At 32.0% G+C, this 144,179-nt stretch overlaps 6 protein-coding genes and 1 long non-coding RNA gene across 8 annotated transcripts; 3 read left to right on the top strand and 4 right to left on the bottom strand.

Annotated features, from left to right (window-relative positions):
- Positions 1-18,402: 18,402 nt before the first annotated feature.
- On the bottom strand, positions 18,403-58,758 carry LOC126833605 (zinc transporter ZIP11). The gene is made up of 7 exons (XM_050565034.1): positions 58,403-58,758; positions 58,096-58,333; positions 57,065-57,163; positions 56,200-56,413; positions 23,576-23,674; positions 21,008-21,166; positions 18,403-18,678 (listed from the first exon to the last, which is right to left on the bottom strand). The coding sequence occupies exons 1-7, from the start codon at positions 58,508-58,510 to the stop codon at positions 18,600-18,602; spliced, it is 996 nt and encodes a 331-aa protein (XP_050420991.1). The 5' UTR covers positions 58,511-58,758; the 3' UTR covers positions 18,403-18,599.
- Positions 58,759-59,264: 506 nt separating this feature from the next.
- Positions 59,265-61,534, top strand: LOC126833658 (uncharacterized). 2 transcript variants are annotated; one of them, XM_050565106.1, is made up of 7 exons: positions 59,265-59,469; positions 59,558-59,709; positions 59,799-59,942; positions 60,604-60,796; positions 60,871-60,972; positions 61,050-61,172; positions 61,232-61,534. In XM_050565106.1, exons 1-7 carry the CDS (start codon positions 59,407-59,409, stop codon positions 61,319-61,321), a joined length of 867 nt encoding a protein of 288 aa, XP_050421063.1. In that variant the 5' UTR covers positions 59,265-59,406; the 3' UTR covers positions 61,322-61,534. The 2 variants fall into 2 exon arrangements, with proteins under 2 accessions (XP_050421063.1, XP_050421062.1); XM_050565105.1 differs by having other exon boundaries at positions 59,266-59,469; positions 59,555-59,709.
- LOC126833838 (dynein axonemal assembly factor 3 homolog) lies at positions 61,518-63,877 on the bottom strand. The gene is made up of 2 exons (XM_050565400.1): positions 63,590-63,877; positions 61,518-62,612 (listed from the first exon to the last, which is right to left on the bottom strand). Exons 1-2 carry the CDS (start codon positions 63,836-63,838, stop codon positions 61,518-61,520), a joined length of 1,344 nt encoding a protein of 447 aa, XP_050421357.1. The 5' UTR covers positions 63,839-63,877.
- Positions 63,878-66,203: 2,326 nt separating this feature from the next.
- Positions 66,204-68,587, top strand: LOC126833515 (myeloid differentiation primary response protein MyD88). Its single transcript, XM_050564906.1, has 7 exons — positions 66,204-66,514; positions 66,804-66,982; positions 67,053-67,151; positions 67,226-67,353; positions 67,416-67,584; positions 67,842-68,010; positions 68,083-68,587. Exons 1-7 carry the CDS (start codon positions 66,390-66,392, stop codon positions 68,333-68,335), a joined length of 1,122 nt encoding a protein of 373 aa, XP_050420863.1. The 5' UTR covers positions 66,204-66,389; the 3' UTR covers positions 68,336-68,587.
- An 8,079-nt stretch (positions 68,588-76,666) lies between these two features.
- On the top strand, positions 76,667-94,994 carry LOC126833469 (ATP-binding cassette subfamily G member 4-like). The gene is made up of 11 exons (XM_050564830.1): positions 76,667-76,796; positions 76,866-76,964; positions 85,932-86,052; positions 86,216-86,405; positions 86,970-87,115; positions 87,689-88,059; positions 88,717-88,913; positions 92,073-92,241; positions 92,311-92,411; positions 92,528-92,683; positions 94,046-94,994. Exons 2-11 carry the CDS (start codon positions 76,904-76,906, stop codon positions 94,385-94,387), a joined length of 1,854 nt encoding a protein of 617 aa, XP_050420787.1. The 5' UTR covers positions 76,667-76,796; positions 76,866-76,903; the 3' UTR covers positions 94,388-94,994.
- A 3,075-nt stretch (positions 94,995-98,069) lies between these two features.
- Positions 98,070-99,111, bottom strand: LOC126833926 (uncharacterized). Its single transcript, XR_007685022.1, has 3 exons — positions 99,081-99,111; positions 98,908-98,934; positions 98,070-98,214 (listed from the first exon to the last, which is right to left on the bottom strand). It is a non-coding gene; the product is annotated as an uncharacterized LOC126833926 (long non-coding RNA).
- A 4,639-nt stretch (positions 99,112-103,750) lies between these two features.
- LOC126833839 (uncharacterized) lies at positions 103,751-106,204 on the bottom strand. The gene is made up of 2 exons (XM_050565401.1): positions 104,770-106,204; positions 103,751-104,421 (listed from the first exon to the last, which is right to left on the bottom strand). Exons 1-2 carry the CDS (start codon positions 106,202-106,204, stop codon positions 103,751-103,753), a joined length of 2,106 nt encoding a protein of 701 aa, XP_050421358.1.
- Between the last annotated feature and the right edge of the window lie 37,975 nt (positions 106,205-144,179).

The following is a 144,179-nucleotide window of genomic DNA, read 5'->3' on the forward strand; positions in this document are numbered from 1 at the left end:
GATTTCGAAGGCCATTTTAGGATTACAAGCTTAAGTTTACTGTTTAATACATGGTAATTTCTATAAATTCTAACAATACTATCCGAGTACACCGAATATCAATAGAATTTGACTAATCAGTGAATTTGCAACTTGGTGCTGTGTGCTGGATTCTTGTACACTATTTCGACAATCGATTGACAAATCACTTTCAGATTAAAATTAACAGCCGCTCAGCTAAATTCTGCAATTATTGGGGTTATACCGTGCTGATTTTTTTCCTCTTAGGGACTTTTATTTTTTGAAATTTGTTATTTTATAGTTTTGTTCAAAGGTCGCCCTTGCCCTTTACTCCTCCCCCGGGACTGACCGGCGGGCCCTCTTTTTTTTTTAGCGTACAGATAAATTACTGGCGGCGCTCGTTCAGCGAGTACACGCACATTACAGTAGATTATTTTTTATTATTAATGAACGATGTGTGTATTTCCCGGAACCGTAAAAATCACGGGCAAGGCGTTATCGCGAAAAGACGGAAATGACGTCATACGATCGACGGTTATGATGAAAAGGCCTCACACATTGTGTGTGGTATACTGCAATGGTCATCGGCGTACATTTGGAACGTGCGTGCTCCATTTTTTAATAGTAATAATATTAAAACTCATTACTCGTGTATAAAATGTATGCAACGAGAAATTTGGATTCCGGTGGTTGTCGGATGTTATTCAACTTTGTTCTGGTCCTTTAGTAGGGGCGGTTAAAGTAGATCAACCGCCTATAGATATATTATACATGTATATTTTGTCGTTGGTTAGACGCAGAGGGTCGCAGCAATGTGACCGTAATTGAAACAATTACAATTCTCTGATATATATTTTTCAAATGTTTCACTATTGATGCGCTATACTCGATCAAATCGGCTAAGATGTCGTAAGTTTGGTATTAGAAAAAAAACACTCGACTGTAAAACTAGCTTAGTATTGAATAATATGAAAGTTGTTAAAAACTAGAGTAATTTGATAAAAAAAAAAAATACTCAAGAAGCTTAACAAGAAATTTGACGTTTCCACAAAAAAAAAACTTGATATTTTTCAATATTTAGATTTAAAAAAATACATGGCAAAAGATGTACCGAGACTGTATGTTAGAAAGGACTTAAGTAAAATTCTCGCAAAAATTGTTTAGGCAATTAATTTAGAATTTTGGAGTATAGTTGAGAATGTATTTGAGTTCAAATTTTAACTATATTGAGGTTCGGGTAGGTATAAAAAATTTGCCTGAAATTAAAAACAAGGCATTGCTTTTGAGCTTGATAACAGCTCTTTGTAATGGATTTTCAAAATCACCTTTATTTTTATATGAACATTTCACTTTTTAATTATCACCAGACTATATTAAAACATTTGTTCAATTTTGCCTTTTTCGTCAACACCACTTGGTGATATCGTTTAAGTTGTTTATAACAATGTCCAATGTATTTTTGTACAGAGAAATCGCTGGTTTCATTGCACCACCCTTTATTTTAATTTAACCATTCTCTTTTTATTTTAGATTGAATCAAACTGTTTGCCTCTAAATTATCACAATCCAATAATATTGTACAATAATTGTTTACCCACCACCACCACGTTTTCGGATATCGCCACGTGGTCACCGTTTTTGTTTGTCGATAAACACCTGACCGGGGGGCGGTGGCGGACGTTGTAAATACGGACGTTTGGTTAAGTACAAACGCGCGTTTGGTCGTTTACAAAATACGAGGGCTAGATGCACAACAGAAGAGAAGAGACACGAGCCAAACCGTCGTGTCTTTGGCGGCGACAGATGGTGGTTGCCGTCGCTCACTTACACCTCAGGCCCAAATCGTCTTAGCCTGTACACACAATCATCTGTACACACGCACACAGTCAGTTGCACCTTTAACGTTATTGCAAGACTAGTCTCGTCAAAGGAAGAAAGAACCTTCCCCCCCTCCTCCTCGGATAACGTGTACCGGAGTATGAGTATGAAATAATAATAATAATGAAAGCAGCTGGACTAGAAGAAGCGCGCGCGAGAACCCCGCCGTCTTAAGGGGGCGCGCGTTGCAGCTGTCTTCGGTCTCCAAAAACACCAAACGCTATTTTACACTATATAATATAACTACTGCTACTACTTACTACAACTAATACTACTACCACCACAACTACTACTATAATACGGTTGTTAGATTGTTGTGCGTGCCCGACGTAGGGGAGCAAACGCGTCAAACGTCTATCCGTTTCTTCTTTCATTGCCGTACCCTCGCCCCTTTTCTCGGGGACGTCTCGCAGATGTTTCTCGAGTAAAAAGAGAAGAAAACGTGCGATGAAAAGACTTGAGCGCGTGCCGAGAAACAAACCGGAACCGGTTGCCAGGTGGTCTGCCACTTTTTGGAAAAAAATATATACAAAAATATCCTTCCCCCGTCGTTTGGCCCTCTATGCGACGACCGAGAAGCAAACCAATCCCTATTAAACACCACCACAACGCGTACATACCCCTTGTTTTTTAAGGAGTCGGTATAGGCAATTTTTTACAAATAAAGTTAAAACAAATCCGTCTGTTTTTAATGCTCGTCTCATTTCGACATTATTCACTCGTGTGGTTTAGCAATCAGCGATTTAATTCTATTTATTTGGGTATTATCTATATTTACTATACTGATACATTAGCGTAGACAAACGAGATTCGTGCCTAGAATTAAATTAAAGTAAAACGTAACGTGGTTCTCTTAAATGGTTGCCTAAGTAGGTACGTAAGGGTATACACTATACTTACAATTTAAAGGTCAACCCTTTAAAAATGTACGTTTCTCAATACTGTAAAATTTGTCGAGAAAATTTCCATATATTTTTGTTTCATGCATACATTTTGTTTTGCTAATTTTTAAGTAAATATTTAAGTCGTTTTAGAGGGATAAATATGATAAGTAAAGATTTCGGATTGCCGAAGATTAATTTGAGAACAATAACAATACACTTTGAATGAGACGAGAAAAAACGTTGAAATTATTTGCAACTCGTGAACAAAATCTTTAAAAACAAAGTAACAATACTGTAATTTGTTCAATTATGTATTGATACTTTGTCTCTTTGTGGGTTCTTGTGGGGTGTGTTTATTTTCAATATTTCCATTGTGTGTGTCTATTCATTAAACCCTTAAGTCTCTTTCTGAGCGCGCCTTACTTGATGCTTCTTCTTTTGAAAAAAATCCAATAAATACTAATCACCGTTTTTCCAAATGTATATAACTTAATATTTTTTTTTTTGGAACATACCACGTGGTTAAATTGTTGTCGACGACTATGAGGTTATACCTGTGATGTTTACTTGTTTTTTTTTTACCTCGTGTTGCGGTTCTTTCGTTTTTATGTATAAAAAATAAAACATCTGCTTTTCGAAAACCGACACGTCATCTTTGGAGCAGCCAAGGCAAAATGTAGACTTCTTTCTCAAAACATAATGTCAAATCCATCGAACGTTCTCATAAACGGTACAGCGGATTCCGTTAACTGAATATATATATGAGGCGTACGACCAGCTAAGAGACATTTTGAAAACGTGTTTTGTTTTTAAGTGGTCACACTGTAGTGGTTACTCGGTATGTACAATTATCACTATTGAATATCAAATAAAAACATAGTGTAACTAACTAAAATATTCGAAAATATCTTTTAGTTGGTTTTGAAACTCGACGGCCAGAAAATCTTGTACATTTATTCAGCAACACATGCTCATAATATTGTCAATTAAGCAACACAGAGGTGTTCGGGTCGCTTCAATAGTAGGTAGGTACATCTAATGTAATATGTTGAACACAAATCGTACAGGGCCACCGACGAGCCGGTCTTGGTATAGATTATATATATAGTGGATTTTTTTTTGTAATGGATTAAACTACGGTTTAATTATTCGTTTTTTAATCATTTATTCTGGTGAATGATTTCATCGAGTGTTTAACAGCCGATCATCATAGAGATGTATATAGGTATGCTTTTCATTATAATGTATTAATAATGGCCGACCGGATATGAATAATTTGGAGCTCGGTGAGAAAATTATGTGTTTTTTTAATTTATTAACAGAAATCACAGGGAAAAACATACTAAGTTAATTAAATTACACGTGTAGGTACCAATTAAATATACTAGTTTCCTACGCGGTCGTAACGGTATCATTTTTAATTATTAAATATGAATAATATGATGATCGTAAGCGTATTGAATCAATGCAGATGTTATTGTTATTTTTTCTTTTTAAGTAATCAGTATTTTGTTTAATGCGCGATCAAACGCGAGTATTTTTCCTATTCTTTATAGACTATATAGTAGTTATTTATAAAACGATAAAAATATGTTTGTAAAATAATATAGGTATTTGAAATAACTACAACTATTGGTAAATGTTTATAACAGCCAAAAATCGGGCACAGAGAGCGCCTTTGACGTTTAAAATGGTCATTACAGTTTTTTTGTAACAAATCTTCGAATAACAGATTTAGCTAATGGATGTTCAATACGTTTTTGATTATGAATCAAAACCTAGGGGAGAAGCATTTTGGGGATGCCCCTGATTACTTAGGTACCTACCTGTCCGGTGTTCCTGTATGCGTTATTCGTGAGAAATAATAACAAGCCGTGTACTATTCCAAGCAAGATAAGTCGTGGTGCTTGAAGAAAGGTTACACACAATCCGGTCACATGGTAAAGGCGAATAACGTAAGGTAATAGCTCGTGTGCACCGCCAACCGTCACAAATTACACGTATATCCGACACAACGTGACAGTGTGATAGTGTCTTAGTATTTTTATTATTATTTTTAAAACATTTTTTTACTTCTCAACTATTATTGTGCCAATTATGTTTTCGGTAATAACGTAAATGACATAATTTTACCTTACGACATGTAAATTAAGGACAGGAAACAATTTAGGCGGCGCGATTAAGATCTAAGACGTAGAGGCCAGCTCATTGTGTTTTTTTTTTTTTAATAGTAAACAAGATTTCGATTATAATAGTTTTTGTGTTACAAGACAACGATAGTAATTATATTACGCAGTCCGTTAAATTTCAATTTAGAATAAAAAAAAACCCAGTATAGGAATTACCATAGCCGAGAGTGATAAAATCATTCTAAAAAAAAAACGCTCGATAGCAGACATAATACAACAATATTGTATTGACGGAAACCATTGTAATAGCAATTAAGTTCCTAAAATTGTATGTTTAGTTTTAGGGTGAATACGATTAGGGTTGATCGTCTGTCTTTAATAATTTGTTGTCGCTTACCTTTAGTCTAATTTTTAGACTTCAAGTAAAGAAAAAACTTCCAACCCTATTCTAGGGGAAAGGGTTTTTGATATTATTTTTGTTAACATACGGTTAGACTATACCAACAGAATATACTACATAATACACCACACAATTTTCTAAGTAATTCGTTTATTTTTTCAAAAAATTGAAAAATGGCATATACATTTTTTTTTTTTGGTGTTTTTCTCGACCTCGGAGGGATGGAGTAAACTTTTTGTCTTTTAAAAGTACACTTCAAATGCGATTTCTGATCTACACTTGAATAATAAAAAAAAAAAGTTCTGTTTCAGTTGCAGTATTGTCATTCAACTCGAGTTGAAACCGTTTAAAAGAAAAATGTACAAACGATGAGAGTTGGCCAGTCAGAAGTTCAGGATTTACAAAAACCTAATTTACATACTTGTTAAGAGCATAACGATGTATTCTAATTAAAATGTCAATTATGATTTTAGCATTTTATGAAACCTAGTTATAACCCCAATTATGTCTTGATTTGACAAACAAACACCTCTTCGTGGCTCTTAATTAAACTGTTTAACAAAACGGAGGGGCTTTCCATTAATATATATATGGCACCTTTAATTGATTACATTAGTATAATTCTACCAACAACCAATTCTATATAGCTCGTGGGTTGTTCAACAACTGTGCGGATACTGTAAAAGTATGTATTATGTTTTCAAGACTTCAGCCGACCGAGAGTCAATTAAATGAAAAATCTTAACTTGTGTGTACAACTTGGATTTTTTTTTTCCACCGACACCGTTAATGTCTGCATCACTCGTATCCGGACTAAAAAAAAACTATACTAACGCTATAAACGTCCAAAGCATGTAGTAAGTAATGCGCGTTCTTATTGATCCGACCGCCGTTTTTGCCCGTTAAATATTAAAATATAATTTTCGGTTTTTTTACACGATACACTACAGCAGTGAGTAGGGTTCCCTTAACTTCTTTTTGTTAGTAGCGATGATGTATTAGAAGTGTAGCTCGTCCCGACACCGCAGAGACGTCGTAAACCAGAAGTGTCTAAACGAGACGGCAGTCTGCACAGCTTTCGTATAAATCATAACCGTAATTAATATTAATATGTAAGTACGCTGTCTAATGAACACCGGTAGTACACCGGCTCGGTACTAAAAATATAGTCCATGTCCGCATAAATCCTATAACACTGTTTTGAAACCAAGTCTAGTGCATTTGCACGACACACATGTCGACTAACTAAATTTTGGTCGTATCTGACCGTTAAATTTAACTTAATAATTAAGAGGACATCATACCCTCCATTGGGGTTAAGAAGGAGTTAGGTATAGGCAATTTTTTCAAAATCTTTATTTCAAAGGTTAAACTATAATGAGTAATAATTATTAGTAGGGCTCTTTTTTGGTACTTAATTATTTATTCTTCGGGCTGTTGCTGCAGCATCCTTGACAGTGATCAAAAATTGTTTTTTTCATCTAGACCTTAGCTAAGCACTATATTGTCTATTATTGATTAAATAATAATCGTAGACGACTTTCGTTCTCTTGGCGGTGTTTTTAAATATTATTAATCCAATATTCACAATTTATACTTGTATTCTTACCTTATTTTTACTTTTCTGAGTGCTCGTATTTAAGGTAAATTTAAGTTTTCTAAAAAAAAAAATTAACGAGACAACCTAGTTAAAGTTCTTCTCTTTTTAACGGTATCAACGTTTTTTTTTTCTATGATCATTCGCTTTGACATACACGCTTTTCCATAGACACGTTTTTACGATTACTTGTAAAGGGTATGACGTTCTCTTAACGGTACATTTAAAAACCTAGTTGGCAAACGATAACTGTTTACTGTTGACTATACAGAAAACTGCAAATCCGTGGATCGGAAAATCGTTTATCGAACGCAATAATCGAGGTTGAATTGATAAATCATCTTGGATTTGCATGGGTCCAAAGAATCCAAAGGATGGACAAGAAGGTACGGAAAGACAACATCTTAGAATGATCACATTTTAGGAAGAGGTACCAATTTTTTTTCAATAAAAGAAAGCCTACCACGAGTGATAAAATATTATGAGTTTGAGAAGGCTGTTAACTGAAACAAGCATATTATTACATTTAATAAATAGAGAGGAGTTATGGAAGGCAAATTAATGGCAATGTAGCATACATATTTTTTATAACATCAAAACAATTTTCAAAGTTAGCTCTACCTCTGTAAAGTGGCATTTTGAAGTGATTTCAGGTGTACTATAACGACAAAAAGACAATATCCGCCGAACTTTTCCCCCCCAAATAATCAAATTTGGCACCCAATCGTTTTCGTTTTCTCCATTTTTTCTTTTTCATATACATAACTGATCTTCAATACTTAAATTTCTCTGCTATACCCAAACCACGTGCCCTACAAACAAATCTACAAAGCAGATCCAAGCAGATCCCAGAATTTTGGGATCTTAATTTATGAATTCTAAGTTGAATAATACAATTATTATTTTTTTTTAAATAAGCTCTACAGACGTGGTGAGAGGTGTCTACACGCGTTTGGTAACAATAGTTTTATAATTTGGATAAATAACATTATTTTCAATTAAATTCTAGAATCTTAAGAAATTCGTATTTCCATTTCTAATGATGGTTATTTTAATTGCATCCGTCTTGGCCGAAACTCTTCGGAAAGTTCTGCCAGACCGTATCGATAGTCTAGACCGAGATGGACAAAATATAAGAGTATAACGAGTTATAGAAATGCGACAAACTAGTTGATATTCAGCAGAATTAACCCGTTTAATTAATAACTTAAGTACCTATTACGTAACAGACGTTGACAATGTATAAATTCACTATATAAATTATAATTAGATTAGAGCAAAACGACATTTTTTTTGCGTCCCTGACACTTGGGTTTTGAGACTGAATCCAAGAAAGTCTTAGAACTGCCCCCCCCCCCACCGATAAGCCGGCTATACAAATTGTATTTTTTTTTTGTTCATTTCATCAAAATACTAGTCGGCTTAGCATAAAAAGTACATTATACATAATATATGTGAATCATTTTTGCAGAATTTCGATAACGTTTAATTGCCATAATTAAATCACACGGTGAAACACAATTCTTTCCGACAGCGGCCCGTCTGGTCGTAGGACATTTTTTTTTTTTTTAATATTGATAATATTATTATATATTATTTTTTATCGGTAGACGTACATTAACGACACGACATAGGTGGTAGAGGTATACCGAGCAGCACTTGATGTCGGCTATCTATGGAACAACTTGTAAGGGGGGGGGGGCGGGGGGGCAAACCAAAAATGCAGTCAAGTCTGGTACGAGTAACGACACACATAAACTGAATGCGCACATTTTTTTTTACTAGAGGAGAACACGCGCGCGCTCGCGAGTCAAACGTTAAGAATTCATTTACAACCGGAAACGAGTCAAAGATTTTCACATGTTGCCGCCGCCTCGTTCTGTGAAATAGTATAAAAATAATAATACATGTTATTGGAATGATATATCAAAAGACGCCATACCAGACGACGGCGGCGGTATGTGCGTTGTTGTTTGTGTACAGCTGATTTATTTGATATTTCGGTAACGAATAAATAAAATATCTCAAACGACAAATTTTTACCGTCGCTTCCTTTTAATAATAAAAAAAGCCCGTACAGTGGGGTCGGGGCATAGTGGGGACGGAGAGGTCACAGGCCTACAGATTTGATTATAACTGAAAGTGATAAAATCACTTTTAAATAAACGCTTCGATGCCAATCTGTGGATAGTATGTTCAAATCAGTTATAGCGGTTTAGAAGATATCGTGGGACCAGCAATAATGTACTTAAAATTTAATACTTAGTCTTGTGCATGATGGACACGATAAGGGTTGATCGTCTGTCTATAAAAATGTACTGTCATGGTTACCCATACATCGTAATTAACAATATAATGAAAATATTTTCATTACCTGTTGACTGTTGATTCACACACAAATAGCAACCTAGAAACTGACTACGCTAAAAACTTACCCTATTTTTGGGGTTTTTCCTTAATAAAAAAAAAATTTGACTACAGATTTTTGAGAAAATTGTATATTATGTTATAGTTTCATTTTAGATCTATCTTTGATTTAATTTTCAGATCTAAATCTCCAAAACTGCTTGAAAAAGTGAAAAAAATTCTATCCCTTCTAAGGGAAAGGGTTTATGATATTTTTTTGGTTTGTTAATTTTTATCGATAGTACTATGTTTGAAGAACAATTCATATCAATTTGGAACATTTTCGACTATTTTTAAAAAAGTTATTGAGCATCGTAATTTTAAGTTGAAAAATTTGTAAATTTTTTGGGTGTTTTTCTCGATTTTCATGGGGAAGGGGTGACTTTTTTTTAATTTTTGGCCTAATAGTATACCTTCCAGGTATGATTTTTGATCAATAGAGATGCTACTCGAAGAAATCGGTTCAGCGGTTTACGAGATATCGTGGGTCCAGACAAAAAAAAAATATTTTTTTTATTTTTTTATTTTACAAAAGAAATATACAATCTGTACAATGGGCACAATAAGTATATATGATAAAAGTAGAGATAAATTGAATACATTTTGATGGAAGAAACCACTCATTAGTGACACTTCCAATGATTTTTTTTATTTTAAACTTATATTTTACATTGATCTAATTATGTATTAATATTAATTGATATTATTAGATAGAAGATCACGGCACCACTTACGTTTTAAACGTCTGGGTGGGTCTCCAGGTATGGACAAGGTTGAGAGGTTTTTTATAAGGGGATTAGAGTGGGAGAGTAGTTTAATGTGGAATCTTTTATAGTAGGAGATAGCTTCTTCATGGACTGTTTTTAAGTTAAGGTCGTTATGGAGTGTGTAATTAGAGATATAAGGAGGTGCATTTATTAATTTTCTTAAGACAATATTTTGAAAGCATTGAAAAAAAAAATATATATAATAAAAACACATCATTGTAAAAACATACCTCCTCAGCTCCGCATCGAAGCTAAAAAAAAAAAATAATAATAAGCGCGCCGCCGGCTTGATGTCGTACCGGAAGTGGTCCCACATAGCTCACACGCGCGCGCTTGTGGTGTTGCAGTCGAGAAAACTTTAAAATCTAATAAAATTTGAGGAGGGGGCGTAGGTAAACGGAAACCAAAGCACATCCCCCCTCCCGCCCCGCATTATTTGATTCGCAATTTTTAAAGAATTTCTGTACTGAACGGTAGTCTGAAAATTAATAATATTATTACACCTAGTTAAAAATTATTAGGTCTTTTTTGAAAAATAATTTAGGCCATGGTATTAAAAAATGATTTTTATTGTGTGACTAGTACCTGGTGTCTCTCCTGGGTTATCTAGATGATGTATGAGAAAGAGTGTAATAGAATATTTGACGAGTAGAATCTATGGTGGAAAGCATTGCATATTATGCAGTATTAAAATAGCTGAAATGTGCGGAGCGACTAGGTTGGATATAATTAAAAATAAGTACATATTAATAATATATAATAAGCGGGGTTGATTTATTAACAAAAAAATCTCACACATTTTGCCAATGCGCTATAAAACGGTGACTCTCGTAGTAAAATTGACGACTGACCAGTTGAGATTAGTTTAAACGTTATGACATACTACAGTTTTTTTTTTTATTATTCGTCAAAAGAGTCACCAATGCACTTATAGAAGAAGTCGTTTATCGCGGGTTCAAACGGAAACGGGTAATTCGGACCACGTGTGAACCGTTTAATTATTAAAGCGGACAAAAACCGCGTGTTGGTTCGTTTTGATACTGGTCCAAAAAATCGGTTTTGGAGCTAACAAAGTAATAAAAAATTATAACGCCCTTATCGGCGGCGGTTCGGTGTGTTTTTTTTTTGCGTTACAACCGTTAAACGTGTGACCGGTGTCAGTAAAAACACCGGAAATGAGAAATCCAAGCGTTATGTACAATTGAGTAAAAAGTAATAACACAGTTTTTATCTGTGTGCGTGTGTGTTTGCTCAGATATGCGTTTTTCTCTTGACACGATCCTTTTAGGCCCGACAAACGCTGATAACCTTAGAGACCATAACAAAAGCATAAGTGATCAAAATATGTATTCCTTCAATCGCAACTCGAAGAATAATCCTTGAAAACAATTTAACGTATCCCCTCCTCCTTATTGTTGTTGCATCCAATCGGTCCGATTGAGTTTGAGAGGACCGGTCAGGGAAGTGTTGGACTGTGGCCAATTCGATTAGGTCGATAATCTGATTCTAAGTCGTTAAGAGACTCGTTAGTGATGTCTAGTAATTAATAAAATTCATTATGTCTGGCCTGAAACTCTGTCGATACTCTGGCCAGTGATGTACGATGAACCGACTATTATGTTACAAGCATAATGTCTTATATTATGATGGTCTATGCAAGGTCAACGGTCCTGGCACAAACACCGGTCGTTGTTAGCCTAACGCCAGTAATAATAAGCAGGATAAGTTAGCGCCTTTATTTATTATTCCTACCCCGAAAACGGTGCCTTGGATTTTACACGAATTCAGTCAACCCTCTACCCAGCCACTATATAGTACACCCAGCCTTTGGTCTCGATGCTTTCCTATTAAACACTGAGCGGAATCTAATTGGGCCCGATTCGAATATTGTGTTTAATTAACTCGTCAAGACCAATTGCAAAGTTTAACGACCGAATTAACGTTAACGTGCTAGTGCAAGAAACGCTTAATAAAAATCGTAGAATAACTAATCTGTCCTATGATAGGATTTGACGGTTGTGCAGCCGAAAACATTCCAAGTCTGAAGACTGTAATAAATCCTAAACTATTCTGATAAGTTTTATGGAAAGTTGAGCACAAACTTCATATCAAGAAAGGTAGTAACAGCATTAATTTAATTTGTTTTCACAATATGAATGGATATTTAAGTCAAGGATTCTCGTTGAGTTATTGCAGCTCAAAAATAACCCAATCGATAACAGGAATTATCGTTATGTCTATCTGATCCATCTATCTATTTTGTTCTGTTTGTAAAACTAATTCGGGAAAAGAAACAAATCAAATACGATTCGATGTCATCTTATAAACGTCGTTCGACCCCATTTTCATAATAATTGAACCCGAGAGAATATAATTCATAAACATTCATGACAAGGCCATAATTAAGCGGCAAGGAAAAGCGAAATTTAAATAAAGTCGGCATATTATTGTACAAAATTGCCCAAATTCTTAGATAAGTGCATCTTCTGTAAATGTAAAACAGACTCACACAACAGCACTGCCATCGCTACATGACCTTTACACCTCTCCCACACTAGTACACAGAGCTGATGCAATTATTAGGTAAAGGAAAAAAAGCCTAAACCTTATCGACAGACCGTGTAATGAATAAGAGATAAGTGCGCATTTTTCTTCTTTGTACATTCATTTATATAATATTATGTAATATATATATATATATATATATATATATATATATAATTTATATCTAAGAGTGATAAATCCCATTCATGCGAAGAGTGTTCCCGATTAGACACACAATCATATCGCATTCGTCGTAATACACCGGGTGTACCATTTAATTCATACAGCACAATACAATAATAATTATTATTTCTGAAAGTAATTACAGTTCTAATTTCACCTCTCACCACAAACGTCCACATCATTCTCTTCGGTCTGCCTTAACCGCCTTCTTTCATTTTTCATACTATTGGCACAGCTATCCTAAGCTACCTTCTTATACATTTTAAATACTCTTGAAATTATTTGTTTTCATTATTGAATTTAGTTTTTCAGATTTTTTTTTAAGCTAATAACTATATATTGAACATTTGGCTGGTTAGGCTAGGAAACGTTAGGTGAGGTTTGTCCTAGTTTGGTACTGTTTAGTTAATACCCATTTATGAACAGGGTTAGGTTAAAAATTTAAAAATAACACTACATTTACCAACCCTGGTTGGTTATGTAAATTAGATTATGATGGTGGTTTAAAAGGCTTAACAACTTTTATAAAACAAATACTTTTATTGTTTAAACGTTTACACAACTATTGTAACACACATTTTACTAACGTACTTTTTGAGCAGACTTGTTAATTGCACCTCTCCTCTCGCCCATAATACCAAACGCTGGTACCTTTGGGAAGTAACCAATTCAAAAATCTAGTCGTTTTTTCTTTTAGTAAGCACGAGTATAAAAATAAACGCGGCAGGCGGGTTTTCAATTAAACTTTTAAAAATTCCTAAAGCATTCCAAAACGAAAAAGTCGTGCCAGATAAGAATAATGCACCATCCTGTATATATTTTATTGGGTTTCTTGGTAATTAAAATAATCTGGGTTATCAATTCAATTAGGTGTTGCATTAATAACATGTGTGTATTAATAAAACAGCAGCACAACGATCGATACGACACCAACGCACAACATACATACGGGTTTTTTCGGACACTTAATAATTGATGCAAAATCATCATCATTGTATTACTATATTATACTTAAAATATTGTACGGATCAACAACTGATTTTTATGTACGCAGTTCATTCAATAAAATGTTACAAGTAAACACGAACGAATCAAAATAAGAGTGTAACATGTAATGTAATTTTCAGGGGCCGAATGTTATCGGCCGAGGCAAAGGTTAAGGTAAAAGGTACAAAATAGAGAAAAAAAAATAATAAGAAAAACTATTCGAATGGACTTTTTCCTCTAATATAATTCATATTATTTAAATAAATATATATATATTTTTTTTCGTTTCTACCTACATAATTATAACGATGCCATAATACAGTTAAATACGGCATATGTAAACTATTTATCAATTTTTTTTTTGCTATAGGGTTTCTTATCATGGTTGATTTTGGAGTGCGCTCGTGACTCATCTGAAATTATGCAAAACGACAACGCCCACACTCTAGAAGAAAGCGTAAGAAAATTGGCAAAATGAATGTACACAAAATCCAACTCTTGGCTTAACCATATTACATGTTAATTCGAAACCGTATCCATTTATCTTTCAATCCCAAAAAGGCGGAGGATCATCGTCGAGCACTAGGGGTGGGCTTTACAAAACCTATTGAATTAAAAAAATATACTTATATATTTGTATATAGGGTTGATGAGGGTTATTTGTAAGCGAACGGAGCAAACGTTATTGCAGGGTTTTGTTTTTATAGGAAAAAAAACCAACAAATGTTGGTAAATAACATGTATTACACTGGATTATATTTTTAAATATTTACAAGGTGTTTTAGAAGCCGCCGAGTAAAAGGTTAAACGCGAACAGCGTTTGGAAAGAGTGCATTTCTAAGAATGTAACATATTAAACTCAAGCGAACGGTGAATGTGGATCCATTCACATTGTGAGTGAAATATGAATACATTCATTCACATTATGAGTGAAATGTGAATGTGAATATTTTAATAACGAATGTCATTTCATAATGCACAATCAAGCTATTAAAAAAAAAAAAATATATATGTTTAAAAAAATTATAATCACTTTGTTGCGCCAAAGTTAAAAGATAATAATGGTGTATTTTAAACGTGGTTTTTATAAACATGTACAATTTATATAATATGTATGCGTGGAAACATTTTATTGTAATAAAATAATATTACAACTAACATTTAAAAAAAATCTAAAAACAGTGTTTTTGATTGAATGCATTTTGTTTTGAAATTTTTAATATGAACGTGAATGCTTTTGGAATGGTAAATGCGAACGTGTTCAATTTTTCACTTGAGGAATGTGAATGGCATTGCGTTTTTTAAAAATAAAATTAATGCTTCAAATAATAGATACAAAATAAAATACTATCAGGTGTGGTTTTAAACTTTAAACACAGCCATTTGTAGTCACAATATGTCTCTTTATTTTAGTTGTCCTAGAACACATCCGCCCCCATGTAAGATATTATTCCACTCCTTTGCCTATACCCTTGCCCTAAATCTTCACCCTATGTAATACATTATTATTTGTGAAAATCCTATTCCATAATTATTGCTACGGCACTTTTAATCTTCAACACTCATCTTATCTCAGAGTTATTTATATGTTACGCCCGTATTCACTCTCATTATCCTTCGGTAGAGTATACAGTATTATTATCATTATGAATACATTTAAATGATAAAAAGAATCCCACTCAGGCGCCAGAGCAATTGAACGAATGCCGAGACGATTTTTTTTTGTGCAGTAGGTCAAAAAAGAAACCGCGTTGTATGTAACGGCGGGCCATCGCGGGGGCGTTTACGATGCAAACGTTTTTTTTAACAAAAACTATCTAAAAATGGCTTGCAAAAATGATCTTTAATGAACGGTTTCATGAAAGGAATCTTGTGTAGAGATTGTACAAATATGACATACTGTCAACAAAAAATCAAAGGCTATACAAATTAATCACTATGATCTATAGAAAAAAAGATTGACTAGAGATGCTATGTTATTTTTTATGGTAACTAAATTCTAAGTATACCGTTAGTCTAATTTTTAGACTTTTAAAAATACTTTAGAGAAGAAAACTTATATTTTAATTTTTTTTATTGTACATCGAAAGTATTACCAAAGAAGAACCCAAACGAACGTTCAACAATTTTCAGGAGTCTTATACGTACACATTTTTATGTTAAACAAATTATACCCATTTTTAGGACGATATCATCCACATAAGAGTAGAACTCCTTCAACATCTATTGGATGATATTTATTTGAAAAGAAAAATATTGCAGAAATCGAATAATACACTTTCAATTGCTTTACTTATGTAATGCCAAGGGATTCGGATAACACATAGCTGTTGTACTGGATAAGCCGAAAGAGAAGAAGACTATTAATTTTTTAGAGTGTGGTAAATGTATATGAAGGTAAACTTTACTCCTGCTTAAGTTCCCAAAAGATAGTGTTGTGTGTTAGTAGTAGTACCTTTCTCGTTTTGCATCGTTGTTCTTGTTATAATATTTTCCTTATTTTTAAAAAAATATAATTCCCAACAAAAACCTAAGCGCCAAGTTCCAGGCCACCTCCCGAAAAAGTCAGCCTATCAAAGTAGTAATGCCTAGATTGTGATCAGATCTGCTCTTAATATATCTGTCGATTAGATGAATATTCATACGCTTAACTTCACGCATTTAGCACTTTCTTAAAACGGCACTAATTTTGAAAAAATTGCAATTTTCACATTTTTTCCTTTACTTACACTACAATAAATACTTTTATGACAATTTTCACGTTTCTACCTAAACAGTAAGTGCCTTATAATTTTAATGATAAGTGAGTGAGCAAGTGAATCAGTAACAAAAATGCTAACTTTGAAATTCTCCCCATTTGAAAATGCTTAACATTAAGGACATCCGGGTTACTATCGTTACTGTGTAATGTATTAAACAACTCTTTAGACATTGTTATGACGAGCAGTTCGCCCACCCCCTCTTCTGTCCAGTTTAATCTACACATCCTATCCGTCTACGTCCACTGTCCATTCGAATTGGAATATACTTCCGTTTTTTTTTAGTTTTTCGTGCACACTGGATACCAGTTAAAAAATACCGTACACCGCCAATGTGTACTATAAACTTATAATATTATACTAATATGTTCGGTCGAGGGGACACGACGTCATCGTCGTGCGAGCAGTCAAGACGACCGGGATCGTATAATAATTATTGTATATGTATATATATATATATAATACTAGTACTATACGTATACAGTAATCTTAGACGAAGGCAAAAAAAAAAGCAAAAAGAAAACTGGCGGCGACTAGTAATTTTTTTCTTCGCCATTTAAAAAAACAACAGCTGCTGTTGCTGCTGCTGCTGCCGCCGCCGCCGACGTCGGTTTGAGCGGTGGCGGCAGCAAAGTCGTCACCGGAAACGCGGGTTCGTTCACCCGGTCGAGCCGCCTTCCTGTGTTCTATATAGCACACACACACACACACACACACACACACACACACACACACATCTCATCCACATAATATAATAATATTCCTCCTTTTTCTTTGGCCGCTCAACCGGATACACACACACATACACAATAATAATGATAATATATAATATTTGTACATTTCTTATAATATGTAAGCGCCAACGTGTGTTCCCAATACTACGGCTGCGTACTATATTACATAATTCAATGTGTTAACAGGGTTGGTTAGGGTAAGCGCCCGCGGTCCGTAATTTAGTCCCTTGCTAGGATTTTCAAAATAAAACTAATGACCTTGCGGTAGGTATGGTACACTTGGTAGGTTAAAACCGGCTTCGCGATTGAGACGGAAAACTTATCAGCTCGACTTAAGTCCAATTTTAACGACGTTGTCTCCGATTTGATGATACACCGCAACACCACAATGTTTGAATATTCCAAAAGGATGTAAGTATATGAAGAGCACAGGGGAAAAACGGTAGTTGTCACATTATGAAAATTTTAGAGTATAGCAAAAACAAAGTTCGTGAATTCCTCTACTTCTTACATAAGAACAAAAAAAAATCACATTAAATGCTACTCTAACAATAAATGTATTTATTTAAACAATCTATTGACATAAACAAAAAATATTATTGGCATAAATTGAAAAAAAAAATTTCATAATGTGACAACTACCGTTTTTCCCCTGTGCCCTTCATATACTATCGGGATCATTTTCGTCTAGTTTACTACTACCCTCCCTCTTCAAAAAAAGTTCAAGGATATTTTTTTTTCTTTTGCTGGCATACAACTGTCTCCTCGTTCGCAAACCATACCGGAAATACAATTAAAAATGTCGCTTACAGCTGAACACTAAAACGATCACGTGCTTTCATCAATGACTCGTTATCGCTCTCCAACACAGTACACACACAAGCCGAGTATTATTACAATAATAATAAATTATCAATGGAAAATTCATGAATCAATAACATCGGTCGACTTAATCGTAATGTTACCAATATTTTTATACATACACGCGAGTATGACGTGTGAGAGAGTTCGGTCGGTGCAGTAGTCCGAAACAAAATAACTATAAAATATAATTGTTTTTTCTTTGAATACATTTTAAATGTACGCGTTCGTGTTAAAACGTTAAAAAAAAATCAATTAAATAACGCAGTGTTTAATCGACGTATTCATACATAAATTATTATCGTCAATAATAATACACTTGGTACGATAAATAAATCATGAGTTAAATCATTTTAGGTGGGTGATATTTAATATTACAAAAAAAAAAAAACAAACTAAAATTTCAAAATTTGGGTCAACTCTGTAGGAAAAAATGCAAAGGAAAGTTTACACGGTAATACCTAATCGAGTCAACCGAGTCCCACGTCCAATGACATCATCACAACGAAACCCACGATACAACACCAACTGGCCAGCTTCCCGTTGCCGCTGTAACAAAAAAAAAACACACACACATTGAAAAAAAAAATTAAATTATAATATTTTTTATTATTATTATTATTATCACCGTGTACAACGACGACTCTGTGTCGCGACGTTATGGAACCGTTTAAGCGTCGAGTACAAAACGCCTGTTGTCGTTTATTGTAATAATATACAAAAATACGAATAAACAACAAAAAGAAAATATGTGTTTATTTTTTATTTTCATTATTATTATTATTTTGTAGCGTTTGTAAAAGCCTCGAATACCAATGACTGTATCACGACGTCATAGTACTATAACAAACACCGTGCGAATACCCGAGGAAGCGCCGCCGGCTTGTACGTTTTTTTTTACACATACTAAATAATTTTGCCGAGCAAAATCTACAAATATAATACAGAGCATATATTATTATAAAAGGCACCATATCGAGTCCACAATGCACATTGTAGTAACACACAAGGCCTATCGTCTCACTATCCGAATGGAATGTCGCACTAGACGAGAGAGAGGTGGTCACACACGCTTGAAAGGCGGGCAAAATATATATTTTCTCGAAAAACAAACCCGAATCATAACACCACCGAGTTACCCGAGTTACCATAACATTACGAGTGTTATCAGTGATATCAGTATTATCAGTGTTCTTGTGAAAACCGACTTGTTAAAAAAGTCACATCACATCACAGTACTTTAAAATTTTATCCAAAATGTACACAACAATAAGGCAGTAGATCCGTATCGTTAAAATTCCATTTTTACATTCCCGAAACCACCAAGTTACCAATACAGTTTTCATAGCAAATGATCACACACCTCTTCACTCTTCTGAAATTGGCTTTAAGAGGGCATCGCACCGCCCATTTTTAAGGAGTAAAGTATAGGCAATTTTTTACAAAATCTTAATTTAAAGGTTAAACTGTAATGTGTAATTATTAGTTCAATAACTAAGACTCTATTTTGGTAGTTAATTTATTTTTTAGACGATCACAGCATCCTTGAAAGCGATTTAAACATGTGTTTTCATCTCTACTTGTTTAAGCAGACTGAAAATAACTCGCTTAATTTCGATTTAGAGTAAAATCATCCATTATAAAATTAAAAGAGAACAATATTTCGGAAAGCAAGACGGTGGGTTTTTTCATTATTCTAAGTATAGCGCTCAATACATAGTTTAGAAATAACGACTATTTTAACATTTTTAAATGACTGTAATTTTTCAAAAAATGAATTTTTTTTAAAAAACGCACCGTCTTGTTCTTTTTTAATTTTATAATGGGTGCTTTTACTCTAAACCTAAAATTAAGCGAGTTATTTTCAGTCTGCTCAAACATGTTTTTACCACTGAAAATCACCAGTGCGATGTCCTCTTAAGTGTGTTTATTGGAACGTTTTTACGGCGACCATCGGTTTTTCTGGGGGATTTGAAGCGATAAGGAACAGGATGATTGAAACGATATTTTTTTTGTTGTACAATTTCAATACCGAAAGGGACCGCTTTCGCGAGTGGACCTTACCGCAAACACCAACGGGATATTATTATTTTTTTTTTACCCTGCGTTCGGATAGGGTAAAACGAAGATGGATGGGGGGGGGGGGCTAGAGGTCCCTGCCGCAAACGCGGCCTCGACTTTGTCGCCGTGTTTCGGTTACAAGGCCACACGGTTGAATAAGCGTCCGAACCCGATAATCTGGTTGTGACGGCGGCGGTCCATTCATGAAGCACAGACAGGTCTTCGTGCGCGAAAAACAACCGTAGTAGCCAGCAGAGGTCGCGGCTGCCACACGCGTGGAAACCCGCTCGCCCCCGTTTGTCGAGTGCGTGCACTGCTAACGACGAAAGGAATTATGAGTATGTGTGTGTGTGTGTGTGTGTATACACTGCATTCCTGGCGTCAACGGCGGAGATTGCATACCAAGAGTTTTACAGTTATATGACCCCCAGAGAGCGAGAAACCGTCAGAGACGTACAATAAATAATAATATTATTATGCGTGTACGTACATAATATAATATATGATATTCAATGCAACGGCGAATAGTCGGGCAGCGGCATCGGGGTAGCGAAAAACGTACCTACGTGTCCGGGGGTTAAAACAGAAGAGTATAAAATATATTATACACATAAATAATGATAATATGATTGATCATAACGTGATAACTATTTCGTTTAGAATACGAACGATATTTTCTAGTTTTGTAACTGCTGTACACTATCACTCGCTTTTTGCATGGAGAGGGTGTGTCGACTCGCATACGGTGCAAACCCGCCCGCCAGACGACGGTCGAGAGGTGCCGAGGAGATGGTAAAAAAAGAAAAAGCCGACTTACCTGGAATTCGACTCCGGTATGATGTCGTTGACGACCACGTAGATCATAGCGCCCGCGGCGAATGCCAGGGCGTAAGGCAACAACGGTTGGACCGTGGACACGGCCAATATGCCCAGCATACCGGCTATGGGTTCCACCATGCCGCTTAGCTGGCCGTACCTGTGTAAAAAATAAAAAAAAAACGGTTTACCTTAAGTGAATAAATAAAATAAAAACAGTACAGTGGGATCGGGGCATAGCGGAGACACGAAGCATAATATTGGGACGCGTGAAATCACAGGTCTACGGAAATCATCATAACGATAACTGAAAGTGATAATAAATGCGATCGATGCGAATCTGTAGATGGTAGAAATAAAATATCGGTAAAAGCATTGTAATAACAATAACATGCTTAAAATTGTATTTTATACAAAATATACCTACAGGGTAGGTTGATCATCGTCCGTCTTAAATAGTTTGTTTCTCATATTGTATCGTAATTAACAACATATTGAAACTATTTCGCACATACCTGTTGATTCACTCACACATAGCAACTAAGAAATTTACAACGACAATTTTCCTTTTTTTTTGGGGGGGGGGCGGGGTGGAGGGGTTTGCGGTTTTTAAAAAAAGTATGTCTACAGATTTTTGAAAAACCCATATACGCTCTAGATTTACATTCAATCTAATTTTCAGACATTGAGTTCTTTAACTTCGTTCGAAAAAGAAAAACAAAGGAAAACTTTCAACCCCTTCTAAGAGAAAGACTTTAGGATATTTTTTTGGTTTGTCAACGTTTATCGACAGAACTTTATCTAAAGAACATTCTATAGAAATTTGGAACTAATTTGATTAATTAAAAAAAGTTATAATCTTATTTGAAACGAAAATGGACAAATATACAGCATTTTAAATACAAAAAAAAAAAAGGATCCGTTTTTTAAATCCTACACAGTCGTTGGATAATAATACTTTATTATCTATCTCTTAGTATTTTTTTCGTTAACGACTTAAAACATGCGAATTAGTGTTATCTCTTTGGGTTTTTGTATTCTGAATAATATCATCGTATACTAACTGTATTAGAAATTAACGAGTCCCCCAATCTTTAACCCATTTAAATTATTCAATTAAAATAGTACCTGCTGACCGTATTTATTTATTGTATTTGTTGAAAGTAAACTAATCAGAAACATTAGTACTCAAACATGGTTAAATTTGAATATATTATAATTTTTTATATACATTGTGATTATCGAGTGCGCACATAATACTTCTATACAAATGTTAACAGTCAAAACTAATTTTTAGACTAAATGTAATTGCACAACATGACGATACACGCTGATAACGTTTACCGGGCCACAATGTCAATAGTGATAGCGTCAATTAATTTACACTTGTGCGAATCATTTTTTTTTTCCCAATCGATCAAAATGGTAAATTAAGCCAATAACAACCAGAAACCAGTGTTCTCAATGTCCATTGTCTGCCCCCTCATCATCCCATTTCGTATAAAACCGAAATATATACATTTAAGAGTATTTTTTACTTACTGTCTTCAGATTTATTCCGGTACACATAATACTCGACTTATCATTAAAGTTGATTTGGCATTATCAACGACCAAATGTTCTGACAACTGCGTATTCGTAATATTCCCAAAACTTTGCCCCATACCTACTTGGACCCACGGACAGTTGTTGTTCACTGGCCTGGGTAGCCCCTCGAGTTTAACATAACCGAGGGCGAACGATTGTCGCCCGTCTTTGGTTGTTTTTCGATTTAAAATATAACAAATAATAATTATATAAACACAAATGGCGACGACAGGATTTCATTTGACGTTGCGGCCGATGTCAATCGAGACTTACGTTCGGTGTAGGTTTCGTTTTTTGTTTTGCCCATGGGGAACGAACGTGTCGCGTTCATACATATATTATTTTTGTATACCGTCTAATAATAACCGTACCTAATGATTTTCTCTTTACGTTTATTGGCGTACCCGTGTGATTTAATCGTACATACCGATAAATGTAACTATAGATATGTAGTCAATATATTGTGTGTATTTTTTTTTGCAACGTTCGACTTTTTGATTTATGGCATTGTCGTCGGCATATTATATCGTTTGAAAGTAGAAACCCACCGCGGGACGGAAATCCGGATTTCCATAAAAGCGACCTGTAGAATGTTTATTTTCCAATATAGGTATAACGTGTGTATACGACGACACAGGCCGACCCGGTGTGTGTGTGTGTGTATAAGGTACAATGCGATTTTTGTCAATGCATAATGACGGGTGTACGACGCTTGTTGTTGTTGTTTTAAACCGGAGAAAACAAAAATGGGTTTTTTTTTACCGGTCCACCGTTTTAACACACGGACTGTATACTTGCCGTGCCTGTCGAAATGGTCTGCGCATGTGAACATGACGTTAAAAACAAAAACGGTTATCGTACCCTTAGCCGCTTTCAGAATGTCACAAGAGACGACGACCAAATGTACAAAAAAGAACCGCTTTTGAACACTCGAGGGGAGCGTTTACTAGTGTAAGAATAAGGCTAGGGCTGTAGTATTTACCAAAAGCTTTTCCATTTGGAACATCCGGCAGCTTGCAGCGGTAGACTGACGGCCAGCCCTTCCGGAAAGTTTTGTATGCCGATTCCCATGGCAAGGTTCCTAAAACAACAAGAACAATAATAATAATAATAATAATAATAGTAATAATAGTAATAGTAATAATAAATAATTATTTAGACAGACAAAGTAGTAATAATACACTTAATATAGTACACAAGTAGTAATAACAGAAAAAACAGCTGGCATGTGCGAAAAACGGCGGTCAAAGCTTTTAAAGAAGTACGGTTGAACACTATCTACCGATTCACCTACATTAACTAGGTCCTCTAAGTACGTTATGTTTAGAGCACTTTATCAAAAATCGTCCTTAGAGTGTTACAAAATACAAGCGCGAATATCCTAAATGGCCTAGGCCATCTAAGACAATCTTTTAGAGAAAGAGATTGGATATTCAAATCCTTCAAAACTCCTTAAAGCTTCTGAAAAATGTCAGTTAAACCAAATTCAAATAACCCCCCAAGTAAGCAAGTCTTCTTTACTTAAATGCTGTAGAGGATTGAAGCGTTTAGAAGGGTTCTCCAAGATGCTCCCTCGGTGGCGCCAATTGACCGGTTAAGGTGGTATTGGCAATATTAAACACAGTGTAGTAAGAACAAAGTATGGAAAGATGCTCTATGTTGTTCACTGACTATATTATTGTTTAAATAGTCAATTTGAATTAAGACAAGCATTAGTTGGGAGGAAGGGGGGAGGGTGAGTAGTTGAAGTGGTAGATGTCGAGAACTTTACGTGTTTACACATTATTTCTTATTATCAGCCAATAATGTATAACGGGTGTCATAGTTGTTTACAATTTACAAGAACGACGTTTGTAAATGTATAATGTACATTTATTCTATGTATTTACTAAGCTTGGCATGGCGTTTCAGAGACGAAAATTCGAATATTTAGCTGACAACGTGTAGAAGACTATTTAAGGCGTCTAATACGTTGCATAACTGGATTTCTTAAAAAAATTGCACTCATTACACCTGTGCACTGTGCCATCGATGTACAAGTATTTTCTCGTGTATGCCTCTTGTGGTAATGACAATTTGAAACAAGTGGTAAGTGTGGTAATCATCCACTCATGTGTAGTGTATCGGTTAAAAATAATATGACTATAATAATATAATTTGGCATCGTCGAGCGGTCCTTTGGGAACAGCAGCCGCAGGATCCCGCGTTCCAGAATGTGTGTGTTTTGTGTGCACAGCGGAATGGAAACAAGTGAACAGATATTCTGGGAATGCGAGGAATGCGGCGGATAAAAATCTCGTTGCCCCGGTTCAACGTGCCCACCGTCGCCGACGACGATCGACCCATAATAATATAATATTATTATTATGAGCACTGGGTAATTTTTCTCCGAACAGTCTCCGTTACGATAGGCCGGTCGTGGGGGTGACCGTCTGCGCACAATACCACCACCATGTACGTGTAAACCCTTTTTGCTGGATAGCAACAGGAATAACATACACGGTCGTGTTATGGATAAAGCGGAGAGCAAAAATAACATGAGCGTACTGTCAGTGGAGACATCCAAAATGTATCACCACCGTTGGTGGGACCCCTATAGGCACTTCCACCATATTCTGAAAACGAACATTGACTTTTTCATTTAATTGCCACAGACTCGAGGCGATAGTATCGTTATGTATTTGTCGGTACAACGATATTGTATTAAAAGACATGAGTTCAAACCACAAGCACTACGGCGCGACAATGTATTTTCAAAGTCTACTACTTATGAAATGATGTTGGTAAAATAAATATGAGAGTTTTGTTCAGTAAAAAAAAACACGCAAGGAGACGTTAATCCTATCACACCTCTTTGAGCCGAGTACAGTCAAAACCACATTTAATCTTTCACGTTCTTTAGAACAATTAGGTGTACAACGTTTTAACTCACGCATTTTAAGCCACGCGAAGTTTATTTAACTTTAATTCCTAAAAATCCGTCCCTTCGAATGACTTTAAAATCCGACTATCACTTTATGGTCTGATCGATGGTGTTTTTGCCCTTATCTAGACTGCAATTTAAATTATAGAAAATAAAATAAAAACAGTTTTCTTTTATAAATAACCGTTGGCGGTGCAAAAAAAAGGTAACGTGAAACGACCGAACGTTACCTGGGGCGGATGGAGGGACGGGCACGGTGTTTTTAGACAACGAGTTCAATGCCTAGAGCGCATTTTTTTTTTTTTAGGTTCGACGCTAAGCCGGCACATTACTCGGATCTGATCGATTGTGTTTCGACTGAAATCGTTATAGCCCCGAAGGGTAGTGTAGTGTAGGTAGCGTACTTCGGTCGTTTGCGTCTACGGTTGATTCGAGATGGTCACCACCGAAAGAAGACAAGATAGACTTTATTATGATAACAACGGTTTGAATGTAATGATCATCCCCCGGGCAATGGGTTCGACCAGCAAACATGGACCAACACGAAGGGGGTGGACTAACGGGTAATAAAAAAAAATATATATATAGTCATGAGACACCGTTAACGTGATACGTTGCCCGTCGTGTAACGGGTCGCCCATACGGTCGGTCGGCGTCAGAGGCGGTGGTCCATGTGAATGAACCGCATGTGTGTGTGTATGCCACGGTCGAGGCAATTGATAAGTCTGTGTGTGTGTGTGTGTCTATGTATATTTTAACCAGTTAAACACCGGAATGCCGAGAAAAGAATGAATAAAGAAGAGAAGAAAAACATACATATATTTTATACACAAAGATGAGGTCGATGATGATGACGATGACGATAACCCTTCACCTACATATAATATAATAATAAAAAAAATATATTATATTATAATATATATATATGCACACATAAGCACAGCCTGGCGATCAGCGACGGACGATTATTGATAACATAATAATAATAATAAAAAAAAAAAACGCACGCGTGGTTGCATAACTTCACACGGGTTGGAAATGCTACGGAGCTCGCATGAATGGACCTCTCCGACGCTGCAGTAGGTACATTATAAATAATTATCAATAATTCGATTTTTGTAGATAATTAAAAAAAAAATGTAATGTCTAATGTCTTTTTTTTAACAACAAAGTAATAACAGACATATTTTGAATCGGCTATTAAACGTAAATTATAAATAACTTTTTATAATCTAAATATAAGTGTTGGTATAAACTATAATGGTGAGTAAATATTGTTGTTTAATGCAAGGGCGTCTCCAGAGCTTACCAAAGAAGGACCACCGATATGTAAACAAAACAGAATAACATATTTTTTTTAAACACTCGCCTCGTAAATATATTTGAACGACTATTTATAATTTGATTATTATACTTAATTTTGATCTTTTAAACGTTAAACTATTGAGTATTGACAAGTTAAAGTATTTATTTACATGAATGTCGTCATTTTTAGGCAATAAACACACGGACGAGTACAGCAAACTTTCCATGCTTCCACCACTGCCACGAAGAAAGTCTTTGTTATTATTCTGAGTTACAATACCATTTCGAACACAAGCCACTGCTTATAATGCCAAGGGTCCATTACATAATAAGTCAAGATAAACGTTTGGGAGGTGTGTAAACGCAGTAGCAGAAATGATCTACCCTCTGCAGTTTTGCTCCTGCATGGCTTTAAAATGTCCAAATCCAGTACTGGCGTTAGGCTTGATCAATCTCTAGACATTCTTCAAGCAGATTTATTACACAAAAGTCACGCTATAGAGTAATTATATTTGACTGAGTAAAATCCATCATTTGGATTTCAAACCAAAAATAATATCATATTAAACGCGCGTTTTAATCGTTTAAAAGATACCGGTTGAGGATCCAATGATCTAAGTGGTACATCTTTTGATCGTATTTGACGCTTGATATTGTCGTTGAAGCGCTATTTTTGTGCCAGTCATTAGCAGCTTCCTTCGATTTCTGATAACTCGATCATTTGCTATATTATGTCATAATAAGAACAGACACGCCTAGTCCTTTACCCAACACCTTGCCTTCTAAAATGAAGTTAAAGAGTTCGTCGTGTATTATTAAATAATTTTGTTTTCCTAGATTTTAGACTCCATGTTGGTTTAAATACATCAACAACCGCCGTTAATCGCTTTTGTTCGCTTTCGTGCCACAACGAAATATAATCCTTAGGTCAACGTGGTTTTTTTTTTGTTATTTTCATAAAAAGCCCTCAACTGTTGTTAATGTAAGACACACACGATCAAGGAATAGGACACTCGATCCAAGACCGATATTTGATTATTATTAATACCATTATGTATTGCCACAGATTGTAATATATATATATATATATATATAATATCAGATAATGCTTGATTCGACGTTGGTTGTTTTGAATTTCAGATTCAAGAACTATGCATTGGTAAACTGGCATTGTCAATTGATACATTAGTTTTGCCTGTGACAAATTATTATTGAGAATCAACGTCATTATTATATATTGATATACAATGTTTTGTTTTCAACCGCGGCCGAACGGTTTTCTATCATTTGCTGTTGCCGGAAATAATCATTCCGATCACGTCCCACGCCCAATCTTTTGCTTATAGTTTTTGTTTTGCGCTCGACTTAGGTAATTCGTGATCGAAATGGTAATGAAACGATATGATATTATTATAAGTCACGGCGTAAACAAATAACGTTTTGAATCGTCACGTGCAGCAGCGGCGGTGCCTATCCGACGATTCTTGGCCAAAAATACAATTCAGTAAGGCATTGGGTGTAGGTGTTTAACATTGCTCGATAACACACTAACGTAAACAAATTCCGAGGAGGTGCCCTCACACATGGGAAAATTCCAAATAGCAGAACGAAGACGGAAAATAGATATCTTGGACTAGAAGATTACCGCGCGGCATACGCACAAAACAAGGTTCTTATAATGCAACGGTTCGAACTCTTACATAATAAAACCGTTGAAATATTTCGTCGTTCGTCATCGTCTCGTCATTCTTCGACACAATAATAATAATAATAATGATAATAGTAATAATAATAAGTCGTCTCTCTACTCGTCCATTCACCGTGCACTAAACACCTTTCACGGCAAACGCCTATAACTCGCATACCTCTGCTCGTGGGCAGCACATTCTATACCCCGCCTAGGTATGTAGATTTGTTATTTCAATTCTGTTTTGTAATTAGTAAAACAACTGGCAATTTAAAAAAAAAAGTACATAAAGGTACAAGACTTCAATTCTTGCACGGTGGTGGACGACTGTGGCGTTCCGCAAAAATAATCATAACATAATAATAATCGTTGGAACAAAATTAATCTTGCAACACATTATTATAATACAGTTTCTCCCCGACTTCAGGCTTACAATGATAATAATTTGCTGCACTACACGTGAAGTGTGGATTTAGAGATAGCCGGGAAAAGGCACGGCCGGGAAGTCCCAATTATCTCGCTATAATGTGAACGTTTAATAATGTACATAGGTATATATCGTTAAGAAAACGCATGCTATAAGTACCTCTGGTATTAAATATTTTAATAGCGGTTTCGTACGGGCAATTACGACCGAAGAAATTAATTTAAAGCTGATACGTTGTACAGATACGAAGAGTATATTATACTGTTATTTGTTGCTTGATGTCACCTTACTTAAAAACGCGTTAAAAAAAAAATCTAGTGCCAAAAGTTTAGTGTCTAGTGCGAATCCATGAGAACTCAAAACATGCATCCATTTTTTATCAAAAATTGTTTTTTCATGGACAAAGTATTAATGCATTTTAGTGCAACAAACAGTAAAATCGGCCACAACTTAAAAATATATTACAAAATGCATTTCCTCCCGCCAATTGTAGTATGTATAAGGAAAAATTAATTTTCAAAAAAATGAAGCTGTCTTGTTTTTTTAAAGAGCACTTCATTTGGTAAATTCGATACATAAACCATAGTATTTTCGTGCAACTCTAACATAGCTACTGAATGTAAAAGCTTCAGTTCGTCCAATCAAACGTATAACGGTTATTGTCTTAGGTCTGATGAGTACAGTCCAACTGACACAGTTTTAGTGACTTTTTCTAAACATATGAATGAAACCCGATTATTTCAGTGACCGCTTCCGTCAATGAGCATAAACGTCGTACCAGAGAATTTTAATAATGTCAAGTTTCTTCATGTTATCAGTATACACTGTACAGACTGACGATGGATGGGCATTAAAAAACATATCGCCCATGTGTTTCAAACGTGATAAAAGTAAAAAAAATAGTTATTTTTTAGTTATCACCATCGTAAGACTTGGGTAAAAAAAACCGGGAGTATGTAATAATTATAATTTATATTAAATCATTTTTTCCTGGCGCCTATACACAATTTGGTGAAATTACTAGACAGAAATGCTTTTTCACTTGATTTGTGTCACTTTTCAGACACATGTGCTGTATTATGTTGTTAGCTTTATAATAGTCCTATTGATCCGTTATGATTGATCCTTGCAATTTTTCCCTACAAAAAAAAAAAAAAAAGAAACCGGTGGCCAGGAATTTGACCAAGGAGGAGAAAGGAGATCCAACGGTTTAGTACTGTTTGTATATTTTATTATTTTTTTATTTCAATTGCAGGCGTCGAATCGCCACACATACAATGCACGCGTACGCCGCTTGTGGACATAACGCGTGTATAAAAAAAAAAAAATAATAATAATAATAATAATATACTTATAATAATGAAGAGACGGCGGCGACAGCGGTGTACGATTTAGATAATGTTAAATTTCGGCATAATACACGGTTCATTGAACTGTCTAGCAGCCGGTCTACACAATGTCAGCAGGCGCAAACCACTGATAAACTGCCAAATTACAAATACACGGAGCGAGCGAGCGAGACAGTAAACCTATCACGGTGGCATGCATAAAATAGCCCGTGTGCGTTTGATAACGGGTACGACGAAAAAAAAAAAATGTTACAATTTTCACCCCACAAAAAACCCCCAAAATCGGTCTTCTTTTGACGGTGCATTAACGGCATATTCTTTATTTTTTGGCCAGCAAACAAACGACGATTGATGTGCCGCCGTACACGCCGCCTTTAGGGAAATCCGCATATTATCATTATTACAACAAGGCTAAACGAGGGGACAAATACATCTGTGTACAACTGCTTGATCCGGATTATGGGTAGACACGTGGGTTGTAATTTTCCTATCGTAAAGCTATAGTGCGGGATTAATTGGTTTGGATAATTTAAAAAAAATAAAAATATTTAACGACTATATGAAAAAAAAAAGAGCTACGATAGTTTTATTATTTTTATACCTTTCTCTCGTTGCGTCTTTAGTTTATTAAAACAAAAAAATCCAATATAGACACGATGTTTACTTATGCTTAGCAAGTGTGGTTTCAGGTTCAGGTCAACTCCACGATATATACCTGTGGCTTGGAGCAAGAAGGGCCAATGTCACTTTTTGCAACTTTCGGAAAATGAGTTTTGAAGTTTTTATTTTCCATTAGGCTCTATGTTAATTTTTTCACAGTATGTAAAGAATGATTCAATTTTTGCAATTAGAGGACTAACTCGTTTATGCACAAAATTGACATTAGCCCTTCTTGCTCCAAGCCACAGATATATATATATATATATATATATATATATAATTCTATCATAATACTCTAGGTACAGGTTTTATGATGTATCAAAAAATGACAAAACCATTACAAATGGAATAGAAAACTTACAAAATATTGTAGAAGAGTTTCAATGACGTCGTATTATTCCAAATTTTTGTTTAAATATTTCCAAAATAATCCACCAAAGTTAATTTTTAAACATAATTTATCTAAAATATCACACAAATATTTTGTTAAAAATATAACAATTTAAATATATTTAAAATTTAATAGTAAAATTAAATATTATTCTTGAGTAAAACATTTTGAAAATATCAATGTTCCGATTTTGCTTTTTGGATAAATATTATTAGATATTAGAAATGTACATTTTGTACATTTATATTTTATACTCATTTATTATTATTTAAATAGATTAAAATCAATCAAAATAAACAACCTGAGCCGTAGGGCTATCGGTGTAAGCTGTTGACTGGGACTCTGATTTCCTTAGTAACAATTCTGACCACGAGATCGGATCCGCTATGACCAACAGGTTAATTTTTGCATTTTTTTACAATTTTTTTTACGTTTTTTTTTTTAATAGTAAACAATAAAAAGCCAGCACAGTGGGGTCGGGGCATAGTTATGACGAAGCATATAGGATTTAGCATATAGTAGAGTTTTCAATAAAAAATGAATTCAAGAGAAATGGTTGTAATCGTTCACCCCTTGGATCCGCTCTTAATATTGTGCGTCTACTTCGTAGACACGGCCGTTTGGGGTAGGGTGTGTAGTTTTAAACGTCAACTCACCTCTCTCCCTCAATATACTCAAAAAAAGTAGGAAGTATGGCAAATGGTAAGTAACTGTTATCGCATTTTGTGCGATGAAAAATACTAACGGCTGTCATTTTGTCTGGAAGAGTTCTCTTTCATATTCGATATATTGTATTGAATCTGTGACGGTTTATTAGATTAGGTGAAAAGTGAGCTCAAAAATCACTCCAAGGGGGCTGTAGTAAAATCGCACACATTTGTATTTCTACAATGAGATAGTAATTGTAGTTCTTATATTTAAATACAAAGCGCACCAAACGAACATTTTCACTCCACTTTACAAAGAAGATAATGTTGTTATTTTTTTTAATAAAAAGTTGGTATCATTAAATTGTGAGTAAACTATAAACAGAAGTAATCCTGTGACTGACCACCTACAACGCAGTTCAAACTACACACCAATGCGGTTCTTCTTCAGAGGACTTTTAGAAAGTCTAATCGCAATTTATCGATTATTTCTAGGTAACGTGACAAGCGCGATTCGTCTTAAAAAATAACGATAAGTGCCGCTCTATAAATAACTCGCAGAAGAGACAACCTGAGATACTATTTTTTTCACAACACATCATTTAGTGTTAAAAAGTGTCTTTGAAATGATCATGACGTTTTCTCAGTATTTTACATTTGTTGAGTTTATGATCAGATCACACCCCCCCCCCCCTAGCGTTTAGATCAATTGACTTGGCATAGAAGCTGAATAATAAATAAGCTCAACATTGTAGAGTCCATGTCATCGCGAGATGAGACTTTTATCTGAAATGTAGGAGTTGACTGAAGATACCATAAAACTTATGGACGGCGCTTTTCTCGCCCGGTGAAGGGTGGACAACAAAGTGATAGTTTTTAATGAAAGAACAACGACCTTACCTAAGCAATAATTCGAGTTCCGTAAAAAACCTAATTTTCGTTACTTTCTCTCTGCGTGCCGTGATTTAGTCATGAATTGGTCGAGTCAGCCGGGCACGATACACGGTAATACTTGTAAGTTCCTATGGAAAACGCATAGTGGGACAATAACACGAACGCCTCTCCCGGTGCGACTTACACGGTCCTTGGTCGGCGGCCACAGGGTATTATGAAACGCGTTAACAATATAATATAAATATATATATTAATAATAAAACGATAACAGGCGGTATCGTCGCAAGAGGTGTACACGAGAATAATAATAGCTGCCTGATAATAATAAAGTGCTCGGCGCCGCCGTGGCGTTTATTGTATAATATAATATATTTAAACGCACAAACACCGTCGGAAGAGGAGATCCGGGACAAAAGGTGAAGAAAACGTTGGAACGTTGTGGGAGCGAAATAATGCAAAATAAAATTAAATAAAAATGACAAAAAATCGAAGGCAGCAGCGGCGGATATGCTCTCTTAAGTGTGCGATACTCAGCGTTAAACAATTTTTTTTCTTGTTTAAAGAAGAGTAAAACGAGGCTAAGACGACGGTGGTGGTTGTGATGCCAGTAGCAGATGAATCGGCGATGAGTTCGGACAACGAATCGAAATACGATATAAGGATACACACACACACATACATAGAAATGCATATTTTATATAAGAGAGTATAAGTTTATGTATGTGTGAGAGTAAGTACGTGAACGGGGCTATGCTGTGCGTCTGGTACCAAGGTCAGTGGCCGAAGGAATGTCGTCGTTATGTGTATGTATATAAAATATATGTATAAGTATAAGATGTATATGTATAAGATATATATACTTACATATGTATGTGTGTGTGATTGAGTGAGTGTTATAGGCCGTCGCCGCGGCTATTTTGTGACCACAGCCCGCCGTTGGCTTTGTTCACGACACGCTTTTATTTTTGTTACTTTACTGGGTTTTGCAGTGCGCGATTATATTGGATTGATAAATTATTATACATAAATAAAAATTAAAGCCTCCATTATTTATTTAAAAATTTAAAGGAATTAGGTGGAGTTTGGGGGTGTCTTAGTCTGCCCAAAAGAGTTTGTAGTAAAAACAATTATACAACATCTAAAAAGCTCGATTTAAGTATTAAAATAAAAATAACACGTGGTTTATGATAAAACGACAACTTTTTTAAATCATTTTAATGAAAGTTCACATAAAAACGGACATTTTGGCCTATATGTTTTTTTTCATCAGTAAATTATTTTGATCAAAAGCCGTTTGATAGTAAAAAAAATCTACATTTCTATTTTATTTTGACACCATTATTTATAATGTAATTTAAGACAAAAAAAATAATGCAAATTGTCAACAAGTATCACGATGAAAACCCTTAATAAAATTAAGTGTTTTTTTTTTACTTAAGACAAATTTGATTTTGTTTTACGAAATTTTAATGATCAAGTTATATTTCACTTGTTTTAGAATGTTTTGCATCCAATTGTTTTTTTTTGTGCTTATAAAATATTAATTAAGTTAAAAAACATGTAGTAGGTAATAATGTGATTTTTAACAACTAAACACTAATTGACAAAAAAAAGTGTTTGTTACTCGTTATGTTTATTTGGAAGCAAAAATATCGCTAGGGGTACAGCAGCCCGGAACTTTGCGCTAATGGTTCTATAAGTGCTAACACACATTTGAAGCCCAGGGTTCTAACTATAGAAATAATATAAACCTGGAGACATCGAACCTCTGAGTCGAAAAACACCCCTTCTTTAAAACGGTAACGTCCGCCGACATACGAGCCAGCCATTTATATTCAGATTTACGTTAATTATTCAATAGCAATTAAAACAGACGATTTGCGGATGCACCACAGCGTTATGACGATGAACGTGGTGGCATAAACTAATAATAATAGTGTCGTCAGAGTCGTAATAGGAGAGTTAAAAAAAAAAAAAACTACATCCATATTTCTTAAATAACACGAGCGACTGTAAAAATGAAAATTGCACTCTTACACGTGTGCGGCGCTCTTTACCGTCGATAAAATATTTTTTTTTATACACACATATATTATATTATTTTAAACCCTTGCCTTGTCCCGGATGCCATATTTTATCACGCGTCCGGTGTGTGTGCATATTATGATGGACGCGTATTGGCGTTGGGTCTACTATAGAAGTCAGAACGGACAATTTGGCAATACAACGGTTATATTTATTTTCGCTCTTTCCGTACACGACGAACCGCTATTTTAGATATTATTATTACTATATATTAATATGCAAATAATACTACATTTCCCTCAGTTTCTAATTATTACGCCCGAGGTTCGCGCTCAGTCAGTTTTCAGATATCGTGGGATAGTTTCCATTGAGGAATCTCGACGACTCAACAAAAATATCATTCATAATATTAATCCAAAAAGGATCTAGGAACGTGGCGCACTCTTTTAGATCAAACGCACTCGCTAAAGCGGATCATCCTGCACAGAGTGCGTTGGCGCCCGAACAGATGCATCGTCGTAGACACTTATTATCGCGCCACACGTTTGCGCCATCTTTGTTGTACATTTTTTGTAATGTACACTTGCGAATAATTACCAATTACTAATTTGTCATTCTGTGCGAGAACCGCATTATTGGTCTAAACGCAAGCAAAATGTATTCAAAGGAGTGTGCACTAGCTATGATACCTAACTCAAGTGCATAAAGCCCCCAAAACTTTGGCGCCAATCAGGTCCAGCAATTATTGTACTTTACAACATATTTTATACTAGAAACCCATTGTTGATCAAATAAAGATAATATAATAAAAAGTCGCTTCATTTCCTCCAATTAATAGTGTATTATTGAAGTGACGAAAACCAAAAGGATGCAACAACTGACATTTTTGTTTGAAAACAAGTTCATATAACAATTTGAAAAAATACTGATAGAAACTAGCAAACATCATTGGGACGCATAGAAAAAATTATTTTAATTTTATTCTCTTGTAAAATTGTATGAATGTCACATACTTTATTGATCCTCATAACATCACTTTTTTAGAGTGATATTCCGCGACAAATCGTAATTGAATTTGAAGATTTTAATTGTGCTTTTTACGATGTAATATTTCATTTTCATTAAATTATTTAAAAGTGTTTAAAGATAAAGTTGTTCAAGTGTCTTGATTCATTCTTTCTCGAAATCTAGCAACTCGCCTAAAAAGTTAAAGTAGCAATAAAAAAAAATGGCTAAGCAACTAGGTAGATATAGCTTATATACCGTTCGAATGTTTTATGGAACTTATTACTTAAAATGTACATTGCCATGCGATTTTCATGAATCCAATTTTGTGTACAACATGATTACTGTACGGCAGAACCGAGATTCAGGTTTGTTTTGAAAACAAATTGAAGCTTTTACATAAAAAGCATACACCGTAATTATTATTATTATTTAATTTATTAACATCTATGGTACAGTGGTATACATACAGAGTGCTGGCATTTAGGTACAGATTAAGTATATCAGTACTAACAAGAATGAGCACTGGTAAAACAAATAAGCATAATAATAATTGGTAAATCGTAATTACCAACACGAGTAGAATAAAAACAAATAAGAATGATAGATCCAACAAGTTATGAATGTGTCTTACAAACAATATTACTAAGAATGTGCATACTAGATCATTAGTGCGAATTATAATATTCTACAAAACGCTTATCCGGCAACCATAAACGAACACTGGATAGTCATGAATTCTTAGTACTAACATTTTGTAATCACATACTGTAAGTTTTATTATTATTATTATTTTTTTTTTTTTCAAATGAATTATTCTCAAAAGTAAAGTATCCAAGAAATGCATTGTAAACATTGTGCGCCATTTTATCTCTACGGCCTAAAATAAAATAAAATCCACTATTTAATACGCATAAAAATATGGTCAATTTTATTTTTAAGGCAATTTATTTTTGTGCTTGTTTTAGAGTCGGGTAACAGTAATAGTATTTTTCTAGGCACATTAAGTATGTATCGTAAATCGTAATAGTCATATGCCCATAAGGCATGAATATGATGTGTAATAGGTTGTTTTGGGCGACACAACACTATAAATAATTATTAATCAGTTCGGAAATGTACACATTTTTGTATTACCGGACTACTATCGCTATTATAACCTCCGAACTTTGTCCAGTCACAACAATATCAGTCAAAAATAGTACATACAAATACCTATAGAACTGATGAGTTGATTAATTGAGCAATATTTATATTTAATTTACATTAAAATGATCAGTTCTCATAAGTGGAGTTCGGATAACGAAAAATTAATTAATATCCGCATGTGTTTAGGCAATTAATTTCCAAAATCGTTAAAAAATACAAGCCTCTCAGCTAAGTTCTTACAACGCATTACTGTCGAATTGGAACAGCGATTCCTTGCACATTGATCCTTTAACGCTGTTTTAGCGGATTTAAAACATCTGTTGTCAACGGAAACATACTAGTATTTATATATATTTTTTTTATTAAGAATTAATGCGATGTCTTAACTGTTAAGTCTCCACATGGGGAGGGATACAAAGTATTCATGGAGACTTCATTTTGCCTAGATTGACTAGACATGTTTAAAATTGATCCGGACATATTAGTGTTCCATCCGGAACAAATGTGTTTAAGTATCATGAAACTAGACGGCATACAAGTAAGAGTTCTATGATCCTTTATAAATTTCCAACAAAGTAAAACATTTTCTACTTTTTAACTATTACAACAAGAAAATATAACGAGTTATAAAAACCACCTGTGAGAGCATCCAGTATTTATTTTACTTTGGTAACAACATACAAAATTTAAATGAACACCAAGTGTTATATTTAATCTTCGAAAAAATTCAATTATACGGACGTCGATTAATAACATTGATAAACTCATTGATGAATAAATATAATCACAGGAAATAAAACTGCGATTGCTACCTACTGCCAAGAATAAAAAAAAATATTAACTTCTACCGAGTGTTATACGGAGCAAATACCAATAAAGACCAACCGTTAATTCGAACTTAACGCAACCGCCGACATCAGTCTTATACTGTTATTTTTCTGTATAAATCGAAAGCTAATTTCAGTTCAGAAATGATGAGATTTAAAAAAAAAAGAGGAAAAGCAACTGTTATAATAGTAGAGTAAATGGTAAGTAGTTGAGACATTTTGGATTTGTGATCAATCGTGTAAACAAACGGTGGATTCGAATAAGTGAGGTTAAACGATGATGGAAAGAAATAAAAGGAACCTTGCGGAAAGGCGATAAAACTCAAAACGTTATGTATAAGACTGAAGGGAAAATGGAAACTAAAATCAGACAATTTTTTAGATAGAAGTGTTGATAGAACTAAGTTTGATAGTTTGCGAGTTGCTCTAGTAGTCGAAAAAATGGCAGATAATAGATTGAATTGATTTTGACAAAAAAAAAGGCTAAAAATGACCTAATAGTGAGAAGAGGAAAGGGGCGGAATCGATCGGAATCTGATGTAAAATTAATGTATTATTCAATTTTATTCAATCACGCTGCAATTGAGTCGATTATATATTGCATGACCGTTATTTTTGTATGCATTATTCCATACATGCCAAAAGATTTACACAGGTATGGCTGTCGTAAAAAATTATTATTGGATTTAAGTACTGTCCAATAGTTAATGTAATCGCTGTTCGTATCTGCTATTCATTATCAAACGCAAACAGTGAAAACCGAAAAATTCCAATAATAAAGAGAATTTTGTTTGGAAACTAACATATTATAATCATATCTTATTGGTGCACTTGGTATTGACTGCGGTAAAATTCTATTTGGAAAATGTTTATCCGCCGTACCTAAATGATTTATTCCAAGTGATGTTTGCGTCTTAATTGGTTTGTATTTCCCAAGCGCAGATACAACAGCTTGGGAAATGTCATAGAAAAAAAAACATTACGTTTATTTGACATGCCGAGAAATGCTTACGAGAAATATGCGATGGGTAAATAATAACCACATAAACAAAAAAAAAACGAGTCACACAGATATGAATATTGGAACTATGCGTGATCGTTAAGTATACACAGTTAACATTTTTCGAATTTTTTGTACATATCCCAATACACAATCTCATTATGCGGAGACGCCGAAGCAGTTATTACTATATTATAATTATTATAAATACCTAATGGGCAATGATCAGATCTCACCGTTCATGACGCGTTTTTTATGTGTGTGTGTTCGATATTTTAAGTGACACACATCGAAGTGTAAAAATGTTATACGACAAACCTAATACCATTTAGTAGAAAACGGATTCATTAAGATAGTCATGTTTTAAGACTATAAAGACACTTATTATAAGCAGGTAATAGGAAGTTTATGCAAGTGTACCTAGTAAAACGTAAATTGAATGGCGTTATGCAGAAAACAACCAACCCACAAAAAAAAAAATCGAAATTTTAGTTTAACTAGTGTACTTAATTTTGAGTAAGTACTCATTAAGGTATCATAACCAATTCCTCAAAATAAAAATAAAAAAATACTAGTAACTCGCAGAAAAAGTTACTTATAACACAATGGTTAATATAAATTATGACAAAACTAAAGTTAGTAATCGAGAACATATAAAATAATTAATTGACCCAACTAAAAAAAAACTAATAGTCTAATATTTTCATAGAATTCTATTAATTTTCCATAAGAAGGTTAAGCTTACACCATATACACATGAGATTGATTTTGAGTCATAATATTAATAATTCTGATCAAATTTGTTTGTACTTTAAACGCAAGCCAATAATAAATAAATGCGTGAACAAACTGTTGCAAAACTATAAAGACTATGTTGTATGACAGTTTGTACAGAAGTGGTATTTCGGTCGTTTCAATCAATATGAATAAGGTGTTTATTTTAAAAAAAATCTCACGTTACCGATAGTAAATATATAAATTAATTGCACCTTTTTTGAGGGGGGAGTAGTAATTTGTAATTTGGAGTAGTAATTTGTTTTATTGTCGAGTGATTTGTAAAATACAACTCTTCTTCATGTAGTAAAACGTAATAATATTCCAAAAAAAAAAAACATATTGTTAAAATTTGTATTGTGTACTAAAGTTATTAGCGTTTGTTAAAATACCAATAGCCGATAAATGACTCATTGAAATACCAAAGAGCACAAATTCCGGCATCATTTGGTCATCGACATTTTCGCGGCCCGTAAACCACATAATTAGTTTCACTTAAGTGATGTGTAATGATTATATTCGTAACTGCCACGAGGAGAAGTTTTGAAGTCTTTTAAACAATTGATTTTATCACAATTTTATACAACGCACAATGTTTGACCAATTTGTGTAATTAATTAGACATATATCAAGAAACGGTTGTGATAAAAAAAACCATGTATAATGTATATATCATTTTGTAAAAAAAAAATCCTAAATAATAATAATAATTATTAATTATTGTCTGGTATAATTAAAAGCATACACTAATTACGGTAGTCGTTGGTTTGTTTTACGGCACTTTCTCAATTAAAAATAATGAGGTTTTAGTAGTTTCGCGTGGCACATTATTACAACGACGACGGTCTTGAGTATATAATGATATACACGCGAGTAGTATGCGTTTAATTTACTAATTAACAATAAATACTAGGTGGAATTGTATTATTATTTAAAAACTGGTAATTCGTACTGTTAGCCTACAACTTTAATTTTAATTAATCGAAAACAAATTGTTTTTCCCACGTTTGAAATACCGTGTAACCAAAGATATGACCAGTCAAATAAAATGTGGTTGGTCAAGGTGAACAGAGCCAAAAAGGTTGTTGCGTAACGCTGTAGTGAGGCCAGCGATAGTGTTTTGAAGTGAGTGCTAGCCATTAAACAAGAGTCATAAAGGATTGTGATAGAAGTGGCTAAAATGAGAATGGTGTCGAGATGCATTATTTCTGGAACATTTAGGTTGGATATTAGAATTTCTTGTAAGTGTACGGGAGGTGTTTGGAAGTCGCGCCAATAGTAGGGAAAATTACGAAATGATAAACCCTGTCATAGGTCAAGGCACATGGATGTGTGAAAAGTGAATAGACATTTGAAAAGAGAAGATTTTGGTTGACCAGCATTTATATGGTAAAAGCGAGGAAAAGGTATGCGATTTATTTAGTAAATATTAATTGAAATTTGTAATTATTAAAATTACATTTAAGCCTATAACAATTATAAAATGGTCATGACTTGACTGGGTGCATTTTAATATCATGCCCCAATAGATGTGAACGACCAAACCGTCGCTGAACCGTCATCAATCTTGTGACGTTTGACAAAGTTCTGGTTTTAAAAGGTATTTTTTTTTAATCTCTAATCTTTATGTAGGTAATGACTAATGAACATATTATACATACTTTAATACATATTGGAAATAAAATTGTGTTTTTAATTTTTATTAAAATAGTGAAATCATTGAAACAGTAGAAGAGTGGTGCGACCATTGATAATTTGTAGTGGCTTTAAAACATTTAAGTAAGTTTGATAATAACTGAAGAGTTCTGCAAACGATTGTTGGATGTAACGTTAGATACATTGGTTTAACATTTATGTTTTCTTATGGACAAGATCCTTTTTAAACTAAACTTATTTTTCGTTACCATTATATCAACATTTTGTTTATAGACTTCACATTTAAATACGCCTAAATTATGTTGAGAGAAAGAGTAGAGGAATACAGTTAATACTCGTCAAGCCGTCGTTAACATTTCTTTGGGTTTTGAGTTTTGGAATGTAAGCAAACGAAACAATTTGTCTCCTAGTCGCATTCTCGAAACCATTGCATTTTCGAGCAGTCGCTTTGCATTTTAATTTGAGATACAGTCTTTTGTAGTGTCGTTCAAATGACTTTTTAAATTAGTCTTTGAGTAGCCTTTCACTCCCTACGATGCGGTCATTGACTCCAAGCAGTGCAGTGTGTCGCAATTTGTTTATAAATGATGCTCTCGGATTAAACAGAACAGACATCAAACAACATTAATCAAATTTCCAGTATAAATGTATGGGCAATGCACATAATGTAGGCTTTATGCATGCGTTTTCAAAAACTCACTTTTTTTAGTACGAAGTATCTTTTTTCATCATTATTGTATTATGTTCATCTGTTGACTGTTATTCTCTTCGATAGTCACCGAATATATGAATATATTCTATATACCGAACTTAAATAAGTCATAAGGATGTGATCCATTTGTACACAACATCTACTTTTTAGCCAAATTTCGCCAAATGGTATCGATTATTATTCTTTAGGTCAAAATACCTAATATATACATTTTTTTTGCACTAAAACCACTACGGATCCGAATATAAGGCATTTATGTTTAGATAAAAAAAATAAAAAAATGTATATTTAAAATCGATGTCAAGGATATAAATCTTAATCTGTAATTACAGGTTAAGGGTTTACGTTAAAAATTTTGCAAAAATTTGCATATGCCGAACTCCTTAATGAAATAGGGGATACACTGTCCTCTTAACATTTACATGCATAAATATAGGGGCGTCGGCGGTGGCAGGACAGTGTTTATAACCGTAAGACGTGTATTATTATAAGACGTGTGGCGGCGGCTGTTTTCATTTATTGTTGTAGTAAAACGACCAAGGCGCCTGTGGTTTGGCAGATTAACGGCGGCGGCGTCGGACCCTCGTCATCATCATCATCATATTACTATTATTATAACAACTATAATACACAAGGTGGAAACAGACAACTGTAGTGAACGCGGGGGTGATGGCGGCGGCGATCGCTTTTTAACGCGTCGCGGACACAAACGTCGTTTCCTCTGCGTGTATACAAATACGTGCATATAAAACACCGTAGGATAAAACATATTATGTAGGTACCCGAAGAAGAGACTGTATAACCGGTCCTATAAACGAGAGCGAGAACCACGGCGGCAGCCCCTGGTCAGCGGCTCCTCTGTGAGGCAATAACGCGCTCGGCAACCAGAAGAACAATAATGGGTCGGAGGCGAAATTTCGGGGCACACAGACGGCATTAAAAATAATTAAATGTACATCGTGTTAAGGGCAAGTGGCGGAGGGGCGGCAGCGGCATCGGGCGACTGGACAAAAGGTAGACAACAAAAAATATGTTAATAAATATGCGGTGGATTTTGATCGATAACGACGCGATTGTTCGGTAAACGCCGTGCAAAGAGCCCAAAGACGGGACAGATAGATCCTTTTTTGGGGAATCGACACGGCCCGGCCGAAACCAGATTCTTACTTATTTCTTCTCTCCCCCTCTAAAATGTATTTATTGTTATTATTATTATATTTTTCTTACGTTTCTCCGAATTTACTACCGCCGCACTAAGTACACCCGTATAGGCGCAAAACTCGTGTCTCTCTTTCTCTCTCTCTCTATCCGTCTTTCTTTCTCTATAATAAGTATATCCGATGTATGATATTGTTATAATAGTATGTACCAGCGACAAAAACGGCGGCAGCCACCGTCGCTTTGCCACGGTGTGCTGCCGGCGGTGCGCACACGATTGCTCTTCCCCGTCGACGTATCACACACAACAAACTAGTTCATTCCCTAAACAAGCCATGACAAGAATCTCTGGAATGTTCACACACACACACACACACACACACAAACACATACACCATACACGCGCTCAACATATTCAATACACAACGCCGACGAGAAGAGTTAACTGTACACTATATATTATATTATGCTTTGAAATCGTACTCGAAAGAAATTATCACCGTGCACATACTATATCGAGAATGCACATCCCGTACATACCACTGAATGATATATATATATATATATTTTTTTGTAACATTGTGTTGGTCGTACATGCAACGACGTCCCGAAACTCTAAATACACTGTATTATATTATATGTTATCCCGTTTGTGTGGCCCGACGATCGAGCGCATATACCAATACGCAATGCCGGCGCTACATATTAAGATGGCCTTCGACCGAATCATCGTTTTGCGGGGCGTTAAAAATCCCCAAAAGAATATTGGATTACAGAGACACTAGGAGAAAAGAAATTTGGAGTCCGCGTGTTATGAGCCGGAAGGTACTTAAGTACTTACTAGATTTTCATAAACATTTTTTTAGGAAATTAACATGGAGAAGTTAGGTTTTCAATGTGTTCTTGGCTAGGTGATGATTACTGTTGTCTTTTACCATATATTCCGAAAAATGGTAAAACATTATTATAGATAAACTTTAAATAAAAAAAAAAAAGTTTATTCATAAACAATGTATAAACAACTCTTAATTTTTTTTCAAATTTTTAAACACGATTTATAGGTAGAAAAGTTGGTTATTCACAATAAAAAAAAATTGGTAAGGTACTTTAATACACTACAAAATTTAAAAAGTTCATCCCTTCACCTTCAAAATCGATAAAAACACCCGAAAAATTTACATTTTTTTCAACTTAAGATTACGGCGCTCCATATCTTTTTTCAAAATAGTCCAACTAATTACAAATTTGTATAGAATATTTACAAGACATAGTACTGCCGACAGACGTTGACAAATGACAACCTAAACAATTATCATACACCCTTTCTTCTAGAAGGATTCATATTTTTTCTTTCTTTTTCATGCAAAGTTTTAGAGGTTTTGGTATGAAAATTAGACCAATAGTAGATCTAGAATGGGGCTATAACATACACAATTTTCTCAAAAATCTGTAGCCAAACATTTTTTTTAATAAGGAAAACCCCCCAAAAATAGGGGAAAATTACACCTTGACCGTAGTCAGATTTTAGGTTGCTATATGTGGTTTATATATACTACCCACAGATCTGCATCGAAGCGTTTATTCAAAAATGATTTGATCACTTTCAGTTATAATAATTTCTGTAGACCTGTGACCTATCCATCCCCACTATGCCCTGACCCCACTGTACTAGTTTTTTTTTTTAAATATTGAGTTACAAAGAAAAATTTAAGTATTGCACTGTTAATGAGACTAATGATAAAATATTGCTGTAAATCAATTATTTACACCGAGGAGTCTAAATGCCAATGGACAAGTGCATAGGAAAAAATTTTAAATGCATCACTCTAACATCTAATAATCTCGATTGATAACTATAACGCATATAAATCAAATAAATTTGTTTTTGAACCGTTGACACTATTAGATGAAGGTTATTTTAAAGACATGCGTCTAGTTTCATCTAGTTTTGTTAGATTTTATTATCTACCAAATAGTCTTTTGGGGTTTGACAGGGCTGCATATCCCTTTTAACTGTTTCATGATTATTTTAATATTACATTTGTAGGTATGATCATAACAGTGAATAAATACGTTTTCATCGAGTAGTATCCATAGACCAAAGTTACAAAATATTAATTTGCATGAAGTTATCAATGATTTTTAATTAAAAACTAAAGACAATTAAAAACTAATGTTTTTTCCTGTACGATCAAATTTGTTCGTTATCCTTTCGGTTTTATCTTTGTTTAATTTCAATATAAGTGGTAACATATTAAATTCGTATTGTAATATTTTGTAATTTAATACTATGCCTCCAATTGTTAAGCGTAGTAATTCACCGTTACATTTCTGAATGCTTCACATTCGTGTAAAGAATGGTTAGTTAAAATAAGAAATCACTGATAATAAATAATCGACAAACAATATATGTTGGTAATTTATTGTCCTCTACCAAGGCGATTCCTATAACAATCGTTTGTGTGTTAACGAAATGAACAGCATATTAAGTTTCATATTGTTTATTAAATCACTGCTATCCGGCATTCGGAACTCGGGTAGATCGTTGAACGCGTTATGATTTCAATATAAAGTGGAACAAAGTGGAAAGTATAGACACAAGTGGTATGCGCACAATAATTTTTGCGATTCCAATGGGCAATGGCCTTTAGAACACATATATAACTACTATGATACACAATGTATGTGTTTAAGACCGCCACGATGAGTTTTTTTTTATGGTCGTTACTTTAATAAAAAGAAATATTAACGTGCAACCGTAAGTTATGGTCTGTTACGTAAAATAAATTAAAATACTTCTTTTATCAATGCATTATATTGTTGAGCACGAGCATAATACAATAATATTATTAACCGTATTTCTTGGAAGAAAAAAAAATTGCTAGTACTTTACAACACGAACAACATACCGGATACTGGCCGTCGCTCATAGCAATATAAAATAATAATAACCTGAAATCTATTCCTAGTTTTCTCGTTGAGACCTAGTAGTTGAGTATTATCATTTGCTAGTCTGATTATGCAGTTGGTACGATGCTGATCGTTGTGTTGTATACACTTGGAATAAACAAAAAGAAAATATTTAAAAACACTCCAAAAAAATTTGCTCGTGAGCTAAACTTGATTTGTTCTTACGTTTGGTTAAGAGCTATCAAAATTAAGATAAAAATAAGTTTTCGTAAAAAGTATTTGAAAGTGCACATCAAATCAGAGTTGGCCTGACCTAACCTTCAATGGTAATAAATGTGAACCAGTTTTAAGTACGTTGTACTTGAAAACCACACAGTAAAGGTCATCGTAATATCTGTATTGGAAGTGACAACGGTTGATTTTGGATACACGCCGATTCTATTGAAGATTTTGATTTTTCCAAAGAAATGATTACAATGCTCGTGTGACCACTCTGTGATAACGACAAGCCGAATTGTGACGGCGTCGGGTTAGCGGCGATAGGAGCCACAGATAGCGACCGGAAGGGATGTCATCATATTTATATAATCAGAAAAAGAATGCAGTCATTGACAGTTCTCGGAAAGGCGGTCATAGATTCCGATATAATGTGCATAACATACAAAAATCAAGATGATGACAATAACAGGCGGCTGAATAAACGATACGATCATTAACGTCGGAAATGGGAGAGAAACAAAGGAGGCTGTCGAAACCATGGCAAACGTGTCGTTTCACTCCCACGCTAAAATGTTAATATTTAAAACGAAAAATGGGGCTTTGGGAATAATTAAATTCGGAAGTGATAGACACTTTTAAAAAGAAAAACGCTTCGATGGAGAACTTACAAGTCGTGAAAAATAGTAAAATTATCTCATGACTCGGTTACCTTTCCCTATGAAACACAAATACGAGATGTCGAGGTGCCTTTCTCATTTTCAGTAGTAAATAGTTAACCTGGTTAGTTTTCTTCTTATTCATTGATCGGTTTACATTTTTTTTTAGCTTTTTTATATTTTTCTGTGAACGTTTTTATTCTTACATACGTTATCTAGTGTCAGATCCGAGCGAATATTCTGAACAGATTTCGTCTTTATTAGCATGTTTTTACCAAAGTCACGTTTTTTTTAACGACCAAGTGCAGGACTATACGTGAGAGCGTGTGCTTACCGGAAGCGATCTCGTGGTTGTAAAATTTACGTCGAAGTAATAATAAATATTATTTCGGTTTCGTACACGAATTAATAACGACTGTCGGTAAAAACAGTGTTTATATCGCATTACACGGACATACCCATCAGAGTAATAAAACGCGGATAACATTATTGTGTGGGACAGCAACAAATCGTACAAGCATAATGTACAACGCCAAGGATAAATACTTTTCTCACGCCCTTAGCCGTGAAACTCCTCCGTGTAAGGTTAATGACTACATTTCATCTTCGATAGGCCTACGACTTTATTATATCTGACTTCAAACGCAACAAGCGGGCATACCCGTGTTACGGGCGAGGCATTCCGAAAAGGGAATAGCACCCGGACTATCGTACTTCCCAGAGACCAACACTAAATTAGAATGCAACAAAATCAGTCTGTGAATAATTAATACGAAACGAGAATACATTTTGTAAATCTGTATCTCATACGAGCTATAACGAGACAGCCCGTAAACGAAATATTTATACAGAATTGGTGATTTTTGTTAGCTCGGATACCCGAAAATTCGGTACTTTACACCGCGGTAATCGGTGCAAAGAAAGTCATAAAGTGCCAAAGTTCTTGAGAACCTTCAATCCAACAGACCGTATACTGTAAATCGCTGTAAACACGTTACAAAGCCACAGTGCATAGAACTAAACCTAACCTAATCGTAGGATGACAATTGGATATCTTGAATACCAGTATGAAGGAAGAAACGGATATTGCCAGCTTATACCTAATTCACGACATTGTCGTTGGTCTCAACGAAATGTCATTGGTTCTTAGATAGTTTTACTATTTTAAGAAAGTCTAACCGGAGAGTAATATTAAAATGTGTTAACAGATGTATCATTTAAGAACACCACAAACATTGTAACGAAAATCCATGAATATCCGTTTATTTTTGTCATCACGTTAAAAACAAAATGTTTAAGTAATTTTGTTTCATAGTATAAAGATTGCCGAGAACAAGATTTTTATTTCATTTTTAAATAGTTGTATGGAATGTAATCGTTATTTCTCCTTTGATAAAAAAATTGCCTTAACGTGAATAACGAAACGAAGTTTTTTTGGAAAAAATGTATTTGTATAACAAAAAAAAAAAAATGTTATCGACCGTATAGTTAAAAAGTAAAAACTAATTAATATGCCAATATGTAGGTACAAACCTTACTTAAAACGCAATAACGACAATTTCCGAAACTTTTGGCCGTTAATCGGTATGCGGACTCGCTTAGCTATGCCGGAAAACGTGTTCGTGTACAAAGGGAGACCTAAAGCTGTTAAGATACAGCAACAATGAGGATAAGAGTCACCGTCGCAGTGTTGTGTACGTGGACCGAAGAAGATCCTAGTCTTTATTTATTTATGTTTTTTTTTTTGCGGACCTCCGCCGAAACCGCACCTGACCGCCGCCACATTAAGTCGCCGTCGACCTGGATATTCTAATAAGACAAAATACGACTGGCTAATAACAATACGCCATAAATTTTACTGCTGCGCTTGTTCACAATCATAATAACACCGCGCATATGCCGAGTGAGAAATGCACGGCGAGTGAACGAGAGAGATGAAGATGAGACCACCAAAAGGGGCGGTGGCGGCGAAGGGGTTTTTGCTGGTGCATATGTGTGTGTGTATACACAATATTAAAAAGGCAAACGGAATGGGAGAGAAGAGATCAGAGGGGAACCGGTATACGGCGTGATTGCTTGCATTCCTGGCAGCTAGACGTCGTCCGCCAGCTTGTAGACTGTTTTTTTCCCCAGAACCTGTGCGAGTGTGTGCACGACGACACGGAGGCTACTTGTAGGTTCGCCAATAAACTCCTATCCTACGGGATGTCGTCAAATCACGACAGGAAGAAATCCTCGAAAATAAATCGGCCGGAACACACGAGGACTCCCAAGACTGGTTAACGCTTGCCTAGTCGGTTTTGAATTCTCATTTTCCAGTCGTTATTATGGGCAATAGTACAACGGACAATACATGCGTGTGTAGTGGTCGGTGTAAAAAGTTCGACTCGATACGTACCTTAGTCCTCGAGCATACCCGTTCCAGAGCCGTCATCGTTTAGCAATAAATCTAGATGCCTCGTTCTCGGCCCCAGTAAGCGGTATCGGTCATCTGAAATAGTTAATCTTCTTCAATCGTAAAGCTTTTGCTACAAACACCATGCATCGGGGGTATCAGTTGTGGGCGATTTATTTAGCAAGTTTTTGACGTTGGATTGGTCATTGAATAATGTGCACATGATGTAGCAAATAGATGATAATAATAATAATAATAATAATAATAATAATAATAATAATAATAACGTAACGTAGGTTTTCATTTGTCTCGTTCATCCGTGAAGAGAACCGTAAGGTAGGTCTTAAATTATACGTTTTAAAGCGCAGAAGAAACTGGGCGGTTTCGACATATTATTACTACGATTTGTACGTATGGGAGATAATTTGTAAATGATACACCTTAGGTCGAGTTACTTGAGTGGAACTCCTCAGCGACGTGGTTTCAGCGCTGTATACTTCGCAAAACATTAAGCCTCGAATACCCTTATAGGTTAACAACAGTAAAAAAAACAAAACGTCAGCCCACACGTCTGCGCCAAGGCAGTTTTCACGAGCCCGATTCACTTATAGCTCGGTTTTTTTTTTATTTCAAAACACATAGGTTTGGTGCAAATTCATCTACCATCATGGGAGGTGCTTAAGCGTCGGTATTCAGGAGTATGCTAGAGTCGGGGTAGTATTGTAACAGAGGGAATTGTCGTGCACCCTTAGCGCATTTGGAATTTGCGCCAAACTGACCGGCCAAAGTACTCTTGAACATCCGGTCCGTTCGATAATTTTTTGTTTTCCTAAATAGATCTAAATATTTTTAGCTTCGATGCGTAGCTGAGAAGGTATTGTTTTTACAATTTGTTTTTAGTTTTTTGTGTCTGGACCCACGATATCTCGTAAACCGCTGAACCGATTTCTTCGTGTAGCAACTCTATAGATCAGAAATCATACCTGGAAGATACATTAAAGCGCCAAAAATTAAAAAAAGTCACCCCTTCCTCATCAAAATCGAGAAAAACACCCGAAAAATTTACAAATTTTTCAACTTAAAATTACGATGCTCTATAACTTTTTTAAAAATAGTCAAAAATGTTCCAAATTTATATGAATTGTTCTTCAAACATAGTGATATCGATAAACATTAACAAACCAAAAAAATATCATAAGCCCTTTCCCTTAGAAGGGATAGATTTTTTTTCTTTATTTCAATTTTTCAAGCAAATTTTTAGAGATTTAGATCTGAAAATTAGACCAAAGGTAGATCTAAAATGGAACTATAACATATACAATTTCCTCAAAAATCTGTAGTCGAATTTTTTTTATTAAGGAAAAACCCCAAAAATAGGGTAAATGTACACTTTGGCCGTAGTCAGTTTCTAGGTTGCTATGTGTGTGGTGTGAATCAACAGTCAACAGGTAATGAAAATATTTTCATTATATTGTTAATTACGATACATGGGTAACTATGACAGTACATTTTTATAGACAGACGATCAACCCTTATCGTATCCACCCTGCACAAGACTAAATATTAAATTTTAAGTGCATTATTGCTGGTCCCACGATATCTTCTAAACCGCTATAACTGATTTGAACATACTATCCACAGATTGGCATCGAAGCGTTTATTTAAAAGTGATTTTATCACTTTCAGTTATAATCAAATCTGTAGACCTGTGACCTCTCCGTCCCCACTATGCCCCGACTCCACTGTACTGGCTTTTTTTCACTTTATACGTCCGGATTTTGAAAGTGACACAGAAAATACAATTATACCTTGTGTACTCTATACTGAACAGCCGATTAAAAAAAAAAAATAATAATAACCCGTAAAACAGTTTTGACTTTGTAACGTTCAACGACGTTGCAACATCACACGCGGCGTATCATCCATATTAATTATTCATTTATATACGAATGTCTATGCGCATGTATGTGTACCTACACATATATACCTCTACACGTTACACCGCTGTATACCATTTTGGAGAAAGCAGAACAGACAAAAGGTAACGGCGCGCGGCGGTTAGTTAATAAAAGGAAGAAAATGGTGGTCAAAAACGTGATGAAATGAGGTATGAACCGGCATTCCAGGCATAGCTAAGTACACACACACACAAACACATTCATACATAGGCGCGCGCGCGCATACACAGAGTCACTCATTTCTAAATAATATAATATTATTTATATATATATACGTATTGTATACATATATATATATTATGTATATACAAATTTATACATTATAAATGTATGTACATAATGGATCCCGGCGGTAGGAGAACGGGCTGCTGTCGTCGTGTATAGGGTGGGAGGGAGGGTTCGTTTAAGCGGACGGAGGAGAGGAAAGGCGGGCCGTGCGTGGCGGATAGGTGCACTGTGCACCTGCTGCTGGCGCTCTGACAAAACGCCAATAAACCTGTTTTGCCTTTTTAACGTTTCGGACAATCACACGCGGGCATAATGAAAGAAAAATAATAATGCTTTTTGGATTTGTAAATATAATGATAATAATATTATATACACGTGTAGTGCGTCTCCTATAATGTATTGCACGCGCAGTAAACACCAAAGAGAAATAAGGCTTTAGTTTTCAACGGGTTCGGACCACTCGGTGTGACTTTTTAAAAAAAAAACTATTTTATAATCATTTATTTGTTGTAGTTTTATTTTTCGTCTCGTTGAACTTCTATTGTTAGTTTTTCGGTAAGTATTTTCAGATGAATATGAACGAGTTTTCGAGGGGTTCGATATGGGCAATTTTTCAATATAGGCCATGATGTTAATATATATATTATCCATATATATATATATATATATATATAAATATGTGTGTGTGTGTGTGTGTGTGTGTGTCTAACCTAAACGTAGCTACGCGAAACCCGGTTTTCATGGTCAAAGATGGCTTTAGAGCAAAAAACATGAATTATTTATTATTTTAGAACATAATATTTCTAAAGGGCTGTACCGATTTGTTGAAAAGGAGTTTCTAAATATTTCAACGACAAACTTTTTACTTTTTGTATATTTTTAATAAGGTGTACATTATCCGAAGAATATGTTGGAGCTCTGTGAAAGAGTATTACTAAAAATACTATACACTTTTGAGATTTGATCCAAAACAACGGTTATTAACATTTTTGTTTCTCCGCCGTTGCATTATTGATACTCAAAACGCGAAGATGTAGTCTGATTTAGTATCGATCCAACTTACTTTTAAAGTTGCTAAAAAAAGCTTTGATTATTTGTCATTATTGACATACATAAATACTCCACTCCGGAGACAATCACCGCCTACAGGCCTATTACACGGTAGTTATTTCTGGAGGATAAATCGAAACATAAGAAGAAATAATATTCCCATATATTCATCCCGTTCCGGCGGCATCCTCCTCCTCACACACGCGGCTCTATAAACGATTGGATTTTGAGAACCCTCGGACGGCCCCTGCGATTATTTCCGCTGCGGTTTTAATTGATATAAAAAAAAAAAACGAACACCAAGATATTGCGAAACGGTCGTAAAAAAAAAAAAAAACAAGTTGCCGAATGGTAAATGTTATGCGAAATCCGTCGCAGTCTTTTTTTTTTATTAATCGACGACACTCGACATGTGATATTATGATGTTTAATATTTTGCGTGCGATTCGAATCACACAATATTGTTGACGACCGATAATTATACGATTGAAAAATTGCCAATTCTTACTAAAATAAAAAAAAGCTATTGGGAACTTAAAAAAATAGCAAAATCACAAAAAGAACGTTTAGTGGCCATCCTGAGAACAGCTAGCTTTGGGACCAGAACGCGCGGCGGTGATCGGAATGCTTGTTTTATATTGGACAACACTTACCCGCGTCGGAGGGGTGATTCGGAGAAGAGCATCATCCCTTTTTCCGAGAACGGACCACCCGCGCGTCTCTTCGCCGCCATAAATCTTTTGGGAGGGAAAAAAAAAAACGTTACAGCCAAAATATAATTATTATGTTACGCCGCGAGGGCCGACCGTGGTCGTTGTGGCAAATTTTGCATGGAAAACATACAGTTATTGGCTAACTTAATAAATACAAGCAAAACTAAATCCGCATTGATGTTTTAAAATGTTATGTCTGACTCCTCTTACAACGCAGTTTTTTAAATTTACTGTTTATTCATAAACTTGTCTCGGAAAATGTGCTTTCTGATAACGGCTAAACAGCTTTAGCGTTTCAAAATCAAAGATCAACACTTGACAGACATATTGCCTTGAATATGTTTTTAATCCAGGCTCGCCTAAGCCGAGTATTTGATAAAGTCACGATTATTTATTTTGTATCTTAAGAGGACGCTACCCAGGCCATTTCTAAGGAGTAAAGTATAGGCAAGTTTTCGAAAAATCTTAAATTAGAGTTTGCACTATATTATATACTTATTAATACAGTAATGAGGATACTTTATTGATTGCCATTTTTTTCGTCAGACTATCACAGTCACTTCTATAGGATAAATTACAATTTTTTCCCCATCAAAACTGCTTTGCGCGGGACAAGAATGTGAGGGCAGTATTAACAGTAGCTTTACCAAATTTTCACAATGTATAGAGAAGAACTTTATCTACGGGTTAGCGATTTTATTTGTTTGATATCTATACTTAATATATTTTTATAAGCAAATGAAAATTGAAAAAAAAAATAGAATCTTCACGAAGAAAAAATTTTAATTGTGATTAAGTTATCAAAAAGCTAAAATCGCTACCCCGTAAATAAAGTTCTTCTCTATCCATTGTAAAAATTGTATACGGCTACTGTAAATACCGCCTTCACATTCTTGTCCCCCACAAAGCCATTTTTTGCGGATAAATTACGGGTGGGTAGCGTCCTCTTAAGCCGGGTCCACACAGAGGTTTTAAAAAAACAAAACAAAAACTCAACTTTTTTCTGTTTATAAAAAACAAAAGTGTAAAAAAACATTTGTTTAGACTGAATTGACAAAAAACCTCAACAAATCGTGAACAAAAATTTAATTTGGGTTTTTTTCATCTATCCATTCTGAAAAGATCGTTTTAAAAATGTGCTTTTTATACTTTTATACTAGTTATCCATTCACAGTCGTTAAGTCTGCTTTCGAAGTGCGATCTTTTCGGATCTTGGTTCGTTCGTTTGTATTTTAATAATTAAATTTTTTAAATAATTAAAATATTAATGTGGAAACTGAAAAGAGATATCGAAGATGAGGAAAGTATACTAATGTTCGGTGCTGGATATACTTATTTAAATGTTCAAGATAAATAAAATTAAAATAAAAGACGTTTTTGGGTAAGACCAACGTTACAAAAAAGAAATGTATATGAATCAATGAACTTTTAAAAGATTTACAGGATGATGACATTGGTATAATATAAACAAGTTATTAATATAACTTGTTTTTATTTTTTAACACATTTTTATTTAATTACATTTAACAATTAATATTTAAACACAATTTTATGTCCACACCGAGCTATAGTGTTCATGAAAACAAAAACATCTATACAATTTCCCACCACGAACGGGACACGGGTTTGTTCTTAAAAAACAGAACATTTTGTTGAAATAAATAAAACTGTTTGGAAATTGTCAAAAAACATCGTGTTTTTTTTTTTGTTTTAATATTGTTCGCTCTGTGTGGACCCGGCATTACATGCAAAAGCGGTATTATACCTATAATAGTGGAAGTGCAGACGAATTTTGATGAACATTTTCTTCATGGCGATATTTTTCCTGTACTTTTTATAATCTCACAATTAGTTATATTGTCACTGTAATCGTTGTACAAACAACCATTCGGACTATTTATTTTGTATTTAATGAAAATTGTTAGAAAAATAAAAACATTTCTTTCAAAAATTATTTTTGATCAGGTTTAATTTCCCGTGGTATGTCCTATTTATTGTGATACATTTATAAGTATAACACACAGAATATTACAAACATAATTTTGTTATAAAGAAAATTCGAAAACTAATGTTCTTTGTGAATTGTATTTCTATTAATAGCGCGAAAAAAGCACATATAAAAAATGCGTGTTACACGTACCTACATGATATAGTTAATTATTATAGTAAACCCAGTTTAGATTTTTTTTAACTGCATAACTATGTAACTTTGTATTGATTAACTTATAATTCATTACAAATTACTAGGTATATCAAAGGCATAACGGCTAATATGTGTATCAAACCTTAAGCTAAAAATTCAACATTTCGGTTGCTATATCCGGTGATCTTAATTCTACAATTAAAGATTAAATTTGAGAAGGTATTATTTTTACAATGATGTCGTTTAAACCGCTGAACCGTTTATTTGAAAGTGATTTTATATATAGTTCCTGTAGACTTGGTACCCTCCCAGCCTCACCCCACTGTAGTGGCTATTTTTCTTTTTCTTTGAAACTGTTCTAAGTATCACTCAAAACGCGATTTAAAGACAATATTTTCCAACATCAGAATTATTGTTTTTCCAAATATAATGTACCTATTTATTTCTAATAAAATAATACCACCAACATTATAATATATAACGCCATCTACTGGAGTTTTCATATACAACGATAAAGTTATTTTGAATAAAGGCGCCAAATTCAAATTTTCAATTGCACCAAGTGTAGCGACTGAAAACTAATATGATATACTGCTGGCTATATTTTGTGAAACCTTGTCGAGGGAAATATCTGTTGTAACAGACATTTTTTTTATCTGTTTCCACGAGTGCCCTAATAATAGTGGTATTGTTTGCGTTCGACCGATAACGTTAAAATCGATTAGTAATAATCAGCATAGTTTACCTGGCGCTGTTAAACGTAGATGACGGCGAAGAATTCACGGCTCCAAATGCTATACCGACCGCTAGGCCTTCGGGGATATTGTGCACCGTGATGGCTATCACTAATAGCAGTATTCGTTTCCAGCTGCACATCTTCACAGTGTTGTCGTCGCATTCCATTTGCGTGTAATCTGGTGACGTTTCGTCTGTTTTGCAAATACGCTGTCGAGCTTCTCCTGTGCGAGACAAAAATTCAATCCAATTCAGAGACGATTATTATAATAGTATTTATGCCCATTAAAAACCGCTGAAAAGTTAATTTCAATCATACACATTTTACAGCTACATAACTAGTATATACATATAATATATTTAAAAAAGTCCACTTTTCTTCACTCCAACACTATTGAGAATGCAACTATTTGACTTGGCAATCATTTTTTTTAAATTTCTTTTGCAAAAAAAAAATGTAAAAAGGTTTTAAAAACATACAAATGAAAAATTTGAAAACATATATAGAGTTTCAAGTTTTTTAATAACATTTTTTTTGGCTATTATTTGTTTTATTCAATAAAATAAACAATAAGTAGGACAATTACAAATCTACTAAACCTGCTAAAGATTTCTCAAGCATTTAAACGTCGGATCTAGCAGTTTAGAAATTAAATCATTTACACATTCTTATATTAGCAGGGTGAATAACGATAATTTCACAACATACTCATCCGATTAACATTATTATTTAAGTACTGGTATTGGTAATGATAAATATTTTTTGTCGTCAAAAAAAATTACACATTCAGTAGAAAGTGTATTACTATTATTGTAAGAAAAAAGTTAACATATTATACATTTTAACTAAAAAAACTATGAAGGATTGTCCTTACCTTCAATTATAATTGAAGACTTATACGTAGTACTACAGTTTGTAAAATCGTTTGAGTCATATTCACATTTTAACTTTTTCTCCATGCATGGCGTGGCTTCTGAATAAAAATAATTTGATCAAATTGTTAATTACAGGATATTTTTAAGTAAATAATATCTCAATCATGAGTGGTTTCAGTTCAGCGGGTTGTGTGATTACAACTCGAATGATTAATTTAAATAACTAAAAAATACAACTACACCTTAATTGTCATATTATAAAAAAATGGTACAATTAAAAAGTGCTCGATTTAATTAAATATTATTTAGGTTTTTTTCTCACAGCTATAACACTTGCAAACTTGCAGTTAGCTTGAATATAAGAATTTACACTATAAACCGAATATATTTTAACAAAATTTAATGAGGTACCTAAGATTAAAAAAAAAATAAAAGACACGACATACTCAACTAAATGTGTACAAATAAACAACTAGTTAAATAATATAACATTTTAAATGAATAATATTTCATATAGATATCCCATTTTACTTTCAAACTAAAAAAAGTTTTCTAAAATTAAATTTGTTTCCCAGAACCAAACAATCATTAATTAGTGAACTTAAGTTCAAACATTTTTTTTTTTTTTTACAGAGTATTGTCTTGGAACGAATGAAATATACTTGTTAAATAAGAAATTATTGTCCCATTCTAGAAAACAAATTTACTGAAACCTTTTTAGTTAACAGAGTAAACTTTTGATTTGCTAAGAACTCATGCTTTTAACACAATAATGAAATATTTTGATTATACCATAATTGAACGTGTACAAAATTATAAGATTATTACATAATTTGTTTGTCGTGTCCAATACTTAGAAATATTGTGTGTTAGAAGATATGGGTTTAAATTGTCCATTTATCAGATATGGGCACCTTTGCTTTTCGATATCGATATGTTCGAGGTGTTAACTAAATTATAACGGCTTATACATAAACAATAATATATTATGACGTATTAACATTGTTACTTATTATTGGCACAAAGTTACCAGGAATAAGCATGTTGAGCACGTCCATTTCGTACGAAGATATGAGAACATCCGAGAGGAACACGAATAAAGCACCAAAGAGGAAACCGACCAAAGCCGGAACAAATGCAAACTCTCCATTGTCTCCGTAAGTACTATTCTGGCCGGCGAGTTCAATTGCGGGTGCCAACAACGACCAATACGACGCGGCGATCATGACACCACTTGAAAACCCTAAGCTGCCGTCGAGCAGCTTTCTCTGAAAATTCAAAAACAATTATTAATTCACTTGGATTGTAGAATACAATATTGTATGTTGCGTCCTTACTTGTGTTCCGCTGAAGACTAGTATGAGGCTGGAGCCTATAGCAGTAAGTCCCCATGTGAATAATGTCCCTAGGAGGGTTTGTACTATCGGACTGAAGTTCGGTAACATATTATTTAAAATGTATAGGCCAACGATCTCGGCTTACGAGTTGAGAACAATAATTGTAAAGTAGAAAAGTCGATTTATGTAACTCATTGGTGACGGATGGCAGCAGTTTAGATGTGTTATATTATACGAACACGATTAACGTATTGAGTTGTCATATTGTATATTTATTGAAACAATTAAAAAAAAAAAATTAAGCAACACTATGGAGCACTTGTGTTTACATGTTATTTTAATCTAACGCTGCTCGCTGTTGTCCGTTTTGATTTTTTATAACCTACGGCGCACTCTGGTGGTAAAAAGTTAAACTGGAACACACGGTTACCCCGCCATTAGTGTTTTTTGTTTTTTGCCAGGTTATAATCTATAGTTATACCACAGATTATATGAAAACAGATTGTTCACTCTCGATGTAAACAAAAAACGAGCTGATAAGCACTCCGCCGAAACCAGTGTGACCGTGTCAGCCAGAACGAAATTACCGAGCTTGTATTTACCACAAATTATATGATTATTTCATATAATCAGTTTTTTTTTTACAAAAAATGCGGTTTACTTAAGTTTATTAAAAAAGTGAAATTTTGTAAATTAATAACAATAATATGTTCTTTTTAGTTTTTTTTTACAAAATATGTTGCAAAACTGAAAAAGAAACTATATGCTTTATTGTGAGTTTCTCAAATGGTAACCCTGTACTGTCTTTAACAACATATTATTTTGAAATCCATATGATTCTTTATCAAAATACTTATGGTTTTAATTTTCTGCACTGCTTGAAATAATTAATTCATCGTAGTGGAATGAGTGGATTAAACAATATTACATAATTATTATTTATTTTCCGTATTTATTGAACTGTAACGCAAATTACCGTTTTGTGTAATTTTTTTTTGCTAACTATGGCTGGTTTAAGTGTTGCTGAGATGTCTGCTTTGCGTTTTTTGAAACAGACATTCGGACAGGTAAGATGTACCCAATAATTATGTTTGAGTTGTGCAACGGGGTTATTTAATTGGGACCTTGGGGAAAAATATTGTCATTTTACAGCAGGTCAAGCAATTGCACGTATCGGCCGCTTTGACCGCTGACAAACCGGCTCAAGATAAAACGCCAAGAATAAAAAAAGTCCAGGTTTACAGATGGAATCCAGACACACCCGACGTCAAGCCTAAAATGCAAGAATACAAAGTTGACTTGAGCAAGTAGGTGACGACACTATACTATACTATTACTATACGCTTTTGACAAATTTTTAATTTACCATTAAAATCACGTGCTAAAAATGTTTTAGTTGTGGGCCTATGGTGTTGGATGTCCTAATTAAGATCAAGAACAGTGAGGATTCTACGTTGACGTTCAGACGATCATGCCGCGAGGGCATTTGCGGTTCTTGCGCAATGAACATTGGCGGAGTAAACACATTGGCTTGTATTAGGTATTTATTATTTACATTACTGACTCAAAAAAAGCAAATTAATTTTACTGGACACTACGACTTAAGAGGTTTTTATTTGAATAATAATAACAAATATAATTTACTAATTATAAATTATTGATATATATATATATATATTTATATATATATATTTCAAAACTAATTTTCTTGTTTTCATTATAGCTTTGATTATAAAAAAAAAAAAAAGTAATAATAATAATAATAATAATAATAATAATGATTTCCCTATATCTATTGGTAGGTTGGTAAAATTTTTTTTTTAATTTAACAAAAAATTATTTGAGTTAGTAATTTGAGCATTGAATAAAACTTATTTATTTCTTATTTAAATTTAATTTAATTAATAATCAACTTAAAAAATAAAAAAAGGTCTCTAAGGAATTTTAAACTACATAATGTATGCATCATAATGATAAAAAAAAAAATACAATCACTTAGGACAAGGTAAATTTGCCCATACTTGACAAAAACTGATTTGAATTTGAAAATCAAAAAAAAAAAAAATATTGTATTATAAAAACAAAAAGGGTGTCAGAAACTGCCTCGTAAAATTAATTATTGTATTACGAAAATTATTAGTAGTATCGATGTAATAAAATATGTACATTTTTATTGAATATCAATCTTGTAAACACGTTAGTGCCATCAACCAAGATTTGTCGAAACCGCTGAAGATATATCCTCTTCCACATATGTACGTTGTCAAGGATTTGGTTCCTGACATGAAATTGTTCTACAAACAATACGCTTCAATCGAGCCATGGCTACACAGCGACGGTAATCCCAGTTCTAAGAAAGAACATTTACAGCATACTTACGATAGAGAGAAGCTTGTAAGTCGAACAAAATTTTAGTCTCTAGTCATTGAATTAATGAAGGATTTTTTAATATTAATTATGTATTTTAGGATGGTTTATACGAATGCATATTGTGTGCTTGTTGCTCGACATCCTGTCCTTCTTACTGGTGGAACTCTGAGAAATATCTTGGACCCGCTGTACTCATGCAGGTACTGAGTTTTGAACAGTGTTTGAAGAAAGCGTATTTTATTTTGAAGTTAAATAAAAAAAAGTCTCTTAATTCTAGGCGTATCGTTGGATAATCGATTCTAGAGACACTGCAACGACTGAGCGTTTGGACAAACTGAGAGATCCTTTTTCAGTTTTCAGATGTCACACGATAATGAACTGTACCAAAACATGCCCAAAGGTATAGTGTGTAAGCACTCGTTAAATTCAATAGGTTTTACATATTTTGTGTTGTTACAGGGATTAAATCCAGGAAGAGCAGTTGCTCGTATCAAGACTCTATTGTCGGGGGTAGCGAGCAAGGAAGAACCAAAAGCTATTAAGCAATAGAACGATCGCTTTTGTTAGTATTAGTTAATTGTAATCATTATATGTTATAATATTTCTTCTGGACTATGTATACATATGTAATTAACCCCGTTATTTTTGAACGTAGCTTCAAAATATGAATGTAAATTTATTAATTAATTATTTATTACATTAATTAATTAATTATTTATTACAAGTTAGAAAAAAAAATATAATGTTATACATCACGCTTCACCTGAAACTTAATTACTGCGTTTTGAGTGACGTCAACATTTGCCGACGCCTTACATTTACACTTCTCCATGGAGTCCATTAATTTCTGCTTAAACGTTTTGTGTTGCTCTTCTTTATAGTTGACGATAAATTTCCTCGTCTCCATCATTACTACACCGTCGTCCTTGACCATTGACATTATTTTAGGGTTGATTTTCTCTATAAACGTATGCCCACAGTAAACAACATCGAACAACTTGTTATACCTCTCGAATTCCGGATAATCAACCATGGCCGATTTTGTTAGGAACTTGACTTGTACGTCGTTTACCGCTATGCTTGAATAACGTTCGGACTTGACTTTAGTGTGTGCCGTTTTCGTTTGGTCGTCTTCGACTTTGATATCGGGCAATTCTGTTATTATCACTCCGGGATAATCGTCGTCTTCTTTACCTTTGTGCACGTAAGGCTTTTGGTTTTCAATTTCGTAAAACATTCTTGTCAAGTTTCTCTCGGTTAAATCTGCCGACCGCTTCAAGGGCTGCATGTTGCCAGTCTTCAGCATGTCTTGGTCCTCGCAATCCAGTCCAAAAGACATAAAGGGTCCGTTGAGTATATCACCGTAGTAGTGCATCGCTGCGGTGTCCTCGCCGTTTTTGAGCAATGCCAAGGCAAACGTATAGTTGGGTTTGGTGCAGTCGGTCTCCAAAAACGTGTAAGCCACACCGGTGCTACGCCAATAGATGTACTCTTGGCTCGTTATCCTCTTGCCGCCTTTGATGTAGTGTAGGCCCATGTGCAAGTCCCAGTCGAACGCGTTGTTCCTGTAATCGTATCTGGTGCCCAGATATTGTCGGACTCTCAGATCCCACATTTTCACTATATTGAACCCCACGTTGTTCCTCCAATACTTGTACAAATTTTCTATACAATCTCTTTCCTTGTATTTCAGTGCATCGTACTTGACCGTCGGCAAACAGTATTCACTAGCAACGTCGTCGGTAATCAAGTCTATCAGTTGAGCGGATTTTTTAATTAAATAATTATTCGTGTTTGGTCTCACTAACGCGTTGCCGTAGAGTTCCATCCACGTGCGCACCTGTACACAAAGTCAAATACATTAATGATTTTGTTCCAACAAAGTATTTTGTTAGTGTAAAAAAAAAAAGTATGTCTGCAATAGAAACTGCCGTTAGAGGAGTTCATTTGTTATTGATTATTTATTTCCTAGTGGGGAAATTAGCTACACCAAGTTGATCAAGTAATTACCTCATCCTATTTCGTTAAGCCACTTTTTGTTGTAATTTTTTTAAACCGCTCGACATTTTAATATGTTCAGCCAACTAAAGGTTAAAGACAATTTTATCCCAACTTTTTATTATTCTTTACAACATTATAATATATTAGATTAACGCAGTCACATTAGAAAAACAATTTTTTTTGTAAACGTTAAAAACTAATGTAGGTATAATATTTACAATTTTTACAAGGAAACATATCGATTTGTATATTTTGAAAAAAACCGTATTGGACAAAAAAATTAGTTTACAAAAATAGGAGAAGAGGAAATCGAACAAAAGATAGTTACAGTTGAAAATGATACGGAGCCTGCTAGTGTATGCAAAATGATGTGTGGAGGTTTAAGACAAGCGCTGGCTGTCACCAAAGGCGAAGGAGAAGAAGAAGAAAGATAATCTAGTGCTAACGTTTATTTTGAAAAGGGCCCACCGATTTTTTCAAATAACCCACAGTCTTCCAGTAATTTGTATATTATGTTTAGATATTATATTAGATCTAGAGCCTGTTATTATAGGCCTGATCTATTAGGCTAAGCCTGGAGGACCTCTATAGCTGTGTAACCTGCACCCCAAATGTTCGGGTTTTTCAGTGTGGTATAACATTGGCGTAACTAGAGGGGGGGGGGGCCTAAGGATGTTCAGACCTTTTACAAACTCTTACTTACTTGGGGTCTGTGTCTGAACGAGTTTAGTAGGAGTTGATGAACTTGCCTAGCCCTCGTTCTAGTTGGGTACGCCAGTAGTGTATACAATATGATCATAATAACGTGATACCTACCTTAAAAGACAGGCTAATGCGGTCGACGGGTTCCAGCGCCAAGGCTATTTGCTGTATGTACCTGGCGTACATTTCCGGCACCGGTTCATAGATCTCCATATTGATCTTGGCATAAGCGTGCCGATACCGTTTGGCGATCGTTTGCAGAACGTGGCGACTGTCGCCGGCGCTTATGATCAACACGTTTATACTACCGCGACCGACGCCGTAAGACGCCAAGTCCAGACACGGGCTCGAACCCCAAAGCATGACGAGCAAGCAAGCAAACGACAATGCCTGTATTGTGTTTTGAGAATACTACAAAACGCCTTTACTCGCAGTATAATATTTACAGAAGCGAACGATGGACAAAACGGAATTCTCCATGACAACAATATCCACCGTTGTTCGCGCCACTGTTCCCCTGCTATAATTGAATATTTCATAGAATAGGGCTCCACTTGGAATATTTTCTCTAAATAGATAATCTGGTTGTTTATTTTTTAACCGAAAACTCGCCTACATCTTAGGAAATTTTTAAAAAATTAACTCTTTTTATATTATAAATAATTTTTATAATATAAATATTTACATTGAATAAGCCAAAATTGTATTCATTGTTGTATTATAAACATTAATTTTAAAAAAAGCCAGTACAGTGGGGTCAGGGCATAGTGGGGACGGAGAGGTCACAGGTCTACAGATTTGATTATAACTGAAAGTGATGAAATCACTTTTAAATAAACGCTTCGATGCCAATCTATGTTCAAATCAGTTATAGCGGTTTAGAAGATATCGTGGGACCAGCAATAATGTACTTAACATTTAATATTTAGTCTTGTGCAGGGTGGATACGATAAGGGTTGATCGTCTGTCTATAAAAATGCACTGTCATAGTTACCCATTTATCGTAATTAACAATATAATGAAAATATTTTCATTGCCTGATGACTGTTGATTCACACACACACATAGCAACCTAGAAATTGGCTACGGCCAAAGTGTAAATTTACCCTATTTTTGGGGTTTTTCCTTAATAAAAAAAAATTTGACTTCAGATTTTTGAGGAAATTGTATATGTTATAGTTCCATTTTAGATCTACCTTTGATGTAATTTTCAGATCTAAATCTCCAAAACTGCTTGAAAAAGTGAAAAAAATTCTATCCCTTCTAAGGGAAAGGGTTTATGATATTTTTTTGGTTTGTTAATGTTTATCGATAGTACTATGTTTGAAGAACAATTCGTATAAATTTGGAACATTTTTGACTATTTTTAAAAAAGTTATAGAGCATTGTAATTATAAGTTAAAAAATGTGTAAACTTTTTAGGTGTTTTTCTCGGTTTTGATGGGGAAGGGGTGACTTTTTTAAATTTTTGGCCTGTCTAAGTACCTTCCAGGTATGATTTCAGATCTATAGAGTTGTTACACGAAGAAATCGGTTCAGCGGTTTACGAGATATCGTGGTAAAAACAATACCTTTTCAGCTCCGCATCGAAGCTAAAATATCAAATTTCGAGCGATCTTAGATTTGATTTCGACTTGGCTTTATATGCCTATATAAGCACAATACATTATTTCGAGTATTAGTCGAAACTATGTTAATTAATCGAAATTGCGAGAATTGTCGATGACTCGGTTTAGCATATTGTAATTTTAATTTTAACGTTAATCGCGATTGATAGGAAGTAGATAGACTTATTTACAAGTGACTAATTTGCGACGTCCGGCGGAGTCCTTGTAATTCTCAAGCAAATTGGATAAACTTCTCCGTCATACAACTACGTCGTTGTGAGATAATAATATAGCTGGAGACCGTCCAATAATAATATTATATAGTTATTACTTATTGTTGCCAAACCTCTCCTCTGATCAGAGCAAACAGAAAAAAAAATACTAATTCAATTTATATTTAAGAGGGCGTCGCACCGCCCATTTTTAAGGAGCAAAGTATAGGCAAATTTTTTACAAAATCTTAATTTAAAGATTAAACTGTGATGTGTAATTATTAGTTCAATAACTAGGACTACCTATTTTGGTAGTTAATTTATTTATTGAACTATCACAGCATCCTTGAAAGCGATTTAAAAATGTTTTTTCATCTCTATATGTTTAAGCAGACTGAAAATAACTCGCTTAATTTTGGATTTAGAGTAAAAGCACCCATTATAAAATTAAAAGAGAACAATATTTCGGAGGGCAAGACGGTGCGTTTTCTTCATTATTCTAAGTATATACGCTCAATACATAGTTTAGAAATAACGACTATTTTAACATTTTTAAATGACTGTAACTTTCCAAAAAACTTTTAAAAAAACGCACCGTCTTGCCCTCCGGAATATTGTTTTCTTTTGATTTTATAATGGACGCTTTTACTCTAAACCCAAAATTAAGCGAGTTATTTTCAGTCTGCTTAAACATGTTTTTACCACTGAAAATCACCGGTGCGACGCCCTCTTAATAATATATTGTTTCTAGACTTTTGCAATAGTTTTCTCCGGTAACGGTATGGACATCTCATAAAACAATTTCCCTATATTTTTTCGACATAGGCAACACATGATGCCCGAGTACTGCTTATCACAGTATTATTATTATTATGCGGAAAACCATTATCGTATCTGCTGTGTTAACTAACGAATGGCATTCTTCAGGTGGTCTCAGCAGTGAGCAGTGGGATTTTGCACGTTCGGTACTTTCTCCATTAAACTTGATGACTAAACATTGAATCGTTCGAAAACCATGTAAACAAGTTTATCGTTCATATTGTGTTCAAGTAAATAGTAATAATTATTATTACTATTTACTGCGTGCAATTTAACATGGACAAGACCGAAGACGACTGTTCGGAATTGAACATTTCCATTTTACAATTGCCGACCAGGGAACGATTGTCGTGTATGTTGAACGCCAAAAAAGTATTGCCATCGCCTGAAAATTTTCCCAGGTGAGTTTTACCAAGTACACTGATTCACATAATACAGTATGTTATATTTTGTAATTTTTGTTATGTTTACTAGAAAATAATTATCGACAAATTAACTACCGCCAAAAAAGAATCTGTCGCTATTTGTCCATATTATATATTTTATTTTTTTGTTTTCTGTTTAATGCTTAAATAAAATAGTTTAGCCCATTCTATATCTCTAATAGAATACATTACATAATAAAGTTGCTTAAAAAAAACATTTTTCATATTATTGATTCTATAAATTATTTGGACGACATAATTTCAGAGATTGGAGAGGATTGTGTACGCTATTAAACTATACTATACCGTCTGGATGTGATCCGACCGATCCCGTTGGCAAAATTTTTAAATTTTGCGAAAATAAAGTCACCATAGCTCATTTTGTCAACTGCTTAGAACGGTTGGATAGATATGATGTTGCCGATGAAATCAAAGATATGATCAGTAAGTTAAAAGATTGATGTATACGTATAGTTTTATCGCCTCATTTTAATAAATGTAATTTTAATTTTAGAAAATGACATAAGTGAGTACAAAAAAAAGAAGTTTTCATTAGCGAACCCTGGGCCGGTTATAAAGTGTCAAGAAAACGATGCCGATATTATAACATTAGGTATTTGTTGTATTTTAATATATAATATTTAGTAATTGTACTGAATAGTTTTAATAATGAACTTTCATATTTAGATGATCTTCATACATCCAACAACAATCTTCCTTTTACAAGATATGATGCGTTTTTATTGTTCGACGATGCAGACATAGAATCCGCCACCAAAGTCGTACAACAATTAGAGAATAACTATAACCTGAGAGTAAAATATTGTCTCTGTCGACCAAAAAAAATACTTATTCTAATTTTGTAAAATATTTTTAGCTTTGTTTGAAAGATCGCGATTTGAGACCGGGCGTAATGTTTGAATATCAATCGATCATAAGACTGATATCCGATCGATGTAATTGGTTAATTACAATTGTGTCAAACAATTTTCTCAATAGTCCTTGGAATAGATTTATTATAAATTACACTCAAGTCTTAGCAATTGGTAAGTTCTTTATTGACATAGAATAACGACTTGATTGGATTAACGATAATTCTTAAAACTATAGATGTTGCTCACGTAAAAAAAAAAATAGATTTGTAGAGAAAACTTATTAGTTAAAATTTGTCATACATTATACTGCATTAAAAAATAAACCTTGTAAACTAACTGACGTGGTAAAAAAATAGTTGTATCGTAAAATGTACTGTAAATGTTTTAAAAAAATATTTACTTTCATAGTGCTAATATTTTTGTTTCAGAGCAACGTGTTCCAAAAATAATTCCGTGTGTGTTTGGAGACTGTATGTTACCTCCGGAACTCAAATGTTACGTCCATTTGTTTTTTAATCGCCATCACCAATTTTGCGATCCATGGAAAAAACTTAGAATTACGGTTTCACCCTATTCTACTGATATATTAGCTAAAAGGTTGTGTTAAAATAAAAATGAAACCAAATTTGTTTGTACGATAGTTAATGATTGACAATTATTTTATTTTAGAACTGATGTTGTCGAAGATTGTAAACAAAAACTTGAGACGATTATAGATTCTACTTGCAGCAATAAAATAGCAATAGAACAAAAAGATGATGACAAAATATATAAAGAAGAAATCCAACTGCCTCCTAAGAACAATAGAAATATCTTGGAAAGAATTATGCACTCTGTAGGCAATTTCTCGAATAAAATCGCTCACCCGAAATCGAATAAAAAACGAAAGCATAAAAAGATGGCTGAAGTTTCAACGCTTTAATTAAATAATTAATATTGTTTCTATGAAACAATATTCGTAGCTATTAAAACTTATAAAACATTTCATTTGATTTTCTCAATCTAAAACCTCAATTTTTATTTAATTCTACGTAAGAGGTTATGACCGCACCTGAAAGAACGATATAAAGATTCTTACCAAAATTATTAAATTATGAACGCTGCAATTGTCCTGCAAATGAGTCCTACTGTTGTTTTTTTATACAAACTTTGTTTAATGTTTAAATATATATATATATATATATATATATATATATAATGTTGTATAAAAAAATTGTTATAGTTTTATGATATATTTTAATATAATTATATTTTATGATATATTTAATATTTTTATATAATTTAAGTTACTACAATTTATTGAGTTATAAATTGTTACTAATATTAATTAAATAGTTGTGATTTTTTTAAATTATACTTTCCACAAATATTTGTAATTAACTTTGCTTATGAAGGCTATTTGTCTTTTTTAGGGGTGTGGCGATTATTATTTATTTATTTTTTTATATAAATATTTATTTAATAAAGCTAAACGGTTATTTCTTCGACCACTTAAATTTTAAGTAACTAATTCATTATTTATAGTTTAAGTGATAAATACTATTTAAAGACAAATAGTGTGTCTTAGCTTTATTCGCCATAACTAGAAAAAGCACATAACAAACAGTGCGCTAAAATATATTTACAAATGCAATTTATCAAAGCATTTTTGATTCCAAGGTTTTTAAATAATGTACTTAAGCCATACTAAAATATATATATATATATATATAAAACAAATACATATAGGACATCTGAAAATAAGTATGTATTTTAATTAGACAAATTACAATTTCAAATAAAAACAAACGTAACGCCATTTTAAACAATATGTGAAAAATCCCCATCGATATATCATGTGCTCTTTATTGGTTATTCGAACAAGTACAACTATTAAAACAAGTAGCCTTTGTGTACATAATTTGAAATATGTGGTCAAATTTTTTTTGTTAGGTTTAGTTGGGTTAGGTTAGTTGCCATTGTTACCTATAGAATCAACAAAATAGTAAAATTAATTTTAAAATACCAATAAATAATAATTGACCATTGATCCACTCTCACATAGCGACCGAGAACGTTAATACGGTCAAAAGTGTAATTTCCCACTTTTTAGGATTTCCTTAACAAAAACGTTAGACTAGCGTTTAAAAAAAATTGTATATGAATTAAAAACTTTCTTTAGAATGGAAATGTAAGTGCTAATTTAAGTGTTCATGTATATTTTTACAAATTTTTGTGTGGAAGTTAAGTTTTGGTGAAAAGTTGCCTATACAATGTCCCTTAATGAATCACAGTCGCGAGGGGCTCCTTAAGTGCTAAAACTTCGTTCGTTGCGATATGTTTTATTTGGTTTGTTAACGTTTATCGATAGTCCATTATCTAAAAAAAATCCCATACAGATTTGAAACTAATTTGACTATTTTAGAAACAAGTTATAGCGCGTCGAAATTTTAGGTTAATAAATATGACATTTTTCGGGCGTTCTTCTTGGTTTTGAAAGGAAAGTGGCATATACAGGGTGTTCCAGCATGAAAGGTAAGTAATAGGTGATTGGACATCTGGGGGACCCCCAAATAAGCCCACCGTTTTTATTTTTTCGATAAGTCAAAAATTGAAGATTTCGACAGTTATGTAAAAAAATAATGACTTTAAAAAAAAAAAAATTATTCCCTGTTATTCAGTGCAAAAAGCTCACCTTAAAAGAGGGGTCACATCATTTTTAGTCTTTTTCAGCCCCTAACTCTTCTCTTATCATTTTTTTCTAACCTCTAGTCTCTTATTATTTATTTCTTATCTCTTGTTTCTAATTATTTATCTCCAAAATCTTATCATTCAGCACCTATCTCTTATCATTCATCTCTACTCTCTTATAATTTATCTCTTATCAATTATGTCTTAGCATTTATCTTTTATCACTTATCATTTATTTCTGGTCTCTAATCATTTTTCTCTTATCATTTTTTGAGTTAGGGGCCGAAAGAAACTGAAAATGATGGACCCCTCTTTTAAGGTTAGCTTTTTGCACTGAAGAACATGGAATAATTTTTTGTTTTTTTAGGTCATTATTTTTTTACTTAACTGTCGAAACCTTTAATTTTTTACTTATTTGGGGGTGTCTCAGATGTTCAATCACCTATTACTTACCTTTCATGCTGGAACACCCTGTATGTATATATTTGCTTTTAACTCTACCCCTGATGATTTTCCGGCTACGCGTCTACACGTACCTAATACTATTATTGTAATCTCCACTCACTCTTATGATATTTATAGTGTTCGGTCCGCAGGCGTTTCCGGTGTTCGGTTCGTTCGAAAGCGATTGCTCTCGCTTGAAATACTTATGTAACACACGCGCACTTTAATAACATTAAAAGTACCTACACTACGAATTATGACGGACATATGATCGGTATAGCGACGGTTAATACCGATACCAGCTAAATAAATTACACTGGAAGTTAACCTAGGTAACCGCTTTTAATATTATTATGGTCACACGTTTACCGACACCCTGAAATCAAATATATCGCTGGTACTTTTAACTCTTTTTGTCCTCCGTTGTCCACTTGACCACACTTTTACCTTACCCTTTTGGTATTTGAATAATTTATTTTATCGAACGTGAGCATACACTATAATATCGCGTCAAGTATGTTTCTTTTTGTACATATTATATTAGTATAGGTACATATTATACCATTAGCTACTCCACTACTTGCTAACGAAGCCGTATAAACCCGTTGTCGAACGAAGGAGAAAGTACCTAATCCGATGCCGCCCATGTTAAACATATAATATACTTTCATTTGTTCTTGCTCGGCCTCTAAACACACACACATACACATATACGATTTCAACTGTTTTTATGGGTTTTAATATTATAACATTGTACGTACGTTTGTACTTGTACATAAATCCCTTCTCTCTCGCCTAATATAACCCGCATCGCTATTGTATACAGTCAAGATCATTGGCAACGGGTTGTTTTGACTTGTCGCACATACAAGTAATCGATATCTGTAAGTGAGAGTTCTTAGAATTTAAATTTTAAACAACAATTATATCATATCACCAATTGTCTCCTACGCGCAATGGCCAAATAATATATTTCAAGTTCTAAATAGTAAATTATTTGAACAGTAAATAAAAATGTATTTCATATTGACACGCTAACGAATTCTCAACTAACAAAAAACAAAATATAACCGTTATTTAATGTACCTGATAATTTTGTTAGCTGGCAGATGGGCGTTGCCCGCATGTTACAAAACCTAAACTTTATTTCTGCGTTGGAAACGAATGTCTACAACTTAAAAGTTGTAAAATAATTATTCAATACGGGTTTATAATCGGTCAATACACTTGTAATTTGTAGTAGATTAAAATGATTATTTTTTAATAAAAGGCCAAATGCTTTTGCTCGAGAACTTTTGTTTTTTACACATCAATTATTAAAAAACTAGAGTCATTACTTACTTATATTAATCGTTTGTTTTAGTCAACCTTCACTGGGAAGAATTGATCATAATAAAATAATTTTTATAATTAATGAAAAAAGTTATGTTTGGTATGACCAAAAAACTACCAAATAACATGATTGTAAAAACACATTATTGCATATATATATATATGTGTAATTTATATTGATACTGAATAATTTGTAGTTTTTACCAAGTGCAGATTCGCATAGTAGCTGTTTTTTTTAAAGATAAACATAAAAGGTTGAGTGACACACACAAACTTGTGCGCCTTCCTTTCATAAATTTCTTGTTTTCTCTGTAGTGCTCTTTTCGTTTATTTTTCTAAAAAATGTAGCTAAATAAAAAAGTCTATACTATTTTTAAAAAATTAAAATAATTATTAATATTAATAGTCAATACAATATTGATGGCACGGTGCACAGATTTCGCACGTGCACTACATCATATTATGTTATACACGTGTGATTTCTCGTTTTATTATTTTTTTTGGCATTATCATTGACATACATGTTCATTGTGATTGGTGGTTATACAAAAACAAATGTTGTGGTTTATGGGTAGGTAAAAAAAAATAGGGAGTGTTTGAATAATAATGTATCATTATGTAAAATATATTATATAAATTTCACAGACACAATGGATTCGCTTGGGGTGATTTAACACTGTATCAATAGACTATGGGTGATCCTATAATCTAGGTCAACATTGTCCGGTACTAACGACCGGATTGGTTTCCACCAGTTTATTTTTTCCAAACGAATTCCACCGTTCGCGAGGACCTTCGGAAGCGAAATTACACAATTATCTAACTTTCTAATAAACGTCTCGAACGCCATACACGATTATTTTTTTTTTTTACCGTTTCAAACCCATCGAGTTAATTTCGTTGAAAGTCCAAGCGTCTGTGGAAGTAAATAAATTACAGACGAAAAGTGTACCCATGTCCGGGATACAATCAAGGACTGTAAACACAACAAGGCAATGTCCGAAAACAGCAAAAATCTGTACACGACTTAAGTACTAAGCATATAGCCCAACATTGCAATAATAGCGGAGAACGAAAAAGACCTAAAAAAGATTTTAGTAACATTGAAACAGGTAATGGAAAAGGATTTACATATGAAAATGAACGCAAAGAAGACGAAAGTTCTAGTATGTAGTAGAGACAATAACATAAGAACAAGAATAAAATTAAAGGATGATGAAACTATAGAACAAGTAGAAGATTTCATATACTTGGGTAGTACGATAAGCTCAGATGGGAAATGCAAAAAGGAAATTAGAAAGCGATTATGCCAAGCTAAGGTGGCATTTAATAGGAAAAGAAGTCTTTTTACTTAAAAAAACATTGATCTTAACATCAGAAAGAATCTACTAAAAACGTACATCTGGAGCATTATGTTGTATGGATGCAAAATATGGACTATTGCAAGAGAAGAAATAAGAAGAATAGAGGCATTCGAAATGTGGTACTACAGGAGGATGGAAAAGATAAGTTGGACTGATAGAATTACTAATGAAGAAGTTTTAGAAAGGATATCTGAGAGCAAATCAATATGGAAGAGTATACAGAAAATGCGAAATGAATTAATAGGTCATATCTTAAGACACGGTGGGTTGCTATTACTAATATTAGAAGGAATAATTGATGGAAAAAATCATAGAGGAAGACTAAGATTGCAATACATAAGTCAGATAATAGAAGATCAAGGATGTAATTCATATCAAGAGTTGAAGAGGAAGGCTAGTGATAGAGATACATGGAAGTTGCTGCAAACCAATCAATAGATTGAATACTGCAGAAAGAAGAAGAAGAAGTTATAGCCCAACGATACGTTATCAATTGTTGGCCGATCCACGCGTAACGGAGAATACAGATTGTGCAATCGATTATTGCTTATTAGTGGTTTACAGTGGTACCGGTTTCGCGTATACTATCCACAGAGTACAGCGACTTATTGTTTTTTTTTTTTAAGTTTTTTCGACAAAGTCGTTGGGTCGGTAGCAGACAAGAATATATTATGAACGCGAGAATATGCTGCAACTCTTATACATAATAATGTCGAGATCTATGTGCGTGATAACAACTCCATTGCGTGTAGACTATTCGTCTAGGACAGATTTAATTTCGAGCAAACAGTGTCTTGCGAAACCGTCGACCGTAGTGCTTCATCGTGTGATTTTAACTCGTTTATTTATGTGCAATTATTCCTAACCTCTGGCTGGTTAGGCCTCAATTCGACCACAAGTTAGATATCTAGCTTCTTCGGTTCGTCGCACGGCGCACTGACAATAGTTCTTGCATACAGAATATAAGTAACGTTGCTGTTGAATTTTAACAGACATTCACGGTCCGTCAATTCGGACAAATTCGAAACCTTAAATTGGATAACACGTGATCCGTACATTGTTGTCTGACAACAAAATATGTTACAAAACAATCTTACCAAGGAACACGCCATATTAAACAACACATAGTTTCCATTGACTGCTATTTAAGCCAATGTTATTCATTGAACTATCCGCACGAGCGATAAACAGATACGACACAAAATTACACACCTAGGTGTCCTACTTATATCATGGGATAGGATTCAGGATAGAAGTACTGATAACCGGCATCATTATATATTCTATAGTTTAGCGCCAAATCTAAAATATTCCAATTGGAAGCTCCCAAGAGTGTGCTGTGTACAAAGTGGACAATTGAAATTAACAACGACTTGTGCCATCAAAGTCTGTATAATACATACTAATTGACTCCGAAATGAATAAAACCCAAAATTGGTCGCTGGTAGCATTCTCGCAGAGTTATAAACATAGAAACTATAACAGTGGAAATTTAAATCCATGGCTTTTTACCATTTACCACTTAATTTTTGCTCATGAATTTACCCTACGCAGCCAGACAAAAAAGGGCCAGAGGGTGTTTATGGTTCATATGCCTTTTCCTTGTGCTAAATGGCACGTAATCTAATTCTAAAATTCGCGATACTACTGCCATAATGTCTTGGGTAAGCGTCGACTTTGTGAAAATCGCATCTTCAAGTATTCATACTACCTTATTGTCATTTGTCGTTAATTGATAATTCCTATTTTTTATCATTTTTGAGTAGACCTCTACCTCATTAATACTATTAATATCTCTTGCTTATTGACTACTGGAACCCAAAATTTTTAGTGTAAAATATTAAAATTCTTAAGTCGTTATTTCACTTAAAAATCATATTTTAAAGCACTTCTGTTTGTGATTTTTAAATCCGTATCAAATCGTGCTAAACTAAATTCTAAAACACATTTTTCTCGGTATACAAATCACTATTATAGTCAAGTTAAATATACATTAGAGTATAATAATGCACCTTGTCTATGCGACATGCCATTGTTTTTGAAGACACTACTGATTTGAGATTACCGACTTCCTACAACTAAATAATAATCGATAAACATTAAATATATTATCAATAACAATTAACAATGGAATTTTTGTCATTTGACCTTCACCCAATGACCGATTCAAAAACAAACCTATTAAACTTCTGAGCATTAATATTAATTGAACTTAACGTGGCTTTAAGCCACATCGAACTGCGAGAGATCAAAATATTATTTTCATTTCATTTGTCTTGTCAAAAACACAGTACAGTAAAACTGGGTAAATTTGGGGTTTAAAGTCGGGTTTTCGGTGACTAGAGGCAAGTGAGCATAATTTTGAATCTTAAAGCCCTAAAACCTTGGCCCGAAAATCAATAATTTAAATAATAAAAACTGTCTTCAGAATAGAATTCCTTCTTGATTTTTATGTTATTATACATAAAATATAAAATCATTTATATTATTATTGTATATTTTTATAATATTATTAGGAACTCAAAATAACATTTAAATTATTTTGACCATTAACTCAAAGTTAAGAGTGTCAAATTGAAAATTTGTTTAGTGTGTCTCAATTTTTAAGATAAGAGGCATTTTTTAAAATTATTCTGATGCTCTAATATATTAAAAAAATTTGTTGTTATGCAAATAAAATTCTAAACAAACATCGTTTAGTATGATCTACATTCCACATACCACCATTGTTTTGGATTGGATACCAAACCCTCAGGGTATACTCAATGCAGATGGCTTTCAAATTATAGGTTACACTGTTTTTTACGTAACGCCTCCCAGTTTAACTATAAAAACAAAAGCAATATTTAAAAAACTAGACGGTTGTGTCAACTAAAGTCTAAAATTCGCGCTAATGATTTGCCCTGAACTAGTAAAAACGTATTAATATAGTTTCGACCATAATATGAGTACCTAACTGTGTTGGCAATTTAATATGTCAAACTCGGTAGAATCTTTATAATCAATCTTAGGTGCATCATATCCACACAAGTAAAGATCTAACGCGCTATGCCTCCTTCTTTTTTCGAACAACCCAATTTCCAACTGGTAAAAATTATTTTGCTTACACCGTGTAAAATGGTTTCAAGATAAAATTATTAAAATTTGACCGTTGCAAGTTTTTCCATTGAACCCGGGAAGGCTTTTTGTTCACGGTCAGACGGAGCAGTGGATTCAAGAGTGGGTGTCATCCCAAAAATGTCGGAAATAAAATTTGAAACAAATAATCAATCAATAGCTAATTATCATTGGAGTACGGATGACCGCCGCTGTTATCAGTGGGTGAAAAGCGACAGGAGACCGGACAACGACCGTACCTAACCTCTTTAAGGGGACCTGGTACTAGCTAGACGGTAATCGACCGCCGGCGCACAGTGTCAAGGCTCCCCTTTCTTCTTAGCGTTTCTTTCACCGATTGTACAGACAACGGTGCCTCGCGCGTTTACCATTGCCAGTTTTGTTGTGGTCATCGTTGAAGCCGCTGTTGCGCACGCCATGGCAGCCGTCGTCGCGAGTGGTTAGAATATTGTTTAGGTACAACAAAAATATTAGAAAAAAAAAACCGTTTGCGTGTATCAAGTGTATTTTTTTTTTTTTTTTTAGTTTTTTGTCGTTAATAAAAAAAGAAATCTATCGAAAAAATGGATATTCAATTCGAGGATTTGACCTACAAGGTGAAACCGCCGCTTTGGGATCGCAAAGGTAAGACAACCGCATTATTACTATTGTGTTTTTCTAAATCACCAAAGAGAACTACTATCGAATGCTTTTAGAATTGGATTCGTAATATTTATTTTGACTCTGAGGGCGGTGGAAACCTTTTTTTATATTTTCATCGACGAAAGTGGTACACATTTGTTGGCCATGAAGTCTAAAACGTGATTTGAATTAAAAAAGTGATAATAATTGCGTTAACTGTTAAGATTACATACGTGATAAGATATCTGATATAATTTTAAAACTCTCATGTCGGTGATACGATAGAAGTTTAGTAGTCCCTTCTTCCTTAAAGTTCATTTCGCAGCCAATGACCCGCAATTGGTCCATTACATTTTGATGAATTATTCAATTTTTCAATTGTTTGTGCAAATAAAATGCAATTTATGTTAAATTTTAAGTGTATCGTTATAAAAGTAAATAATCAAACGTATCAAACAAATTTAGATTAAATAATACCCACTTCAATGTCAATACCATTGAATTGAAATTAACAAGTAAATAATTGAGTAGAGAAAAAACTCGTATACCTGTATCATAGACCTCAATTGTGTTATTTACATTTTAATAACGGTTTTTTCAAGAACTTCAGATAATATATAATGAAAATATTTAATTATTTATAATCATTGGCCTAGATCGCCGGACCAATTATAGGTGTATTAGGTGCGATATTATACTGTGTAAATACTCTAGGTCATACTAGGTCACAATTTTTTGACTCATGACCAGCATCAGTTTTAATACATTTCTGATAACAGGCGTTGGTGAAAACAAAATACTATTATAGGAAGCTGGGCAAATGTAGGGCGAACAAAGTAAACAGTAAACACTGATTTTTTTAGATAATATATTTATTAATAGTTTAATATGTTATATATAGATAACATGTGATGTGTAAACTAGGCCAATGACAAGAATCAGCACAAAACAAATGCAATAGTTTGCAAAAAATGACAAGATGTTTCTGCATCCATAAAAATAACCGTTGATACAATTTTTTTTATCAATCGAGCTGGAATATATTAGATAAACAATTGATTCGTGGCCAAAAAAAAATTATGATTGTGTAATGACGGAATGATGTAACGGTACCAGCTAGGGCATTCGGTTAGACTTACTAAAAGAGTACATGTTATGTGTTTTGTTTTTTTTATTGAGAGTTTAAATTTACCCATTAATTACTATATTCCTGCGAAAATGTCTTTTGTACACATAGAATGTAATGCGCTGCAACAATTGGGGTTAATGTACCGTTGGAAACATATTATTTCACAACAGAAAAATACCTAATCACGTTTGATCGTTGTACCTATTATGTTTTCGGCTTTATTGGTCCTTGTTCAAGATTTGGCCTTAGCAGAATCAGATTATGAAAATCATAAGAACATACATCAAGTATTGATGTGCTAATTAGAAAGACAATTATTGTAAATTATTTAATAGTTGTATGATATTATGATAAGACTATTTTTAGCTAATAACCTCGAACACAATTTTTATGGATTAATTGGGTCGGGTAGGTGAAAGAAAACATTTGTATTTTTGACCTGTTTAACTATTTATATAGATTTTTATAATATTGTATACAATTTTGAAGTATTACAATATTCGATTTTTAAACATATAATCGTGGGAATGATATTTGGGCTTGATAAAATTCTACTTCATATTAAATTATCTTTAAAGTTATCAATTTTATCAAAAAAAAAAAGTCTATCCATACACCTAAATAGGCGTGTCAGTTTGAAAGTAGGCCGCAAAAATATTATTTCACTAGCCTTCAACTTGAACTTGAACTTTTATTTCTAAAATATAAACAAAACAAATTTTTTCGTCATTGGCCATTTTTAACTACTCATCATTGTTAATTTTTTTTTTAATTACAATACTTTTTTTAATACCATTTAGATCTTATACTTGTAATTTGTGTTTATTTTTTTCGAATAAGCATTTTTTTTATACATTTTCAGGAAGTAACATATTGTATTTTATATTCGCTCAAACAATGGATAGTATCGAATGACATCTCATTGTGACGGTTATTAGTAACGAAAAAATGAGAAACAATAAGCATAAAAAACCTATTTATAATTTGTTTTTGTGTCGAAGTGTTAAAATTGTAATTTTAGATTAATTATCTTTTAAAACAACGAGATTCAAAGGGTTTTTTATTGCGTATTATCTATGCACGCATATTTAATTGATGTTGATGTTTTCAATAACATTTACTTTTTTATTAACTATCATTTGTTAGTGAAAACCTGCTGGACGATGCGTGTCTATGCATAAATATAGACTTATCTATTCTGTACTCGACGTTTTAAAAATTAAAAATTATTCAAATTCTGTTGTTTACACGTTGTTATGTCGGTAATGATTATTACTACCAAATTATTTTTACTGGCTTTGACGCAACGGTATTAAAAAACCCTTTAAAAATTACTACGCATTTGACATTTTGTTGGTCTTTATATTGTATAAAAAATTATCCGTCCAGTTTGCAGTTTACATATATTAGTATGATTCAAACTGCAGTTGTAGAAGTATTCAGACATTGGTCAACCGCAAACTACAACTACCAACTTAAGTAGAGCATTGCTAAGTGTATTAACTTGTTGAGCGCTTTTTTTCTATAGATGAACAATAATTATTGAGTGTAATAGAAATCAAAAAAATTGGTTCAAATTTTAGATAGGGAAGCATTTTAATTTTTTTTTTTAATGGATTGGTATTGAGGTCTGAAAACGGTTTTAACCATATTATACAAGGATCCTTGTCTTATTTTATTACACACTATGAGGTCTAAAACTGGGTGAAACTTATCGCTTGGTTATTTGTTATAATTTATGAATATAAATCGATATAACATAATATCTATTTTTACAGCAACATAACGTCGTTTGTTATGGACTGAATTTGTTTTTCAGTGTTTTGTATTGTGATTAATATCACCGAGGCGATGTATGTTTACACAACATTTTCGTTATTGTTTTTATAGTTTTTTTTAATAAGTGGCACATTGAGAGAGACTATAAAGATTGGAGCTGGCCTCGGGGACACATTTCTTCTTCATTCTAACATTGTTTTTACCCGTAAACTGTTTTAAACGATTTTTACTATGTTTTCAGGATATAGCGTTTGTTTTTGTGTTTTGCGGGAAACATTCTGTTCACATACAGAAATGTTTTGTACATTTATATGTATAAAATAATATGAATTAACTATTTTGCAATCCTGTCTGTAAGTATACAGACACATCTCAGTCGTACGTATTACAAGGTAGACTTGACAGACGCGCGTATGAGCAAAAATGAAAGTGAGAGTTTATATCATATTATTATTTTTTTATCCTTGTACTAGTCAACTCATAAGTTCATCGCAGTTTGTGTATATTTTAGAAAACCCGGTTGACCTGTACCCGTACAAAACTGTCAACGTACATAGTTCACATTGTCCATGTGTATTTACATATTTCCACACAGCAAAAATGTATGCTATAATAATATAGTATCGAACAAAATTATAATATACTTGTTGGCCCGTGTGAATATTTTGCTCACAAACAACAGCGTTAATAATAATAAAAATACACCTATGTCCTTTAAGGACCGCCGCCGTGGTTGAGATAAAAAAATAAAAAATAATACAAAAACAACCGACCCAGACGTCTGGTATTAAACTTCGCACACTTCAACTTGAATTTTGAACAGATAATACAACTTGCAATTGGGAATTAAAATTCGTCAGAAGCGTCAGAACTAAATCTTTAAAATGGTACCTCATTTATCGATTTTGGTTAAGTATGAATGGAGAAAAGTGGATTTTACAAAAAAAAACACCTCATTGAAATAATATTTTTATGATTTGTTTAGTATTGTCAACATTTTTATGCTTGTATATGTATATGATATTTATGTATGTAATAATAAAACACAAACGCTTCGTTAATGTTTTCAGAATGACATCAGAAATTAAATTACCTAAACACGAACCCCTACATATTATATTTACAATATTTTCCACCAAACATTATTATGTTTAAGAATGATAACTGATGGTTTAATATAAATGTTAATTATTATCATTGAATAATCGGTATTTAATCAAGTACGGGTGTACTGCACATAGCGTGATTCAATTAATTGTTAATTACTTACTTATAATCACTTACTGGTTTATTATTAGAATTTTAATAGAGTTCGTTTTCCGTGTCTTTACGAGGAAGCCTTATCAATTAAGGATCATTTAGGATTTCTGAAGAAACCATTAAAGTCTCTTAAAATATAAGGTTATGTACTTTCGTGGCTTTATAGAATAATAAAAAATGTAAACCCTATTCAAATCTTCTGTTAAGTACAAACACTTTAATGCAATAATACATAATGTAACCGAATTAAATTAGCCAATTAGTTAACATATTTAAAATATACCACATGAACGAATAAATAATAGATTAATAGATAAATATATTTATACAGTGTTTTAGGTTAAAACATTTAAGTTTGACAATACTCATTACTCCTCTTACTCTGCATTATCTTATTGTTAAAATATATTAGGGGAGTGGCACTTTTAAAGTTGAGTAGATGTATTCCTCTTTCTCTATGCTTCGTTTCGCGTGCCATGAATATATTAATTTAAAACAAATATAAATAATAAAAAAATAATAATCATTGATCATAAATTAGATAAACCGTGTGAAAAGTGAAAGCGGTATTCAATAATATAATTTACAAATAATTTTACCGTGGCTGCATTTGTGATTTATCATGCCTTATGTATTATTATAGCTTTGAACACAATTTAATATGATCAGTAAACTCCAACGGCTTGACAGCTCCTATCGAACATTTATGTTAACTGTTAAGTGAATATTAGTTAGTTAAAGCAGTAACTATTTGTCGCACGAGATACTACTTAGGCATATTATATTATGCAAATGAACATAGAGGCTTATACGTATTATATTACTTGTATAATATATCACACATTCGTAATACGCATAATATGATATCATAGTCGACGGCGATTCTGATGAGATTGCAAATAATATAGCGTGCGAATTAAATGTATATATGCCCTATATTAGACATGGCGAATAATACTGTTGTATCGTACACTCGGATTGGTTTCGAGTAGAGCTCTACCACACATGTGGGACAAAAGACTTAGCTATAGAAACACGTGGCAACAAGTTCTAGGGGAGACATTTTTTAAAAATTTTTTTATATAAAATTTTATAATTTAAGATTTTTTTCATTATGAAGAATTTGTGGTTTTTTATAATATATAAACTATTTAATGGACACATTTTATCATAGTAAACTTATATTCATGGAAACAAAAAATATAAACATAAAACTGCCACTATTTACTATCATTTTTATTGATTCTGTTTTAAACTCTTAAGTTTAAGTAAAACATAATTTTAAACACAATCGTACACTACGCATACTAACAGATGTGTATATTAATTATTATTTATTAGCATAACCGAAACAAACCATGAGAGTTTGAATTTTATGGTTTTACAGTACCGGAAAATGGATAAACTATACTTAACTTTTTTTTGAAAAAAATAATTATTTCATTAAAAAAATGTGTCTTGATACACAAAAATACAAAATTAGTGAGGGTCATTGGATTGTACACGGGGTTTCTGTATTGTTTTGCCTACAAAAAAAAAAAACAAAGTTCTAGAAATGGTGACTGTTCAATTCAATTTTGTATTTTTCTGGAAATTGAACCATAGAAATAAAATACATTTACATATTCTCATTTCAGCTACTTGCAAGTTCCATTTTCATTTCGTTTCTTTCGTGTATTACCCAATATTCAATTCCAGACATCGTTGCTGGCTCTAAGTACTCAATGGTTTAGCAAACCATTTTTTCTTCCAACGCTGCCCTCCTTTGATTTTACTCCTAATGCTTAGGTCAGTTTGACCATCGGTTTATCGTCGAATTGTGGTGTTGGCTTCTTGGGATCTTCATCTGTTGGCTAAATGTGTTTGTACTCTCTGTCTTGTTTCTTTACATTATGATGATAAGTAATTAAGTTTGCGCGTCGTAATAGGAAGTGTGCGGTTATCAATTTGTCACCAATTATTCAATACCACTTTCTTCAAAAAACGGTAGTCATTGCAATGCACGCCGCTTGTATTTGTTTTGTTTTTTTCTGTACAAGCGACGGACCTGACATGATCAACTACATTCGTCAGTGGCTATACGCGTTGTAGGTCAATAAACAATAATATTGTGTTTGGAAAATATATAATAATATATGTCAAATAGCATTACGATTTAATCGTGCGTGTCCTGTATGGCGTGTACGGTTTACACGTAATAATATACCTGGTATTTGTAATAACGCCATTAAGTGTATAATTCTTTAATGTATACATTATAACCATGGAGGTATGCGTTCGTTATTATGATATAATTATTTAAACGCAATTTTTTTTCTAACTCCACAATATCGATGACACCATCTGCTGTCTCTCGGGGTTCCGGTGGAAAAAAATCCACCGTTTTCTACTGACCGGTTGCTTTCACTTTTTACGTCAGAATAATTTCACACAAACAAGTTTGTTTCAAGTAGTTTTTGTTTTTTTTATGAGTTAACAGTCCGCCGGATCGGTCAATATTAGGTATCACTTATTACAAGGTCTGGGAACGGTCGATCGGCAATCGGCTGAGAGCTTTGTGAATGGTTACGGTTGGTAAGTGAAATAATTTGAAAATGAGGATTTAAAAGTTGTTAAAAAAAAACAAAATCAGAGAAAACCATTATTCGAAAATATTATTTTTTTATTTTAATTATACGTTACTCGATTTGTTTTAGTTATTCTTCATTAATTAATATAAAATTTTGTCCAAGTCCATTCAGTGTTTGGAATAAACTATAAAAAGTCTCAGTTTGGTAATACAATATAGAAGGTAATAATAAAATGGGAGTAAGCGAAAAGAGGAAAATAATTGTATTAATTATCATTTTTAATTTTCATTGGACGACACAAAATTTGTCGAACCAAACATTAGCCAATGAAAATGTATAGCTATTAAGAAGTTGGCTAATTTTCAAAGGTTCTTGAAATTAATATTTTTATATTTGACGATAAATATGTAAATGTTAACAATTTAATAATAACAATCTGGATTCGGGATTTAAAACACTTAATATTATTAGAAAATACGTTTATATATGCGCTTAAGAACATGACAACTTGCATAAAAAGGGAAATACCTTCCGTAATCTCAATACTGATAGCTGGTAACCTTTCACTAAAAAAATAATAACAATAAATAATTGTATTGGGGTTTTTGTTTAACCAAGTCATAAGTTTGTTGTTTAAATTATCTTCTTTACATTTTACAAATATATATATATATATGTATATATTACTCTCGTGTACTTTAAAAAACTCATTATATTTAGATAATATTTTTCCAACTAGATATGTTCCTAATTTATCTTAGTTGATGTTGTATGAAATTTAGTATTTTTTAGACGTACCCGTAGTTCAAATATTTTATGCTCGGTGAATTTTAAACTGTTAACTACTTTTTAGGAGTGACGGATTGATGACCATAGTATAATTATTATTATCAAATGTTAGTTGGCGTTTGGCGATTATGCTTAAAATGGAAATTTCAGGACCACAGCACGTATCTGAACTATCGACCACGTATTATGGTGGTTGCAAATGAGTATTCGTTTTAATTTTTAAAACAATGACACAATAGCCGTTATTCCGAATTCATCTGTTGTCCATTCGTTTTACTACTGTATAGGGTGATTGCAGTAAGATCCTTTGTATTTTGTATACATGACATGAGGTAAAATATTAGGAATTGAAAACGTTCCTAAAACTAATCAGGAGAACAAAACGAAAATTATTTTGTTTTCCATTTTTCAATCCTTGGTAAATAGTATAGGGTTAACGTATGTAGAATATATAAGCGAAAGAAATCTTACCTTATACTACAGCTCAACTTGTATTCAACTACTTAATCTACACAAGTAGTAGAATCTCAATAACTTTATTCTCGATTCATTCATTCTTGAATACATCCAAACCGCCGGTTTTAATTTGTATTTTTTTTTAAATAAGTCGTTTTGTATTAAATATTACTCCATTGTGTTCTGTCCAACAAAAAAAATCGATAGAGGCATCTTTTATCTATTGGTTTGTTCTGGAGCATATTTCGCTAAGAATAGTCTTTTCAACTTGTAAAGAGGGTAAGCAACTAAATCCTGGTTGACCTCATGTTCTAATATTGTATTGGTTTTCCCCCAATGAGCACAGCATTTTTTGAGATCCTATATGTTAGTTATGACCTGCAACCATTGATTCTGCATTCATTGCAGTTAAAATATTGGTTAGATAAGGCTGTACATTTTTCAATTTACCGTTCTAGTATTAAGAAGACTATTATTTAAATGTTATTTATCTAATTTCGTAGTTGGTTTCGTGCTAGGCTATCTTTTTATATACAAAATGATATCATATAAATCGCGTGCATTGGTATAAGCAATGTGTATAAATTATTTGTTTAGACCTTAAACAGTATTATAGTGTTAAAATAAGGTCGTGCTACAGACTACTATTTGACGTTCATGCACATACACTTCTCTGGTTAAGTAGCAGCATGCTGTTAATTAAAAAAATATCTATTCCCAAGACTCTTATCTACAACAGTAAGAGTGGGCGTGTGATGCTTTTCGCTGAAATAAACTAAAATAATGTTTTGTGGCAGCATCTCCTATAATGTCGTTAGCTTAACTGGCGCAACGGAATTGTTTATTCGACGATAGAGTTAAGAATTGGTTATTCCTCAATAGACCATGTTGGTGACACAACCCTTCCTATGTCCCATATTAGGTCCATTTGTAATTTTTATATTGATTTTTAGCCACTTCATAGTCGTTTGTTTTTGTTATTTGTAGGACACGTGAGAACTATACTGAAGTCTGTCAATGGACGGTTCGCGGCTGGTGAACTTTCGTGCATTATGGGACCATCGGGGGCTGGAAAAAGCAGTCTGTTGAACACACTGTCCGGTTATGTGTGAGTATAATTTAGTTTCAAAATAAATAATCATTTTTGAAACGATATTGGCATAATGTTGCACTTGACAAAACGGAAACTGTCGACCAATTAAAATGCGTTTCCTACTTAACTTTGTTCACAATCTTATCACTTTACACTCTATCGTAACTGTGTATTACAGTCGTAAAGGCGTAAGCGGTTCCATGAAAATTAATTCCCAAATAAGAGACGAGAAACGGTTTCGGAAAATGTCTTGTTACATAATGCAAGAAGACAAGATCCAACCGATGTTGACGCTCAACGAAGTAATGATGTTCGCCGCCGACCTTAAACTCTCCAGCAGTACAGTGACCAAAGAAAAACAAATGATCGTAAGTTACCCGGCACATTATTTATTGACTTTCGTTTTCCTGTCTGGCTGAGATAATATCCTAACGTTATAATACGCAAGTAACTAATTTAATTTTCTCCGCTCGAAAACCGGATTATAAACAGGTACTACTAATCATATGTTATTATTTATAAAGTGTGTTTTTTTTTTTACAAATTAAGTGATTCACAATCAACGTTTCGGGTAATTCGCTCTATAACTGACAGTTGTAAAAATAACATTGCCCATTGATGACTAGTTTTTAGTAATTACTTCCCGAGTTATAAATAATAAAACCTAAAGGGCAGCGTGTAGTCGAGCAGTGTACGCGTTTGAAAATTATACTTGATTGCCACTCATATTTGCTAATACTTTAATACAAACTGTATATTTAAAAAAAATTGTTTCAAACTAGTCTTGGATCAAATGTCAGTTTGAAATGTTGTAGGGTTCACCTGAGCCAGCAAGATAATGATGAAACAAATAACTAATTTAATATTTCAATAAATATTAATAACTAATTTAATATTTAACATTTTAAAGATTTTTGTTTTCTAATAAATAGGTTAATGAAATCCAAAACGTCCTTGGGCTGTCTGAAGCAAAACACACAAGAACCGAGTGTTTGTCGGGAGGCCAAAGAAAACGGTTGTCTGTCGCCCTCGAACTCATTAACAACCCCCCAATAATTTTTCTCGACGAACCCACCAGGTAAAATATTTCCTTTTATTAGAGTAAAGGATAGCCGCCTAGAGTATAAATAATATGCAGTTTTTGTAGGCACATTAATTAGATATATTTTGAAATTCCTTAAATCCTCAAAACTAAAACTGTTTTTCATATCTTATCAAAGTTTTCAATAAAGTTTAGACTTACGTAACTCAACATATTATGATATCACAATCGTATAGTTCTAAAGGAATATTTTATTTAGTTAACCTTATTTTACATGGAACTAAGTGGATGGTTCTGTTGTGATATAATATGGCAGGAAAATGTTTTTTTTAATTCAAAGAAACTATTTATACCTAGAAGAACATACTTACTGTTACTAGAGGAACAAAGAAAAATTATTTTTTTGCCCCTCTCCCCAGTGCGGAGTGTAAGATTAACAAGAAGAAGAGATGATTTTGTTTTTAGTACAACTTTAAGACCCGAGTCTGATTAGTCTGAATCATTCATGTACGATATATTTAGTATAGAAGTGAAAAATACACCGCCGTGCTTCACAAGTTTACTTTTGTAAGTTTTGAGGTTATTATATTTATAAATGTTTGTTTACAGTGGTCTAGATAACGTATCCAGTACCTACTGTCTGCAACTTTTGCGCGGTTTGGCTCACCAGGGCCGTACCATCGTGTGCACTATCCACCAGCCTAGCGCTAGCATGTTCCAGTTGTTTGACCACGTGTACGTGTTATCTCAAGGCTACTGCGTGTACCAAGGTTCCACCGACCAACTAGTCCCATTCCTGTCCACAGTCGGACTCCACTGTCCTCTGACTTACAACCCGGCCGACTTTATCATCGAAGTGACCGACGGCGAGGAACCGGATAACATAGCTAAGCTGTCCTCTGCCACGGTTAACGGCAAACTATCGCTGTACAAAGCCAAACGCGTCAACAATAGCTACTATCCAGACGTGGAGATCAACGGTAAGAAACGGTTGAAGGGTGTCACAGGGGAATCGATCTGGATTTGTGTAAAAATAGCAGAGACTATCGACAAAGGAACGAAAATTTAGAGGGTATGTGCTGAATTGAAATCATTCTCATTTCACTTAGTGTTAGGTGAACTTGCAATAGAAACGTGATCAACTACCCGAGTGTCCTCCGTTTGTGGATGATGTTGGTTTAGTGAATGGGATAACAGAAATGTTAGGATTTAAGTCAGAGATATACCTTTAATCTGTGAGAAACGATTTGAAAACAAATATACGTCTAAAATTGACCACACATAATTACAGCTAAGAAATTTGGAGAAACTTGTTTAGTCAAGTGCAAACGGAAAATTCGTACAAAACTCTAGTGAGGATAATAACGATGTATATGGAAGCTAGTGCTAAAAAGGGCATGTTGAGATGGACGTATTTAGGCTGCAGGGAATTCTTAAGGGTAGTTTTATAAAGCCTACTAATAGGACTACTAGATGAGTGGATAAGTAGAGGCTGCGTGAGACAAACGTGTTAGGTTTTGGATATATCGTCCAGTACATTTGCACTATTGGACATTCGATATCTTATGTAATAGTTTCTCCATACTATCAGACGATATTGTCGGTTTAGACTTATTGGATATTTTGATGTGTTAAAGGAGAAATACACTTGCCGGAGCTTAACGGTAACGTGAGTGCCAGCAAAATACTGCCATTGCCATCGATCAACTACACCAGTTTGAGTGAACAAGAGAAAGACACGGCCGACACTTGGTGCATCGACTTCCCGACTTCGGGTTGGTCGCAGTTTGTAACCCTTTGGAAACGGATGATTTTACAGTTGTACAGAAACAAGGTAACCGATATTCTTAAACCAACTTCTGTTGACGTGGCACAGTGGTCCAAAAAAAAAAAAAATAAAAAAAAAAAAGACGTTTTTTTATATAATATTTAATTTAGTACTACATTAACGGTTTCAAACAAAAAAATAAATTGCGAGGAAGTGTTTTTTACAGTTTGTGCTACTATTCAAATCTATATTCAGACCAAAAAAATCGGTTTAAGTTAGACCTATTGTATTGTATGCGTATGGGGCATGGGCAACCGGTACATAAGATCTTAATGTGGAAACCAGGTGATACAACACCAAAAGGACGCCATAAATAATGGTGAATTGCCCGAGTTAGAGATGCCCTTGGCGGTTGGAAATGGAAAAAGATAAGCCAAGGAAAAAAAAATCGAGAGTGTACGATTTTGCGTGTAATACCTTGTTTTAATTGTAAATGGATAAACAAAAAATACTTAATGTAAAATAAATGTTTACAGATTGTATAATTACATAACAAAATAATTTAATTTCAAAAACTCAAAAAAACAAAAGCCTCCATTTATATAATATTATAAATATAAAATCACTTATATTATTCCACGTATAATTATTTCAATAAAACAATTTGTTATTAACACGATAAATCAAAAGCCGCACAAAAATTTCTCTGAAATTCGAAAAACGAATGAGCGAAGTCAAAATTAATATCACCAAATACACTAATTATGAAGCTTTTAAACACAAAAAGATCAAGCATGCCTTCGTATTGGTTCACATTGGAATCGCTTACTTCCACGTTGAGCCGTTCTGCCACGTTAAGCACTTTTGCCATTCTTCTACTTTTGAAAGATTGATCCAAAGCGGCATGTGAAATTTCTAATGGGTAAAGGTGTAATCCTTTCGAAAATCGGTTCAGCATGTTCCTAATTCGGTTTTCGTTATCGGTTCTCTTCGATGGATCACTAAACATAGCAAGCGGTTCCGAATTGAACATTTCAACGACAAATTTTAACTCATCGTCTTCGTCTATTTTCAAAAAACCGATAATATCTTTATAGTTGTTCGACATCATTTTGTTGGTCGTTCCTAAGTTACTCTGTAAAATCCATTGTGTCAATTGTTCTTTTTTTTTCCAAACAGACAACGCCGAATGCACATCATATATGTATTTTATGACAGTACGATAGATTATATACTTAATTAGATTAACAAATACAGTCAGACATCTGCCGACCTCTACGATCAATGATTGAACATAATCAAATATAATGGGGGAACTGGAACAGTATTGTTGTATTGTATTGTACGCATCTGGATTGTTCTTGGTTGCTGCGAAATCATCTAACAATATTTTCACAATATCTTTGTCGAGCATAATTTGACTCAAGCGCAAATCGTCAATTTTAAAATTTGCACGAGTATTGTCGATGCTTAAGCTTTGTGTTATTTTTTGGTTTCTATTAACTATCGTTGTAACAATATCAGTAAACAAGCTTTGCACCACGGTGTCTGCGTTTGTATCAGTCAAATCGACGTTATTGAAGTTATTAAAGTAGCCGGACTTACCATAGTGGTGGTTGTATATATTATCCAGTGGGCAATTTCTGTCGGTAAATTGTGTAAGTGACCTATAGATGATATCGTGATCGTGCCTGATAAGAATTCTCTCCTCGAGATCTTGTAGTGAGCAGTCGCCAGAGGCAAGTCGTTTTAAACAACCCGTATAAACATACATCAGCCATAACGGGTCTAAAGAATTTACCGTACCGAGATGTTTCAAAACGAAAAACATTATGACAATTTCATTTTGGAAAGTAGTCGCATCGATCCAATTGGATTCAAATGCAATTTCCAAATAACATCTCCATGGTCCGTCTACCAAATGTTTAATCAAGTTCATGTAATACCGATAAGTAAACACACAACTACACAACAAATTTCTGTAGACTTTTTCCTTTACCGCTGCATTATCGGTGATTTTTTCTAGCTCACTGTATGTTTCGTTCGGATATCCTGTATCGACGTTTAGTAAATCATTGTTGTATTGAACTACCATATCATCATTCGTTTGACTTGAACTTCCATTAACCGTTTCACCGTTTTGGAAAAAAGTAAAAATCATCAAAACCATTGATATTTGAAAGAAAAACATGGTTACTTTATTGAAAACAAATTATACAAAACGACAAATTAATGTACTATTAGTTTTTTAATTTTTACTAATACGACTAAGTTACATACTGTCAGTATGAAACGTACTTTTCCTTTTACAATAATATATCATTTGACGGTGCGGCACGTTCAGTTGTGTACTTACTAAAATTGAAAATTCTTACCCTTCTTAACACCCGTGTTTAAACTGTATGACGTTTTTCTGACTGAATAATCATTTTTTCGTACAATATTATAGATTATAATAACATAGTCTATAATAGGTGGTAGTTTCAAAACCAGCTAAAAAATTGTTTTAAGCATTTTCACAAACAACAAATAATTTCTTCAAATGGACGATTTTAAAACCAACCAAAATTTTCCAAACACAGTTTGAGTTTGAGTTAGTTTTAATCTTTATTTGATATCCAATAATAGTTTTACATACCATGTAATACATTGTGACCATTAAAAAAAAACAAAAAGCACAATATAAAAATGTCTTTTAGCTTAGGTTTTAAAGTCGTCTCAATACGCCGACAGTGAAAAAACCGTATACAAATTAAATAAAAGTACATTATACTAAAACTTTAGCATTAAAAACTGATATAAAAATAACTTACTTTTAAATTAATTTTGTTTTTAAACAAGATTTTCATTTAAAAACAAAAGGTCGCAAAATAATTAAATTAAACGTTTGGGAATTATTGTTTGTACTTTTAATTATTCTAAAAAGTAAAAAATAAAAAAGTAGTTTTAGCATGATGTAACAATAAATTTGAGACTTCGGGCAGCCCCACATCACATAATCAGTTTTCTTGAAACAAGAGTTAGAAATTAAAATATTTCAAGAACTATGTACAATGCACATAATTCAAAGGCCCAAAAAATGGTAAAAACTCAAAATTTCCTTTGAAACAGTACTATATTACATATAGTTAGAGACAAAATTTTCCATTTTTTTTAAAATTAATTTTTTGATCTACCGCATACGTTTGGTTTTTGATTAAAACAATATAATCATGTTTTGCCCAGGTCGGTTTGAATATTCAATTTTACCATCATCTCGTGTGCGGTCTAGCCGTCGGCATAGTGTTTTACGGCAAAGCCAACGACGGTACTCAGTTCTTCAATCATATGAAATTCTGCATGGGAAACATACTGTTTCACACGTTCACGCAATCCATGGTCCAAGTGCTCGCATGTACGTTATTGATGGTCGTAAAAAATAATAATATACCGATTACTTGATGATTGCCGTTTTTGTTTCCAGTCCCGTCCGAAGTGAAACTACTCAAGCAAGAATACTTCAACAGATGGTACAGCCTGAGACCGTATTACATAGCGCTAACGCTGTCGAAATTTCCGTCAATCGTGAGTCGATTAATAATATATATAAATATATATATATATATATATATATATATTCAAATATAACCCTCACCGTCGTCGTCCACTGCTAATGATTTTAACCCTAATTTTTTCAACAGATATTTTTCAGCAGCATATACACCACGTGTGTGTATTTCATGTCCGGGTTGCCTCTAGAACTGCTGAGGTTCACACTGTTCAGCTCGATTTGCTTACTCACCTGTTTCGTGGCCGAAGGAATGGGATTGCTGGTCGGATCCATTTTTAACGTCACGGTATTGAAAACTGTTTATTTACCAAAAAAATCGTTTACTTTTGGAAACGCCATAAGTCACAATTTTGTTTATAATGACTTTTTTTAATGGTTTTGCGTAAAGTAACAAATAGTGATAGCGTAAAAACCCTAAACTGGTATTATGGGGTCCAAGAATACCCCAAGAATATTATTTGTTGCTCTTATCATTTAAATATATTATCAATTAGTTTCTAACCTCCTTGTATTCCTCAAACATATATCTCACGGCAATAGCCATTTTAAAATAATTTCAAATTTATTTGAAAATCAAACTTTTTTATAATCACAAACAATTTCATACGCACTTGGTATCACGGGGTAATGTGAGACCCCATCACTGCGATAATACGGGATACCATATTACACTATCATAACCACAGATATATATTACAACTAGATAGCCGACTTCCTATAATAACAGGATCAAACATTGAAGTCGCGAAAATGGCCGACTTTTCTTATCAAAGAGCCCCTTGTTTACATATTTCTAGTGTATAATATTGAAATTACGTATTGGAAATTGAAATTTGGATATCGGAAGGCGATAATTTATTCATACATTTCATATTTTAATGTTAGTGGTTTCATTTTATTATACTTATACATAATTTGTAATATTCCTATATTGTAAATACCATATTTTCTATTTTAATGTTAGTGATTTCAATTTATTATACTTAAATACATCATTTGTAATATTCATATGTTTTAATTACCAAAGTTTCTATTGTTATGTTAGTTATTTCAAATTGTATTTTGAATCGTTAAATAAATTAAAAGTTTTTCTTTTAATTTTTAATATTTTAGTTAAAAAAAAAAAAAATTATTCAGAAGTAAAAACTTTGGTATATAGGTAATATGCACGAGTGAAACTTTTATGAGTTTTGTACATTAAGAACCTACCTATTATATCATTATAGGAAGTCAAACGTACTGAATTAAAAGTTCTTAAAACTAATTTTACTATGATAATTTATAATGAAACTCTTCATTATCATTACTCATAATGTAAACAATGAGAAAAGTCGGCCATTTACCGGACTTCAACATTATTTCTTAGTCGGCTATCTAGTTTTAATATATATCTGTGATCATAACCTATAAAATGTTTTTGCTGTATACCAAAGTGAGATATATGTTTGAGGAATACAAGGAGGTTAGAAACTAATTGATAATATTATGATAACTGATAAGAGCAACAAAATATAATATTCTTGGGGTATTCTTGGACCCCATAATACCAGTTAAGGGTTAAGACTGACCATACCCGTCGGGCTTTGCGACGGCTCGACGCGGCTTAGAACGTGCCAATTGATATATTTGTTTTGTGTTTTTTTCGCAGAACGGCAGCGCCGTGGGCCCGATGATGATAGCGCCGTTTTTGGGATTGGCCATTTACGGTTTCGACTTTGCGCATCAAGTGCCGTGGATCATGGAGGTGGTGATGCAGGCCAGTTTCTTGCGGTGCGGCGTCATCGGTCTCGTGCTGACCGTGTTCGGGTTGCACCGGCAGCCTCTCAACTGCCCCGGCAACTATTGCCATTTCCGCGACCCGAACATCATCATCTACTACCTGAACCTGGACCGGAGCCATCCGATTTTCGAGGTCATCAAGCTGTCCATCATGCTGGTGTTTTTCAGACTGCTCGCCTACTTCGCCCTCCGGATAAGGGTGAACGTTTAGCGTGTAAAACCTTTTTTTTTTCGTTTGAAGAAACGTTGTTTCGTACAATTTACATTTATTTTTTTTATTTTTCCAAAATATATATTATGTTACCTATAAAAAAAATATACATATATATATATATGTGGCTTGGAGCAAGAAGGGCCAAAGTCAATTTTGTGTGCATTAACGAGTTTGTCCGCTAGTTGCAAAAATTGAATCATTCTTTATACACTGTGAAAAAATCACACTCTGAGCCGAAAAAATTGAATTACTCGTGAAGAGTTTGATAAAAAAATTAACATAGAGCTCAATGGAAAATAAAAACTTCAAAGCTCATTTTTCGAAAGTCGCAAAAAGTGACATTGGCCCTTCTTGCTCCAAGCCACACAATTATATATGTAGGTACGCTAATTTATCGTCGAGCCTAGTGGTCGGATCGTAACAACAGCAGCAGCTTTATACCGAATATATATATTTTTTTTTACATAAACCCATTGATTAGAGATTAAGTTATTTTCTAATATATGTAAATATACCGTATAATATTTAATATTATTGTCGTCCGATTGTCTCTTGTTGATGTGCCAAATTTAATATACAACGGGAGTTTTCGTTTTGTGTTGTACATTTTGTTTTTTTTATTTTTATTCTGTTATCTCAGTTGAATATGCGATGGTCGAATGTCTGAAAATAAAACTGATGGTAGATATCTTGAATGGAGACACTTGTATAACATGATAGGATACGACTTTCTCAAAAGTCTGTGGTCAAACTCTGTTTTATTAAGAAAAAACCTAAACAAGTCAACAGGTATCTAAAAAATAATTTTGATTAATTGCTAATAATTAACAGTTGGTACAATATATGGGAGGAAAATCGACTACAGTTTATAACAGACATACGACCAACCCTAATCGCATCCACCCTAATACTGAAAATACAGATTTAAGTCCATATTGTCATTGCAAGTGCCATCACTATTACATGGGTGTGCATAAGTTTTACGTATATTTTTTTAGAAATATTAAGTATGTAAGCAATACGATTGAAATACATTCGGTTTTATGTTTAAAGAGACTACAAGTATAAGTTTTTATGAAACTTGTACTTGTATTTCACATGCCGGGACGCGTGTGAAGGGTATAATAATTGTTTTCTTAGATGTTATCCGACGTTTAATTGGCCAAGAGATCTGCTTCAGTAATTGAAAGTAAAAGAAAGTATTAGCCGTAGGACTTTCCCCTAGAGAAATATCACTGTCTAGTTTTCAAAACATGTGCTTATTTTAGATTATGTTACAGATTATAAATATTCCGATAAAAGTTTAGCTTTATAAAAATAACAATAATAATAATTCCGATATTATTTGAGAGCTTTGTTTTAATTATTTTGGATTATTAAAAGTTGATTTCCAGCCGAAAAATATATTACATTACAGTCGCTTTGGTTTTTTTATCAGGTGCGGGTGCCTCAAAGTCATAATACATCGTCATATTACATCATTGCATTTGTAAAGTTTTGAGTTGGTAGATAAAGGCAAACTTTTTTTTTTTTACATTTAAGTATTTTTCGTCGCTAGGCATAAACAATTTCAAGGACAAAGTCAGCTAGGAGTCGTTCGGTTTGCCTTTTCTACGTGGAATAATATATTGAGTGTAAAAAGCCAGCACAGCGGGGTCGCCAGCATGGCAGTACTCATTTTTCATTTTATAAAAAACTGTTTTGCAAATTTAAGGTAAATAGGCGCAAACAAATGTTACCGACCGTGTGTTGTATACTTGCTTTATCGTTTTTTTGTAATACACTAGCGCGTTTCATACAACGAAAATTCAGAGTATAAAATAAAACCTAATACATTATAATGTATCACTATCATAATTTTGAATTGAAAATATGTAAATTTTTTGCATGTTTTGTTTGACTTTCCAGGGGAAGGGGTTAATTGGTTAAATATTCGGCCCAATAAAGTACCTTTCAGGTATGATTTCTGGTTATGAGGATGAATGAGTACCTCCACATAAGTGCTATATTTGTTATAAGTGCTATTTTAAAACAACTTAAAGTTCACACTATTTACTTCCTGTTTATTCCCCCCCCCCTTTTTTTTTAATTGCAAAACAATTACTTTGTTTTTGTATATATTAAAGTCTGAGTAATCGGCGATATTTTATTTGGCCATCCAAGTTTTACATTCAACGGGTTGTTGCTTGGCCACACGCTAATGGTGGCTAAACACCCAGAATTTGTAGATAATATTAACAATCCACTAAAAAACACTAACCAACATAATAAATATACTTAAGTATGATATTGATATGCAGAATGGTAAGGTTAGATTGAATAAGGAATAATTACCTAGGAAGATCTCATAAACAGAGTTTACCCTATGTATGACAGTAGATAACTGATATTCTACTACAAATTTTAAATAAATATGGGAACCCAGAAATTCATAGACTTGATATTTGGTGGCATAGAAGTTAATGAATGGAGTACCATTCCCAGTTTCTGGCCTATTTTCTGTAAAATTTAAAGTTAGAACCGTAACTTAATCATTCGTGTTAAATGAATTCAATATATTAAATGTTCGACTTAAGATATTTTTTTAAGCCAAATATTGCAAAATTTTACTACTTTGTAAATTACTAAATATTAAGTTTTATCTCGCTCTTTGATACACGTCTTGTGTTGTACATAAAGTAATGAAACAAACTCTATATTATTTTTTATATATTATAATAATTTAGTTACTAAAATATTAAAGCTTATACATGGTGATTCTTTATCATGGACCAGAAACATGTACATGTGCAAGTGATCACAGCCAAGTCAAAAACTAAGACAAAGTCTTATTACAAGACAAACGAAAAAGTAAAAAATTATCAAATTTCCTTTTTGGTTCCCCCATTTGCAACGGTGAAGAAGTGTAACTTTCTGATTTTCTTTTTTTTCTAGGTGTATCGAGTAACAGTTATAATAGTTGTTCATAATCAATCGATAATTATAAATGATTTTAACACAAATTGTTTGCACCTTGCCTCAATAATAGGGGTTTTTTTTTGTCTCCATTATTATTTATTTGTAGGCAAGTCGATAAAATGGCACAACATTCAACGAATTGTATTTTATAGGTTTTTTCTATGTGCTCACAATAATGTTTCATGTGTTGACAAATTTCACTAAACAGGCGTATTGTTCAAGGGCCAAGTACACAGTTGGTTTGATATATTATATTCTTTTCAAATGGATTTTTAGGTAAGTATTTTTCTACACTTATAAAACAAATATAAAGTTTGCAAAATACCCCGTCTAAAGTACATAACACCTAGTATATTTTTTTCAGCTGCCGAAGAAGTATTACATTATCGGGTATTTGTACACACGTTTTGTACAACATGAAAAGAATGTAGGAATTTACATAATATGAATTTTTTTTACTTATGTGCTTGAAAAAAAAAATAACTTAATAGCGTTCGCATTTTCTTTTTCTTTTTTTTGCACATAATGTATACCCTGTTATTGTAAAAATTCAAAGCAGTAATAAAAACAAATAGTTGGAATAGACTAGATAATAAAATACAAGTTTACTTAGTCGGTGAACATTATTTTTATTGGTAGACAGGTGTAAGTAATAGACATAATATCATTGATATTATAGGTAATAAAATATGTTATTTAGAATACATTGTGATCGGAAAAATCTTAAAGTTGAAACATAATTATGATAAACAAAGTTAAACGTTTTACAAAATACACATATTAGTAAGAATATGTATTTTCAAAATGTGACACAGATCTTGGATACTGCAGTTTTGTTGGTAAATTTAACTATCGTTAGTTTCCAGCTAAAAAAAAATATTAAAATATTGTGTCAAAAAATCGTTTACTTATACTTTAGCATATACATATATTGTAATTAAAATTAAGAGTTAGGCTACCTTTGTATATTATTAAGTATTCTCATAGTAGTCTCTCTAAGTAATCTAAGGCTTTACTTCTATTAGTATCCATTGTTTTATTCTTAAAATAATTGTGATTTTAAAATAACAAATTATTATAAAAAAAAATAGTTTATTTTAAATAAGTTCATATTTATACTTCATGAGCATACAAAATATATCATTCATTCCATTATGCTTCTATTAGATTCTCATATTAGGTTTTTATGTCCACCTCAAAACCATAAACATAAAATTAACCAATCGGTCTAATATGCAATCTTATTTCATTTAAAGAATCCTCCAACACCCCTCCTAATACATTGGGCCTACGTTGGTATGATAATTTTTAGTTGTTGATCTAAAGCGTTTGAACGTGGCAAACTTAATCTTATTTTCAACAATGTAAGGTATCTGTAGTATTTCATACACATTTAGAGCTCTATTGAAAATATTTTTAAAGCTGCTAGTATCTTTGTAAAGCACAAAAACTGATAATATCATCCAACTTACAGTCAATCGAAAAACGAATAACAAACATGTATAATCAATTAAATTTATGGAATTTATATATAAGTTATAGCATTCTCCAAAACTTACGGTCAACAACGTCTGTAGCATCAGGACCTGAAATATCGAAAATTATACAAATTATTAGTTTATATTAAAAAAATTTAATTAAGCGCTAATCGATGCACAATAACTTTGGTTATTGCATATTCAATTTTAATTTTATTACAAAAATAAATTGTATCAACATCTCAAACACTTACCTGGTGGAGGTCGTGGTTCTACCCGTGGATCTGAAACATTTTTTTTCATATTTTATCGTTATTTTTTAAGTTCCTATATTGGTATAATATCATTTGGATCATTGATCTAAACCATTTAACTTAGTTAACTACCCATGTTTTTTTAATTAATTTTTCAAATTTATTGTTTTTATCAACAATGAAATATTTTTTTACACAAGGTAAAGCTTATTGAAAATAATTTTAAATTTGCTAGTATTCTTGTAAAGGACAAAAACCGATATTATCATCCAACTTACAGTCAATCGAAAAACGAACAATAAAATTACATATTCAATTTTACTTCTTTTTAAAAAAATAAGTTATATCAAAGTCTCAAAGACTTACGATGACCGCCTAACGCTGGTGGATCTGAAACATCAAAAAAGAAATCAAATACTTGTTTTTCCTATTTTATCGTTATTTTTTAAGTGCTTCTATATTGGTATAATATCATTTTGGATTATTGATCTAAGCCATTTAACTTTGTTAACAACTCATTATGGTTTTTAAATAATTTTTCAAAATAGACACACAATTTTATATAATAATATGCTCAAGACATAACTAATTTATTCTTTTTTCAACAATGAAAGGATTTTTTACACATTATAAGCTTATTGCAAATCATTTTAAATATGCTAGTATTCTTGTAAAGGACAAAACCCTGATAATAACATCCAACTTACAGGCATTCGAAAAATGAATAATAAAAAGTATATTTAATTTAATTTTTATAACTTATATAATTTTTATCAATGTCTCAAAACCTTACATTTTTCGATCCAATAAGCTCTTAGTCTCTCTGAAACAATGAAAAAATAACTCAAATAATTGTTTTCCTTGTGTAATAATTGTATTATAAAAATGTATTTCAATCTCACTTCTATAATTTATATACGTTTTATTAACGTCTTAAAGACTTACCCATTATGTCTTGCAGTTCCTCTTCTGTTGGCCCCCGTGTAATATCTAAAACAACGAAAAAATAATTGAAATACATGTTTCCCTATTTCATTATTATTTAAAAATATATATATATACTTCTAACCTTCAGTTAGTTCTTAACTAATTTTATAACATTGCCAATATAAATGGTGGAATTATTTTTATATTCAATAATTTAATGCATTTGTAGCATTTCATACACATTTTAAGTTTTCTCAAAAATAATTGTACAGACATTTTAACTTACAGTCATTTTAAACCCGTTTAATACGAATATATACTTAATTTCACTTTTATAGCTTATATAAAATATGCCAAAGCCTCAAAGACTTACCTTCTTCTTGCTGGTCATCTGAAATATTGAAAAAAAACCACTTATATAATCCATTTGTAGCATTTCACACACATTTTAAGATTTCTCACAAATATTTGTAAAGTCAGTTTAACTTAGTCGTTTGAAAACCGTATAATACTAAATATACATATATATATATATATATATATATATATTTATTCAATATTACTTTTATAGCTTATATAACTTATATCAAAGTATCGAAGACTTACCAGGTTTTTCCGGTATCTCTGAAATACCAAAAAAAAATTACTTAAATATATATATATATATATATATTCTTAATCCCAATGCAATATTTATAAATTATATATATGGGGCATTCTGAGGCAAACTAAGCTGTCATTGGCCTGACCTCCTCAAATTTTTTTTTTTACATTTTTTAGTCTAATATTAAATTTTATTTATTTGAAATTTTTATCACTAATTTTTGCCCCAAAAATAGAGGTTTTTTAAGTTATGATTTAAAAAAAAATGCATATATACTTTTACCTAACCTTTAGTTGGTTCTTAACTAATTGTATATAATTGCCAATATACATGGTGAAGTTATTCTTATATTCAATAATTTAATGCATTTATAGCAATTTATACACTTTTTAAGCTTTATCAAAAAATAATTGTACAGATAGTTTAACTTACAGTCATTTGAAACCCGTTTAATACGAATATATACTGAATTTCACTTTAATCAATTATATAAGTTATATTAAAGTCTCGAAGACTTACCAAGTTCATCCGGTACCCCTGAAATATCGAAAAAAATGACTTAAATATATATATTTTTTTATCCCAATGCAATATTTATAAATTATATATATGGGGCATTCTGAGGCAAACTAAGCTGTCATCGGCCTGACCTCCTCAATTTTGTTTTTTAACTTCTTTTAGTCTAATGTTAAACTTCATTTGTTTGAAATTTTCATCACTAATTTTTGGCTCAAAAATAGAGGTTTTTAAAGTTGTTAAAAAAAAAAATCGATTTCGACCCGTTTTAATTGTTTGAAGAATCTTGGCATTAGAACAACATCAACTGTGTCTTATTTAAAAGCCGGTTTCCCTACAGATGAGTTTGCCCATATTTTAAGTTTCCGCAGACAACTTTTCATAAACCCAGATGATGTTCACAAACTTCCAAATTCCATTACAGTAGATTATGAAAATACTACTTTTCGCATATTTATTACAGACGATAAAGTTGTCTGTTTTCTCTGCAAACAAATCGGGCATTTTTCTTCCTCATGTAAAAACACAACAGATATCTCAATGGACACCTCATCTTACGGTAACATCAATCCCCCAACATCACCTATATTCACTGAAAATATAAGTACAAGTACTGATAAAACACAAAATATCATAAACATCAATGAAAATACGACCAAACACACGAACATAACCCACCAACCAGTGACATCAGATTTTAAACCTAAAGAACAAACCGAAGCTCTTAAAAGACCCCCCCATCCTCTAACACTTCTTCATCACCCACTCAGCTCAAAAAAACAACAATCTTAATATCTGATGAAATCCCAGCCGAAAAAGATTCAAAACACACACCAAAAAAAGCTAAAGTACGGTCCCGATCAAACTCGTCTACTAGAATTATTGACAATCTGGACAGCCTATTAGCCCCGGCACAGGAGGTCATATCCAATCTCGACGAAACATACGCTAACTACAATCAACTTAAGTACATTATCGAAAACTCACAAGACAAAAACATACACATTCAAGATATTTGTAAACAAACAGGCACTGATGTACAAAAACTCTCCAAAACAGTTGACATCATTCGCCCAACATTATTGGATAGAAAAATCAAAACAAAAATTACAAAGCTTGCCAACATCCTGTTTCAAATGATACCACAAAACTCCTAGTTTACTCTAAAGAAACATACAGTTTATTTTAATAATTACTTATAACTACATATTTACATATTAATGATTAACACACAACTCAACAACTCCTTAAATATTATTCAGTGGAATATAAACAGTTTTTACAAAAAAATAGATGACCTTAAAATTATAATTCAAGAACACAACCCTATAGCCATATGCCTTCAGGAAACTAACTTAAAAGACTAACATCAACCTTCACTTAAATGTTTCTCATTATTCAAGAAAAATCGCACTGAATACTTAAGAGCTAGTGGTGGAGTTGCTATATTGGTCAACTCATCTGTCCCGCGCGAAGAAATTACATTACACACGAACTTGGAGGCAATCGCCGTTACTATCACTTTGGAGACAAAAATCACACTCTGTAATATATATCTCCCCAACCAGACTCAATTCAACAATCTAGATATTGAAAACATCATAAAACAATTACCTTCACCCTTCATTTTCCTTGGAGATTTCAATAGTCACAACACCATCTGGGGCTCAAATAACACCGATAGAGGAAGCACAATAGAAAAGCTTCTTCATCTGGACAATATCATATTACTCAACAACGGTGATCCCACTCGATTAAACCCTTCAAACGGACAATTCTCTGCCATAGATCTATCTTTTTCATCTCCGACATTATCACAAAGTATCACCTGGCAAGTACTACCTGAACTCTATAATAACGACCACATCCCTATCAAAATTGTATTAGCTTCACAAAAAGTAATTTCCGACCGTAAATATAACAGATGGAATCTAAAAAATCCTATTTGGAATGATTTTCCAAGTTCTCTAGAAAAAGAAGTTAATGAAATAAAACACTTTCTAAATTTGAGTGACATAAATGTAATTGTTTCTAAGTTTAGTGATATAATCATACAGACCGCTGAACGTACTATAGGAAGAACAGCCATTTCATCCCACAAACAAAAAGTCCCTTGGTGGAACCAAGAGATTAAAAAATGTATTAAAGATAAAAACAGAGCACTCAAACAATTCCAAAACTCTAAAACAACTACAGACTACATACAATTAAAAAAACTTAGAGCTAAAACAAGGTTCCTAGTTAAAATAAGTAAAGCCGATAGCTGGTCTAATTTCACCTCCGACCTAGGTTCAGAAATCGACAGCCATTTTATGTGGAATAAAATACGCTCCCTTCAAGGAAAAAAAATAAACACAAATATATTCCTTTCTGACGACACTAATTTAACTACCGATCCAACAATTATTGCAAACGAATTAGCCAAATACTTTGAAGAAAACACTAGTAACAACAACTACAATCCAGAATTTCTAAAAAACAACAAAACAATAGACGCATCCCCACCTGTTTCACCCATAAACATTAACGCAGAATATCAAACTTATCTAAACAGTCCTATTACCCTGAACGAATACTTTTTTTTTTTGTTTTTCAATCCGAAGATTGGTTTTTAACAAATGTTTTACAATAAATGGCTTCTCCATTTTTCTCTATCATTTGCCATATTCTTAAGTTCCCTGTAGGAAGTGACTCCTCCATCCTGCATTATTTGGCTAATGTATCTCGTCCTAGGTCTTCCTCTTGATCTTGTACCCTCTATCATTCCTTCAATTATTAAACTATGCAATTCATCTCCATGTCTCAACGTGTGTCCTATCATCTGCCATCTCCTTCTCTTTATAATGTCTATAAATGTTCGTTTTTCATCTATTGTCCTCAGGATGTCTTCATTTGATCTTCTATCAGTCCAGCTTATTCTCTGCATCTTTCTCCAACACCACATCTCCAGAGCTTCTAACATATCTTTTTCTTTCTTATTAATTGTCCAGGTCTCACTTCCGTATAATGCCACACTCCAGACGTATGTTTTTATGAGCCGTTTCTTCGTTACTATGTTCATATTTTTTGATGTTAGTATTTTTTTCTTTTTAAGGAATGTATTCTTTGCTTGACCTATCCTGCTTCTAATTTCCTTGGTTGATTTCCCGTCGTCTGTTATAATGCTGCCTAAGTATTTGAAATAGTCTACTTGGATAATTTCTTTGTTTTCTAATGTTATATTTATAGATGGTATGTTTTTCTTGTAGCATACTAGGGCTTTGGTCTTGGCTGCATTTATTTTCAGACTATATTCTTTGAACGTAATATTCATTACATTTAACGCTGCTTGTAAGTCTTCCTCAGATGTTGCAAGAACGACTATATCATCAGCGAAGCGAAGCATTGTTATTAGTACCCCTCCTATTTTTACTCCAATTCCTTTTTGTTCTAACCAAAGCTTTATGACATTTATTGCTTTTTCAATAAATACATTGAACAATGCAGGTGAAAGTGGGCACCCTTGTCTCACACCTTTTTGGATTCTGGCAGTCACTGTTGTTGTATTAATATTAATAATGGTTTCTTGTTCTTTATACATTTTATAGAGAATACGTCTGTCTTTAAAATCTATCTCTGTTTCTTCCAAAATTTTAAAGAGACTTGTCCATTTTAAGCTATCAAATGCTTTTTCTAGGTCTACAAAAGCCATATAAGTGATTTTTTGTCTCTCAATTTGCTTTTCAATTATTACTCTCAGACCTAAAATAGCCTCCCTGGTTCCTTTGTTCTTCCGGAAACCATATTGATCGTTTGCTAATCTAGCTTCTATCCTCTTACTTATCCTTTTACTTACAATTATTGCTAGTAATTTAGCCGCATGCGATATCAAGCTTAAGGTCCTAAAATTTTCGCACTGGTTGGCTCTAGGTTTTTTTGGTAGGATAACTAATCTACTACATCCAAAATCTCTCGGAATTTTCCCAGTCTCGTATATTTGACATAACAGTTCGTACAGAGCGTTCTTTATTTCATCCCCTGTCTGCTGTAGGAGTTCTGTGTTTAATTCGTCTGGGCCTGGTGCTTTATTTTTCTTCATTGTTTGAAGTGCGTCTTCAAACTCTGATTTTAGAATCCTTGTATCTGCATTTGAATCAAAGTCGCCGTCGGTTGGGGTTTCAACGAGTAAGTCGGTGTTTATTTCTTCTCCATATAGTTCTTCTACGTATTCTTTCCATCTATTCGCTATCGCTATTTCATCTATAAGTAAATTTCCCTCTTTATCCTTTACGTGTGTGCATTGTGACTTTTTTTCATTGAAGTATCGTTTAATGAGTTTATATGCCTTATCCTGTTGATTGTATTTCATCATATTGTCTATTTCTTCACAATTCTTTTCAATCCACATCTCTTTGGCTTTTTTTGCTTCACGGTTTATTTTATTTCTTAACGTCTTATATTGTCTTTTACTTTCTTCATCTGTTTTGTTTTTAAGCAATCTTCTTCTTTCTATATCTTGAACTATTTCCATTGTTATCCATTCGCGTTTCGGTGCTGGTTTTTCCCTAGTTAATATTTCTTCTGCAGACTGGACAATAGATTCTTTTATGCGACGCCATCCATGCTCTATATTATTACAATCATCTATCCTCGGCTTACTTTTGGTTTCAAGTTTTTCTTTGCATTTCTTTTCGAACAGTTTTCTTATTTCTGGTTGCTTTAGTTGACACAAATTCCATTTATGTCCTTTATTTTTTGGTTTTTCTAACTTCTTGAATTTCAATATGGACTTGATCATTACCAGGTTGTGGTCACTGTCAATATCAGCTCCTGGGTAGGATTTACTCGATTTGATCTGGTTTTTGTACCTATTCTTTACCATGATGTAGTCTAATTGGTATCTGTTAATATCACCTGGCATTTTATACGTATAGCGTCTTCTTTTATGATTCATGAATAAAGTATTGGTTATAACTAAATCATGTTGTCTGCAGAATTCGACAAGACGGTCACCTCTTTCATTCCTTGTTCCGAGTCCGTATTTACCAACTTCTCTGCCGTCTGTATTTTCACCCACAATCGCATTCCAATCCCCCATGATAATTAAATTTTCCTTACTATTTGTGAGATTAATGAACGAATACTACAATGCCCTAAAAAATTGCAAGAGCAAAAGCCCAGGACCAGATGATATCCCCTTCATATTTATACACAACTTCCCCTCTAACGCTACACAATATCTATTAGAAATCTTTAATTACATTTGGAAAAGCAATTCATTTCCCAGCGCATGGCGCCACAGCATAATCATCCCTCTAAGCAAACCGGGCAAAGATAAATTTAAACCGGAAGGTTACCGTCCAATATCCCTCCTAAATACTATGGGAAAGTTACTTGAAAAAATAATTAATAGCAGACTAACATGGTACTTAAACAAAATAAACTACCTCACAGCACATCAATATGGTTTTAGAAAATATAGAAGCACACACCATTGCCTTTCCAAAATCCACGCCGAAATACAAAGTGCCTTCGAAGGAAAGCAATCAGTAGGCATGATATGTCTAGATATATCCAAGGCATACGATAGCACATGGCGCCCACATATCATCCATAAACTAAATCACTTATTAAGCTCTGGTAATTTAATGAATTACATATGTAACTTCCTTAAAACAAGAACATTCCAAGTACGTATTGGTAACATCCTATCTGATAAGCTTATCCAAGTAAACGGAGTACCCTAAGGTTCCGTCCTATCTGTCACCTTATTTTTAATAGCTATAAATAACATAGTCGATACTATTCTGCCACCTGTTCATTCCACCCTGTATGCCGACGACTTCAACATTTTTTGCCGAAGCAAAAAAGTATCAACAATCCAATACCACCTCCAAGAAGCGCTTAACCATCTCATAAAATGGACGAAAACCTCCGGTTTTTCTTTTTCTCCGTCTAAATCACAAGCAATCATTTTCAAAAAAAATTGAAAACCATCTGAACTAAATGTCAAACTCGATGGCCAGCAAATAGTCAACTATAAAGTCGTCAAGATCCTCGGGGTATTTTTTTACCAAAAAACATCTTGGGCCGCACATATAAATTATCTTAGAAGCAGTACACTGTCACGACTAAATATAATGAAAATACTTTCTCACACTTCATGGGGAGCAAACACTGCAACCCTAATTAAGATATACAAATCCTTGATACTTTCCAAACTTGATTATGGTTCATTTCTCTGGTCTAATGCAGCACAGTCAATTCTTAAAAAAATAGACTCAATCCACAACACCGGCATACGAATGGCAATTGGTGCTTTTCGTTCTAGCCCAGTAGCAAGCATCCACAACTTAGGTAACATTCCACCATTAACAATACATAGGAAGATGTCATCATTATTATTAGCAAGCAGACTAGCAAGAACGCCCTCTTTGCTAGATAATCATCAACAAAAAATCCTGCTCTGTAAAAGTACACATAATGAAAGCATCCCTTTCGCACACATTATCAAACCTGAAACTACCGATATCCCTCCATGGAAATCAGATTTAAACATTAATACAGATTTAACAACTTACAAAAAAAAGTGTACAGATCCAAAAAGGTACAGTCATTTTTACTACAAACATGTCACCTAGATGAATCAGAAAACATTTATACGGACGCATCCAAAAACGAAAGTGGTGTCGGTATTTCGGTCATTTGGAACGAAAGAAAATATCTTTTTAGACTAGCTAACTTCACATCTATCTACACGGCAGAAGCTATCGCAATATTACAAGCAATACGGATCATTGAAGAAAATAACATAAGGAAGTCCACCATCTTCAGTGACTCCCTCAGTGTCGTGGAAAACCTGAACATCGTTTATAATCCTTCAGACATAAACACTTTGATTCTTAACCTAATGTACAAACTCCAAAAACAAGGGTTTTTAATTCAAATCATGTGGATCCCAGGTCACTGTAACATAGCTGGCAATGAAAAAGCTGATATTGCAGCAAAAGAAGCAATATCATCACAATCGGCGGGAACTCTCAACATTCTTTCTCACAGCGACCTAAAATTGCATATCAAATCGACATATTATCAAGAATGGAATCTGCAATGGAGGTCCTTACATACAAAACTCAGTGAAATCAAAAATCACACTTACAAATGGACCCAACCGACCAACTTATCTAGAAAGAATCAAGTCCTCATTACCAGAATGAGAATTGGACACACTCGATTGACACACGACTTCTTAATGTCAAAGTCTGAATCCCCTATCTGCGAAGCATGTGGAGTTCGGCTAACGGTGAAACACATACTTACGGAGTGCACAAAATATCAGACCCAACGAAGTGATAACGAAATATCGGAGGATCTGTCAGAAACCCTCGGTCCTCAACCCGGGGCCATTAACAGGCTTGTTAGTTTTATGACCAAGACCAAATTATGCAGTTGTCTATGAGGGTGTACTGTTTCTGCACAATGTAACCCAATATGTAATAATTTAATGTAACCCAAATGTAATAATTTAATGTAACCCAATGGCCTTTGCTGCCGAGGGAAATAATAAAAAAAAAAAAAAAAAAAATTGTTTGAAGTTTTTATCATAAGCCCAGAGACTTAAATAAAATCTTTTCGTCTATTAACGGGAGTGGGCCGAGATTTATTTCTATTTTTTTTTATAAAGACAATTTTTTGAAAATCTGAAAAAAAAAGTTTTACAGTTGTTTTATTAAAAAAAAAAATATGTCTTGGTAAATTTTGATTTTTCGCACATTTTGGGAAAAATATTTCTTAAGAATAACATTTTTCATTTTCTACTCCTAAAATATGCAAAAAATCAAAATTTACCAAGACATATTTTATTTTTTTTTAATAAGAAAACAAATTACAATTTTTTTTTTCAGATTTTGAAAAAAGAAATTCTTTATTAAAAAAAAATAGTAATAAATCTCGGCCAATTCCCGTTATTAGACGAAAATATTTGATTTAAGTTTTTGATTTTATGATAAAATTTTAAAACAGGTCGAAATCTATTTTTTTTTTTTAAATAACAAACATTGCTAAATTTGTCGTTTTCTACTCGCTCTAATATGGGTTAACACTTGTCTATTAAAATATTATTATAAAGGTAAATGAAATAGTTTAAAACTGCTATTATACTTATCCTTTGTCAAACACAAAAGCTGATATATCATCCAACTTATCTTTATCGAAAAGCGTCATTGAAATCAAATCAGCGAATAAAAATAGAACAATTTAATGTGTGAACTTACCTCCTTTAACACCTGAAACATAGAAAATAGATTTGTATAATATAAATAAATTAATAAATAAATGAAAAGTTTTAAATTGAAATTATTTTTCTATAAAAAATTTCAGGTTACTAAAAAATCAAGACATCATAACTTGACACTTGGTTTAACTTTTTTGAATTATTATTATAATATTTGTATACTAATTGTTTTTTATATACTTGTAGACACTGCTAGAATGATGAACAGTACGGCTGTTGGAAACAAAATTATGCTATTAAACTTCATACTAAAAAAAAAAAACAAATCTTGAATAAAGTAACTTGAAAAAAACTATTAAAACGCCAAACGAAATAACGAATTTTCGGATTGAAAGTTTTAAAGTGAAACACCAGGAGAGTTGAACGCTATACTAGAGTAGGTGTCTTTCTGACGTTTACAGTAGGTACTGACAGCGAACGGCGTCGTACAACAGCTCATGTTAGTTCTACAACAATTTTTATTTTTCAATACTTCAACACCTATGTTTACCTTGAATTTAATACACCGACGGTGAGCGTTGAATGTATCTTTTTCGTGTTCAATTTTATAATGTGAATTTCCAAACGTATTTAGCTAAGGTCATTGATCTCAGTGGCGGCTCGTGGCTATGTTTTTAATAAAACATGTAATAAACTTTGAATATAACATGTACCTTGCGAATGCCTTAAAAACAATGACTTTGCAAAACCAAACATGGGGGTGCACCAAACGTTCATTCGTATTTGGCGTTTTGACCCAAAAATAATTTGTATAATATTTTCTGTTCCAAATTAGTGTTATGGGAGATAGTAAAACCAATAGCTGAAAAAAAACTCCAACGGTTCTTAACTACGCGTCAGTGTAACAAATAGGTACAATAGATATGCCGTCATCTTGAAAAAAAACTGTTGTGTAAATAAATCAACAGAGGTACACTGAAAAATATAATATGTCGGTTTTACTGTTTCGGTCGATATACTATTAGCATGGCCGTAAACAAGACACAAGAAAGTCACTTCAAAACAGTTATTTGATACAACTCATCTTTACAAGTTGTGCCGTCTCCATCGTTAAAGTAAGTAGAACAATCAACCATTAAATGTAAATAAATCAACAGAGGCACACTGCTAATTATATTATGCAAAATACACAATGGCAAAAATAAGGCGGGGCTAGAAGGGACAAGTTCCCTTTAACTAAGTTCTCATCAGGTAGGTACAATATTTTTTTAACTCCACTTAGTTTTTTTTATCGATATTCATTCCGAAAATCATATAAAATGATGAATAGTATGTTAAAGCTTTAATGGGTTGTATCGTTTTGTGGATAATTTATGGATAATTGTGTGTCTTCAGATTTTTGCAAAGTCATTACAGAATCCACCTTCGGAGCGGTTGTCAGTATCGTTATGACAGCGCAACGGTGTTTATATAAAACTTAAGACAATGGATACATACGAAAATTATCCACATAAAATAAAAATTTACAAAAACCTACTCAACTTCGCTCGGAAGGCGACTGCGACTAAAATAAATTGCTTTTATGTTTATTACTATTTGCAGATGAAAATGAAAATGTTCAGTGTTCTAATGTCATTTATATTAGTAAATGTTTTGGCTGATGATTTGAGTAATTTTTTTATTTCAAACTACACGAGGTAGTTAAAAATTAAAAAAACAAAAAATATTAATATTTCACTCTTCTCTACAGCGGATTATACACAGCAGGTTCATACTACAAGTCAGTAACATATTTTTTTTCTTACAAATATGCTTTTAATTTTTTTAATTTTTTTGTTGACAAACTTATTTTCAAAATAATTCACTACAGATATATACATCCAGAAAGCGAATGAATATAATAATCAATATGGAAGTAAGATAATATATTAAAAAATAATAAACTAATATAATATAATTGTTTTGTCTGATCGTCAAATGATTTATAAATGTAGAATTATAGTTACTATATAATCAAATATTTTATATTTTTGCTTTAAATAGCAATACAATTTACATTAGGCATACTTGGCTATTGGCATTAACCGCTCAACCCAACAGGCGCAGTAGCGTTGAGTTAAATCGTCATTGCTTAAAGCATGCTGTGATGATTTCAAGTCAATTATGATTTTATTTAAAACTTTTTTTATTTTTCAACATTTGTATTTGTTTATTGTAGATGGATTGGAAAATGTAATTAAAACCATTGTTTTACAGGATGTTACAATGGTTAGTATTAATTGTATAATAATAAAAAAATTAATAAAGCTTGCTAGTAGAAAATTGCATTTTGATTTCACTTTTAAGCAAATTTATCAGTAATGAAAAATTTTAATTTTACTCTAATAATGTTTCCACAATATTTATTTCAGGCCAATTAAATTTGATGTTCGTTTTACCGGGTAATAATTTTCAATGCATTTTATGGAAATATCTTTCCACTTATTTTTGTTTGATATTCATAAAGTATGCGACGTTAACGTATTTATTTCAGAGCTTTATGATCCAAACCATAAACGGCGTAACTACATTTTTAGTTAAAATATTCTTTATACAGATTCGTTATTTATATAATATTATACTATACTAAAAATAATCATATTCTTTTGTTTTAAATTTTAGAAGCCAAACACCTACAGAAAATATTGGTTGGTGAAATACAACATATATTATGTAAATATACTATTTAAGTCCTTAAGTAAAACTATGAAATTTCTATTTAAGTTAAAGCCATACAAAGCTATTTTTTTTTTTGCTTAAGGTTTGAGGATCGCTTAAAATAATATTCGAATCGTTTATTCCATGGTTGCTATGAGAAATAATTCAATGTTAATAGAATGTTTCTTACGGTTTAATTTGTTTAATTAATCTGCGTTTTAGAGAGAATGTTATTGATTAATTATAGAATTCGAGTTTTAACTAACGTTATAATTATTTAATATTTTACAGCTAAACCTGAACCAGACCAACGTAGTAATTATTAATTTATTCGATAACAATAAATAGACCTTTTGGCTTGTTTTTAAGTTTTGACAAAATAGTTACAATAAATAATAGTTTTTTATAGTTGAGGTAAAAACTGAGATTTAACAACTTTTATACATGCGGTAACGGGATTTGAACGGCTTAAATCAAATTTTATCACTTCGCATCTCAATAAAAAAAAAATAATTACAATTTTAAATAAAAATACAGCCTTACTGTTTTAGCAATTTTTAGCAAACGAATCTCATTGTCAGTTTTCGAGTGACTGTTATATGAATGTTATTTTTGTTACAGCTATTGCTGAACATGAGCCGGACCAATGTAATTATGTATAATGAATTTATTCGATGGCAGAATATAGACCTTATGGCTTGTGTTAAAGCTGAAAGCGAGATTTAATAACTATTTAACAACTGCTATTATATTTACGGAACTTTTTTAAACAGCGTAAAATCAATTTTGATCACTTCGCATCACAATAAAAAATAAACATAGTAACAATATTGTAGACGGAGCATGTCGTAGTAGACAGTAAAATTTAATTTTTTTTCAACTTTTTTACTTGAAAAAAAGTATCCAAGTAAAACAAATTTACTGATGCTTTGTTTGCAAAATAGCAATCTAGAAATTAAATACAATGCGAGTATGGTTTTTCCTATTTATTTTTTTTTTGGGGGGGTTTTCAAGAATTTTAGAACAATGATTTTTAACGATGCTTTTTTTTAATTTTCACTGTACATCGGTAATACTATATTAAAGATTTTTTAAAGTACCTATTTGGTACAATATCTGATCTAATAACTTTTACTACATAAATATTGCCTGAAAATGCATTGTAGGTTCAGAAAACTTAAATTTAGATGAACTTGGAGCAGCGAGAAGATATTATACTAGAAGAGCTGTAGAAAATATAATTAGAAGTGGATTGAAGTACCGTGCTGGTAAATATTAATGTAGTATTGTAATTGTATTGTTTTTTAATGTTCTCCATTTTCTACGTTCACTTTCCAACATCTACATATGACTAGCCCAGTTAGGTCTACTACTCCTTTTATCTCCATAAAGTTCATCTATTCCTCGGTCTGTCCTATATATTATTGTTTGATAACTTTATAATCTTTATAATTTTTAATAATATAAATTATGAAACAATCCCTATGGACTTATTAAATGTATTTTATTCGATTTCGATGAACAACATACAACGACAAAATAATCTAGTGACTAGTCAGTTAAATTTGACAAATTAAAAAAAAAACTTTTTTATGTATTATTCAGGTGGACAAGAAAGAGGACTCAAATTTAACCACGTTTGTCGTGTGATAGCATTGTACAAAAATACAACTAATTCAATAGGACATATAAAATTAGCCGAAGTTTCTTCTGATCTTTGCGAACTAACTTCTACATACCAGAATAGTACTACCTACTACAGACAGTTTAGAAACCAAATATTTCAAGTATGGTTACATAGTAAACAAAGGAAACCGCTTTTGAGTAATAATGGTAGTTTAGATCAAGAACCTAGGGCTGATGATAAGAGTAATTATTATATTTTTAACTACATTATAACGAACTAATGTTTAACTCTTCTTTTAGATAAAAAATCAGTGCCGAAATGCCGTTGCAGTATACTACGAGACCATGTCAACCGATGTAAATATATATTTCATAACAAAATTGATTTATCCAGGTGTTTGAACAAATTACAGCACATATCGTCAGCAATACAAAAAACGTTCATTGTTTAAAAAAAAGGAATAAATATATTGTATAACTAATTTTTACTACAGACATAATTTTATTGTTACACCACAAATCATAAGTTCAGACTTTGCCACAAATCTGAAATTGTTTTACGCGGCAAAAATTGTGGCCGAATGATACAAAAATTGAACTACTTTTGGGTTATTCTTCTTCTTCGTTGTTCGTCTTCAAGGCCTATAACTTACAACATTATACCACGCCATCTTTCCCTATATACATCTAATTTAGACCAGAAAACTAGGGATAACTATAATACCTATACACTCAACGTTCGTTTTCAAAATATATATATTTTTTTTTTGTTGTTGTACACTCCAACGTTTTTTTTTTCATTTTTATATCCGCACTTGTATTTAATAATAGGGTTAAACCAACTTTTATCATTTCTATTATTGTATGAATTTACACCGTAATTGGTTTTGGACTATGTTTTTTTTTTTAGGTTATCTACTAATAGTATTGATTCCGGATGACAAATCTTTCTAAAAATCATGCAACTGATACTTTCAGTAGTACATTTTTATAATCTAGAAACAGTAATTTTTTCTTCTTCTAAATTTCACAATTAATAGAGCACGCCACTAGTTATAATCCATGTTCGGAACCAGGTTGGGTTAAGTTACCGAATAAACAGAACTTAGAGAATCTAAGAGCTTAAGTAAAGTATTTAAAGCTTTAGGACAACATAATGTTATAGTGCCCAAAAAAGTATTTTTGATTACTTGAAAATTACTACTGAGGAACGTTCCAGATCTATCTCGCTATTTTATATTTTGTATATCTCTCCCTCTTCCCCTGAAAATAAATCCTAGTTGCGCCACTGATTACACTATTCATCTTAATTATATTATTAGTATGTATGGTGTTGTTGGAACCCAGTGCAGTTAACTTTATACCTATAATTCATAACGGGGTTACAAAAAAAATGCCTTGTTATTTAGAAGTTAGCTTGGTATACCGTAAAAAGCAATGTAATAAAATCATTGTAATGACAAGAGCCGCATTAGTTGTTTTTTTTAATTTTGACTTTTGAATGTTATGCACTTTTATAGGTACTTGTATTTTAAAATCATATAATGTGGTATGGCTTCTATAACATTTGCAAGCAACACAATATCTGTTGTTTTATTTTTCAATCCCATACATTTTTACATAAGTAGTCTTGATAGTTTTTGCGGCTAAAGCCAGGTATATATTTTTATCGAATTATTTGTCTTTGTATCATGGCGAATCGACAACAGTACAACAACGACAGTATGTGTTTTTGTTTTTTTGCCTGTATGAAAAAATTGAACGTCGAATAACACCTTAGCAAACAAATATTACCCTTCACACGGGTCCCGACTTGTGAAATTTAAGTTTCAGAAAAACTTATACTTGTAAACTCTTTGAACAAACCAGCCAAATTGCTTGCATATTAATTTTTTTCTAAAAAACTTATAAAACAGAGATGGCACATGCAATGTATAATATGTGTTAAAAACTATATTTTTAGTATTAGGGTGGATGCAAATAGAGTTGATCAGTCTATAAGAAATTGTGGTCGTTTTTCCCCATTTATCGTAGTAATTGTTTATTATTCAATTAAGTCAAAATTGTTTTTTTTTAATTAAGAAAACGCCCAATGGAAGAAAGCGGTTATGTTAGGTTAGACAAAATTTGAAAACACATCATTGAGTAATGAATACCGGGGCTAAATTAGAGCCCTTCATGTAAAAACAAATTATTCAATACAATTTTAAATAATTATTTGAAAAAGATTCAAATAATAATATTTATTATTAAACACATTTAAAATAAGTAAAAAAATTTAAAAAAAAAAGCTGTTTAATCAATTTATAAAAATTAACTTTAACTAATTTGTATTATTATTATTATTCCATTGTTATAATAATTATTAACAGACTTTTTTGCTATTTTCTTATTTCATGTAAAATAATCGAGTTTTATTATTGAAAAATTGCAAATTTAATTTATTTATTAACAAGAAACTGAAATTTTTAAATGGAATCGGTCTTCATACATAATATAGTAAACTAGCCAAAGAACTCGAATCTCTTTACAGAATTAAAATTGGACCATCCTATATAGTCGAAATTTTGTCTGGATTTTTGGTGTTAAATAAACCCAAATGGCTTTTATTTATAGTAAAAATTATTTAAATCAAAAACAACACTTTGAAGCTTATACGAATTAACCGACAAAAGTATTGGCGAGGTAGAATTTTATTTTAACCTCTTTTTTTTCTTAATTATTGCCTATACAAAACTCCTTAAAATTAGACCACATGCAATTCCCTTATAGTTTGGTGAATTAAACGTGATAGTATTTAGAAAAGGAATTATCTGAAAGATATTTTATCACTTTCAGTAATCTTATAATACCGGAAAATCATGTTTTCTCTGTATAATAATTTTTTTTTTTAACTGTCTAAAGCGCTCACCTAATACTTTTTATTCAACGCTCCATGTCGGTTTCTTAGACACGAACACACATAAGTCATAATGTGTTCATAAGTTTTCCATTTACATGTTTTTTTGGGTCATAAAAAAACTCGCACTATTTGGCACTTAAACCTTAAATAGAATCAACTATGTCATCAGAAAGATTAAATAGTTAAGCCATATTAAGTATAGAGTAATCTATAACCAAACAAATTATTAATTACGATGATATTATTAAATAATTTCCATCCGAAGCATTCTCGCGGAAAATTTTAGAAAAACCCAGAAAGTAGCTAATATTTTTTTAAAAATTTAAAAATTATAAGCTTTTTGAATATTTGTATGTTAATATTGTTAAGTTTTTTGTATTTTCTTAATTGTTATAAATATTATTATATTGGCTATGTCTAAGTTATATTTTATATTTATGTAACTATGTACTACTTAAAATTGCAATTTATAAGATAATATATTTATTGACAATGTATTTAGAGTGGTTTAACTCTTTCTAAGTATTTGTTCACATCTAAATGGTTTTTCATAATGATTATTTTTTTATATTTAATGAACTTCTCCAAAAACTGCTGTAAAGCGCTTTTCTGAATGAAATACTAGCCATGCCTATTATATTTTATAAAGTGTGATTTGAACTTCATCAAACCCTGTAGGTCTATCAGTTACTATTAAAGAATACTAAAATAATATTTCTTTAATTAACAAATTAATATACAGTGCTGATTTCTGAAATAACTATTATTTTTATCGTCCAAATTCAAAATTAAATTTTTAACGCTTGTAATTTATTGATAGAAACATCTCCATTTCCATCGGCCCATTAAAACTTAACTAATCTTAATTCAGAGTACGAAAATTATTCCTACGTATTTCAATTTGAAAAGTACTTTGATTTCAAATTATTTTTTCAACACATAAACGTGTGCTAAATTCCTAGTTTGTAAAATTGTTTATGTGGTTGTGTATTGATTTAGAAAAGTGTTTTTGTGTGGGCTATTACTCATGTGTTATTCACTTCGGTGCGAAACCGAGAAAAATAAAAAGATTTTTTTATATACCAACGCATTTCATAGTACGGAAAATCTGGGTATAAAAAATAAAACCTATCACATTATCAATTGGAATCTTAAATTTGGGCCTCTGGTTGAAGGGTTCTGCACACGTTGGAAAAATCGTTCCACTTGTCAAAACTGTTCTAGTTAGAATAAAAAAAAATATATTATATGTATATTTTATAAAATATTTATTAAGTATATAATATATTATACAGTAAAAAAAAAAAAAAGACTGGTCAATATCAAGTTTTTGTATACATATTTATGGTGTTATTAGCAGTTTGAGAAATAGGCTAGAGGACTATCGTTAGTAATAGAAATTATTAATGTTTTTCTTTAAATTATAGACACTTAAAATAATACATCTAGGTCAATGGTAAAGACATTGTTTTGGATACATTTCTTATCTGGAGCAAATGGTGTATGACTATCCGGTAACTGTTTGACCAAACATACAAAACATCACATCAAAATATGTTTTCTTATTATTTCAATGAATAACGTCAAGCATTCTCCTAAACGTCAAGCTCACGTCGAGCATTCTTCAAAATTAAACTACTTTTTATTTACCGATATTATTTTCAATTAATTGCCAAAAATATAAATAATTATTATATTCACTACCGCTCTTGATGTGGAGCTTTTTTATAGTGAGCCAAAATGTGAGTTCTTTGAGGCTGTTAAATATTTTTTAATAATTATAATTTCGGCTCCATGGGTCTAATGCAATGACTGCAATTATATTATACTTGCTGGAATTCGGAAAATAATAGTATACTATGCAAACGCCTTTTTGCGATATTCATATGTTCGATGTGTATTTCGAGTTTTTTTATACTAAAGATTACAAAAATATTGACACATTTTCTAGCGTAGGAATAATACACAGTATAGCTGTTTAACATTTTAGCGGTTAACGTCGTGTATTTATTATATATGAATTTTACATACAATTTGAAATAAATGTTGTTTACATAATACATCTAACTATTTTAAGCTAATGTCTGTGATTGAGTCAGAGAGTAATATTAAAACAAAAAACTAAGCACAGTGTAAGTCAGCAAAGTTAGAAAGTATTAAATTGAGGTGCTGTATTTACAAATAAGCATCAAAACGTTTATTTGAAAGTGACTTTATTCAATTTTATCATTTTTATTTAAAATAATTCCTGTAGACCTGTGACCTCTCCGTCCCCTCGCTGCTTGGATTCCATTATGCCTATACTCTACTATACTAGTCCTCTCGGATAAAATCACTATCAAATAAACGCTTTGATGATTATTTGTAAATACAGCACCTTAATTTAATACTTGGAATGGTCAATGATTCATGTTTCAATCGTTTGTACTCCATAGATTAAATTTTAATCGCTTATTCTCAATAAAAATAATATTTATGTATTATATACTTCCATTAGATCAATATCACACTGACTATTTATACTTCATAGATTATATTCTTTCATAGCTCTATTATACTTCCATTTCACTAGATTGACAATGTCCAAAACAAAATGCAATAAAAAAGAACCTTTTCATAGATTCTAAAATTGAAAAGGGTGGGGCAGTGAAACGGGCTATTATCCCATTTAAATACATTGGAAAATCGCCAGTTTCACTGCCCCGCCTGCATATTAATTTCTTGTTGTGTTCTAAAGAAAAATTGAGTTTCTAACATTGAAATTAAAATTAAATCTTATACTGGTACTGTGATGGAGAAAACAATAAATTTTACTTACATAATATATTACTTATTAGATAAATATTACTAACGTTTAAAGCCACAATCGATTGGCTGTTGCCTATTACATTCACATATTTATTGGAAATTTCAAAATGTATATGTTTTTTCTACATGATAATGTTTTCAGACATTTTTTCCATCATTCTGAAGTGTGAGCCAGTAATGTATCAAAAATAAAGAATAACACACTCATCTTGATTTATATTTTAACAATGCCTAAATCCGTCATAAGTTATTTAAATTGCATTTCATTTTTAAAAAATAAAGGGACAAAAAATTGTGTCCGAACTCTAAAGAAAGAATCTCTAAATTGGTTTTTCATAATATATTTGTATGTTAACAGACCGGACCCATGGTCGACGGAATACGTTCGGCGCTGAGGTTACAAACAAACGTCGTCGTCGCGGGTTGCACGCATTACGACGACTTGTTTTGTAACGGCTGTGCATTTTTTATGTTTGCGTTCAGGACGACCGTCGGTTTGCGGTTGCGGCCGGAAGAGCGCGACGAGGAGGCCAGCGGAAAGGCGATTCCGACAGGTCTACGGTCGCGCGGCTAGGCGTCGGTGTCCAGGCCCAGCTGAGGCGTTGGGTTACGCCGCCGTTTACGTTTTGTTCTTGGCGACTCCAGGAACCGAAAAAGAGTAAGTCTCATTGTACCGTTGTTCATACAGGACTTTCTTGACTTTTTATAAGTATACAGAATGATACATCTGACGTCAGACACTAATTTTCTCGGAATAAATGAATATTTTGAAAACAAATTTTTTTCCTCTACTTTTAGTTGTATATTTTACTATATTTTTCAATACTCAGAAAACGTTTTCATTCACCGCTTATACTCAAAAAAAGTATGGACTTTATTTTTTTTTTTCATATGAGAACATAATATGTTTTAAGTTCCATTATTATGTAGTCAAAAAATCGTTAGGGTTACAATTTTTTATTTTCCTCAATTTGTTCGTTTGCTATAAGTAATGACATTGTCCCACATAAAGACCGTTTTGGAACTTAAATGGTAACGTATATAATTTACTGTTTTTCGAAATTTAGAATAATGTACTAAGCATTTTAACTGGTTGATGATAACCAGTATAGAACAAATATTTTTAGTTATAAGAGTTTAAATATTAGGATGCCAGGGAAGTGCAGTTGTCGACCAGTCAAAATGTTTAGTACATTATTCTCAATTTAAAAAGCTAATAAACTATATATTATATACGTTACCATTCAAAGTTCAAAAATTGCCAGAAAAAAAAAATTGTAAAAAAATTGAGATCACATTGTATAAAAACAGTATTAAAAATAAACATTTTAATTTCTGATCAAACCTTATGAGATATTGAGTGGCCTACGATAAAAAAGTCACCCTGTATATATTTGTGTACATTTTTGATTTATGATTTTTGAAGGAAAATCCAATTATCTTGTTAGTTTTTTTTTAATTTTTCTTAAAAAATATGTTATTACGGTTTTATAAAACTAATAACATATTTTTCAACATAAAATATCGATTCAAGAAAAATGTGTTTTTTTCCTTATACACAAGGCTGTCCATAATTCTTATGCGGCTCTCCAGAAGGCGTAAGACCACTTGGTAGACCAAGGTTGATGTAGAAATGTCGAAAGATGTGGAGCGGGTTGAACCGGATGCTGATTGGCGAGTCCTAGTGGAGGATAGAGAAAGATGGCATGGCATGTGTTTGTCAGTTTGGTCTTAAAGGCCGTCAACTACGAAGAAGAAGAAGAATTATATTACTCTCCAAAATTATACTAATTATAGTGAAAACAAATATTTGGAATAGATTAGACAATAAAATACAAATTTACTTATTCGGTGATTATTATTTTTATTGGTAGACGGGTATATATGTAATAGACATAATATAATTTATGTGATAGGTTACAAAATATGTTATTTAGTATACATTGTTATTAGAAAAATCTGAAGGTTGTAACACAAGTATGATAAACAAAGATGAATATTTTAGAATATACACATAATATTAGGCATATGAATTTTTAGAAGTGACACAGATTTTTGATACTGCAGTTAACGCAAAATTTAACTGTCGTTTAAACATGAATTTTAATTCAAATTAAGTTAGGCTCGATTATAAATTACTAAGTACAAGGCATTTCCATTTTAAATAAATTCTTAGGATTTACTAGTATCCATTGATTTAATTTCAAAATTATTGTGATTTTAAAATATCAAACTATTATGTGTAAAATAATCGGTTAAAAAAATTTTAAACACAATAATTAAACATTTTTAGCATTATTGAAAATAATTTTAATGGCCTGGTCGGAATCTTTCTATTTGCCCTGGTATAACTGGTCCTCGTGGTTGTTGTGGTTGTGGTTGTGGTGGTGGTGGCGCTGGAATTGCTGCAGGTGAAATTAATGTTGAAAAAGGAAAAAAAAATTAAATATTTTTTTTTATCCTAGTGCATCATGTCAAGTTATATAATATATTTATTTTGATTTAAAATCATTTAATTTTCTTATAGCTACAAGTAATATTCTTAAAATAATATTACAACTGGATATTATGCAAAATTATACAATATGTTTATGAACTTGGCAAACGTATTCTTATTTTCGACAGTTTAAGGCATTTTAGACACATTTTCAGCTTTTTTGGAAAATAATTTTAAAACTGCTACTATCTTTGCAATGCACAAAAACTGATATTATCATCCAACTTACAGTCGTTTGAAAAACGAATAATAAAAATGTATATTTAATTTCACTTTTGAAATTTATATAACTTATAGCAGTGTCAAAGACTTACCATTAGGGCCGTTAGGGTCGGGAGGTGGGTTAGGTCCAGGAAGAGCTGAAATATCGAAAAAAATTACTTAAATAATGCGTTGTTCATCACAATGCATTATATGGATCATCGTTCTAGGGCTAAGTACACAGGTGTTTTAACATGTATTCGTTTTGAATGGATTTTTAGGTAGATATATTTCTAAATTCACAAAATAAATATTAAGTTTGCAAAAAAACACGTCAGTCAACTTGCAAAATGCAGAAAACTGTCAATTTTGTTTGATCTAATTGATATAAAATTTCATAATAAATAAATCTAAAGGTTATAATAAATAGAAATTGACATTTTTTCTAAAACAAATGTATGGTCAAAATATGGTAGGTATATACCAATAATACCATAAATGTGAATTTATGCTAATTATGTATTTGAAAAATGCGAAACTCAAATGTATAGTACACAACTATTTGGGTTTAGAAATTCAGTTGATACAAGGGAGGCTATTTTTAGTTTACAAGTGTAAATTCAAAGGGCTAGGGATGTCAATCACAATGTATATGCTTGCTTCATTGACTATCAAAAGGCTTTCGATAGAGTTAAACATGATTTTTTTTTTTTAATAGCCTTTATACCATGATTTTTCACTGGGTACACTAAGAAGACTAGAATATTAAGATGTTACATCTTTCTTATTTTATTATATGGAGCCGAAACATGGACATTAACTGAAAAAACATAAAGTAAGAAAATTGAGGCATTGGAAATGTGGCTGTACCGTCGTATCCTAAATATCTCATGGACAGATCGAGACGTGTGGTTACTACAGAGAATGCAAAAGGAAAAGGAATTACTGAGGACTATAAAAACACGGAAATTAGAATACCTGGGTCACATAATGAGGAATAATCAAAGATATGGATTGCTGCAACTTATACTTCAAGGAAAAACAGAAGGCAAGACAAGTGTTGGTAGACGAAGGATATCTTGGTTAAAAAATCTCCGGGACTGGTTTAGTACAACAATTGAACTATTTCGTTCGTCGTTAGAAAGAGAAACAATATTCAATATGGTTTCCACAATCCGAAACGGATAGGAACTTCAAGAAGAAGATTTCAGTTTCTGATTTTATGATAAAAATCAAAAAAATTAAAAACAGGTTAAAATCGATTTTCTTTTTTTTAAATAACAAACATTGCTAAATTTGTCGTTTTCTACTTGCTAGCTAATTTGGGGTAACACTTGTCTACTAAAATATTATTATAAAGGTAAATGAAATAGTTTAAAACTGCTATTATACTTATCCTTTGTCAAACAGAAAAGCTGATATTATCATCTAACTTACCGTTATCGAAAAGCGTCATATAAATCAAATCAGCGAATAAAAATAGAACAATTTAAAGAGTGAACTTACCTCCTTCAATACCTGAAACATAGAAAACAGATTTGTATAATATAAATAAATGAAAAATTTTTAATTTCTTTTATTTTTATAAAAATATTCATCAGGTTACTAAAAATCAAGACATCAAACTTGACACTTAGTTTCATTGTTTTTATTATTATTATAACATTAGTATACTAATTGTTTTTTATGTACTTGTAGACACTGCCAGAATAATGAACAGTACGGCTGTTGAAAACAAAATTATGATATTAAACTTCATATTTAAAAAAAACAAATCTTGAATAGTAACTTGAAAAAAAATATTAAAACACCAAACGAAATATGAATTTTTTAATTGAAAGTTAAAGTGAAACACCAAGAGAGTTAAACGCTATAATGGAGTATGTGTCTTTCTTACGTTGACAGTACGGACAGCGAACGGTGACGTACGACTCATGTTAGTTCTACAACAATTTTTATTTTTAAATACTTCAACACTTATGTTTACCTTGAATTTAATGATGAGCGTTGAAATGTGTCTTTTGCGCTGCTATTGTAGGCAACTGATTTCATGTAACTGTCCAACTGTTAACGAAGACAAAAAACCTTATATTTTACTTCTACTGTCGTTGGAGAGCATACAAAAACACTCTATATAATCAGTTAATTCAGACTATATGTTGTCGTTCTAAAAATGTAAGATATAATTAATAGGTTAAGTGGTAAACATCTAATGTCCGAAGTTTTGACTAGTTTTTCAGTTCGAACATTGTGGTGTTTCTGTTAATTATTATTATATTAACTGACCCTTCATTATTGGTGACGTTATTAATAATATAATTTCATTCGTTACTCAAGAGCAACAACTAGTTTAGCGAAAATTATGACTATTGCTCTATTGTATAATTCACCAGATTGTTTAATAATGTGTAGGTTAAGTTGCCTACCTTTTTTTTAGGCGCTCAAGCATTTCTAGTTTTTTAGTTACGTCACGTTGTTTTTTCATTATTAAAATTGTTTTTACATATATTTGTTAGTTAATATTAAAGGTTCAGTGGCTTACAAGTGGTTATTGGAAAATGACAATTTAAATTCTACCCAACCGATAATATTAGGTAAATGTGTAAAACTGTTTTAATCGTTGTCATATTTTGTTTCTCTTTGTATTTTTAAAACTATGTACATCCTAATATCTGTTACGTTTTTTGATTGTTTTAATAATTTGAAGTATATAATAGATTAGGTTTGGTTGAATTGACAAAATAAGTTGTTAAAATAGTATTGAATAAAAAAAAAAATTTGAAATTAGTAATCAAATATTTTATAATTATGCTTGAATGCATTCAAACATAAGCATCAAAACAAAATGTGGTACAAAAAAATAGCTCTTATTCTCATTTGTCTACACTGCCTTAATCGAAGAAAATAACAATTTTCTTTCAATTAAAAAAAAAATACAATAAAAATGTTAAAGTTATAATTGTTTAAAAGTTAGGATGGGAAGGGAAATGTACACAGATAAAAATAATACTACACATAATAAATTCAAAAATAGTTATCCAAAACTAGTTATCGACCGGTCAAAACATTTGCTACATTATTCTCAATTTAAAAAATTAATGAAATATGTGCGTTACCGTTTAAATAAGTTGTATCTAAATTGAGAGGAGGGTAAAAACAAAATAATGGTGAAAAATTGAGATTCTATTGCATAAAAATATTATGTAAAGAAAAAAAAAATTTCTTATTAATCCCTTACTAAAAAAAAACGTGAAAATACAAACATAAAATATCACAGCACCCAGTTACATTAAAAAAATTATTATAATTTAGGTTTTGTACATTATTGGATATCAATAAAAGTAGGAATATCTAATTCGAAATGCATATTATTATACAACTATTTGAATATTCAAATCTTTAAAAATAATTTATATGTAATTATTGAAACATCAAGATGCTACCATGCAAGAAATAAAATAGGTCAAACATTTGAATATAAAAACAACTGCAAAACAAAATATGTTAAGAAAAACACCTCGTTTTCGATAAAGAAATAAATATTAAAACTATACAAATTGTTTTTGTAAAATACGAAGATTCTTATAATTTTCAAAGTTTGTGATACCTATAGGACCTTGCCATTTGTTTACATTACAACAGTCGCTGTGAAAAACAGCTTTGTTTTGATTAAAAAAAACACAATAATACAATATTAGATTATAATTTACACGATAAATGATTTTACAAAAACTCCTTGTAATAATTTATAATAAAAACACATTTCAGATTTAGGAAAACGCAATACATTAACTGTATGTAAATTTAATAAAATAGGTACTCATCACAGTTATTATAACAATAAAGTTCTACAATGCATTTAAACACAAGCATAAAATAAATTTGTTACAAAAAAAAAAAGCTGGCTTTTCTCATTTGTTTACACTGTCTCAATCGAAGCAGATAATAATTTACTTTCGATTAAAAAAATGTTTGTAAAAATTGATAATTGTTATTATGTTAAAACATAAAAAATTATAATACAAACCAAGTTAAGATGTGCAGATTCTAGAATTTGCGGATGATCTGAATATCCTAAGTGAATCATTGGAGGGTGCTTTAGGTTTAACCGCGGCTCTCGAAAGGGCCGCAGCAAAAGTAGAGTTACGGATTAATGTGGAAAAAACCAAAATATTGGAACTCCTCGACGGAGAGCCATACCAAGACGACCTGGATTCAATAGCTTTTGAAAAAGTTGAAGAATTCAAATATTTAGGATTACTGCTCAGTACAAAGAATAATTGCTCACATGAGATTAGTGTGAGGATAGCAAAGGCAGAAAGAGCATCTTTTGCACTATCCAAATTACTAAAATTTTAAGTTCTCTCTAAGAAAACAAAATTAAGACTGTACGCGACAATAATTAGACATACACTCACTTATAGATGTGAAGTATGGAAAACGACAAGTGTGACAGTGAGACGACTTAAGACTTTTTCTAAAATAAAATACGGAGGATGACATGCGGACCAATAAACCCCAAAATACTAACGAAGGGTTAACATTTTTTTTTTTTTTTGACTTAAGGTTTATATACATCAAGACGCTAGTTTTGTAAGGTATTTTTCCATAAAAGTGGCTGAATTTTTTAATTCTTTATTTGTTTTTTTCCTAACCGTAGTGTTAGGAACTAAAATTAGACTTAAAGTTTAGGTAACCAACGTATACTGTAGTAGTGTAAATCTATTACATGTAAAATTGGTTTTTTTATGTATTCTAACCATAGACCTATAAAGATATAGACTGCGCCTCCCACACACCCCGCCTATACTGCCGCGTTATGAACAACGTTAGAAAGAGATAGAGAGTTGTTAGGTTGTCCATGGAATAAAAATTGAAAAGACATGGAATAATAATAATTTATATGACAATAAACCAAATGGAAATACATGTATATAATAATTAAATCATATTTAATTATTATTTATCTTTGTGTTATGCGAAGTTGTAAAGCATTTAGGATATGTATTTCATTATTTTGTCGGGTATCCAATACTTTCGTATGATGCATTGTTTTAAGTAGATATGTATAGTATATTGTTAATAAATACTTAAAAACCATTACAATTTCATTCAAATTTTATCAATGAACATTTCGTTTTATTTTTTATAAAACTTGTAAGTATGTTTTGAAAAATAGTTTTTCTTTACAAACTCAATAGACAATTTATTGTATCACAGATCTGCATTAAGTTTAAACAAATTCACTAGGTATTGTTAAATCGCTACTTATTTGTTTCTTTTTCAAGTTACGACTAATATATATTAAAATATAAAAAAAAATCACCAAGTTTAATAATAATACAAAAATAATAATGGGTAGTAATAATAAAAAAATCGCAAAGTTTAATATTTATACAAAAAATAATAATAAATAATAATAGGTAATAATCATAATAAAAAAATATAAAAAAGGAATAATACATTTTACTGATTTTTGAAATGAATAGTTTTTTGTTAAGTGGGACCTTATTCGATTTTTCGGCTGACTCACTTGACGTATAATAATTAAATGATAGTTAAAATTCAATATTTAAATAACTAATAAGATTAATTAAAACATTTTAATATAAAAGTTTCGTTATCGGGTATTATCATATTACTATTTCTCCATGATAATATTATTTCTTCCATGACCAACCTAACAACTCTCTCTGTCTCTTTTTAACGATGTCGATATTCGGACCTCTCTCTCTACTAGCAGTCCATTTCTTTAAAGGTCTATGATTCTAACAGAAAAATAAATTTCAGAGACAAAAAATATTGTGAAAACAACAAGTTATTAAAACGAATAGTACCTAGTATAGTACTATCGACCTACAAAAATAAGTTGTTTTTAGTGAACTATTTTTCGCATATAAAACGTTTGTACAAATATGAAACAGTTAAGACAACAACAATAGCAGAAAACACAAAAACAATTTCGTTTTAACGGAAAATGAACAGATTTTCAATTGAAACCTACGCCTAGATAAAATATCTGTTTATATTTTATACTGCAAATTGAGAACAATTTTTAAAAATACCGGCCATAATATACGGTTTTGATATTAAAAACTAAAAACAAAAAAGTTATAAGAATTATGATGCATTGCAAAATGTTACAAAATATATAATACTATGTTATTTTGCAAATAAATGAGTACCTATTTAATAAATTTTTTTCTATTAGCCCCATAAAAAAATTAGGTTTTATTTTTAGATACTCACGTCGAGCATTCTTCAAAATTAAACTACTTTTTATTTACCGATATTATTTTCAATTAATTGCCAAAAATATAAATAATTATTATATTCACTACCGCTCTTGATGTGGAGCTTTTTTATAGTGGGCCAAAATGTGAGTTCTTTGAGGCTGTTAAATATTTTTTAATAATTATAATTTCGGCTCCATGGGGGTAATGCAATGACTGCAATTATATTATACTTGCTGGAATTCGGAAAAGAATAGTATACTATGCAAACGCCTTTTTGCGATATTCATATGTTCGATGCGTATTTCGAGTTTTTTTATACTAAAGATTACAAAAATATTGACACATTTCCTAGCGTAGGAATAATACACAGTATAGCTGTTTAACATTTTAGCGGTTAACGTCGTGTAGGTAAATTGTTCTATCGACTCATAATCGGGTTTTTAAAGCTATTACTGTGAAATTCAATGCTTACTTATTAGACATTGAAGAAAATGCTCTTATGTCAGAATTTATGGTACCCAAAAACTGTTGTAAAAATTATAAGTTTGATTCCGATGAATATCTTTGACCGACCTTATAAGGCTGTCAACTACGAAGAAGAAGAAGAATTATATTACTCTCCAAAATTATACTAATTTTAGTAAAAACAAATATTTGGAATAGATTAGACAATAAAATACAAATTTACTTATTCGGTGATTATTATTTTTATTGGTAGACGGGTATATATGTAATAGACATAATATCATTTATGTGATAGGTTACAAAATATGTTATTTAGTATACATTGTTATTAGAAAAATCTGAAGGTTGTAACACAAGTATGATAAACAAAGATGAATATTTTAGAATATACACATAATATTAGGCATATGAATTTTTAGAAGTGACACGGATTTTGGATACTGCAGTTAACGCAAAATTTAACTGTCGTTTAAACATGAATTTTAATTCAAATTAAGCTAGGCTCTTTTATAAATTACTAAGTACGAGGCGTTTCCATTTTAAATAAATTCTTAGGATTTACTAGTATCCATTGATTTAATTTCAAAATAATTGTGATTTTAAAATATCAAACTATTATGTGTAAAATGATCGGTTATAAAAAATTTTAAATACAATAATTAATTCTATGGTCGGTATCTTTCTATTTGCCCTGGTATAACGGTTTCTTGTGGTAGTGGTTGTGGTTGTGGTTGTGGTTGCGGTTGTGGTTGTGGTTGTTGTTGTTGTTGTTGTGGTTGTGGTTGTGGTGGATTAAAATCTGAAAAATAAAAAAAAAATTACTTAAGTATTTTTATTTTATCCTAGTGCATCATGTCAAGGTAAATAATATATTTGGTTTGATCCAAAATCATTTTATTTTCTTAAAGCCACAAGTAATATTCTTAAAATAATATTACAACTGGATATTATGCAAAATTATACAATATGTTCATGAACTTGGCAAACGTATTCTTACTTTCGACAGTTAAAGGCATTTATATCATTTTATACATATTTTCAGCTTTTTTTTAAATAACCTTAAAACTGCCATTATCTTTGCAATACACAAAAACTGATATTATCATACAACTATAACAGTCATTCAAAAAACGAATAATAAAAATGTATATTCAATATCACTTTTAAATTTTATATAAGTTATAACAGTGTCAAAGAATTACCATCAATGTCGTTAGGGTCGGAAATATCGAAAAAAATTACTTAAATATGTAGTTCATCACAATGTATTATATGCATTATATGGATCACTGTTCTAGGGCTAAGTACACAGATGTTTTAACATGTTTCGTTTTAAATGGATTTTTAGGTAGATATATTTCTACATTCATAAAATAAAAATATTAAGTTTGCAAAAAAACATGTCAATTCAACTACAAAAAAATGCAGAAAATTGTCAAATTTGTTTGTTTTCGAGTGTGATCTAATTGGGATCTCCATAAAAACGCTTAGAAAAAAAAGGAAATGAAGTATAAAAAAGGTAAAACATGAGGCAAAAAGTCGAAAAAACGACCACAGTATTCGAAATATTTTAAAAAATTGTGTTGGTCGAAGGTGCTATAAAAAAGAATTATAACAAAATATATTCTAATAATGTTTTTCATACCATTTCGACGACCTGGAGCTGTTACACCCGACATCATTATACAAAATATGGTGGCTAAAATACAAATTATACTTTTAAAATTCATTTTTACAAGTAGTTATTAATATTAAACACCAAGGTTGTAAAACACTATACTAGAGAACCAGTAATTTTGCTGCTTTTTTATATAGAGAGATACATGCTGCACAAAATTGTTTGTCTCATTTGGTAGGTTATTGTTTGATAAATATTAAATACATTTCATGTGCTATTGTTAAGAATAAAACGTGTAAACAACACACAATTGTTTTTGGTTTTATAACCCAGTTTAATACAGACAAACTTATTTATTTAAGTTTTGCAGCAAAGTGAATAACATATGGGTAATATTTTTCATACTAGTGGTGTGAAAACTAAAATATATCGGTTATAAAACTTATTTATTGTTTTAGCAACTAGTTTTTTTCGGTATCATTTATTTGCCCATGTTTTACATCCATATGTTGCAACACTCCACGCATATGTTTTAATAAGTCTTTTCTTGATATTGAGATGTAACTTTTTTGAAGTGAACAATTTATGTTTTTTTAATAAAGTCAGATTTTGCTAATGCTATACCATAGCATTTGTCTGTTAGCTGAAAATTTGACCTTGAATTAGTATACAATTTGTACTGTTAAATATATTATGTTCCACTAAAATTCACAGTAATTGGAACTATTTATTTATTTCAAAAGTCAGTACTAATTGTAAGAATTAATTCAAATTTATCAATAGACATATTTCGTTAATTCACCAATATTTTTGTATAAAATATCATTAATTATTATTGTTGCTTCACCACTCAAGACATATAAGTACATGCAGGCAGAGGTAGAAATGAATAAAAGAGGCCACAAAGTTAAAGTTTACATTATCCAAACAATCATCATCATCTAGCTTAACGGGCCATGTAGGCCCAACGCTGCCAACATGAGATGGTTTCTTGACAAATTCGCTTCCGGGACGGGTCGTCAATCCATCGCCGGAGAGGGGGATGGTGGTTCCTTTTTACGGGACGATTGCTCGCCCAGTTAACGGAGCGCCTGTGACCTAGTGTCGAACCGGCGACAGTGAGCGCTAACACACTGCCGCCTTACCCACTCGGCCACTCCTCCCCATTATCCAAACAATACATATCCGAATATATTTTATTAAAAAATATGTAAGCATAAAAGTACACTCTTATTTTTACTATTTAGGTTATTTTAGTATTTTGAGTATTGTACTGTGGTCAGTGGCTACAACTCACAATAGAATATTTAAAGTACAGAAATAATAACATGTAATACTTAAAAAAACAACTTGTTTTCAAAAAAATAATTATAGTTTTTTATTATTAGTAGGATTTAAAAGCATTTATTGCGATTTGAAAAAACTAGGTCGATCTTGTTTTACGCATACAAGTATGGACGTCGTTTTTTTTTAAATGGGAGCATATGTTTATATATCCATAAATGCGTAGACAACTAATTTGAAAGTATAATAACGTTTGAGTTTTAATTTTACATCCATCTGTTCATTTCATACGACTTTGTAATTATATTATTGTAAAATCAGGGTACATAAAAGACAAAACTAAATACATTGAGTTTGAGTTTGTGGATACAATTTTATTTTGAACATGTTGAAGTTAAATTCGGTTTTTTACATAGACATAACTTTACTTTGACTGGTTTTTAATTGAGTTTTATTTTGCAATATCAAAATTAGTTAAGTTCTGAGTCATCAGAACGTTACACATATCTGTTTTTTTTTCAAACCTATGTATTTGTACATGTTATTATTTGAACAATACACGCGCACGATATTTTCAACTATAAGATCTTAAAATTACTTCTAAATGATCAAATATCGAAATACGTAACTTTAAATATACATATTTTTTATTACTTAAGGAACCGGTTCTATAGTGATTTGTTTGTTTAAAGCTTTAGTTCTTCTAATTATTATTATAAAAATATTTTTTATAAAAAAATTTTGATAGTAACATCATTTCAATTCTCGACATTTTATAAATAGTAATTTAGTAATTTGGTTGATAAGACATTATTATTATATTTTTAGCCAGAGATTGAAAACGTTACGATGCTAAAATGTACATTATTTCTTAAAAATACAAATTTGTTGATTTAAAAGAATAACTGTACGTGATGTTTTAATAGCCTAACTGACTTTTGAAAACCAATTTATTGAGAACATTGGCCTTTTGGGACTATAAAAACAGTTCGGTCAAGGAATAATATTTTTTTATATAGACTTAACTTAACTTTGACATGTTTTTAATTGAGTTTTATTTTGCAATATTAAAACTAGTTAAGCCTAAGTCATCAGAACGTTACTCATATCTGTTTTTTTCAAACCTATGTATTTGTACATAAGTAGCCTACATATTTTTTTAGTTTAATATGAAAACATGTTATTATTTGAACAATACACGAGCACGATATTTTAATCAACTATGAGGTCTTGAAATTACTTCTTTAAAACAAAAATATATCATCACCCGTGATGGGGGGAATAGGGTAAGGTATAAAATAATTAAAGTTTAATGCTACTGTTGTATAGTCGTGGCATGATGATGTGGGATCTATAGACATAAGGTAGTTTACTGTAGCTATATAACGCATATAAATTGAAAAATATTTTATTCATTCACTAGTTGATTACGATACATGGTACAGACAATACATATGTATTATAGAATTTATTGTTTCATAAAACAAAAACAATTGTTACTGTACATAAGTCATAACACATAAGTCGTATCAAGTAACGTAGCTAAAAATTTGTGGATCCCAGATACAGGATATAGCTATAGAAATCCTTCTAAAAGATAGGTTTTAATTTTTATTTTGACTCAGAGTTAATATCGCCCTTCCCCTTGTCCCAGGGTGTATTGATTTTTAATGGTTATTTCATTTTAAAATTCTAACTTAATGAAAAAAGTTTCAGTCCATCATCCTTGCTAAATGTTTTTACTTTCCACTTTGCATCTTTTTGAATAACCTGTATAATTATATGTTCTGTTTTTCAAAAAGTAAATAATGAATTAACTAAATCCAGGTTGTTTTAAGAATAAATAGTAATTAAATGTAGGTATAGCAGAAAAATAAAATATTCGTTGTTTATAAGGACACTGATTTTGTGGTTGAATTATTAAATCTTTAACATTTTAGTGGTTTATCAACAATTATATGTAATTTTACTATTTTTTTCGACCACAAGTTCTTCACATGAACTAAATTTATATATTGACAATTATTTTAAAATAGCTTAATATTATTACATATCAATATTTTTTGCCCCCTGAATAAATTTAGCTACAGTAAAAGCTTATTAGAGTTTAATCATAATTGTATGTATACCACTATTTCACAACAACTGTTTGCAATGTAAACGAATGATAAATGTCTATTGTCTGTTGGTATCATAAGATATACATATATATATATATATATATATATATATATATATATATATATATATATCAAAAATATACATAATATATTACATACTAATATAATTAATGTTACTTTACCACTTCAGTCATACACCTAACTACACGCAGTGCCCCTAAATAACTAATAATTAATATATTATGCATTTAACATGTGTTTTAAATTTTATTTCTATCTTATATTTACACAAATGCCAACGAATTACATTTTTAAATTATAATATTGCTATAATATTATAACAAAACATACTAATATAATGTATGCTACATTACCCTTTTTGTTATAAAACTACAGTGCCCTTATATATTTAATCATAAATATTTTATGCATTTAACCTGCGTTTTTAATTTATTTTTAATCTTATGTTTACTCATAAGCCAACGATATTTTTTCTTACATTATAATATACAATATTTTTTAACAATTTGTATAGTTTTATTTTATTCCTATCGAAAACATGTGGTTTTTCACAACTCGACCTAGTTTTTTCAAATCGCAACAAATGTGTGTAAATCCTAAAAAAACTACTTATAAAAATGTCATAAACAAGTGGTTTTTTAAAATTATAACGTTCCGTTATTTGTATACTTTAATGTTAGACTATTCAATTTCTTGTATTGTAGAACACTGGTTTTACAATAATTATAGATGAATAAATGATTTTAATTTGTTTTGTTCAATATGTATTATAAATAACGAAGCCAACCAACAAATTTACTTGGACATCTAGAAATAATAAACAAAACAAAATACAAATAAAATCTATCAGATGATATATGATTATTATATGTTATAAGATGAAATAGGAATCCTAATGTACATAGGAAATGATAAAACTCTATCAAATAAACGCATTGTGTTTTTACGTTCAGATTCCTTTATTATCTAATATCACATATTGTATACGTTCAAAAGCACTTGTTTTCTTAAAAAGCAATAATAAATCTATCAAAAATGTTAATGTAAAATATGACTGATCATATTATGTTAAAACTTAAGCTGTATATTACTAACATGTATTTGTCATTTGTTTACATTGCAACAGTAATTGTAAAAATAATCGTATTTTATATGCGAAAACGTATCGATGGGTTTTGCACAACTTAAATATTAAGTTATTACGAATGTTTAATTCAAATTTAATTGTATGTACATTTTTAAAGATAGGGTGAATATAGGAGGGGGACACTATGGGATCTAAATAAATTTTCTTACCATCAAATCCAAACAAATTCGAAAGAAGTTTCACTTCAGCTGCGCGTCTCGAACAGTTTTTATTTTTAAATTATTATTAATAGCCACAGCATTGAAGGCTATTGGATGAATTTTAGTAAACACGTTTTTTTTTTACAATTCAATATTCAATAAGTCTTATTAATTTCCTCGACTTGTTTTATGAAATTAAAACATGACGAATTTTGGAGAAAAATCCAATTACCTAATTAGTTTTTAAAAATATGAATTAGGGATTATGTTATTATGGTCTTATACTTTTGTTTTGTATCAATAACCATAAATTAATTAACAAATAGGAAAGATATTATAAAAACCCTTTTTTTTTTAAATATTTTTCCTAAATAGTGAATTTATAAAATATAATTATGGATAAAGTTAGTAAGTATGATTTTAACAGGCAAATTCAACACAATATGTTATTCCTTTTAAATAAGGTCAATTGTAATATACATTTTTAAAAAATATTTTTTCTTGTAGCTAACATGCATAGCTTTTGTGGGTAGTATATGCGTTTAATCGTATATTTCGTTTCTTTATTTGTTCTTGACAATTGAGTATATAATGATACTTTGGTAAACTATACATATTTAAAAACACCTTAACACACGTAGGCTATTGTAAATGGTATCAATTTCTATATTACTAAAAATCACAATAGAGTTAAAAGAAAAACATGACTCAACTTTTTGTAGATAATATCTATTATGGAAAATGATAGGCTTAAAATATTTAGACAATAGCTGATACACTAACTGACTTTTGTAACAAATAATTAGTTCCAATTACTGTGATCTTTAATGGATCATAGTATAACTAAGAGTACAAAATGTACTAACTCGAGATGTGTTTTTGGAATATATTTTTATTAGAAAAATCTAAAGGTTCAAACACAGTTATGATAAATAAATGAAGATGAAAATTGTACAATGTACATCCAAATATAACAAATTAGTTAGCATCTTTATTTTCAGAATGTGTCACGGATCTTGGATATTGTAGTTTAGTTGGTTTAGATTTAATTTGTTGTTTACCGAAAACAAGTTGTTCTTTGAAACGTATTCTGTTTTATTAATATATTAAAATAACTAAATACATTTTTAAATTTTAGTTGTAAAATGGAATAACTTTTTATCTTTTAATAGGAATTCTATAATATATACTGGATCTGGGACCCACACATTTCTGTATACGTTACTAGATACGATTTCTATGAAATAAAATACTAAGAATTGTTTATATTTTATGAATTTAAACAATAAATCCTATAAAATATATACATCGTCTGTACCTTTTTTTGTAATCAACTATTGTATGATTAAAATATTATTCAGATAAACGATGAATGTGGATTTGTTCACACATAGCGACTTGGAAATTTAATCGGTAAAAGTCTATATTTGTTCAATTATTTGTTGTTTTTCCTTAGTAGAAAAAAATTGACTAGAGACTATTATGGCGATTATATGTGTTATATGGTTACAGTGAACTACTTTATAGTCTAATTTTCTGACCTCAAATACGCTCAAAAAAGTTATACAGAGCTTTGAATCGCCAGACACATTTCTTCGAGTAACATATCTCTATAGATCAAACATCATCATGCAGTGCCCCCACAACAGAATCATCAATTTTTAATAATACTTTTTCCTCGCCTTCCCCTGCCCGTCACGGTTGATGACATTTTTTTGTTGTGTAGAAGTAATTTTAAGATCTTATAGTTGAAAATATCGTGCGCGTGTATTGTTCAAATAATAACATGTACAAATACATAGGTTTGAAAAAAAAACAGATATGTGTAACGTTCTGATGACTCAGAACTTAACTAATTTTGATATTGCAAAATAAAACTCAATTAAAAACCAGTCAAAGTAAAGTTATGTCTATGTAAAAAACCGAATTTAACTTCAACATGTTCAAAATAAAATTGTATCCACAAACTCAAACTCAATGTATTTAGTTTTGTCTTTTATGTACCCTGATTTTACAATAATATAATTACAAAGTCGTATGAAATGAACAGATGGATGTAAAATTAAAACTCAAACGTTATTATACTTTCAAATTAGTTGTCTACGCATTTATGGATATATAAACATATGCTCCCATTTAAAAAAAAACGACGTCCATACTTGTATGCGTAAAACAAGATCGACCTAGTTTTTTCAAATCGCAATAAATGCTTTTAAATCCTACTAATAATAAAAAACTATAATTATTTTTTTGAAAACAAGTTGTTTTTTTAAGTATTACATGTTATTATTTCTGTACTTTAAATATTCTATTGTGAGTTGTAGCCACTGACCACAGTACAATACTCAAAATACTAAAATAACCTAAATAGTAAAAATAAGAGTGTACTTTTATGCTTACATATTTTTTAATAAAATATATTCGGATATGTATTGTTTGGATAATGGGGAGGAGTGGCCGAGTGGGTAAGGCGGCAGTGTGTTAGCGCTCACTGTCGCCGGTTCGACACTAGGTCACAGGCGCTCCGTTAACTGGGCGAGCAATCGTCCCGTAAAAAGGAACCACCATCCCCCTCTCCGGCGATGGATTGACGACCCGTCCCGGAAGCGAATTTGTCAAGAAACCATCTCATGTTGGCAGCGTTGGGCCTACATGGCCCGTTAAGCTAGATGATGATGATTGTTTGGATAATGTAAACTTTAACTTTGTGGCCTCTTTTATTCATTTCTACCTCTGCCTGCATGTACTTATATGTCTTGAGTGGTGAAGCAACAATAATAATTAATGATATTTTATACAAAAATATTGGTGAATTAACGAAATATGTCTATTGATAAATTTGAATTAATTCTTACAATTAGTACTGACTTTTGAAATAAATAAATAGTTCCAATTACTGTGAATTTTAGTGGAACATAATATATTTAACAGTACAAATTGTATACTAATTCAAGGTCAAATTTTCAGCTAACAGACAAATGCTATGGTATAGCATTAGCAAAATCTGACTTTATTAAAAAAACATAAATTGTTCACTTCAAAAAAGTTACATCTCAATATCAAGAAAAGACTTATTAAAACATATGCGTGGAGTGTTGCAACATATGGATGTAAAACATGGGCAAATAAATGATACCGAAAAAAACTAGTTGCTAAAACAATAAATAAGTTTTATAACCGATATATTTTAGTTTTCACACCACTAGTATGAAAAATATTACCCATATGTTATTCACTTTGCTGCAAAACTTAAATAAATAAGTTTGTCTGTATTAAACTGGGTTATAAAACCAAAAACAATTGTGTGTTGTTTACACGTTTTATTCTTAACAATAGCACATGAAATGTATTTAATATTTATCAAACAATAACCTACCAAATGAGACAAACAATTTTGTGCAGCATGTATCTCTCTATATAAAAAAGCAGCAAAATTACTGGTTCTCTAGTATAGTGTTTTACAACCTTGGTGTTTAATATTAATAACTACTTGTAAAAATGAATTTTAAAAGTATAATTTGTATTTTAGCCACCATATTTTGTATAATGATGTCGGGTGTAACAGCTCCAGGTCGTCCAAATGGTATGAAAAACATTATTAGTATATATTTTGTTATAATTCTTTTTTATAGCACTATTGACCAACACAATTTTTTAAAATATTTCGAATACTGTGGTCGTTTTTTCGACTTTTTGCCTCATGTTTTACCTTTTTTATACTTCATTTCCTTTTTTTTCTAAGCGTTTTTATGGAGATCCCAATTAGATCACACTCGAAAACAAACAAAATTGACAATTTTCTGCTTTTTTTGTAGTTGAATTGACATGTTTTTTTGCAAACTTAATATTTTTATTTTATGAATGTAGAAATATATCTACCTAAAAATCCATTTAAAACGAAACATGTTAAAACATCTGTGTACTTAGCCCTAGAACAGTGATCCATATAATGCATATAATACATTGTGATGAACTACATATTTAAGTAATTTTTTTCGATATTTCCGACACTAACGACATTGATGGTAAGTCTTTGACACTGCTATAACTTATATAAAATTTATAAGTGAAATTGAATATACATTTTTATTATTCGTTTTTTGAATGACTGTTATAGTTGTATGATAATAACGGTTTTTGTGTATTGCAAAGATAATGGCAGTTTTAAGGTTATTTAAAAAAAAGCTGAAAATATGTATAAAATGATATAAATGCCTTAAACTGTCGAAAATAAGAATACGTTTGCCAAGTTCATGAACATATTGTATAATTTTGCATAATATCCAGTTGTAATATTATTTTAAGAATATTACTTGTGGCTTTAAGAAAATAAAATGATTTTGGATCAAAACAAATATATTATTTACCTTGACATGATGCACTAGGATAAAATAAAAATATTTAAGTAATTTATTTTTTATTTTTCAACAATAGATCCACCTCCAGCGGATCCAGCGCCACAACCACAACCACAACCACAACCACAACCACAACCACAACCACAATCAGAATCAGAACGACTAGTTATACCAGGGCAAATAGAAGGCCGCCGACGAGGCCATTAAAGTTTTTCTCAATAATGCTGACAATGTTTAATTATTGTATTTAACATTTTTTATAACCGATTATTTTACACATAATTCGTTACCTATCATATAAATTATATTATGTCTGTTTTATATAACTGTTTACCAATAGAAATAAATATATAAATTTGTATTTTATTATCTTATCTATTCCGACTTTTTGTTTTAACTATATTTAGTATAATTTTGGATAGTAATATACTACAAATATTATATACAAAAAGTTTTACTATGTTTTTTTTTGTAACGCTGTTGTGGTTTATAGTAACATAGAGCGTGTGTTAAGGTTTTTTTAAAGTATTCACTCAATTGCCAAAAACAAATAAAGAAACAAAAAAACACGGTTATACGTATATACTATCTACAAAGATTTGCACGTGAGCTACATGAAAAAAATATGTTTTAAAATGTTTTTTTTACAAATGACCTAATTTAAAAGAAATACCATAATATCGTGTTGGATTTGGGTGTGAAATTCCTTTTTATATTTATTTTATTTTAAATTGGCATAAAATACTACTTTAAAACTTTAAGTTGGTCATAACGTTGATACATATACAAAACAAATAAATAAAATAAAGTACACCATTATAAAACCAATATCTACCGTTTACGCTCCGCATCAAAGATGAAAACCTAATAATAATATGTCTTTATGATTCATAAATCATCCCATAATATTTACAAAAATTACCACACGGTAAACTTTTTGAAGTTTGTGTATAAACTAAACACATTTTTCTTGAATCGATATTTTATGTTGAAAAATATATTATTACTTTTATTGAACCGTAGTAACATATTTTTTAAGCAAAATTAAAAAAAAACTAACATGATAATTGGATTTTCCTCCAAACATCATCTTTTTTCATTTCAATGAATATGTTTTCTGGAATAGAATAATTTGTGTTCCAAAATTCAAACAATAGCCCAATTTCTTAATAGAGGAATATAAATGTATACAATTATAAACAGGGTGATTTTTTTTATCATAGGCCACCCAACATCTCATAGGGCTTAATAAGAAATTAAAATGTTTTTTTTTAATACTGTTGTTATACAATGTGATTTCAATTTTTCACAATTTTTTTTTTGTTTTAACCCCCTCTCCTGACTTAGTTTTTTTGACAGTAATTTTTGAATTTTTTATAGTAATGTATATATTTTATTAGCTTTTTAAATTGAGAATAATGTACAAAATATTTTGACTGTTGTAGTTATTGAAGTTACAAGTTTAGGGCAGGAGGAAAGGTGGAATGTAGTACTATTTTTATCTGCGCACTTATCTCAACTGCACTTCCCTCCTATATTTACATATTAACTCTTATAACTAAAACTATTTGTCTAAAGCTGGTTATCAACCAGAGCTTTGTATATAACTTTTTTGAGCGTAAACTTTTCTGTAACTTTTCTGTAGCCATATAACACATGATATAATCCGCTTAATAATCTCTAGACATATTTTTTCTACTAAGGGAAACCAAAAGAGTAATGGGGTAATTTACACTTTTACAGATTAAATTTCCAGGTAGCTATGTGTAAATAAATCTACATTCATCGTTTATCTGAAAAATTATTTAATCATATACTAGTTGATTACGATAAACGGTACAGACGATACACATTTGTTTTAACAAATTTACAAATGCAAGCATATAATTCAATTTTGATTATTTACTATCTATGCTCCATAAAAAAAAAATTATGTCATTACATGCTTAATTACTTAAGTATGTGCGAGTGGATTTTTTTAATTCATACACTGTATTCGGAGTTTTAATAGATTATTTAAAGTTTGTTGTAAGCTGGCTTTATACACTAATCTTTTAACAGATCCTCCTATCCATCACATGGACATTTAAATATTTGTACTCGTCTGTTATTTGAAACATTGACCTCAGATTATTATACATTTTGTACTCTTATTTATATTATAATCCATTACAGACTACAGTAATTGGAACTATTTATTTATTCCAAAAGTCAGGTAGTGTAGTTCGATAGTAATATTTTATACATCGTATCTACAAAACGTTTAGTCATGTTTTTCTTGTAACTCTATTATGATCAATAGTCTACGTATGTAAAGGTGTTTTTAAATCTGTATTTTTTACCAAAATATTATTATGTACTCAATTATCAAAAACAAATAAAGAAACAAAAAAACACGGTTACGCATATTATACTACCTACAAAAGCTATGCACGTGAGCTACAAGAAAAAATATGTTTTAAAATTGTATTATAATTGGCCTAATTTATAAGGAACTTTATCAATAATTATATTTTATAAATTCACCATTAAGGAATAAAAAAAAAATAAAGGTTTTTATATCTTTCCTACTTGTTAATTGATACCGATTTCAAAAACGTACCATAATTGCCTGTGCAAAAAGCCGTATTGTATTTAAACTCTGATTAAATTTATTTTAGAACAATATTACTTACCACCGACTTGGGAAATGTTTTTTAATCGTTTTACTCCTAAACAAAAGAGAAAAATCACATTTTACCATGACAACGTTTATAATTATATTTTACAACAAGCATTATTGTGTATAAATCACGGTTTTTTTTTTTTAAATAAAAAATAAAATAAAATACGAATTGTACACATCCCATGGGCCATCGTCGACCCATGATGAACATATTATTTGGTTTGAGTGTATAATTCTAAAAAAAGAAGTTTTATCAATAATTAAATTGTCTATCTTCATGTTCCACTCGGTTTCAAAATATTTAATGGCGGTGACATTAAAAATTGGTGGAAAAATTAAGAAATATTTAGTGGTCTCCTATATTTTGGAGCCAAAACGTACCAATAAGTCCATATTTTATAGCCATCAGAATCCCAACAGGGTGATTCGTTAATGATAAGATTATTTCAATTGTTATTAAAAATTGATGTTTTGTATAAAATTGCACGTCTACACATGTGTTCCAAAAGTAATACCCAGTCTCAAAGCAAACAAAAATTGAAAAATACCGTTTAAATCAAAGCATGGTTTACTTAGCTGTTACTTAGGTACGTTAAAACAATTTTGTATTTCTTGAGAAAAACACTTGTGCGATTTTATGTACGAATGCATAACTCGTTTATGTTGAAAAAAAACTTTACAAATACAAAAGACGTTGAACATATTTAGATACTCATATTAAGCTTGCATATATATTATAATATACACCTAATGTCGACGAATACAGAGTATTTAGAATGGTACGGCTCACCTGACTTATTGTAAAATTATACAGGGGAAATTAAAACTATTAATTTAAATCAGTCAATTTAAAGCACAGCAAACATTTATTTAAAATTCACAAATATATAATATGTATAATATGTTAGTACAATATTTGAAACCATATTTAAGCAAGAAAAAAAACGGGTTAATTATTTAAAAATATGTTTTTAACATTATACAGCAATATGTAAGTAAACTATGAAACTAACAAGTAAACAATTGAAAAGAAGAATTTTAGTTTTCTCTCTCTTCAAAAAAAAGAAAAACATTTTATCAGTATTAAAACATTAAAGGTTGATTATTTTTTTAATAATAATCAACCAGTGAATTTTAGTTCAATAAAAAATCTCACCTAATTTTAATTTACCATATAAATGCCTTTTGTCGAACATATCCGTCAAACTCGTCAAACGATTGCAAAACATTGAAATTCACATCGGTCAATATTTTTTTCAAATATTTCACAAATTCTTCAGCACACAGAATACTTTCTCGCACCGAAGACGGTATAACAGAGTTATTATAGCCAATACCTTCTGACGTATTATCCACCGGTGAAGACGTTTGGCAATTAACTGTTTTCAGTATCGCAGGCCTGTGGTTGCCAAAACATAATTCTATCCTGTCCGTTTCGTATTTTTCCAGCAAAAGTTCAATCATAGACACTTTCTTGTCTATTCTCCGATAACTAGGGAAAACTTTGTCGAAGATATCCCTGGGATAGTCGTCCGTGTTTAAATAAACGATTTTCACGAAATCGTCGTCGCCTTTCAATTTAAACAGCCCGGCAAAATCGTTCAAGTGTTGTTTGTATATTATCGTTTCCACCAGTTCGGCCGCTTGATAGTTTTGCATCGTTTTCAGCTGATCCAAAAATTTCCACCACAAACGCAACATTATGGTTTTTACAATACGCAGAAAATAATAATGCACGTCTCCCAGCGAGTGGATCCAATCGGAAAGCGATGACGTAGGATTCTTAGTAGCACTTATCGAGCCGTTCAAGACGTTTACGATGATGTCTCCACCTTTGAAACCTCCAAAATTTGTAATCAAAGTCTTTATAAACACAGCGTCTTCTACGACGTTATTGATCCACAAGCTCGAATCTAGACCCGCGTTCAAGTAGGTCATGCTTTTGAACATCAAGCCCAAATGCGTACTTGCCTCTGTGAGCTTTTCCAGTGCCGAACTTCTGGTCAAGACTTTCAATTCGTCCGCGTAACAGCCGTACTTGTAAGCTTTCAAGTT

Source organism: Adelges cooleyi, unplaced genomic scaffold, assembly GCF_023614345.1.
Source record: "Adelges cooleyi isolate 19-005CV unplaced genomic scaffold, UGA_ACOO_1.1 ACOO_flye_CR_arks_rails_tigmint_CR_PRNA_2, whole genome shotgun sequence".
NCBI lineage: Eukaryota > Metazoa > Arthropoda > Insecta > Hemiptera > Adelgidae > Adelges > Adelges cooleyi.

Bases quoted from the DNA above. Each gene is read 5' to 3' on its own strand.
- LOC126833605 (XM_050565034.1), bottom strand. From the start codon at position 58,510: ATGTTACCGAACTTCAGTCCGATAGTACAAACCCTCCTAGGGACATTA. The intron at 58,334-58,402 runs GTAAGGACGCAA...TTGAATTTTCAG, and splicing joins TAGTCTTCAGCGGAACACAA to AGAAAGCTGCTCGACGGCAG. The intron at 23,675-56,199 runs GTAAACTATGCT...TTGTTGTTTTAG, and splicing joins TCTACGTTTAACAGCGCCAG to GAACCTTGCCATGGGAATCG.
- LOC126833658 (XM_050565105.1), top strand. From the start codon at position 59,407: ATGGCTGGTTTAAGTGTTGCTGAGATGTCTGCTTTGCGTTTTTTGAAA. The intron at 59,710-59,798 runs GTAGGTGACGAC...AAAATGTTTTAG, and splicing joins TACAAAGTTGACTTGAGCAA to TTGTGGGCCTATGGTGTTGG. The intron at 60,973-61,049 runs GTACTGAGTTTT...TCTTAATTCTAG, and splicing joins GACCCGCTGTACTCATGCAG to GCGTATCGTTGGATAATCGA.
- LOC126833838 (XM_050565400.1), bottom strand. From the start codon at position 63,838: ATGCTTTGGGGTTCGAGCCCGTGTCTGGACTTGGCGTCTTACGGCGTC. The intron at 62,613-63,589 runs GTAGGTATCACG...CTTTGTGTACAG, and splicing joins GCATTAGCCTGTCTTTTAAG to GTGCGCACGTGGATGGAACT.
- LOC126833515 (XM_050564906.1), top strand. From the start codon at position 66,390: ATGGACAAGACCGAAGACGACTGTTCGGAATTGAACATTTCCATTTTA. The intron at 67,152-67,225 runs GTATTTGTTGTA...TTTCATATTTAG, and splicing joins TGCCGATATTATAACATTAG to ATGATCTTCATACATCCAAC. The intron at 68,011-68,082 runs GTTGTGTTAAAA...ATTTTATTTTAG, and splicing joins ACTGATATATTAGCTAAAAG to AACTGATGTTGTCGAAGATT.
- LOC126833469 (XM_050564830.1), top strand. From the start codon at position 76,904: ATGGATATTCAATTCGAGGATTTGACCTACAAGGTGAAACCGCCGCTT. The intron at 88,914-92,072 runs GTAACCGATATT...TGTTTTGCCCAG, and splicing joins TACAGTTGTACAGAAACAAG to GTCGGTTTGAATATTCAATT. The intron at 92,412-92,527 runs GTGAGTCGATTA...TTTTTTCAACAG, and splicing joins TGTCGAAATTTCCGTCAATC to ATATTTTTCAGCAGCATATA.
- LOC126833839 (XM_050565401.1), bottom strand. From the start codon at position 106,204: ATGGGGGATTGGAATGCGATTGTGGGTGAAAATACAGACGGCAGAGAA. The intron at 104,422-104,769 runs GTCTCTTTAAAA...TTACGTTCAAAG, and splicing joins TGATAGCTTAAAATGGACAA to AATATAGTCTGAAAATAAAT.